Genomic DNA, 122,362 nt, shown 5'->3' with positions numbered 1-122,362 from the left:
CCCAGGTTGGGGCCGGCTCCTTACATTTGGGCAGTAGCGTACCGTGGGCTTTCAGTCAGGGCCTTCCGTAACGACCCCCCCAAAAAAAAAACACACACCACTGTGCATAAAACAGTTTTAGGCACATCAACACAGCATAACCATCTATACCCAAACAACAGTAATACAAATTTATATAAATAAAATACCGTAATAACTTTATCTCTAGCAACACTCACCCATTAGGCTACTTGTAAATGAAATCCATCCTCCGATCCTTTCTGATGAAACGTTCAATGACCTCCTCATGCAGTTGCGCGTCCTGCTTAAGGTGAATGAGCAGCTCCTTCTCTATGGCAATAGATGCCAGTGCAGAGAGTCGTGTTTGTCCGGTTGCATTCCGTGAATATGTTTTGATGCGCTTGAGAGCTGAGAAAGATTGCTCAACTGATGCGGTGGACACTGGTATTGTCACGATCAAGCATGTGAGGGTGTAAAGCTGTGGCATGCTGACTGCAAGCCCCGTGCTCCTCAGAAATGTCAGTAGGTCACTTGGACTCTTTCCCTGAAAGTTAGTCATGCTGTACATCATTTTGAGCTCTGCTCTGAGTCTGCCCAGGTCAAACTGTGCGCCGTAGCTCTCATCCAGGCTCAACAGCTCTGTTTCGGGAAATGTCAGCTTGAACTTTTGTAAACAGCTGTGCGTCCAGCAAATGCAACAAACAGTAGTCGCTTGTGATCCTCAAATCGATTCCTGATTTGCGTGATGATGCTGTCGATTAGCGCTGTGTGTAGCTGTCTGTAGTGCGCGTGCGGGTCTGTTCGGCCTCTAGCTGCGCTCGGCTGTCCCGCAGCCTCCTCGGTCCTCTCATAGATGGCATCAAATTTTCCACGCTCACCTTCAAGACTCTGGCAAAAATCCCCAATTCTGGCGAGACTGAACTGCACATCTAAGCTCTTATTTTGCAGTATTCCAAAGAGCACATCAGCAAAGTCAAAAATTCCAATAAAAGCAAAGAGAAAAAAACAGAACTCAAAGCTTTTCAACTGTGACAAGTGTCCTGATGCACAATGTACCGTTTCACGGTCAAAATCCTCCGCGTGATCGAGGATGTGCTGGAAAAGCACGACCAGCTCAGCTCTTTTGTCGTGGACTGTGCCCACCAACCTGGAGTTGAAGTTCCATCTCACCTGAGAGACCTGCGGCAGCCGCCTCTCGCAAAACTCATCCAGCAGTTTTGTTCGCTTGGGAGAATGTGTAAAAAATGCAGACAATCCTCCCAGATTCGCAAAAAAAATCTTGCAGTCCTTTATTTTTGATGCCCCCAGAGACATCACCAGATTTAATGTGTGTGCGTACACACATGACATTCCCCGTAACTCAGGCCGGGCCCGGCTCCTTACATTTGGGCCACAACTGGCCCACATGACAGTTGCCATAACCCAGGTCGGGCCCGGCTCCTAACATTTGGGCCACGTATGGCCCACACGACACTCGCCGTAACTCAGGCCGGGCCCAGCTCCTAACATTTGGGCCACGTATGGCCCACACGACAGTCGCCGTAACCCAGGTTGGGGCCGGCTCCTAACATTTGGGCCACGTATGGCCCACACGACAGTCGCCGTAACCCAGGTTGGGGCCGGCTCCTAACATTTGGGCCACGTATGGCCCACACGACACTCACCGTAACTCAGGCCGGGCCCGGCTCCTAACATTTGGGCCACGTATGGCCCACATGACAGTCGCCGTAACCCAGGTTAGGGCCGGCTCCTAACATTTGGGCCACGTATGGCCCACACGACAGTCGCCGTAACCCAGGTTGGGGCCGGCTCCTTACATTTGGGCCACGTCTGGCCCACATGACAGTCGCCGTAAGTCAAGTCAGGCCTGGCTCATTTCATTTGGGCCACGTCTGGCCCACACGACACTCGCCGTAAGTCAAGTCAGGCCTGGCTTGTTTCATTTGGGCCACGACTGGCCCACACGACAGTTGCCGTAACCCAAGTTGGGTGCGGCTGGTTACAAGTGGGCCACATCTGGCCCACACGACATTTGCCATTGCTGGAACTGAGCCGTAAGGGCCAAAAGTGGCCCAAATTTGGCCCAAATGTGTCTGCTATCTGGGTCTGCTGAGTTCAATGATACCTACACAAGGGTATACATTAAACGGGTCATTAGTTTTAAAAGGGGGCGTGGCTAAAGCTTAGGGGGCGGGTCAAACCATCACCAATGAAGAATGAAGTCTGTGCTGAGTTCAATGATACCTCAGACAAGACTCTACGTCATACGGTTCATTAGCTGTGAAAAAGGGCGTGGCCAAAGTATAGGGGGCGGGTCAAACCATCACCAATTAAAAAGGAACTCTCTGCTGAGTTCGATGATACCTACACAAGGGTATACTTTAAAGGGTTCAAATTGTATGAAAGGGGGCGGGGCTTAAGCTTAGGGGGCGGGTCAAACCATCACCTATGAAGAATGAAGTCTGTGCTGAGTTCAATGATACCTCAGACAAGACTCTACGTCATATGGTTCATTAGCTGTGAAAAGGGGCGTGGCCAAAGTATAGGGGGCGGGTCAAACCATAACCAATTGAAAAGGAACTCTCTGCTGAGTTCAATGATACCTACACAAGGGTATACATTAAAGAGTTCAAACTGTATGAAAGGGGGCGTGTCTTAACCATAGGGGGCAGGCCAAACCATCACCAATGAAGAATGAAGTCTCTGCTGAGTTCAATGATACCTTAGACAAGACTCTACGTCATACGGTTCATTAGCTGTGAAAAGGGGCGTGGCCAAAGTATAGGGGGGCGGGTCAAACCATCACCAGTTAAAAAGGAAAGTTATGAAATGTAAAGGGGGCGGGTCAAACCATCACAAATTAAAAAGGAACTCTCTGCTGAGTTCAATGATACCTACACAAGGGTATACATTAAAGGGTTCAAATTGTATGAAAGGGGGCGGGGCTTAAGCTTAGGGGGCGGGCCAAACCATCACGAATGAAGAATGAAGCATCTGCTGAGATCAATGATACCTACACAAGGGTCTACATCAAACGGGTCATTAGTTTTAGAAGGGGGCGTGGCTAAAGCTTAGGGGGCGGGTCCAACCATCACAAATCAAAAAGGAACTCTCTGCTGAGTTCAATGATACCTACACAAGGGTATACATTAAAGGGTTACAATTGTATGAAAGGGAGTGGGGCTTAAGCTTAGGGGGCGGGTCAAACCATCACAAATTAAAAGGGAACCCTCTGCTGAGTTCAATGATACCTACACAAGGGTATACATTAAAGGGTTCAAATTGTATGAAAGGGGGCGGGGCTTAAGCTTAGGGGGCGGCAAAACCATCACCAATTAAAAAGGAACTCTCTGCTGAGTTCAATGATACCTACACAAGGTTATACATTAAAGGGTTCAAATTGTATGGAAGGGGGCGGGGCTTAACCTTAGGGGGCGGGTCAAACCATCACCAATGAAGAATGAAGTCTGTGCTGAGTTCAATGATACCTCAGAGAAGACTACGTCATACGGTTCATTAGCTGTGAAAAGGGGCGTGTCCAAAGTATAGTGGGCGGGTCAAACCATCACCAATGAAAAATGAAGTCTCTGCTGAGTTCAATGACACCTACACAAGGGTATACATTAAAGGGTTCAAATTGTATGAAAGGGGGCGGGGCTTAAGCTTAGGGGGCGGGCAAAAACATCACCAATTAAAAAGGAACTCTCTGCTGAGTTCAATGATACCTACACAAGGGTATACATTAAAGGGTTCAAATTGTATGAAAGGGGGCGGGGCTTAAGCTTAGGGGGCGGGTCAAACCATCACCAATTAAAAAGGAACTCTCTGCGGAGTTCAATGATACCTACACAAGGGTATACATTAACCCTTGCGTTGTCCATCGGGTCAATGTGACCCGCACTTTATTCCATGGCATTTCTCGACTGCAGCGGCCCTGGCCTTCGGGTCAATGTTACCCTGGCCAGTATTCCATGGCATTTCTCCACTACCTCGGCTCTGGCCTTCGGGGTCAATGTCACCCATGCGTTATTCGCAGGTATTTCTCCACTGCAGCGGCCCTGGCCTTCGGGGTCAATGTGACCCTGGCCAGTATTCAATGGTATTTCTCCACTACCGCTGCCCTGGCCTTCGGGGTCAATGTGACCCATGTGTTATTCGCTGGTATTACTCCACTATCGCTGCCCTGGCCTTCGGGGTCAATGTGACCCCGGCCAGTATTCAATGGTATTTCTCCACTGCAGCGGCTCTGGCCTTCGGGGTCAATGTGACCCCGGCCAGTATTCAATGGTATTTCTCCACTGCAGCGGCTCTGGCCTTAGGGGTCAATGTGATCCATGTGTTATTCGCTGGTATTTCTCCACTGCAGCGGCTCTGGCCTTCGGGGTCAATGTGACCCCGGCCAGTATTCGCTGGTATTTCTCCACTACCGCTGCTCTGGCCTTCGGGGTCAATGTGACCTGTGCGTTATTCAATGGTATTTCTCCACTACCGCTGTCCTGGCCTTCGGGGTCAATGTGACCCGTGCGTTATTCCATTGTATTTCTCCACTACCGCTGCCCTGGCCTTCGGGGTCAATGTGACCCCGGCCAGTATTCGCTGGTATTTCTCCACTACCGCTGCTCTGGCCTTCGGGGTCAATGTGACCCCGGGCCAGTATTCGCTGGTATTTCTCCACTGCAGCGGCCCTGGCCTTCGGGGTCAATGTGACCCCATGCGTTATTCGTTGGTATTTCTCCACTGCAGCGGCCCTGGCCTTCGGGGTCAATGTGACCCGCGTGTGCTCAATGGTATTCGGGGGACCATGGCCTGTCTTGTAGTAGTAAAAAGAAAGGGTAAGGGAAAGGGGTAACAAACCTCGTATTGTCCTACTAAACACTTTTATTATACACACACCCATACACGTATACACTGTACACACACATATACACTGTACACATTCGTCTTCTTGTTTTTGTCATATTTGCTGCTTCTTCTTCTTCTTTCGGACCTTTGTACTCGGTTCAGCAGCCGGCATGGCCTGTTGTGTGACTCTAGATTGGAAGCTGCGTCGGGCTCTCGCCCTCGCGGCACGCAATGTCCCCCAAGTTGAAGAGGTGGGAGAGGACACAGAAGAAGACACAGAAGAAGAAAAGGAAGAAGAAGAAGAAGACGACGACAGCGAGTCCGACGACGAATGGTCATCAGGTGGGTGCGAGTCAGACGAGGAACGAGACAAACACGACGACGCAGGACAAGACGACTACGCCGACGCCGACAACCGAGACGAACAAAGAGGAGAAGAACGAGGAGGAGGAGAACGAGGAGGAGGAGAACGAGGTGCAATCGCAGAACCCCAAGAGAGTGTACGGAACAGGGGAGATGAAGACAACGAGGGCGAAGACGACAACGAGGGCGACGACGACTAGGAGGAGAGCGAAAGGTTCGTGTCGAGAAACGGCGAAATCGAATGGTCCTCAACCACGTATCATCCCCGTCGCCCTCGACCTCGCCGCCGCCGTGGCGCCGAATACGAAGAGGAGGAAGAGGACCGACAACGAGACGACGACGACAACGGCGACGGCGGCAAACGAGACAGAGACGACGGACGAGACGACGAACGAAACCAACGCCGAGGACGACACCGACAAGAGCCGGGACCCACAGAGTACGCGGCCGCTCGCGTTCGCGACATACTCTCCGCGTTCGAGCTGTTTGTCACGCCGTAAATACAGGACAAGGTACTGGCCGCCACGAACCTGGAGGGCCGCAGGCGGTACAGCGCAGACTGGAAAGCCGTGGACGCCACGGAGCTGCGCACCTACCTCGGGCTGCTGCTCTTCGCCGGAGTGTTCAGGTCCCGACACGAGGCCGTGGCTAGCCTGTGGCACGAGGACAACGGCAGGGCCATCTTCCGCGCCACCATGGCGCTCAAACGGTTCCACGCGCTCTCCAGACTGCTGCGATTCGACGACCGCGAGACAAGAGCCGCCAGACGCGCCTCGGACAAACTGGCGGCCATACGAGACGTGTGGGACGCCTGGGCCTCTACAACCCGGGCTCCGACGTGACCGTGGACGAGCAGCTGGTTCCCTTTTGAGGTGAGTGTCGTCGTCATCCTCGGTCATGCGTGCGTGGCCACCCGACTAGAGTTTGGTCGCCGCCGCCGCTGCTCAAAAGCCCTCCAAACGGACGAGAGTTGCCAGACAGACTGCTAGTCTGCTGCCTGCGGAGCACGTGTCTAGGCTACTTTCACGTTTGTCCGTTTGTTCTTCTCACCCACGGCCGTGGCACAAGTCGTGTCTCGTGTTGTGTGTTGTGTCGTGTTTTGTTCTTTGTCAACCCCCGTAGTGTACAATGCTTATGTGTGTGTGCGCGTATGCGCACACGGATGTTTTTAAATTTTTTATTCTTCTTTCTGGTATCCTTGTTTATTTTTATCTCTTTCTGCTTCTCATTTCCTCTTTGCACTCTGGCTCCTCTCCCGCCGAGTCCTTTCCCTTGCTCCTTCTCGTTCTCCATTGTTGACGACGACACGGACGGCGACACCAAGGTCGATGCTCCTTCTGCCAGTACATACCCAGCAAGCCCGGCCGGTACGGCTTCAAGGTGTGGGCGGCCTGCGACGCCGCATCCAGCTACGCGTGGAACATGCAGGTCTACACGGGCAAGTCCGCGAGCGGCGCCACCGAGAGGAATCAGGGCGCCCGGGTGGTGATGGACCTGACCGAGGGCTTGCGGGGCCCGCGCAACGTGACGTGCGACAGATTTTTCACCTCCTACGAGCTGGCCCGGCGGCTGCTCCACGAGGCGCTCACCGCGTGTGGACGCGTGCGCGCAAGAACAAGACCGAAGCTACCGCGCCTTTGCTCGACACCAAGGGCCGCGCGGTCTTCTCGTCCAAGTTTGCCTTCACGCCCACCGTCACGCTGGTGTCCTACGTGCCCAAGAGGAACAGGAACGTGGTGCTGCTGCACACGGGGGACGCGCGGGTGAGCGCCGCCAGGCACGCTAAGCCCGACATCATCCTGCACTACAACAGCACCAAGGGTGGCGTGGACAACCTGGACAAGCTCGTCAGCACGTACAGCTGCCGCAGGAAGACGGCGCGCTGGCCCCTCGCCGTGTTCCACAACATGCTCGACGTGTCCGCCTACAACGCCCTTGTGCTCTAGCGAGAGCTCAGGCCCAAATGGCTGCGCGGCAAGCTCGACAGGCGCAGGGCCTTCCTCGAGCGGCTGGGCCGGGCGCTCGTGACTCCGCTCATCGAGAGACGCCGGCGTCTGCCTCGCACCGAAGCGTCCGCCTCGTCAAAGCCGCGACGAGCAGGGCGGCGGCCAGCGGAGAGGTTGATGGAGAGGTTGACGAAGACGAAGATGGCGACAACGACGACGAAGACGCCGACAACTCGGAGCCGACCGCGCCCCAGGTGTCCGGCAACAGGAAGAGGTGTCAGCTCTGTCCGAGGACAAAGGACCGCAAGACTCACACCGTGTGCGGGTCTGCAAGAGATACATCTGCAGGAGCTGCACGCGGACCTACTGCGCGGAATGTGTGAGACCGTAGCCTCTTGGCTCGGACGGCACCGGTGTGAGCTTGGGCTGTATGATCTGCACAACGAGCAAATGGACAAATGACGTGAACGCAGTGTGTGTGTGTGTGTGTGTGTGCAACAAAGTGACATGAATAACACTGTTGAAAATCTTTTGAATAAAAACCCTTTGACATCTGCAGTGTGAGATGTGAGATGATGTTACGCACGCACGCACGCACCCAAACACACACACACACACACACAAGCCGGGGTCCCGTTGACCCGAAGGACGAGGCGACGGCGGTTGACGTGAAACCATACACGAAAGGGTCCCTTGGACCCGAAGCGCAACACCGGGGTAGTAGGACAGTACATAAACTAAACAAGTCCCCGTGACACGAAGGACAACACAAGGGTTAATGGGAAAAGCAGGCTACAGCTAAGACTTTACAGTAATAACAATAAAGACAAATATTGAGTGATTATATTTTAAATGAGCACAAGTAAAGTAGAGCTGATGTAACAGCTGTTATATATGTTAACAGTTATTTTCAAGTTTTATTTTGAGGGTCTTTTAAAGTTATTACATGTCTCAGCTAGCGGTTAGCCGAATTAGCTGTTAGCTAAACTAACATTAGCTGGAGGGCGGCTCAAGATGGCGGAGAGAGCGGACGCACTGTGAATGGCTCAGAGTAGCAAAGCCTTGAATATCAACAGAATGAATTTTTAACTCAACAACACCCTGAAATATCAGATGTAAAATTGTAGGGAACTTATAATAATTCAGAAGTGTGTGAGTGACCCGGAGCACCTCCTGGAATACGAAATATTGCAAACCATAACATGGCTAGCACAAAAGCTAATGCTAAATCGAAGGCTCTCCAAGAACACGACTATGGCAGTCCTGAAAGGATGAAAACTAACACCAGAGGTACTAAAAACAACTTAGCATCTCCTTCTAAACCACCAGCACCACTGAAAAAGTCAAAACCAGATGACGTCGTGACTGCTGAAGCCCATGCTGACAGCGCCTCTTACTCTGTGATCATGGCTGCTGTCAGCACTCTTCAAAGCATGATGCAGGACTTCAAAGCGGAGCTAAAGCAGAACACACTGACCTTAAGTTTAACTCTGCCGAGATCAAAGACTGTAAAGAACAGTGCCAAAAGCTGCACGTCGAGGTGAAACAACTGAAAGAGGAGAACACAATTCTGGAGAAAAGAGCTGCAGAAATGGAAAAAAGGGCTGTAGAGTTGGAGTGTTATAAAAGATGGTGGAACCTGCGAGTAAATGGCTTACAGGAGGGAAAAGACGAAAACGCACGACAAATCATCTCTGATATCATCGGAAAGATTGTGCCAAACTGGAAGGAGAAGATGGATTTCATCCTGGATTCGGTACACCGACTGGGGCCGAGTAACATCAACCGCCCTCGTCAGATCATGATGCAGTTCACAGGACGCCACTTCAGGGACGAACTCTGGCGGATCACCAAACTTCACCCCGTCTGCAAGGATCTCAACATCCGTTTCGCAGAAGACCTCACCAAGGAAGACAGAGAGGCGCAGAGGGCTGTGTGGCCGAAAATTGAACAAGCAAGGAAGGCAGGACTAAAGGCAGTGTTCCGGGGCCCTCATGCTTTCATTAATGGACGAAAAGTCTCACCATAGACACAACTATCCAGGGCTTTTGAATCCCGAAAACAAGTGAGTTTGAATGAAAACGTATTCTCAGGGTTTTGCTACTATTATCTATTCTTGATAGGAAACTTTTACTGCTGTTTTAAGTAAGTTCAGCAATCCGTTGTTGTTGATTGCTTATTATTTTTTGTTTGTTTTTGTTCCATGTTCAGTTTAAAGAGTAACATTCCTCTAATTTCTGTTAATGCAAGGGGTTTAAGAGACATGACCAAAAGAAAAAGTATTTTTTTATTTTGTAAAGGGAAGAAGTCAAATATAATTTTTTTGCAGGACACACATTCTAAGATTGTATGATGTTATATTTTGGTCTAAACAATGGGCAGGTGAAGCTTACTTTAGCCACGGTACTTCAAGGTCAGCAGGTGTCGCCATCCTCCTAAATAACTTCAAAGGTCATATTGTGTCCCATATGGCAGATGAATTTGGTCACTGGCTGATTCTTATCATAAACATAGATAGAAATTCATCTTAGTCAAAATTGATGGATATAATATTAGTAGAGAAAACCGAAACCTACTTGAACAAATTAGTTTACATTTAGACAATCTCAAATTAACACACTCAACTGATAACATCATCAGTGGCGGCGACCTAAACCTAGTTCATGATGATTTTTTTTTATAAATACCCTTGCAGATACTCTGCAAGTCACCCGAATACAATATTCACGAGCTTTTGCGAAAAACAAAATTTGATTGATACTTGGAGACACTTAAATCCAGAAATATCTAAATACTCCTGGTTTAGCTCAAACCACACTTATAAATCCAGAATCAATCACTGGTTGATTGCAAATCATTTGCTAGCTTATAATATTAGCTCTGATATTTCTGCTGCACCACTAACATATCATAGTGTTATTCTACTACAGATCAAACCCAATGGCAACAATGTCCACTCACACACATGTTGGAAGTTTAACTCCAGCCTTCTCAAAAATAATAACTACTGCCAAAAAATCTAATTATTAATTAAAAAATAGGCCAATTCTGAGGAGCTAACAACTGCTACCAAAAAGTGGGAATTCCTAAAATATAAAATATGCCAATTTACCATATCATTCAGTAAAACAATTAAAAAAGATAGTGAAAAACAAGAAGTAGACATTATTAATCAGTTAAATATGTACTGCAATAGACCAAACCCAAGTGAAGACGATAGACAAATTATTTTAAACCTACAACCTAAACTAGATGAAATCTACAGTCGTAAGGCCCAAGGGGCGTTTATTAGATCCAGAGCAAAGTGGATAGAGGAGGGTGAAAAAAAGTCAGCGTATTTCTGTGGTTTTGAAAAAAGAAGGCAGGAAAAAAATAGCATCAGATCCCTGATGGTTGATAATAATGAAGTCACAGATGAAAAATGTATCTCTTCAGAAATCTGGAAATTCTATAGCCAGCTCTATAGCTCTAAATTTTCTAGCGTGAACTGTCAGAATTTTTTTCAGGACATAGCAAAACATATTCCAAAAATAGAGGATGGCCTCAAACAAACATGTGACAGTCAAATAACAATTACAGAACTTGATGCAGTAATTGGTCGTCTTTCTCTTAACAAAGCCCCTGGATCCGACGATCTCACAGGTGACTTTTACAGACATTTTTGGGTAGATTTAAGAGACTTGCTGCTACAAGTCTTTACCGAAATATTTGAAAACATGTGTGCTTCCACCAACAATGAGACATGGAGTTATCATCTCAATTCCAAAACCGGGGAAAGACCCCAGAATTATAGATAACAGAAGACCCATTACAACTCAGAAATTCAGACTACAAACTCCTAATTTACATCTTTGCTTCTTGTCTTCAAACAGGGATTTCAAATATTATTGCAGATACACAGTCAGGGTTCTTAAAAGGAAGGTCAATCCACAACAATATAAGATTGGTAATGGACATCATTGAGTACAGAAACCAAATAGAGGATGATGGTTTCCTTCTTTTTTTAGACTTCTATAAAGCATTCGACTCTGTGGAGCATCCATTTATTCTTTCGGCGCTCAAACACTTTGGATTTGGAATCAAATTTAGAAAATGGGTTGGTGGATTATATCGATATTAGTAGCTGTGTCCTATTACCTAGCGGTACCACCCCAAGCTTCAAGATTAATGTGGGTATTCCTCAAGGTTGCCCCATCTCAACATACCTGTTCATCTTAGCCACAGAAATGCTAGCAATCTATATAAAAAACTGTAAAGATATTAAAAAACGTAATGTACTTGGCACAGACATAATAATTAGCCAACTAGCGGATGACACAACAATATTCTTAAAAGATAAATACCAAATATCAACAACTATTGCCAAAATTGAAAAATTCTCAAAAGCTTCAGGTCTAACATTAAACTTAAAAAAGTGTGAATTGCTGGCTGTACACGACACTTCCCTGGAAAACATCTGTAATATCCCTATTAAATCAAATAGCTGGGGATTTACCTCTCCAAGGACCAAAAACAAAGCCAACTTCTAGAAAATAAAATTAAAGAATGTAAATCAAGATTAAATATATGGCTACAGAGGGATCTATCAATACTAGGTCGAATTTACCTAACTAAAATGGAGTGTTTATCAAGATGTACTTATCCAGCCTACTCCAATGCCATTACAAACAAATTGATGAAATGTATCAACCTAAACTTCATTTGGAGAAACAGACTACATTATATGAAGAAAAGCAATATGGTTAAAGACACAAAGGATGGAGGACTAAAAGTTATTGACTTTGACTGCCTTAATGGAACCTTAAAAATAAATTGGTTAAAATCTTGGATCAAACACAGCAACTTGTTTTGGTATTGTATTCCAAAGACCTTATTCAAGAAAATTGGAGGATTAGAATTTCTTCTCAGAGCGGACTTTAATGTTAACAAACTACCTATTTCATTGTCAGAGTTTCACAAACAAATACTTTTGTATTGGAAAATGTTATACGTACATAACTTCTCACCCCACACATCTGTACTCTGGAACAATAGATACCGCAACAAATCTCTATTCTTTGAGGATTGGTATGGGAGAAGCATATGGTCCATGGTCGACTAAATGGATACCAATGGGCAATTTTTAAATTATGAACATTTTTGCATCAAACATAATTTCAAACCCATAAAATCAGATTTTACTAAATTACATAAAGCACTACCCCAAGGATTTGTCCTTCTAACAAGAAATATTTTGGCATATTATCCGATACAACCACAATTGGCCCCACTATCAATTCAAGGGTTCTCTATTCTGGATAAAAAATGCACTAACCACTTTATTAGAAATTGTTTTATGGATTATCTTTACCCTAAAATGCATAATAAAAATAACATACTACAAAAATTTGATAAAGTTTCAATCCCTAAACTAAGAACAATGTATCTTACACTCCCTATATCTCCTAAAGTGAAAGAAACACATTTCAAAGTAATGCACAACATTTACCCTTCTAAAGAATTACTGAGACTTCGCTTTGGTATAGATGATAATAAATGTAAATTCTGTGAAAATTCTGTTGAAACTACGGACCATGTGTTTTTCTCATGTAATGTGATACAGACATTTTGGTGTGATATACATAAATGAGTTAAGCAACAGATGTCTTCATTCCCAACCTCTTTCTCCTGTGACGACATTTGGATTGATATTGCAAAGCAAGGGTGATGAGCTCTGTACTAATACAATTGTATGTCTAGCTAAATTCTTTATTCACAAATGTAGAATTGTGAAATCATCTCCCAAATCTGTTGTTTTTTTAAATGAATTTAAACTGTATATGAAATCCTTAAAAACTCTGAAAAGTCCTAAAGCACAAAACATATATGCCCTAAAACACTTCCCAACAATGGCTGAAATCTTCCTCTTTTTTCTTTTTTTTTTTCTTTCTTTATTTGAATGTCTCGTCTCCTTTTATAAATCATCCTTATTTTTGTTACTAAGGCTACATGTATATTTCCTGTTTGTATTAAGAGTATATATGGACAAGGATAAGGATATGTTCCTTGTATCCTACTCTGATGTAACCATAGACAGTATATAATGTAACGAGTTTTATACAGCCATGTTTGTTTGTAAATCTTGATATTTAAAAAAAAAAAAAAAAACTAACGTTAGCTTGGCTGTCGACCGGAAGCATGGAACAGATCGTGCAGTGTCGTTGCCGGTACATGATCCGTTCTGCCTGCACGATCCGTTCTGCGCATGCGCAAGATAACCGAGGATACGACCTGCACGATCTGTTCCACGCTAGCCTATGGCTAGCCTCCAGCTAGCCTCCACCGGGAAGCTAACGTTAGTTTAGCTAACAGCTAATTCGGCTAACCGGTAGCTGACAGCTAGATTCAGGCTAAAATAACCTTAAGTCAAACATAATGAGAAAAGCAGGCTACAGCTACATTAAGACTTTACAGTAATAACAATAAAGACAAATATTGAGTGATTTTATTTTAAATGAGCACAAGTAAAGTAGAACTGATGTTTATTTTCAAGTTTTATTTTGAGGGTCTTTTAAAGTTATTACATGCTGTCTCAGCTAACGGTTAGCCAAATTAGCTGTTAGCTAAACTAACGTTAGCTTGGCTGTCAACCGGAAGCGTGGAACAGATCGTGCAGTGTTGTGAATCCTCGTACAACAGCGCATGTGGAGAATGGATAGATAGATTGCGCATGTGTCGCGCATATGCAGAACGGATCGTGCAGGCAGAACGGATCATGTACCGACAGTCGTGAATCCTCGTACAACCATGCGTACAAGGGGGTACCAAGATGGCAGCGGAGTAGGCAGTCGCGTTGAGAGCTCTCTGCAAGGCCGCAGATCTTTCATGATTTAACTAATTTACTCTACCTGAACTGAAACATTAAATATTCAACAAATTCTTAAACCAGCTGTACTGCAACCACCGACCTCTTCAAATCCTACAATATCAGAAAAGCCAAAGGACAATGAGCATAATTATTGTGCAATGGATGTAACGCCGCAATCAAAGAGGGAACGCGGACAAGACTCGACACCGCCAACTCCAAGTAAGACTTCAAAAGAAAAGTAAGCTAAGCCAAACTCTGAGTGTGGTCATCTCCAAGCTTCAAATAACGATATTTTGGAAGCAATTTTGGAGTTGGGCAAACGTGTGACTGGAATTGAGTCGCAGTTAGGAGACAAAGAACAAAACCGACAGAACTCTGCCATGATTTTTAGTTTGACCAAGACCGTGCAATTCAACTCGGAAGAATTAAAGGAGGTTAAAAAGAAAGTGTCAGAAATTGAGAGGGCTAATCGCCATTTACAGGAGGAAAACAAAGAATTGAAGAAGAAAGTGATGGAACAGAAATGATATAGCATGAGACCATGTCTTCAAGTGAGGGGAATAAAGGAAAAAAAAGACAAAAACCTCAGAGCGACCATCATTCCCATACTGAAGAAAATTGCCCCGGCTTATGTAGCAGACATGGAGCGCACGGTGGATGTTGTTCACAGACTTGGCAAACAAGAGGATAACCGCACAAGGCAAGTCATTATCTTGTTTGCATTGAGACATGTGAAGGATGAAGTTTGGCTGAAGACCAAAGACTCGCCAATATGCAAGATGGAAGGTATCAGTTTTGCGGATGATACACTTTTGGGCTGGAAAGTGAATCCTTTTCCGGAGGTCGTATGTGTATTTTGATGGACATCGTATTAAGAACAACGGTTAACAGTCTTTTTCAGGTTAAGTCTTTAAAGGTGGAGATCTTATGAGCGGTTTGAGAGCTCTAATACATAGCATTTTCTTATCTAGTTGCATAGCAATAAGCATCATATAACATTGTTTTTTTATTTTGTTTTTCCTTACTTGTCTCGTTAGTTCATGCTTAATATTAAAATCTCTTTTGGTTCTTTAAATGTTAGGGGCTTGAAAGAACTTATTAAACGAAAAGCATTGTTTTTATTTTGTAAAGGGCAAAAATCTGACTGTTTTTTCTTACAAGAAACTCATTCCTCAGAAGCTGATGTATCGTTCAGGTTGAACCAATGGGGCGGAAAAATCCTGTTCAGCCATGGCTCTTCAAGATCAAGAAGTTATCACACATCGGACTGACACAGAAGGACATTGGTTGACAGCTGTGGTGAAAATTGAACGTTTTTTCTTAATATTGATTAATGTATATGGATATAGTAATGATAACCAAAATAAGTCAATGTTAGTTAATATAACAAAGGTGATTTCTGAGCTTAAATGTCTATATCCCACTGATTATATTTTATATGGAGGAGATTTGAACATGACCCCAGATGAGTGGCTTGATAGGTGGCCAGCTAGAGTTGGAAAACCTCAATATAATATCCTAATTAATAATTTTATGGCTGATAATAATGTTAGTGACATTTGGAGAATGATATATCCAAGTATTACATGTTTTTCTTGGTTTAGACCAAATGGAAGCTGTAAATCTAGGATTGATTATTGGTTAGGTACTGACAGTATAATGAGTCATGTTATAAAGATAACTATGTCAAATGCACCTTTATCAGATCATTGTTTTATAGAACTAGTCTTAGAACCTACAAATAAATTAACTTATAGGAAAGGTTTTTGGAAATTTAATGCCAAATTATTACAAAATGAAGACTATTGCAGTAAAATCCGAGAAACAATTTCTGAAATCCAAAATTACGACGCGGTTATTGGTCATAGTAACAAATGGGAATTTATCAAATTCAGAATTAGCGACGTAAATATTCACTTTAGTAAAGTACTTGCCAAAAAAAATAAAGAGATGGAAAGCAAATTACTACAATAAATAAATACATGTTGTAGCAACACCAACTTAACCTCTGAAGAAAAAAGCAAACTAGTCGAGTTGCAGAACAAATTAGATCAACATTATTTGGACAAAGCACAGGGAGTGTTCGTGAGATCGAGAGCAAAGTGGATTGAATCAGGGGAAAGAACTCCTCTTATTTTTTCAGTCTAGAAAAATGCCGACAAAAAAAAAAATTGCATCTCTAGTCTTTTACTTAATGGTGAAGAAAGGAAAGATCCGAAAATCATAGAAAATGAAGTCTACATGTTTTACTCTAAATTATATTCGTCTCATTTCTCGAAAGTAGACTGTAATAATCTCTTTCAAAACCTTTGTCCATTAATCCCCCAGATTGATTTATCCTTTAAAATGATATGCGATGCTGAACTTAAAATTTATGAACTAGACGCAGCTCTTAAGAAAATGGATTCAAATAAATCCCCGGGATCAGATGGCCTTACAGTTAACTTCCATAAATATTTTTGGGAAGATTTGACGGTCATATTGTTTGAAGCACTAAAAGAATGTAGCCTATAGTTAAGAAAGAATTGATGACTAGCATGAACCAGGGGGTAATCACTCACACAGCCGAGGAAAGACATTATTAAACACAGATTATAAAATATTTTCAGGATCCATTGCTACTAGACTTCAAATAGGGATAGCAGACATAATAAGTGAAACACAGTCAGACTTTATAAAAGGAAGAGTCATCCATAATAACATCAGACTGGTTATGGATTTATTAGACTATAGTGATGTAATTGATGCTGATGGTTTTATTCTCTTTCTGGATTTTTATAAGGCCTTTGACTCTGTTGAACATGAATTTATCTTAAAAACACTTCATTATTTTGGTTTTGGCGACAAATTTAAACATACTATACATATGCTCTATTCTGATATAAATAGCTGTGTATCTTTGGGACACGGGACTTGTAAAATATTTAATATTGGTAGAGGAATAAGGCAAGGTTGTGGAAGCTCTCCTTTATTGTTTATAATGGTTGCAAAAATTCTGTCTATTTTAATCAAGAATAGCGTCATAGAAGGTTTGAATGTGATAGGTAAACAAATAATTATAAGTCAGTTAGCTTGACAATACAACTTTGTTTCTTAAAAATGAGCTCCAAATCCCCATAGCATTACAAGCTATTAATATCTTCTCAAAAGCCTCTGGATTTAAGTTAAACTTAAATAAATGTGAATTATTGCCTTTAAAAGACCAATCCATACAATCATTATATAACATAAAGGTTAAAAAAGAAGTCAAATACTTGGGTATTGTGGTGACTAAAGATAAAACAATCTCTGAAAAACGAAACATAAAAGATAATGTTGATAATTGTAAATCCTATCTAAATAGATGGCTTCAAAGAGATCTTTCCATTTTCGGGAGAATATTGTTGACTAAAATGGACAGTTTATCTAGATTAATATATCCAGCTTACTCCCTTCCAATAGCTCCCCATATAATGTGAACTATTAACCCTTGTGTTGTCCTTCGTGTCACGGGGACTTGTTTAGTTTATGTACTGTCCTACTACCCCGGCGTTGCGCTTCGGGTCCCCGGGACCCTTTCGTGTATGGTTTCACATCAACCGCCGTCGCCTCGTCCTTCGGGTCAACGGGACCCCGGCTTGTGTGTGTGTGTGTGTGTGTGTGTGTGTGTGTGTGTGTGTGTGGGTGTGTGTGTGGGGTGCGTGCGTAACATCATCTCACATCTCACACAGCAGATATATGTCAAAGGGTTTTTATTCAAAAGATTTTCAACAGTGTTGTTCATGTCACTTTGTTGCACACACACACACACACACACACACACACACACACACATCACACACACACACACACACACACACACACACACACACACTGCGTTCACGTCATTTGTCCATTTGCTCACTGTGCAGAGCACACAGTCCAAGCTCACACCGGTGCCAAGAGGCTACGGTCTCACACATTCCGCGCAGTAGGTCCGCGTGCAGCTCCTGCAGATGTATCTCTTGCAGGCCCCGCACACGGTGTGTGTCTTGCGGTCCTTTGTCCTCGGACAGAGCTGACACCTCTTCCTGTTGCCGGACACCCGGGGCGCGGTCGGCTCCGAGTTGTCGGCGTCTTCGTCTTCGTCGGCGTCTTCGTCTTTGTCTTCGTCTTCGTCTTCGTCAACCTCTCCGTCAACCTCTCCGCCAGCCGCCGCCCTGCTCGTCGCGGCTTTGACGAGCGCGGCGGACGCTTCGGTGCGAGGCAGACGCCGGCGTCTCTCGATGAGCGGAGTCACGAGCGCCCGGCCCAGCCGCTCGAGGAAGGCCCTGCGCCTGTCGAGCTTGCCGCGCAGCCACTCGGGCCTGAGCACTCGCCAGAGCACAAGGGCGTTGTAGGCGGACACGTCGAGGATGTTGTGGAACACGGCGAGGGGCCAGCGCGCCGTCTTCCTGCGGCAACTGTACGTGCCGACGAGCTTGTCCAGGTTGTCCTTGGTGCTGTTGTAGTGCAGGATGATGTCGGGCTTGTCGGGCTTGGCGTGCCTGGCGGCGCTGACCCGCGCGTCCCCCGTGTGCAGCGTGCTCAGCAGCACCACGTTCCTGTTCCTCTTGGGCACTTAGGACACCAGCGTGACGGTGGGCGTGAAGGCAAACTTGGACGAGAAGACCGCGCGGCCCTTGGTGTCGAGCAAGGCGCGCGGCAGCTCGGTCTTGTTCTTGCGCATCGTGCCCACCACGGTGAGGCGCCTCTCGTGGAACAGCCGCCGGGCCAGCTCGTAGGAGGTGAAAAAGTTGTCGCACGTCACGTTGCGCGGGCCCCGCAGGCCCTCGGTCAGGTCCATCACCACGCGGGCGCCCTGATTCCTCTCGGTGGCGCCGCTCGCGGACTTGCCCGTGTAGACCTGCATGTTCCACGCGTAGCTGGATGCGGCGTCGCAGGCCGCCCACACCTTGAGGCCGTACCGGCCGGGCTTGCTGGGTATGTACTGGCGGAAGGCGCATCGACCTTGGTGTCGGCGTCCGTGTCGTCGTCAACAATGGAGAACGAGAAGGAGCAAGGGAAAGGAGTCGGCGGGCGAGGAACCAAAGTGCAAAGAGGAAATGAGAAGCAGAAAGAGATAAAAATAAACGAGGATACCAGAAAGAAGAATCAAAAATTTTAAAACATCCGTGTGCGCATACGCACACACACACACACAAGCATTGTACACTACGGGGTTGACGAAGAACAAAACGCGACACAACACCCAACACGAGACACGACTTGTGCCACGGCGGAGGGTGAGAAGAACAAACGGGGACAACGTGAAAGTGGCCTAGACGCGTGCTCCGCAGGCAGCAGACTAGCAGTCTGTCTGGCAACTCTCGTCCGTTTGGAGGGCTTTTGAGCAGCGGCGGCGGCGGCGGCGGCGACCAAACTCTAGTCGGGTGGCCACGCACGCATGACCACCGCCGCCGCCGCCGCCGCCGACGACGACACTCACCTCGAAAGGGAACCAGCTGCTCGTCCACGGTCACGTCGGGGCCCGGGTTGTAGAGGCGAGGCAGCCGCCGCGCCCAGGCGTCCCACACGTCCCACACGTCCCACACGTCTCGTACGGCCGCCAGTTTGTCCGAGGCGCGTCTGGCGGCTCTGGTCTCGCGGTCGTCGAATCGCAGCAGTCTGGAGAGCGCGTGGAACCGTTTGAGCGCCATGGTGGCGCGGAAGATGGCCCTGCCGTTGTCCTCGTGCCACAGGCTCGCCACGGCCTCGTGGTCGGAACACGCCGGGCGGCGGAGCAGCAGCCCGAGGTAGGCGCGCAGCTCCGTGGCGTCCACAGCTTTCCAGTCTGCGCCGTACCGCCTGCGGCCCTCCAGGTTCGTGGCAGCCAGTACCTTGTCCTGTATTTGCGGCGTGACAAACAGCTCGAACGCGGAGAGTATGTCGCGAACGTGAGCGGCCGCGTACTCTGTGGGTCCCGGCTCTTGTCGGTGTCGTCCTCGCCGTTGGTCTCGTCGTCGTCTCGTTGTCGGTCCTCTTCCTCCTCTTCGCATTCGGCGCCACGGCGGCGGCGAGGTCGAGGGCGACGGGGATGATACGTGGTCGAGGACCATTCGATTTCGCCGTTTCTCGACACAAACCTTTCGCTCTCCTCCTCGTCGCCGCCGTCGCCCTCGTCGTCGTCTGCGCCCTCGTTGTCTTCATCTCCCCTGTGCCGTACACCCTCTTGGGGTTCTGCGATTGCACCTCGTTCTCCTCCTCCTCGTTCTTGTCCTCCTCGTTCTCCTCCTCTTTGTTCGTCTCGGTTGTCGGCGTCGGCGTAGTAGTCTTCTCCTGCGTGGTCGTGTTTGTCTCGTTCCTCGTCTGACTCGCACCCGCCTAATGAACATTCGTCGTCGGACTCGCTGTCGTCGTCGTCTTCTTCTTCTTCTGTGTCTTCTTCTTCTGTGTCCTCTCCCACCTCTTCAACTTGGGGGACATTGCGTGCCGCGAGGGCGAGAGCCCGACGCAGCTTCCAATCTAGAGTCACACAACGGGCCATGCCGGCTGCTGAACCGAGTACAAAGGTCCGAAAGAAGAAGAAGAAGAAGAAGAAGCAAATAAGACAAAAACAAGAAGACGAATGTGTACAGTGTATATGTGTGTGTACAGTGTATACGTGTGTGTGTGTGTATAATAAAAGTGTTTAGTAGGACAATACGAGGTTTGTTACCCCCTCTTTACTACTACAAGACAGGCCAGCGTCCCCCGTATACCATTGAGCACACGCGGGTCACAGAGACCCGAAGGCCAGAGCCGCTGCAGTGGAGAAATACCATCGAATAACGCATGGGGTCACATTGACCCCGAAGGCCAGGGCCGCTGCAGTGGAGAAATACCATTGAATACTGGCCAGGGTCACATTGACCCCGAAGGCCAGGGCCGCTGCAGTGGAGAAATACCATTGAATATGCGGCCGGGGTCACATTGACCCCGAAGGCCAGAGCCGCATGGGGTCACATTGACCCCGAAGGCCAGAGCCGCGGTAGTGGAGAAATACCATCGAATAACGCATGGGGTCACATTGACCCCGAAGGCCAGAGCCGCTGCAGTGGAGAAATGCCATGGAATATGCGGCCGGGGTCACATTGGCCCCTAAGGCCAGAGCCGCATGGGGTCACATTGACCCTGAAGGCCAGAGCCGCGGTAGTGGAGAAATACCATCGAATAACGCATGGGGTCACATTGACCCCGAAGGCCAGAGCCGCTGCAGTGGAGAAATACCATGGAATATGCGGCCGGGGTCACATTGACCCCTAAGGCCAGAGCCGCATGGGGTCACATTGACCCCGAAGGCCAGAGCCGCATGGTGTCACATTGACCCCGAAGGCCAGAGCCGCTGCAGTGGAGAAATACCATGGAATAGCGCATGGGGTCACATTGACCCCGAAGGCCAGAGCCGCGGTAGTGGAGAAATACCATCGAATAACGCATGGGGTCACATTGACCCCGAAGGCCAGAGCCGCTGCAGTGGAGAAATACCATGGAATAGCGGCCGGGGTCACATTGACCCCGAAGGCCAGAGCCGCGGTAGTGGAGAAATACCATCGAATAACGCATGGGGTCACATTGACCCCGAAGGCCAGAGCCGCGGTAGTGTAGAAATGCCACGGAATACTGGCCAGGGTCACATTGACCCGAAGGCCAGGGCCGCTGCAGTGGAGAAATGCCATGGAATAAAGTGGGGGTCACATTGACCCGATGGACAACACAAGGGTTAAGTTGTTTACCAAAATCTCTCACCTTGTTGTCCAGGTTCCTTATGGTGGTTAAAACATCACCGAGGGAAGGTTCAGTCTCTGTGGCCAACTTTGATGTATCCTCCATACTAGGGCTAGCAGCTTAGCTAGCTGTGGAAAGCTAACTTGTTTCCCGCGTTAGCATACGGGCTAGCAGTCTTGAGCGGAGGAAAGTCTTTACTGTTGACAGCCGACAATGTCTTTCTTGGTATCTTCGTCCTACCTTGCGTTATAACACCGTCGGTGAAGTGTAGTCAGCATAGGTTTTAGTCAATGGCAGTATTTCAGTTCGAATTTGGGACCAAGCGAACGGGTCTTTTGTCTGTCCTGTTAGCCAGGTGTGTGTACCGGTGTTGTAAACGGAAGTCATGACAGGACTTGAATCGGTCACCTGAGAGCAGAGGCACTGTCTTCCCCTACTGGCGTGGGGGTGTAACGGTAGGATTTGTACACTGGACTGAGACACTTGTTAGAAATGAAACAAGTGAATTTTCTTAGTTGTGAAAATCGTTCTATTGATAGATTCTGTTTTGATAGATTGATAGATGTTTTAAGTATTTTCACCTAATACAGGTAAAAAAACGAAATCAAGCACAAAAGTATTGTTTTTAACAAAATTGTTATCAGCCTAAAAATAATTTTATTCTCTTGCTATGTTGTTTATCTTACTTCGATTTTATAAGACCAATAATTTTTGCGTGAATCTAAATCAAGTGACTGCTAGGCTACTTCAAAAACTTAAATGGAGCTGGTAAAAATAAACGTTTTCAAAACCGCACTCAGAACAACCAAAAACAACCAAACGGGAACGTTGTGTGGAGGTAACAGTGCAACCACAGGAGAACGTTCCCGTTGGTTGGTTCCCCTAACGTTTAGGGAACGTTATAACCATGAGGGAACGTTCCCTAAACGTTAGTTTTTGGTTTGGTTCGAACTAACCTTTAGAGAACCAAAAACTAACGTTCCCCAACGTTCCCTAAACGTTCTGTGTTAGTGGGGGTGATTATAACATCTCCAATGTTGAGGTTCTGAAAGCTATTGGTAGTCTTAAAATTAATAAAAGTCCAGGGTGTGATGGTATAACCTCGGAGTTCTATAAAATGTTCAACAAAGAACTGTCCCCCTTTTTGCTAAATGTTTTCTCAGAAAGCATTCGTCAAACGTCAAAGCATAACGTCAAAGAAACCAAGAAACCGCTCACATATCATTCCCTTTTTATTTACGTAGCGGATAATGACCGTCAATTGGCACTTGCATGATTTATGTGGTGTCATCCACTTCCACTGCTATGAATGAGGCTGTGTTTATTTCTTTATCTATTTCTTCCTGAATAACATGAGCAGCGCTCTCTATCCATATGTCATTCTGAACTGTCTTTAACACACCCGTAAATGTTGTAGCTGATGCTAGGCGCTCTGCTAGCGTTGTCAAACTCGGCGACAGCTTGCACCAGAGCCGCGGGAACATATTTTGAATTGGGGGTGCTGACAAAGTTTTCAGCCAAAGTCAACCACCACACACCAAACTGCAGCCATCACAATTTAATGAACTGTATAGAGATTCAATTCATATAAATAGCCTATCCAAGACCGTAATTAGTCTGCCGTGGGCTACAGATCCCGAAACACCGGGAAATAATAGACCGTTATCGCTATTCAACCAAGATACATTTATTTCATACCAATACTGTCAAGATGAAGACAAAATATCTCTATTTATTAAAACAAAGGCACTTCGTGGTGTCAAAACATTACTAACCCCACTAACACAGAACGTTTAGGGTTCTACGTTGGGGAACGTTAGTTTTTGGTTCTCTAAAGGTTAGTTCGAACCAAACCAAAAACTAACATTTAGGGAACTTTCCCTCATGGTTATAACGTTCCCTAAACGTTTGGGGAACCAACCAACCGTTTGGTAGTTTTTGGTTGTTTTTGGTTGTTCTGAGTGCGGTTTTGAAATGTTTATTTAAACCAGCTCCATTTACGTTTTTGAAGTAGCATATAAAAGGTTTGCAGTCACTTGATTTAGATTCACTCAAAAATTATTGGTCTTATAAAATCTAAGTCAGATAAACAACATAGCAAGATAATATATTTACTTTTAGGCTGAAATCAATTTTGCTAAAAACTGTACTTTTGTGCTTGATTTCGTTGTTTTAACTGTATTAGGTGAAAATACTTAAAACAAGAATCTATCGATTTTCACAACTAAGACAATTCACTTCTTCCATTTCACTTCTAACAAGTGGCTCAATCAGTGTTTAAATCCAAACGTTACACCCCCCCCCGCCAGTAGGGGAAGACCGTGCCTCTGCTCTCAGGTGACCGATTCAAGTCCTGTCCTCCTGACTTCCGTTTGCGTTTGAACCAACGGACAAAGAAAGAAGATTTTATTTGCTTCGCCAAACGATCTCACGAAAAAGTAAGTGAAATACGTTACAGTTTCATGATGTTATGGTTGTAGTGCAACGGTTAGGGGTCTAACCGTAAGCCCTTTCCCTCGTAGTGCTTTGTTATATTCCGGTTTTAATCAGGTTGACCAAAAAAGGTTCAACAACTCACTTCAGCATTTGTTTTTCCCCACGTCGCCATCTTGCCAGTCAAGCAGCGACTTGTTCAAAAAATTTTATTTTTGGTAAACTCTTTGTGCACAAACAATGTTCTCAATGCTCGAGTTCATGTGTAAATCCCCTGGTGAGACTTCGTGCATAGTTTCATGTTGTGTCGAGCCTTCTTAGTGTTTTACATATAGTGATTTTGATGCGATAAAAGTAGCCTCTAGTTCTCCCATTCAAAAGGCTGTTTGACCAGAAAACGACAATACGATCAATCTTAAAAGTGGCGTTTCCGTCCTAATTATGCTTTTAAACGAAGTTTGACTGGTACATTCACAAAAATATCCTAGGTTGCATTGTGGCGAGAGTTACGCTTTAAATGGATTGCATATATACTGCGCTTTGTTTGCTGCTGTGCACGACGTGTATGCTTTGCCGCATTGTATGTTTTGTGTCATCGTGTTAACCTGCTTGCGTTGTTGTTGTTACAAATAAGACATACCAGTTCTTTCAATTAGTTTTAGTGTACAGTACATACATGATAGCCAATACAATCAGTCATTTTAGGCAAGTCACTCGGCGGCCACCTTGCAACGCACTTTGGGCAGTTATCGGCAAGCTATTTTCCTGTTTAAGTGAATAGGGAAGCATACAGGAAGAGATGGAATATGTTTAGGCTACACAGCTGCCATACTGGCTTTACAAACTAACCCCATGCATTTCTATGGATGCTGTGTCTCCCCATTAGAAAGTCTCTGGGCTGCAATGCAAAAGTCCTGAGAAATACCGTCACATACAATGTTTATGTTGTAATGTTTGTTTACACTGTATACATTCAAATATTATTTTTGCAATCAGTACAAATTGTATGGTCTTTTATTTCAGATGACTCCAGTCCACAAGCAAGAAAGCATTCCAGGACGGAGCGTGTGTGTGGAAGCTCTGTCTGTAAGTTAACATTTATACATGCATTTAAGAAACCAGAGTCATATTCCAATCATGGAACTACTGACCCTCAACCTGCTGCTTATCATGTGACTGTTCTGATGGGTTTGTCTCTTCCTGCCTTTTTTCAGGTCAGTAGACATCACTGCCACCACCACCTGCATGTAATTGTTTTTTTTTTGCAATTGTCTAATGTAACATTGTAGTTATGCAATGGCATTTGCAAGAAACCTACCATAAATGAACTGACCAATATTCATATATACTTTCTTTTTAGATGAGTCAACACCACACAGGAAACCAGCTGGTTGCCCAGAGATGGATGGGTGTATTCTAACACAAGCTCAGCCTGCCACTTCATCTTGGGACCCAGTTGAAGGTACAGTGGCTTTTGCATAACTTAAATTATAACAGAACTGACTTCTCTTACAAAATGAGATTGTACAAGCTCTCCACTTTGTTCCATGTGTATAATTTGTGTTTCTATATGTTTTACAGCAACTTTTCCTGACAAGCCCAGAGGTTCGACCGGAGGTACTGCATGTCGTCGCATGCGCGCGGGCGTCGCAACCAATGATGTTCTAAAACTGTATATCCTGCGGGGCAGAAAGGGAAAGAAGGCCTTCCAGGACCTGACTATCTGCAGGGTTATAACAGGCAGGTGTTACTTTATTGTTCACATCAGTATTATGCTTAGCCTGGCTACTAAGAGGTTTTAATTTGACTTGTAACGTTGCTTCATTTTGACTTCTACTCTACCGGTCTCCCAGAAAAACTTCCCCACGCTGACTGCAGCAGACACGGAGGACTTGATTGGAAGTTTGCCCCACACAGTACGGTAAGAAATTCTTCTGTGATGTTAATAATAATCATAATAATCAAAAACTATCAATATTTGTGATCAGAATAAAAACAGGGTTGTTAGTCAGGCAATTTGTCTTGCTTTTGTTAATGTGTTTATTCTTAGTATGACATATCAAACTTTTGTTTCTTTCTTTTTAGGTCAGCTGAGAAGGACTGAGCCTTCAAAACCATGGAGCTCTATTTATTTATTTTTTTGCGGAAGCAAGAGCTGTTGGCCATCTTCTACACTGCTGCCATCCTCCTGCCTCCTCCCCTCTGGCACGCGATACAGATCCCTGCACACAAAAACAACCAGACACAAGAACAGCTTCTTTCCCTCTGCCATCACTCTCCTGAACTGCTGATAAGTGGGCTCATCCCCACTTTGGCCATTCACCTACACATTACATACTTTATCATTCCAATATGCATTTTGCACAATACATTTGCACTATTACTTTGCACTCTACATCCTTATCTATTTTGTATTTTTTTTTTTATTCTTTGTATATTGTTAATTAAAGTTTTAAATCCAATCAAGTTTGCCTGTTCATTCATTCCTGCTAATATATAATAATTCATTCCTGCTCATGCAGACGGTTTAAAGTAATAATAAAATTAGTATCATTGTTATTAAAGTTTGTTAAAGGTTAGGGGAATGTAAAAAAGAACGTTAGGGGAACGGTCCCTGAAGGTTGCAACGTTAGGGGAACGTTAGGGGAACGTTCCATAAAGGTTACAACGTTAGGGGAAGGTTCTCTAAAGGTTGCAACCTTCAGGGAACGTTAGGGGAACGTCCCCTGAAGGTTGCAACGTTAGGGGAACGTTAGGGGAACGTTCCATAAAGGTTACAACGTTTTGCTGTACAAAACACAACCGCAGGGTATAAAACACGTCACTGAATTACATTAAATCAAATCAAAGTGAAGCCAGTCAGTCCTGACATAAACACTGAAATAGAGAAATGCAGCCTTAAGTTATTGTAGCACAGCAATAGCAAATTAAAGGCATAAAGATATTAGGCCTGCGTGTTAAGCTGGGTCTAATAATTTTATAACAATACGGTAGGATAATTAAAAATCGGTGTGTTTAAAAAACACAATTATCTTAGTTACTGAACAGTTGGTAAATCATGCCATTTACTGCACGGCGGCAGCATAATAATAAACCAGCATTATTACCTTGTGTTGCAGTCATAACACTAAAAATAAATCCTCATCTTCAAAACGTCTAGCAGGAAAAGTGTGACCCGAGGCTGGCAGCACTGAGTTGACGTTGATGTTCCCTCTGCGGCTACCCTGGTGCTGCTAGCTTGGTTTACAAGATTAGCTCCCTCGTCGTCTGTTGCTAGCAGGGTCGCTACTTCATTCAGTTACAGTTGCTGAGTTTTCTGCCTCCGGTCCTTTACGCTTTTTAGCTTGTGGTTAATCTATAAAGAAATCCAAAATGCGCTTTTGTGCCATGGCTAGCTAGCTAGCTAACTTCTGTACTGTTGACCAGCCGGGGAAGTTTCCACAACTATCTTCACCAGACATGAATGAGCGTTATAGTGAAGTCATTTTTAACAAGAAACTCAAGATCACCATCAATTGTGTAAACTTGCTGTTAACTGACTGTTAGCTCAGCTGACGCCAGTCGGCACCGCTGCGTAGTAGCGTACTGTTAGCTCGGTCAAACCTAGCCTCAATCTGATTGGCTGAAAATATAAATTTTTTTCTCTAAGGGAGGCCAGGAAAAGCTGGCCTCCTTTGAGCGTTTTGGACACTAGACAGAGCACAGACAGGACTGCACCACACACACAGTGACAGAGGGGCGCTGTTTCAATGATGATGGAATGTTTTGATTAGGGAAAGTTATAATTCCTACGGTTAAAAATATAAAACATAATTTAAAATATTTGAATATATTTTAAATTATAACATTTATTGTAAAAAAATATATATGTATTTAAAAATAAAATTTATTTTATATTTTAAATTATGTTTTATATTTTCATGGGGAGGCCAGGCTTCCTTTGGCCTCCTAGAGAAACCGCCACTGCTTCCAACAAGTATGACTCAAGGTATCATCACCCTGATTCCAAAGCCAAATAAAGACAAAGAAAATTTAGAAAACTGGCGTCCAATTACTCTACTAAATAATGATTATAAAGTGTTGGCTATCATATTTGCAAATAGAATGAAGTACGTTCTGGACTCTATCATAGATGAGTCACAATTTGGATTCATGAGGAAACGTCATATATCATAGACTGATTTTGGATGTGCTAGACTATAGCGATCTCATCAATGATAACAGCTTCCTCTTGTTTCTTGATTTCTATAAAGCTTTTGACTCTTGAACACGGCTTCATTTCGAAAGCTCTTGATAAATTTGGTTTTGGTAATTTCTTTTGTAAAACTATTAGAACCCTGTATAAAAATGGCAATAGTGCAGTAAAATTAAAACTTGGCACATCCCCAAGGTTTAAAGTGTCTCGCGGGGTTAAGCAAGGTTGCCCTATCTCACCCTACTTGTTCTTAATAGCTTCTCAACTCCTGGCTCTTCATATCTCAAACAGTGCCTTACAAGGAATTTTAATTGTAGATAGACAGATTATAATCAGTCAACTTGCTGATGACACCACAATCTTCCTGAAGGACACCTCCCAAATTCCTTTATTGTTAGAATGAATCAAAGATTTCTCGAAAGCCTCTGGTCTTCATTTGAACTTAAAAAAGTGTGAACTCATGGCTATAAAAGATTGCTTGGTGCCCTCTATACATAACATCCCTGTAAAAGATCAGGTCACTTATCTAGGAATTATCGTAGCCAAAGACCAATCTACAAGGTGCTCCCTAAACTTTAGTCCTACCTTTCAGAAAACACAAAGGAAACTGAATTCATGGTTACAAAGAGACCTATTTTTAAGAGGTAGAATCTTACTCTCAAAAGCTGAAGGTATATCCAGACTTACTTATGGTGCTCTCTCTTTAGCTGTAGATAGTAGTGTATCCAAAAAAAATGACTCAGTATTGTTCAACTTTATATGGAAAAACAGAATACACCATATTAAAAAATTGGTTATAATGAACTCTAATCAATGGGGGGGTCTGAACTTTTTAGACTTCACCACATTAAATAACACTTTCAAAATAAACTGGATTAGACAGTTTATTAATAACCCCACATCCTTATGGAACTTTATCCCTAACTCTGTTTTCTCTAAAGTTGGTGGCCTGAAGTTTTTATTGATGTGCAATTACAAGATTAGTAAAATCCCAATCAAATTGTCTAATTTTCACAAGCAAATGCTTTTGGCGTGGTCTCTCATATTTAAGCATAACTTCTCACCACACAAATGCTACATTTGGAATAACGAGAACATTCTCTACAAACACCAATCTCTCTTTTTTTTTTAATTGGTTTAAAAACAATATTACACTTGTTAGCCAACTTGTTGATCCGAATGGTAAACTATACAAATACTCCGATTTCCTAAGAAAATATCAAATTCCAGTAACAGTCAAGGAATATGCTATTATTTTTGATGCAATTCCCACTGGGATTATAATGTTGTTAAAGGGTAATACTCCCCCACAACCACACACTCATCCAATCACTTTAACTGATACTTCTGTGGGTGGTTTGTGCTTCTCAGAAGAAAATTGCAGCATTAATAAGAAAATTAGAGCTTTATTCCAGTCTGACATTGTTACTATTCCCTATGTTGTTCCATACTGGAATGGTATTGTAGAGAATATTCCCTGGAAGAAAGTGTGGTCTTTACCTTTTAAATATCTTGTTACTAATAAAGTGAGAGAAGTTTCGTTTAAACTAATACACAGGTTTTACCCAGCAAAATCCTTCCTTAAAAGATACAAACAGGATATTGAGTCTAACTGCTCATTCTGTAATAACACTGATGAAAGTGTGTCACATCTTTTTTGGAACTGTCCCCATGTAGTAAAATTCTGGTCCGAGTTCCTAAAATTCATTCACTCAGTATTAATCCCAAATTTTTCATTTTGCTTTACGGATGTTTTCTTTGGTAGGTTTGACTTTGAACCTGAATATAAATATAATATATAATACTTTATTATAAATCTTGTATTTCTATATGCTAAATACCACATCCATAGGAACAAATTCAGTGGTTCTAAACCATTCTTTTCTGTTTTTATGACTGAGTTTAGAAATTACATAAATTCAATTAAGTACTCGAAAAACACTAAGGCCGTAAGAACTCTGGATCTATATGAGTTGTGTGTGACTTCAAAGACTTATTAATAAGGTTTTATTATTATACATATTTTTCTATTTATTTCTCTGCCTACCAGCTTGTCCACTTAGGTCTTGTGACTGTGGTTGTACCCCTGTACACTGTATATCTGATGTAATGTTGTATGTCATTTGTTCTTTGTATTTTGTACTGTCTTTGTCTGTAATGTTCTGTATGTATAAATAAAAAAAATGTAAAAGTATGGTTTTTGAATGTCCGGTGTACGGTGTGGGAGTTATACGGCCAAACGCGTTTTTTCTGCTATAGCGCCACCTAGTGGTGGAATTGGGTCAATTGTTGCGCCTGAGGTCCTTGCGGAGTTTTGGACCAGTCCTGAAAATGGCAACCCCCACCCACCATGTACGGTTTAGGCTGTAGTCGGAGTTTTAGGCGGAGAAGAATAATGAATATGATGATGATAAATATGATGAGTAGTCCTTAGAAAAACAATAGGGTTCCACAGCCCTGCTGTGCAAACGGCGTAGCTCTTGCTACCGCCAGTTCTTGCAGACTCGGGCTTGGACCCCTAATAAAACCATAGAGCTCAGACCACCACACCGAGACGCACGTGCTTGGCTTGAACGCAACACCCGTTGCCTTTTGGAATGACGTGTCAAGAAAGTGCCGGAAGCTTTCAGTCTGTCCAAAATGGCTTACCAGACACTACAACAGGAGTACTTACAGATTCCTGCTGTTACCAGGGCATATACAACCGCCTGTGTACTCACAACTGCTGCAGTGGTAAGACAAATTCACATGTTTACTGTGTTGGGTAGGACATGGATTGGTGCCACTTAACATAACGTTAGCTAGCTAACGTAACTTCGTTACTTTGCTGCTAGCTCGATGGTTTAGCTGTAGCACCTGCGAGAATGATACGTGTCCGAATCTGGGTAGACCAGGATGTTAACTCAAGTCACAAAAAAGCTAAAAGCGTAGCTACCTATGACCGAAGCCTTAGCTTAATTTTAACCAGTGAACCAAAATTGTAACGTTAAGGCACGCTAAATTGCCTTTCCGTAGCGTGGCAGTTTACGGAAGGCTCACAAGCGGCAGCTGTCGTGTCTTTTGCAGTTAACGTCAATGCTACTATACATAATATGCTGTTCTCTTTAGAGAGAACCCACACTAAACTCCCATCATCTGGCTAAACCAGACTTGTGTATGTGGTCGTACTCTGTAAAATATAACACAATAGCTGTATCGTTAGAAACTAATTTAATTTCCTTACACGTTCTAATATTGCACGCATACATCAATCAATCTAGCTATGTGTTAGTGGTGAAAGAATTACTCCGATATTAAAAGTAGGCTAGTAATTACCACATTGTTAAAATACTTGTTTACAAGTAAAAGTCTTGCATTCAAAGTATTTAAAGTAAAGGTTGGTATATTGTTATCAATTAAAAATAGGAAAATCCTCAAAAGTAAAAGTACTTATTATGCAGACTCGTTAAATTTTGATTATTGCTTTACTTTTTTTCTGCTGGTTAAGCTTTTTCAACTACATTATAACAACATTATTTTAGTAACATTAGATGTATCTAATGCATCACATGTTGACATAAAATAAAATCTGGATTTGCAAAATAACTAGTTATTCAAGCTGTCAAATAAATCTAATGTAGCCCAGTTAAAAAGTACAGTATTTCCCTCAATCTCAAGGTACCTACAAATTGTTTTAAATGTTGATGATGGACATAAGGTGCATCTCAAAAATTGCATCCCTGGCTCCTCCACTTGCTTCCCTTCGTCTTAAGCATGATTTATGGTTGTGCGGAGGCTCCATGCAGAGCTTTCGCCTTAGCCTAATTAAGTGGCCTGAAGTTTATACTTGTACATTTGTGTGTGTGTGTGTGTGTGTGTGTGTGTGTGTGTGTGTGTGGGGAGTGTGTGATAGAGCGAGGCAGAGAGAGACAGTTACCTTCGGAGCAAGTAGCAACTCTAGAATCATAGCGAGAGAAACAAAGTGTCTCCCCTGTGCTTTCTGGCTTCCTCTCTCTCTTTCGTCATTGCCTCAAGCTGCCTCATTTAGTCCTCATAGAGCTTCTCCTTTTTAATTCTTTCAGGGCCTCTGCGACATCCACACGCCTTCGTTTAGGAGTGGATGCCGTGTGAACCCTGGCTGTGTCCCTTTCTGGGCTCACCACCGAGGGGGGTTCCACAACCGCAACGTCCTGGCATGATAAGGCAATGAGGACAGGCGGCGTTACCGACAGCCTGCCCACAATTGCCTCATCCATCAATGGATACTACTTCCAGGACGCAGCGGTTGCCTCACCCCCCTCTGTGCTGACCTCAGTTCTGGGGCACTTCAGATTAGGGCTGAACGATTTTGGAAAATAATGTAATTGTAATTTATTTATTTATTTATTTATTTTTTTTCACCAATATTGCGATTGCGATTTAAAATGTGATTATTTTTTAAGCTCATTATCTGCTGTATTATTTAACAAATACATAAAAATTATTGTATCACTAACACAATATTAGATTATTAAACAAACTGTCCTTTACTGTTATTGATTAAATTAGGTAATGTTTATATGAATGACATTATTTATTTATAAACTACTTTAATCATAGTAACTGATTTGTTGAACGTCCAGCCTTGTAATACAATGACATGTAATAATTACCATTACAACATAAAGCACTGACAAATAAGCCTGGTTTAAACATTAATATTAAAGTCAGTAAGAAATCACACTTACAAAAGTGCAAATTGCAGAAAAGCACTTTTTAAACACTGTCTGTGAACTTTAAATATGTGTGTCTTTAAATATGTATAAGTGCACAACGAGTATGGCAGTGCCAGCCGCAGTGATCCTACAGCTTGACAATGTCAATTGTAGCAGCGGAAAATACTCCATTTTTCAGCACCCTCTGTTTACATTTTTTGTGTAACGTTGGCTTCAGTATGGCGACCTGGTTAAAATATGTGCAGAGGGCATGTTGTACCGCTTATCCAGTGTATTTATCAAAGCCGTCAGCCCAGGCTTGGTCACAATACTGAGGTGCATCCTTTCTTTAGCGATAAACCTACTGCTTGAGTAATTTCCAAGTTCTGTTACTGAAGTATGTTCATAAGGAGTTACGCGGTCAGTGATCCCTGTCGGGGGCATTTCGCTTACTTGACAGTTGACAACCTGGTGTTAGGCTTTTTAGCCATGCAACTATCGTACATGGCTTTGTGGCGTTTTTTTAAGTGGTGATGCAGGTTAGTGGTGTTGCCCCATGAGGTAGCAACATTAGCAAGGCACGTTTTGCACAATAAGTGACGGTTTGCAGAAACTTCCTCTGCAGACTGTTTTACTCTCATGTGTCACGTGACCAGGGTGTAATCGCAGCTTCTGCGATTAGAAAATCTAATTTTAACATATCACAATTTAAGTGCAAATGCAATAATCGTTCAGCCCTAATTCAGATCCTGCGGAGGCCAGTAGACAACAGAAAACACTCCAATTTAAGATCGAAAATCAACTAACATAAAATCCTCCTAAATTCATCTTTGTTATGAGCACTGTACACTGTTGTTACATATATAGGTATTTGGTTTTCGTGGGCGAAACTACTTGAACCACAAATAATGATATAGATATTTTAAAAGCCTCTACATAGATAACGTTAGATTAACGTGACATACAGTATTACACTGACTGACATATTGTTGAGGTACTTGTGACCGTCAACCAACATTATACTTCTGTTTTAGGTTTTCCCATTTAACAAAAAAAAAAATCAGGGGTAATGTCTAATGGCCAATGAAAATACGATTTGATAAAAAATAATGTCATGACAGTCCACGTAGTAGTATGTAGAAATGTGAAATATAGGTTCACAGTAACGTTAAAATGTACAACGATAGCTATATATGATGATATACATTTATTTACTCATATCCATTGTAATCACAAAACAAACGTGTGTGTGCGCCTGCGTGAGAGAGAGAGACAAGGTGTGTGTTCTGGGGTTCTTTGGTGTAGGCATATATTGCTCACTTCCAATTTAACAAATTTGTTTACTACTTAAAGTGTACACAACTTAACGTCCTATCAACTCACGACATTAGGCTACAACCGCTAAAAATACTGAACGTTCTAACTAGCGCTAGTACGTTAAGCTAACATCAATATGTTACCTTGTGTCGGCTGGGCTTGGTGAGCTGACATTAACAGGATGTTTTTGGCTAAGGTGTTGATCATAGTTGATGTGCTGTTGTGGTACGCAAGTTCTGCTTTGCAGTACACACATTGTACCTTGTTGTCTTCATTTTTCAGTTTGAAATGATCTCAAACTTTTGACATTTTTTGCCTTTTCCTGGCGGTATGTTGGCTCTCCGTCATCACGCCAAAATCAAAGTCAAAGCTTTTTTGTAATCCAATTATTCGAGTAATAGTTTCAGCCCTATAGCTAAGGTTAGCTTGCTAGCACGTTATGGTACGGTACTTATATGTTATATTTTGCGGTACCAAAATCACTATCGACTGCCAAATTAACCAAATAAACATACAGATGGCTTATATGTTATACAAGTATAGTAAAAAGACTCATGTTCAACTTACATTTGTAGTGCTTGGTTTACGGGAATTGCCACCGCGTCCTCGTCCGTCATTATTGAACGTTTTGGAACTTTTGGTGGCTCAGCCCTTTCCGCTACGTAGCCAAGATGTTGACCGTTGAGGGTAGAAAGTGTCCATTGTTCCACACTCAACATTTTGACTGTCATGAGTGCAACATCTGGGTACTTTTACTGCACTGCATTTGGCCACACTTTGTCAGTGTGAACACACAATGTACTCAAAAGGGCTTACCCTAGCTATTTCTGTACTTCTGTACTTACACAGAAGTGCGCGATTTGAGACACACCAAGGGAAAGATCCCTGACCGCCCCAACTTTCTACCGGATCCACCATTTTCCCCCCGCTGCCGATTGAAATCCTAGAGGAAACACTGTTTTTCATTATTCTTATCATCGTCAACATGTTTGTTTTACCTTTTCTCACAGCAACTAGAGATCATCACACCATTTCAGCTATACTTCAATCCGGATTTGATTCTAAAGAATTACCAGGTGAGTAATCTAACCCACTGCTCATCTTCATCCTCAGGAGGATTCAGGGCACATGTAACTGTAACATTTCATACACTTTACAGCCTTAATAACCTCAGCTACTTGTCTAAGTTAACCAGTTAGTAGTGTTAAAGTTCCGCTGAAATTAGATTGCATTGATTTGTCTGCTACAGGTACATCTGCTAGTATGTTTTCTGTAAATTACTTGTACAGTTTTCTCATTTTTAGAACAAAAAACAGAAACCAAAAGGGAGAAATGTATCTGTTTCATGATGGTCCGCATAGTATTGCATTAAATGACAGCTTGCTACACAAGAGCAAGTGGACCCAACAACAACCACATAAGCTTTCCTGCTAAATTCTCCTTATCCAAGTAAAAAAATAAAAATAAAATGTTACTCCTGCACTCCTGGCAGCCTGTTAGCTGCTTGTCAGTCAAACACACACCCTTCTACAACTTCATCGATTACGTAAATGCGTCGACACAAATAATTTGCGTCGACTCGTCACTATAAAATAAATAAATAAAACTTGCGTGCAAATTAATTGCGGAACTAATGAAATGCGGAATTACTGTTATGCCGTGTTCTAATTACCTCAGAACTCGGTTTTAACGAGGTCAAAGTCGGAAACACGCACCCTGACCTCGGATTTACGAGCTCGGAACTCGAACAACCTCGCAGCAACATGGCTGCCCCCTGTATCAACAGTTGTGAAAGCTGCAGTAACATAAAGTTATAAGCATTTCTGTCTCACTCCTCCTTTCCACCAGATGTGTAACGGCTGCGGACCGGCTCCGCTGCGTGTTTGCTGCGTGCTCCGCAGTCTGTCAATACCCACCAGGTCCGGATTTGTTGCGGCACGGCTGCGGCCATGACTGACAGCTGTAGTCACGAGGACCCACAAGTTCACGCAAATTCACTAAATCAGTCATTCACACAGGCATGTCCAACTTCTATCTGTGGACATGTTACGCTGTTTGCATGCACAAAAAACGGTGTAATGCGTTGTTATCAACTGGTAGTGCTAACTGGTCTAGAGCTAATGAAAACAATGAAAATCCGACTTTTAAATAGAACACATTCAACTGGGATATGACGTCATTCCCAGTTCCGCCTTCCGAGTTCCGAGGTAAATAGAACACAGCATTAGATACGCGAGTTCTAGGGACACCTAATCTGTAGCCCCGCCTTAGCTCTGAAGCTAGCCGAGCTCTGCCTACATGCAGGTTTTTGTCCGGTCGCGGTTTTTGTCCGGTCGACGGTCCAGTGAGTGAGTCAGAGATAGCAGCATGAAAGGACGAGTATGGCGAGTGGTGGCGACCCGCAAGAGTTAGAGGACCTGCCGGCCTCTTTAAGATTGCAAGTTTGGGAAAACTTCGAGACTGTATGGCTGCAGCCTGGAGCCTCCTGTGTCATGCCATCTCGTCTCATGCCATCCCACCTGGTGCCGTCCCCGCCTCGAGGACTGTGTGTTGCCGTTGTTCAGCATATGCTAACGCATATCCAACGCCATCACCCAGATGTGCCGATCACTGGAACGAGACAAAAAAAAAAACTGTCCAACTTCTCCTCCCCTACAGTGCTTAACCAGCCTTTAGATACAAATAATTAAAGTTAAATTAAAGGGAGAAGAGCTTGGATGTTAAACAAGAGTTTATTCATTATTCATTATTTTACGTACTGTTAAAAAAGCAAATACAGGCTACTCTTTTTGCACTTGCTCGGTTTACTTTAAGTTTTTATTTTTGTATTCCTCCTGAAAGTGACTTTATTTTGTGGTTGGATTGATAGCCTACATCTGGCTTCAGGTTGCACTAAAAATTAATTTTACTTGAACGGTGCAGTGTTAAACAATTTTAATAAATAGAGATTTGAACCTTATTGAAATTTGTTTTGTGTAAATTGTTTAATGGTTAGATTAGTCGACTAATAGAAAAAATAATTGCTAGATTAATCGTTAAATATCGTTTGGGACAGCCCTAGCTGGAATTATTTTTGACTACAAAAAGGATTACTTAAAGTGATTTCAGTTGGAGTTTAATCTAAATCAGTGTTAGAGGATGTTACATTTAGATAGTGTAAATAAATTTTTGACGAAATAAGAACAGGCATCCATCATCTTAGATTTTTAGTGGTTTATCACATAATGTTTCAAATCAAATAGAATTAGACCTGCAAGTAGGTATTAATGGGGTCCAAGCCCCCCATGCAAGTTGCACCCTGCTTTCCATAAAGAGATTGAACTAATGACCTAAGATGAGTTTGAAGAAGAAGCTTTGACATATTTTTAAACTTTGTGTAAAAGATCCACCTTGTGGCCAATATGCACCAAATTTTGTACAAAGCCTAACTCTACAGTCACATTAGGTACAAGAGACTGCGACAAAGTGACAGGCTGCCATTCATTTTCAATGGGAGTGGCTGTTTGGCAGCGACAAGCGACGAGCTTGCCGCTGCCACGAGCAAAGCGGGGCTGAAATAGACAAGAAGTCTATTTTATGCAAATGCTGAGCGATGTGACAAAGCAACTGCCGATCGGAGTGAGGCAGCATGAGGGCAGAGTGACGTATGTACGTTGGTTGCTCGAGTTGAAGAAAATCATTAAAGATGGCGGAAACGTTTCAGAACATCATATTTATGTATCTGATATGTTTGGCATTTTATCTCATATTTTGTTACTTCCATCGAGAAATAACTAGTCCTGTCACGATAAAAAAATTTGCTGGACGATAAATTGTCCCAGAAATAATTGTGATAAACGATAATATTGTCGTTGAGAAACCATTTTCATCTAATATAATGATAATGCCATAATAATGCAGGTAAACCTTTTCAAAGATCAAAAACTTTTATTTCTAAAGAATATTTAACACTGGAACCGGAAGACATTTAAAATATCCACAATAAATGAACAAAACAACCAAAAACATAAAATACAAATAAAATGGACTCTGTCTCTGTTAACCAAAAATGCACTGGAATAAAATCCAAACAATCAAAACGTTAACGTTACCTGAAAACAGTGTGTATTTTTTTAGCATCTCACATCACACTCTCAGTCACTATGACCACTACTACAGTCAGAAAAATTGTGCCAAAATATGAACAATAATGTCGCTGTCAACAGGCTTATCTGCTAATGTTAGCTACCGACCGTTCATCCAGCAAATAGACGGTACCGTAGTCCGTAGGGTGCTGTTACCTGAAACTCGTGATTTAACGTCACCTCTCATTTTACACACAATTTAACAACAAAACACTGAGTGAACATTTCTAAGTTTTTCATGTTGGTTTTGAGCGGTATGAACCCCCGCTAACCTGGAAAACGGTTTAAAACAGTAACGTTAATACAGCGTATCGGAGGAATACAGCGTCTCCTGCAGCGGGAGTCAAAGGCAGAGGGACCGCAGCATCCTGGTCTCATCTGGGGTCTGATAAACAGTAAATTCATCAAATCCAGTGTCCACAATGCTATTTTCCAATAAACTGTAGCCGTCATATTTCACGGGACCCGCGTGAGTGCGGATTTCATGTCGCGGCTTTCATCGCGGTTTGTCACTTTGCCTAACATTGAGTGACAAGTGTACTCACCCTGCTGTTTATTTGGTTGCCATGACTTTGCGAGTGAGGACGTCCTGTCACTGTTCCAGTTGCTCACCCTAAAGGGGAGAGAGAGCCGATGACAGTTCGCTTGAGTTCAGTAGAGCAGACTGCTCTGCAGAGTCGTGTAATTATGACTTTTCATAAACAGCTGAAGGAGCAGCGGTGTGCCCTACGTGTACATAGTGGAAACCCTGTTGTGCGACTGCCCTATTTCTGATACCGTGGCGGCAGAGGAAAACAAACAATGTGACTGTAACACCGGCCCAAGTTTTGTGTGAATTGGACAGAACTAGTACTGTATGTGGAGATTCACCCTAAGCTGCCAGTAGTGCCTCGCCGGATAATGATTTTTTGGTTCTTATCTTTTTATAGGTATGGCGACTAATAACCAACTTCCTGTTTTTTGGTCCAGTTGGCTTCAATTTCCTGTTCAATATGATTTTTCTGTATCCTTCTCAGTTCCATGTTTCACTTCATTTAGCATGTGAAGTGTGTTTGCATACTTTCTGTTTCACAGGGAAAGGCTGTATATGGTTTCGGAGATGATGAAACTTCACTGTAAGATTATCTAAACCAGTGACACAAACAAAATAAGACTTTAGGTGGTGATATCTGTTTAATGATTTTGGCAGTGTTTCTGTGTAGATTTCCTTAACCATTCGATTTCAGGTACAGATACTGTCGTATGCTAGAGGAGGGCTCTTTCAGGGGACGCACAGCTGACTTTGTCTTCATGTTCCTCTTTGGTGGACTTCTGATGACTGTATCCTTCCCATTTATGTGTCATTAAAAACAAGTTTTATGTACGGATAATTTAATGACTAGTAACTCATTTATTACTTATTTTGACCTCAACATTGAAAGCTCTCTGGTACAGTTAATGGTGCCCTTTAATCTCCATATATAGTGTGTTTGTGTGTGATGTTATTATGGGTTAGTAAGAATTTCACTCACTGCATCTTTTAATTACTAATTCATTACAGGCTACCAAGGTGGTAGCTACTTAGTATTGTCCCATAAACAATACACTGCACGTGTACTGTGTACATGGAATACAGTTTTATGAAACTACAGATTTCCTAACCACTAGTTTGTGGGATACATTGCACCTGCATCTTTGCTGCTAAATTACAAACCCCAATTCCAATGAAGTTGGGACGTTGTTTAAAACGTAAATAAAAACAGAATACAATGATTTGTAAATCCTTTTCAGCCTATATTAAATTGAATACACTACAAAGACAAGATATTTAATGTTCAAACTGATAAACTGTTTTTTTTGTTCAAATATTCACTCATTTTGAATTTGATACTTGCAACACGTTCCAAAAAAGCTGGGTCAGGGGCATGTTTACCACTGTGTTAAATCACCTTTCCTCTTAATAACACTCAATAAGTATTTGGTAACTGAGGAAACTTATTGTTAAAGCTTTTTAGGTGGAATTCTTCCCCATTCTTGCTTGAGGTACGACTTCAGTTGCTCAACAGTCCGGGGTCTCCGTTGTCGTATTTTGCGCTTTATAATGTGCCACATATTTTCAATGGGAGACAGATCTGGACTGCAGGCAGGCCAGTCTAGTACCCACACTCTTTTACTATGAAGGCACATTGTTGTAACACGTGCAGAATGTGGCTTAGCATTGCTTTGCTGAAATTAGCAGGGACTTCCCTGAAAAAGACATTGCTTGGATGGCAGCTTGTATTGCTCCAAAACTTGTATGTACTTGTATTGACAGGACAGCTAGGTGAGAAAGGGGGAGATAGAGGGGGAAGACATGCAGGAAATCGTCACAGGTCAGATTCGAACCCTGGACCTCTGCGTCGAGGCATAAACCTCTCAATATATGTGCGCCTGCTTTACCCACTGAGTCAAACCCGGCAACACAAACAAACAGGTTGAGCATTCCTCAACTTTCCCATTCTTTTGTTGCCCCTGTTCCAGCTTTTTTGGAATGTGTTGCAGACATCAAATTCAAAATTAGTGAATATTCGCAAAAAAACAATGTTTATCAGTTTGAACATTAAATAGATTGTCTTTGTAGTGTATTCAATTGCATATTGGTTGAAAAGGATTGGTGAATCATTGTATTGTTTTTATTTACGTTTTAAACAACGTCACGACTTCATTGGAATTTGGGTTTGTAATGCTGAGTGGAGCAATAAGTGGTATTTTCAGACTTTTTATTTTGGTTACTTAAATAAAAAAAATCCATGATTGTTATATAGCGTTACAAAAATATCCAGAAAAAAATATTTCTATTAATATTGTCAAGTTGATGTAAAACAAAGCTCAGCCCTAATGTACATTTGTTTGATGTGGAGAGGGTATTACATTTTTCTGTCAGGATCTTAAAAAGGTCTTAAAAAGCATTCCATTTAATTGAAAATTGTGCAGCAACCCCGTCTCAGTAGTATGCTGCCAGTAACGATATGATGCTGCTGTGTGCAACATTTTTTGTCACTTTTCACAGTCCTATACTGGTGGTGTGCCAGATGCTCATTGTTAGTGGTAGTCCCTGTTAACTAGCGATATGCAATCATTTCAAAAGTCCCACCGACAAATATATTCAAAATATATTTGAGTACTTCCCACCAAAGCTTCAAAGCATCAGAAGTGATATTCGGGACAGTTCTACCCACCAGCACATGACAATTCTTACTGTCATAATTGCGCTATTGCTCTGGACCACAGGAAGTCGGCATGCCACTTATTCCCTAACCACCATATAATATTAACTACCATATATCGTATTATAGTAAGATGACTTCCGATGCATGCAACTGCAGAAGGTTGTAAGCCAAACAATTGAACTCATTCAATAACAACTTTATGGTCAGTTTATGTCCAACTATATAGCTCCAACAATCTTTGTCTTAATTTCTTTCATCCAGAGTTAATGCTGTAATTGTGGAGTGACCCTCCTTGTATGCCCTAGTTTGGCACCAGTAAGTTCAGTCCTCACAATAATCAGTTTGTCCAAAGTTAATTTCTTTGCCATATTCTTTAACAAGGTTTCAGATATTTGGCACTTTTGTGAGTCTGGTGTTCCTGGGCCAAGCCTTCACTATCATGCTGGTGTACGTGTGGAGTCGGCGAAACCCACACGTCCGCATGAATTTCTTTGGCCTGCTGAATTTCCAGGCACCCTTTCTTCCTTGGGTGCTGATGGGATTCTCACTTCTGCTGGGCAACTCCATCATTGTGGATCTTTTAGGTACCTATCACTGTCCTCTGCAGTCAATGTTTAGTACTTTGGTCATATGCTAAGAGCCAAAGGAAACTGGTGTGGTTGGTTGCGCACAGTATGAATAAAGCATGTGTTAAAATGTTTTTACCTTTCTTTAGGTATTGCTGTTGGTCATGTGTATTTCTTTCTGGAGGATGTTTTTCCCAACCAGCCAGGGGGTGGAAGGTGGCTCAAGACCCCATCTATCATGTGAGTTTTTTTTGTGATAAACCTTTTTTATAGGCCCCTTCAGACATACAGAACAAATTCCACAATGTGTGTCAGGTAATAGCAGAGGGTGCACAGAATAGATAAACACAAATTGACAACAAAAACAACGAAAACCCTCTCCCACCCTCTGCGGTCTAGAGTAAAACAAAACAAACAAACCGAAACCACACCTTGCCTAATCACTCTCTAATTCTTGTGGGTTTGAGGTAATTAAGTCTGATATTTGTGCTGCTGTGCTTTTTCCATTGGTTGATAGTTGGGGGGAGCCAGCGTTGAGCTATATTGGTTGCAGTTGAGCCGGCTAGCCAAATTTTCTCCCAAGCAGGTGTAATTTAGAGTCGTCATTAAGTAACAAAACAAACGGGTCAGTAGGAATTCGACATCCTATCCCGTCAGATATTATTGAAAGTTCCAGTTTGTTCAGGTTGACAGAACGTGCAATAGGGAGTGGGAATGACTTTAGAGATTTATCTCTTCTGGGAGTCCAATATGTCCTAGGACATATGTTGAAGTGGATATACTGGTGATTTGGGTTCTTGGAACAGTGGAAAATGTTGTCCCAAACTGTCTCCCAATTAATTGCGTTCCCCTCAGGGCTCAGCTTTCGTTCCCATTTCTTTATTATTGGGAGTTCTCCTATGGATACTTGCATCAGTTTAGCATAAATCTTGGCGACACTTTAGCATAAATCTTGGAGACACTCACAGGAAAATCAACAAACCATTTAAAGTGATGGTTCGGAGTAATTCACCCTAGGGTCCTTTGCACAATGACCTCGAGCCAAACACCCACCCAGAAGCTTTTTTCACCTGGGTCTAACATTGGGAGAGTTAGCGTAGAGTAGCGTTATCAGCGGAATAGGTTAGCGCAGGGGCTAATGGACCCACGTTTGTATCTCGTAAGTTACCCCACTAATAATGCCCGAAATGATACCAAACGTCTACAAGTAGTACAAATAGGTTATGCTCTCATAAAACGATTGATTGGAAAGTTTGTAAGTACACCAGAAGTTTATGTAAATAACACTTGCCTGCTGGCTTCTGCTCTCTGCTGTTGTTGTTGCTGCTGCTGTAAGACGAGTGCTTAGGGCCGTCTACAAATTACAACACCGAAAAGAGATGCAACAAAAATATTTTTTAATTTAACTTTTTTTTTTTTAAAGTAAGTGCTGTAGTATAACTAGCAGGAGACAAGTAATAATTGAGGTAAGTTTGGAGACATTACCTTATTTAATCATTAAATGAATAAGTATTTTTGTTGTATCTCTTTTCGGTGTAGTAATTTGTAGACGTCCCTAAGCACTCAGGTAGCAGCAGCAACAGAGAGCTGAAAAGAGAAGGCAAGTGTTCATAAACTTCTGGTGTACTTACAAACTTTCCAATCCATCGTTTTATGAGAGCATAACCTATTTGTACTACTTGTAGACGCTTGGTATCATTTCGGGCATTATTAGTGGGGTAACTTAAGGATGCTCTAAGCGGGCATGAACCCCCGCCTAAGCTATTCAGCTGATTAACCACCTTCTACATAACCCCTTAGACCCAGGTGAAAAACCTGGGTGGTGTTTGGCTCGAGCTCATGGTGCAAAGGACCCTAGGGTGAATTACTCCGAACCATCACTTTAATGACTGGTTGCGCCTCAAGACTGTTTCCCCGTGGTACTCCATAACATTTTAGGGCTGATCTTAAGCGAAGATAAAAGTAGAAGGATGTCCTTGGAACCTCAAAACTAGAGCCGCTTTCCGACCGGAGGGATTTTTGCAGTTCCTAGAACATAAAATTCCTAGAACCCTTTTTTTCTCGTGTTCCGACTGGACCAATTTGGGGATTTTTAAGTTCTTCTGGCCGCAGTTCCTGTATATACAGTGCCTTGCAAAAGTATTTGGCCCCCTTGAACGTTTCGACCTTTTGCCACATTTCAGGCCTCAAACATAAAGATATAAAACTGCAATTTTTTGTGAAGAATCAACAACAAGTGGGTCCCAATTATGAAGTGGAACGAAATTCATTGGCTATTTCAAACTTTTTTAACAAATAAAAAACTGAAAAAGTGGGCGTGCAAAATTATTCAGCCCCTTTACTTTCAGTGCAGCAAACTCTCTCCAGAAGTTCAGTGAGGATCTCTGAATGATCCAATGTTGACCTAAATGACTAATGATGATAAATAGAATCCAGCTGTGTGTAATCAAGTCTCCCGTTATAAATGCACCTGCTCTGTGATAGTCTCAGAGGCCGTGTAAAGCGCACAGAGCATCATGAAGAACAAGGAACACACCAGGCAGTCCGAGATACTGTTGTGGAGAAGTTTTAAAGCCGGATTTGGATACAAAAAGATTTCCCAAGCTTTAAACATCCCAAGGAGCACTGTGCAAGCGATAATATTGAAATGGAAGGAGTATCAGACCACTACAAATCTACGAAGACCCGGCCGTCCCTCTAAACTTTCAGCTCATACAATGAGAAGACTGATCAGAGATGCAGCCAAGAGGCCCATGATCACTCTGGATGAACTGCAGAGATCTACAGCTGAGGTGGGAGACTCTGTCCATAGGACAACAATCAGTCGTATACTACACAAATCTGGCCTTTATGGAAGAGTGGCAAGAAGAAAGCCATTTCTTAAAGATATCCATAAAAGTATTGTTTAAAGTTTGCCAAAAAGCCACCTGGGAGACACACCAAACATGTGGAAGAAGGTGCTGTGGTCAGATGAAACCAAAATCGAACTTTTTGGCAACAATGCAAAACGGTTATGTTTGGCGTAAAAGCAACACAGCTCATCACCTTGAACACACCATCCCCACTGTCAAACATGGTGGTGGCAGCATCATGGTTTGGGTCTGCTTTTCTTCAGCAGGGACAGGGAAGATGGTTAAAATTGATGGGAAGATGGATGGAGCCAAATACAGGACCATTCTGGAAGAAAACCTGATGGAGTCTGCAAAAGACCTGAGACTGGGACGGAGATTTGTCTTCCAACAAGACAATGATCCAAAACATAAAGCAAAATCTACAATGGAATGGTTCACAAATAAACATATCCAGGTGTTAGAATGGCCAAGTCAAAGTCCAGACCTGAATCCAATCGAGAATCTGTGGAAAGAACTGAAAACTGCTGTTCACAAACGCTCTCCATCCAACCTCACTGAGCTCGAGCTGTTTTCGCAAGGAGGAATGGGCAAAAATGTCAGTCTCCGATGTGCAAAACTGATAGAGACATACCCCAAGCGACTTACAGCTGTAATCGAGCAAAAGGGCGCTTACAAAGTATTAACTTAAGGGGGCTGAATAATTTTGCACGCCCAATATTTCAGTTTTTTATTTGTTTAAAAGGTTTGAAATATCCAATAAATTTCGTTCCACTTCATGATTGTGTCCCACTTGTTGTTGATTCTTCACAAAAAATTACAGTTTTATATCTTTATGTTTGAGGCCTGAAATGTGGCAAAAGGTCGAAAAGTTCAAGGGGGCCGAATACTTTCGCAAGGCACTGTATGTATGTATATATGTATATGTATATATGTGTATATATGTATATATATATATGTATATGTATATGTACATACATACATACAGTACAGGCCAAAAGTTTGGACACACCTTCTCATTCAATGCATTTTTTTATTTATTTTCAATTTTATTTATAGTATCAAATCATAACCTAGGTTATCTCGAGACACTTTACAGATAGAGTAGGTCTAGACCACACTCTATAATTTACAAAGCCCCAACAATTACAATAAGTCCCTCAAGAGCAAGCAGTGCGACAGTGGCGAGGAAAAACTCCCTCTTGGGAAGAAACCGACAGACCCAGGCTCTTGGGTAGCGGTGTCTGACGAGCCGGGGTTGGGGGTGTGATGAACAGTGGCGATAATAGTCACATTAATAATGGAACAGTGACTACAAATGGTAGTCGTTAGAGTCATGTCATATCAGGGCGCTGCAGGCGTTACAGGATGTAGCGTGGCCCAGCAGAGCATGGATGGATGTAGCGGGAAGCTGCAGGGTTCCGCCGGAAACAGCAGGGTTCAGCAGGACGCAGCATGACATTGCAGGGCACCGCTGAGCTCAGCAGGGAGTGCTGCAGGACCACGGCGACAGCTGGAACAAGGATCTTGGTGCCAACGGTCTCCAAGGAAATACGCTGGGGGAAAAAACATAAGGACTCCGGGGAGTAAACTCCCCAGAAGCTAGGATTAGTAACAAGCATTTCTGGGACGGGATAAACACAAATAGTAATAGTAATAGAAATAGTAGTAGAAAGGGATAGGAGAGAGCAGCTCAGTGTGTCAAAGGAAGGAAGTCCCCCGGCAGTCTAAAACTATAACAGCGTAACTATAACAGCGTAACTAAGAGAGACAGGTCATAAGGAGAGGTAGCTTTTTCGGGCTTAGAACTCTCCCCCTGCCGGATCGGGCTTGGCTGGCCTGCCTCCCTCTACTTTGTTATGTATTATTAATCTAACAATATTGAAGAGAAGCAGGTGGGCCAGTTAGGTGAGCACTGCAACTCCTCACTCCCTAACTATAAGCTTTATCAAATAGAAGAGTTTTAAGTTCATTCTTGAAAGCGATTACAGTTTCTGCCCCCCGAACCCAGATCGGGAGCTGGTTCCATAGGAGAGGAGCCTGGTAACTGAAGGCTCTGGCTCCCATTCTACTTTTAGAGACTCTAGGTACCACCAGTAACTCTGCATTCTGGGAGCGCAGTGCTCTAGTGGGACAATAAGGTATTAGGAGCTCTTCTAGATATGATGGTGCTAGACCATTTAGAGCTTTGTAGGTCAAGAGAAGGATTTTAAACTCAATCCTGGATTAAACAGGAAGCCAGTGCAGAGAAGCTAATACAGGTGAAATATGATCTCTTCTCTTAGTTCTTGTGAGAACACACGCTGCAGCATTCTGGATCAGCTGGAGAGTCTTAAGGGACTTATTTGAGCAACCTGACAGTAGGGAATTACAATAGTCCAGCCTGGACGTAACAAATGCATGGACTAGTTTTTCAGCGTCGTTTTGAGACAGGATATTCCTAATTTTGGCAATGTTACGAAGATGAAAAAAGGCTGTTCTTGAGGTTTGTTTTAGATTGGCATTAAAGGATATATCCTGATCAAAAATAACTCCTAAATTTCTGACAGTAGTGCTGGAGGCCAGGGCAATACCATCCAGAGTAGCTATTTCTTTAGATAATGAGGTTCTGAGGTGTTTAGGTCCCAGTACAATAACCTCAGTTTTGTTAGGGTTAAACATCAGAAAATTATAGGTCATCCAGGATTTAATATCTTTAATGCACGCTTGAAATTTAGCTAGCTGACTAGTTTCGTCTGGTTTGATTGACAAGTATAATTGGGTGTCATCCGCATAACAGTGAAAGTTAATTGAGTGTTTCCTAATAATATTGCCTAGAGGAAGCATATATAAGGAGAATAGAATTGGTCCAAGCACTGAGCCTTGAGGAACACCATGGCTAACTTTAGCGTACTTGGAGGATTTATCATTAACATGAACAAATTGAGATCGATCAGAGAAATAGGACTTAAACCAGCTTAGAGCAACTCCTTTAATGCCAACTAAGTGTTCCAATCTCTGTAACAGGATTGAATGGTCAATAGTGTCAAATGCAGCACTAAGATCTAGTAAAACAAGAATGGAGACAAGTCCTTTGTCTGCAGCAGTTAAAAGGTCATTAGTAATTTTCACCAGTGCCGTCTCTGTGCTATGATGCTTTCTAAATCCTGATTGAAAGTCCTCAAATAAACTATTGCTATGTAGAAAATCACATAACTGATTAGCAACCACCTTCTCAAGGATCTTTGATAGAAAGGGAAGGTTAGATATAGGTCTATAGTTTGCTAAGACCTCAGGATCGAGGGTGGGTTTTTTCAGAAGAGGTTTTATCACAGCTATTTTAAATGACTGCGGTACATAACCTGTTAATAAGGACATATTGATCATATCTAGTAATGAAGTGTTTACCACGGGTAGCGCTTCTTTGAGTAATCTCGTTGGGATGGGGTCTAAGAGACAGGTAGATGGCTTAGCTGAGGATATCTTTAACATTAATTGTTGAAGATCTATAGGATAAAAACAGTCTAAGTATATGTCGAGACTAGTCGTTATTTCTAGCGACTCTGTGTTTAAAGGTGAACCGTTAGAAGTTGATGGCAAAAGGTGACGGATTTTATCTCTAATTGTTGTAATTTTATCATTAAAGAAGCTCATGAAGTCATCACTAGTCAGAGCTAGAGGAATAGATGGCTCAGTAAAGCTGTGGCTATCTGTCAGCCTGGCTACAGTGCTGAAAAGAAACCTTGGGTTGTTCTTATTGTCTTCTATTAGTGATGAGTAATAGTCTGATCTGGCCTTTCTTACGGCCTTCCTATATTGTCTTTCCAATCCAAACAAGATTCTTCCACTTTTGTGGAACGCCACTTACATTCAAGGTCTCGTGAGATTTGTTTTAATTTGCGAGTTTGGGAGTTATACCAAGGTGCTAATTTCCTTTGCTTCATCATCTTTTTGAGGGTAGCAACGGAGTCTAAGGTCGTCCGTAGGCAAGTCGTAGCACCGTCTACAAATGTATCAATTTGAGAGGGACTGAGGTTAACACAGAGGTCCTCTGTTATGTTAAGGCATGACATAGAGTCGAATGCTGTTGGAATATCTTCTTTAAATTTAGCTATAGCACTTTCAGATAGGCATCTGGTGTAGAAGCTTTTATCTAATTTAATATAGTCAGGTAGTAAGAATTCGAAAGTGATTAAAGAATGATCTGATAATACCGAATTCTGCGGAAATATTATTAAATCCTCAATTTCAATACCATATGCCAGCACAAGGTCGAAGGTGTGGTTAAAACAGTGCGTCGCCTTGTGCACACTCTGACTGAAACCGATTGAATCCAGTAATGAGTTGAAAGCAGTACTAAGGCTATCATTGTCAACGTCCACATGGATATTAAAATCACCTACAATAAGTACTTTGTCTGATTTAAGGACTAAACATGATAAAAACTCTGAGAATTCAGATAGAAATTCAGAATACGGACCTGGAGGCCTGTAAATAACAACGAATATAATTGGCTGTAATGTTTTCCATTTTGGATTTTGAAGATTAAGGACAAGACTTTCAAAGGAGTTATTTAATTTAGGTTTAGGAGTAATTAACAGGCTTGCATCAAAGATGGCTGCAACTGGATGGAGCAACCCTCCTCGGCCTGGGCCTCTAGGAATTTGAGTATTAATATGACTGGGAGGAGTGGCTTCATTTAGACTAACATAGTCTTCATGGCCCAGCCAGGTTTCAGTAAGACAAAATAAATCAATGTTATTATCTGATATCAACTCGTTTACCAATAATGCTTTAGAAGACAGAGATCTAATATTTAATAGTCCACATCTAATTTTCCTATTTTGTTCTATCGTTGCAGTCGTTTTAATTCCAATTAGGTTGTTAAGTATAGCGCATCTTTTGTTAACCTTTGATTTAACCGATCTGAGTCGGGGAACAGACACCGTGCTTATTAGACTATGAGTGGGTGACTGCTCCAACGGAAACACAGAGGGGCGCGTAGTACTGCACCCCTGATTACTAATATCAAACTTGGGTTGTCATGGTTTATGTCCGATAAACTCGGTCAGATTCTTTGATATGAGAGCGGCACCGTCCCAGGTGGGATAAATGCCGTCTCTCTCCATCAGACCAGGCTTTCCCCAGATCGCCCCCCAGTTATTCACATAGCCCACATCATTAGCTGGGCACCATCCCGACAACCAGCGGTGGAAGGATGAAGTACGGCTGTACATTTCATCATTGGTCAGGTTTGGCAGGGGTCCAGAGAAAACTACTGAGTCCGACATTGTCTTTGCGTATGCACAAAGTGACTCAACATTCAATTTAGTGATCTCCGATTTACGACCATTACCCCCTACGTGAAGTATGATCTTACTGTATTTACGGTTCTTTTTAGCCAGCAGCTTTAGATGGGTTTCTATATCGCCTGCTCTAGCCCCGGGGACACATATGACCGTAGGTACTGTAGCCGCTGGGGCCGCCGGCTTCACATATCGCAGTATAGAGCTCCCAATAACCAGAATTGGCTTCTCAGCGGGTGTATCACTGAGTAGGGAGAAACTGTTAGAGAGGCGAAGACGCTCCGGTTTAGAGCGACCGTCATCATGTGCACTCCCTGGTTTAGATCTAACGCTATGCTTCCCTCTAACGCTACGCTTCCCTTGGATAGTCATCCACTCGCCCGGCTGCTCAGGGTCTGACGGGGGACAGCTAGCAGGAGCTAAAGAAGCTACAGTATGGTGGTCCGCATTAACTACATGGTGCTGGCTAGCTACGGAAGCATATGATTTTGATTCCATGGTGCGGAGCCGTGCCTCAAACTCACTAAGCCTTGCCTCCAGAGCAGCGAATATACTACATTTATTACATGTATCGTTATCACTAAAGGAGGCAGAGGAATAGCTAAACATTTGACACACAGAGCAAGAGAGCGCAGGAGAGGGAGAGGAATTAGCCATTGCTAATGGCTAAGCTAAAGTAGCTAACAGCGTTTTAACAATTGTAAATTCAGCGAGTCAGTCACTGTAAGTGAAGCTAAGTATAAGTGCTTGAGTAAAACAATTGTAATTCAAATGCAATCCAGGCAAATAGCCGCTAATTTAAACAGTAAAGCAGAGTTCAGTAAGTTTTTGCCGGAGCAGCAAACTAGCGTTTGTAACACGGGAACACCGGAAGTGACACAATAAGTATCTCAACGAATCCTCAGGAGATCACTGCCACTTTTCCTTTTTATTCAAAGCTGTATGAATCCTCCTGCAATCCAGATCCGACCCAGTGCCAAAAGTTCCTAAAAGAACTAAACCTGCCTCTTCTTGACCAAGAGGAGGCAGAAGAACTGGGTCAATCTATTACGTTAGAGGAACTCAAATCAGCGTTAAAAACAGCTAAGAAAGGGAAAACACCGGGGTTGGATGGAATTCAATCAGAACTCTTAATACAGTTCTTTGAAACACTAGGACCTATCATTTTACAAACTTTAACCTCGGCCATAGAGAGGGGCACCTTTCATCAACAAACCAACACTGCACTAATTTCATCCATCTTCGTCCGCTTATCTGGTGTCGGGTCCCGGGGGGAGCAGCTCCAGCAGGGGACCCCAAACTTCCCTTTCCCGAGCCACATTAACCAGCTCCGACTGGGGGATCCCGAGGCGTTCCCAGGCCAGGTTGGAGATATAATCCCTCCACCTAGTCCTGGGTCTTCCCTGAGGCCTCCTCCCAGCTGGACGTGCCTGGAACATCTCCCTAGGGAGCCGCCCAGGGGGCATCCTTACCAGATACCCGAACCACCTCAACTGGCTCCTTTCGACGCGAAGGAGCAGTATGCTGAGCTTTGAGGACCTGAGAACTAGCTTTGAGATCCCTAGGACATCCTTTTTCCTTTATCTTCGCTTAAGGTCAGCCCTAAATGTTATGGAGTACCATGGGGAAACAGTCTCGAGACCCACCCAATCATTAAATGGCTTGTTGATTTTCCTGCGAAGGATTGGTGTCCAGGATTTATGCTAAATTGATGCAAGTATCTGTAGGAGAACTCCCAATAGTAAAGAAATGGGAGTGAGAGCTGAGCCCTGAGGCGAACGTAATTAATTGTGAGACAGTTTGGGACATTTCCCACTGTTCCAAGAACCCAAATCACCAGCAGATCCACTTCAACATATGTCATAGGAAATATTGGGCACCTCAGAAGAGATATGTCTCCAAAGGCATTCCTACTCCCTATTACACGTTCTGTCAACCTGAACAAACTGGAACTTTCCTGCACATGGTCTGGGAGTGTGAACAGGTGCATGAGTTTTGGAATAAAACAACCTCAATCATATCTGATGTGATAGGATGTCGAATTCCTACTGACCCGATTGTTTTGTTACTTAATGACGACTCTAAATTACATCTGCTTAGGAGACAAAAGAAAGTTTGGTTAGCTGGCTCAATCGCGACCAAGAAAATTATAGTTTAGCGCTGGCTCTCCCCCCACCCCCCACTGGCTTTGTATAAAACAGTGGTTGGCGTATTTTCTGGACATAGTTATGCTCGAGTTCTCTACAGCAAGGATTAACAAAGCCAAATCATCTACTATAGACCTATGTAAAGGTGCAGCAGCACAGTCCTAATGACCTCAGCATCACAAGAAGTAGAGGAGGGTGACTGGGCAAGCTGTGATTTCTGTTTTTGTTTGTTTGTTTTTTCTTTCTTTTCCTCGAGACCACGGAGGGTGAGGGGTGGGAGAGGGTGGTGGTTGTTGTTGTTCAAGTGTGTTTGTCTGTTTTGTTGTTTAAAATGAAAAAATAAATTAAAAATTGATCTTAAAAAAAAGAAATGGAGTTTGCTAACCTAATGTCAACAAACAACCTGCCACAAAGAGTCCACACATGCTTTGGACCTTCAGTAGCGGCTGCAGCAGCTCGACCCCAGTTGCAGCTGCAGCAACTGCTGCTTGCAATAATAATTACTAGCTAACGTAAGCTAACTGCAAAGTAAGCTTCCCCAGTGCTGCGTTTGAACGCTGTTGGAAATTTTACAATAATTTTAAAATGAAAGCAGAAAATAGCCAGGTAAACATGGCTGGGAAATAAGTTACTACAACATGAACACGAAGACGAAACACACTTGTTACCAGATGTTTGAGTAAAATATTTTTACTTTTAAATACAGTATCTGATATTTGCCTGATCAGCATGTCTTCTCCCTTTTATAACATTGTGGCAAATTAGCTATGATTCATAATTTAAGAACAATAATTAATAGCCTACCAAAACCATCACAAAGTTATCAATGATTGCTCTTTTTTAACCAAAATACACAATGTTCATCAGTTTACAAAGAGTTAGTGAGCAGCAGTGAAACTATAGCCTCACTCTGGCCTTTCAACATAAATTAAAACAAGCATTACTGTAGAATTACTATGAATTAGAATTATTGCTGTGCCATGCTACATCCTGTAACGCCCTGCTATGACATGAACTACTACGACTATCATTTTTAGTCACTTTTCCTTTATCTTTATTGCGACTGTTATTGCCACTGTTCATCACATCCCCAACCGGCTTGTCAGACACCGCCTTCCAAGAGCCTGGGTCTACTGAGGTTTCTTCCTAAAAGGGAGTTTTTCCTCGCCACTGTCGCACCGTCGCACTATGCTTGCTCTTGGGGGAATTACTCGAATTGTTGGGAATTTATAAAATATAGAGTGTGGTCTAGACCTACTCTATCTGTAAAGTGTCTCAAGATAACTTGTTATGATTTGATACTATAAATAAAATTGAATTATTAGAGTGCAAATTTAACTATATTTGAACTACTATTTGTTGATTCAGAATAGTCTTTTGTTTGTTGTTTGGATTAATTATTACAATGTATAGTTAATTAATAAATTAACAATTTAGAAAATTATTTTATTCCCCTCTTTTTTTTATCTGGGCCAGTCAAAATATTCAAGGTGCCAGTAAAACCCTGATCTACTGGCCCGGGGGGCTAGTGGGGAACATTTTTTATGTTGGACCCTGTCTAAACCTGTAAGATTCAATGTATAATAAATCCTTCAGTTTGAAAAGTGAAGGAATAATAAATGAATTATTGGTGCTTTTTTCTTATGGTGGAGCTACATAAAAGCTCACAGAGTGACCAAAATGAAAAGGGTTCATTCTGTGGGGAGCCTAAACCTGCTTAGGTGAGATTGAGATTTTGCGTGGCTTTTGGTTTGATGGCTGCATTAGATTAGGGGTTTCTAAAGTCTGACACTGTAATCCACCCCCCCGCCCTCTTTTTGAAATCTTTAGAAAATCCCTCATCCTCCTCCTCTGTGTCTCCCACAGAAAGATGCTGTTTGACACACCAGAGGAAGATGCCAACTACAACCCCCTTCCTGAGGAGCGCCCAGGAGGGTTTGCCTGGGGAGAGGGACAGCGCCTTGGAGGTTAAATATGACCCCAGATCGTCCCTGATCGCCAGGTCAATTCCAAGGACAATTCCTCTAGAGAGATGAAGGGGACAAACATGGTCTGGTTATGACTTGTCTGTTTAGTTCGGGATGAAGAATGCCAAACAACCAGAGCTGGTTTGGAGATAACAGTTGTTGCTCACATCATCCCCAGAAACTCTTCTTGATGCAAAATCAATGCTCTAAGACTATTTGAGAGAGCACAAGCTTCGGATGGAATTCTGGATGGTGAGCTTTTGGTGCTCGGTGATGTTTGTCTTCATCTTAAAAAATAAAAATCTATTGATAAAAACGTGAAAGAGACAAAAATGACAGCAGTGAAATAACTAAATGAATTTATTCAAATGAGTGCATTTTTTTTTTTCCTCATTTCACTTTAAAAATTAATAAATGTGTGTGGCAAATGATGCTTTGGTTTTATCTCTTTGAACTGTAGTAGTACTGCTTGAAACCAAAGACGTCTCAACAAATTAGATTAATTGATTCATACAAATTACGTTAGGGTCAGTAGAAAGGATCCTGTAACTTCGTTCTCTGTACACAGCAGGCCATTGTAGTATACAAATATCAAGATGTGTACTATGTCCTCAACTTCAGCTTTTTATCCACCTTCAGTTAGGTTAAGTTTTCACAGCTGTACTTTCTATCTAATTTAATACAAACAGCCTTGTATCAGATACATGTGAGTCTTTTATATTATATGTATGTGACAATGCTTCTGGCTTAATAGATTTTGTACACATTTAGAATTTTTTTTATGTGACCATGTGATCCGATTTACTGGCCCAGCAAATGGATTATAAATCGTGGTAATGTTTGGCATGTTTGTTGCTCTTGAGGAGGAATAAAAAAGTTATAAGATGTGACCCATATGTCAAATTAAGAGTAGGATTGAAAAACTTGTTGGATTATGCTTGCACTGGATCAATAAAACACATACCAGATATGCGCATGTATTGGCAAACACAACCTCACAAACACTTGACCTCCATGCAATATTTCAGCCTTCAAGGTCGAAAACTATGGCCACCAAAAGGGTGGGGATTTTTTTTTTTGACAGTGAGCTATAGAGCTGCTTAATCGCAGCTAAAATGTATGATCATCTTGCAACACCATGGGCTCAGACTCAGTACCTTGGACGCCATAGGCTGTTTCTGATCTCAGGTAACTATTATTTGGGTGATGTAAAACAGTAATTTCAGAAAATTATGATAATTTGTGTACTTGGTTAAGACAATATAGAGATGTCTGCAATTTATTTTCACAAGGATCAATAAATGCTAAACTGATATTTAAAGATGCCCTATTTTGCATTGACTGCTATGTATAGATAAGGACACAATTCTTTTTTTTAAATTTACCTTTTGAGATAAAATTCTACAGTGATGATTTTTTCCATGAACATCAAAGATTCAGTTTGGAAGAAATTGCAGTATTTGTTTATGCTACTTTATGAAGTAAAACTTTTTAATGCACTGTGGGCTCAATTTTTGATAAATCAAAAATGTTAATGGTAAATTTGTGGAGGACAGTCTGGAGATGAAGTTCCCTAAATTTGGTTTAAATTGGAACAAAAATGTCGGAGGACATGGGTTTAAGAAGTTTTGCAGTTTTTGCAAAACGTATAGTGATGGACTTTAAAATTGCCACTAGGTAAAAGCAGAGTACAATTTATTTTACAGATAAAGATGAGTTCAATCTGATTTCACTTTAGATCAGTAGGGGGCAGTAATGGGCTTTGGAAACAGTTACTCTGCCATGAAACGAGTAAAGGCTTTCGTTTACTGTCTATGGGAAAGGCAGCGTTCGTGAGGACACCCTGATTTCCCATCTTTATCGTAGGTCCCAAACGCATCTGAAGAAGAGAACGCTGGTTAATAGCTAGTTAGCGATTGCGTAAAGATGCAACTGGCTCTTAGTAAAACCTTTGGCCAGAAACCAGTTAAATTTCAATTAGAACCAGATGGGGACTTTTACATGGTTGGGTCTGAGGTATGTGGCCATCTTTTTATAAACTTCCAATGCTTAGCTCCCTTACTTTAGCCCATGTATATATCTATGACTTTAGCCTCAGTTATCTGTTCTTCTGGCTAGTTAATGCTAGCATGCTAACCGGCCCATTGAGCGCTTCATAAACAAAGAAATACCTAAAAACGAAGAACAGCAAATAACTGACTAAAGGCAGGTCAGCAACCGGTAAATCAAACCCCAAACCAAATAAATAAAAGCTAACCGAACAGCTTTTGCTGTCCTGCACTAATGTTAACTCCAAACGTTAATTTCAACATCCCATAGAGAATATAACGTTAGTTGTGCTTAGACATGAGTAACGAGCTAAAGAGTGACGTTACGGCGTTTGAAAAAATGTGTCACCCCCTCAGTTTTTATCGATGTCTAGTATTTAAACATTTCTAACTACTATATTACTAACCACTTGTGTTGATTTTAAAGAAAAGTAATGCTCCTCAGTAATGTATAGTAGTCTACTATAAGCTACTCGAAATACTAACCGGATAATTATAATGAGTCATATTTCTGTACCCCCCACCCTCCCCAACCGGTCGAGGCAGAAGGCCACCCACCAAGGGTCAGCCTGAGGTTTCTGTTAAGTTTTTTTCTCGTCACTATTGCACCAAATGCTGCCTCTTGGGGGAAATGTTGGGTCTCTCTCTGTAAACTATAGTGTGGTCTTGACCTACTTTATCTGTAAAGTTTCCCGAGATAACTTCGGTTATGATTGTGCACTATAAATATTAGGGCTGTTGGAACGAATTCCGAAAGTCGAATATAATTCGAATAGTAAAAAAATCAATTCTATTCGAATGCTGAAATTACTATTCGAATGTGATTTTTATTTTTTATAAATAGGTTGGGTTAGTTAATCTCCCTCTTCTCATGTCACGTCTGATGAACAATAAGTTACAGGAGTGAGAAACACAAGGCATTGTGAGCTAACGTTACCGAGTAATGTTAGTACAGGGGGGAGTGACAGGCTGCGGCTGGAAATCGTAAGAAGGATGAAACATAGTTTTAACGTGAATTTAAAATCGACATCCACGAGCCAAAATGCTTATCAATAGTTTGGTCGTTCTTGTTTCCTAACTAAACCTGTTTGAGTCGTGACTCACTCAGATCTTTCACCTGTGTCTTTAAATTTGCCCATGAGTCTCTAGTATCATTAACTCGGATCAGTTGAGTCCTACTAAAATGATAACAGTGCTACACACAAACCTCTTGCAACATTAACTACTACTAGTTCAGCCATCTTAGCTGCCAAAAGTTTTATAACTTACAATTTCGTAGGCAACCACAACTCCACAAGTCAACTCAAGCGACTGAGTGAGCAGAGACCGTCTGAGATTAGGAACTTCCCGCAGAGCTGGAAACATTGCAAGCTCACAGACCATGGGACTCATGAGTCATGAGCTCTTGAGTCCTCCAGTCAGTCAGTCGCGCAAATCAACCAGCTACGTTGTCATGAGTGGATCTGTAGAGCGAGTGAAGTCTGCTTGAGTCAGGGTGAAAAGCAAATCTACAACAAAAGCCATTCTTTCACTTCTGAAATAACATTGTTCTGCACATAGCCTAGGCCTACTGTAGGTTTGGTGTATAAATGTAGTATATTAAAATGCAATTAGGTCGAGCAGACAGTCTGAAACATTGCCAGCTCGGTAGACCATGGGACTCATGAGCTCTCAAGTCCTCGAAAGTCGAATCAGCCAGCTACGTTGTCATGAGTGGATCTGTAGCAGACGACTGTACTAATAAAACCGTTGAAACACCACGGCCACACTGCTGTGAAAGCTCCCCGAACGTCATTTATCAAAGTCTGGTTGTTACCGCTCTCAGTGGCAGCTCCTCCACTCCATGTCTTTATAACCAGAGCTAACCGCTAATCGTTGCCAATCGAGCCTTCAGTTCTCCGTGCCTGTATCCATTAACTGCATGTGTGGACTCAAGCCCAAACAAAACCCTTAATTTTATTAAAATAGCTGTAAAAGTTTTAAACTTCAACTCCGAGTTGTTTGAATGACAGAAATCAGCTCAAGGTACAGTGTAGCGTTAGCGTGCTAAGTTGATGCTTTCTCTGCGGAGTGCAGACTGATTTGCTCTCGTGAGTCGTGACCAAATTGCAGCCTTTGCGATTAGGAAATTGCGTTTTAACATATCGCGATATTATTGCAAATGCAATTAATCGTTCAGCCCTACTTCCTACTACATTAGTGGTTAGAGACAATGGGCTAGGACTGAGTTTCCTTGGCAATTTAGCAATACTGACTGAAGTGGCTTGCCCAAATCGGATCAGTTTGAATGACTCAGAATAGAGCTCAACGGTCCCGCCCACAGCGGGTTCCGGAACTAAAAATACAATGCAATTTCTCCATTGACAAATTGGAGTATAAGCCATAAAATGGTAACCGTCTGATGGGAGACTTAAAACCAGCATGCCGACGTGACTAAGCGATTCTATATGTTCATACAGAAGCCAAAAATCATGGGGCACCAACCTTGTTTTGAGATAAACGTCTTTTATTCGCGATGTCTTGGATAAGTACTTCATTACCCACAATCCTGAACTATCCCACAATCCCACAGTGATGCCTCTGATTGGTGGAACTCATGCTGGTGAGGAGGGGGAGCTGCCTGCACGATCCGTCACAAGGATTTACGACACTGCACGAATCATGATCTGCCGTTAGCCTCCGCCGGGAAGCTAACGTTAGTTTAGCTAACAGCTAATTGGGCTAAGCGCTAGCTGACAGCTTGATTCAGTCTAAAATAACGTTAACTCAAACTAAACACTGGGAAAGCAGGCTACAGCTGATGTAACAGCCGTTATATATTTTAACAGTTATTTTCAGGGTCTTTTAAAGTTATTACATGCTGTCTCAGCTAGCCCAATTAGCTGTTAGCTAAACTAACGTAGCTTCCATTATTCAGTGGTGCGCGGTGGTTTATGGGATGAGTAGTTCCTTCGCTCTGAAATGACGATATGTAGTACACAGTCTTGTACCTTTTTTTGACTTTTTTTTTAAATTTTCTCTTCGTTTTTTCACTCAAAATGGTACATTTTGCATACGAGTCACGACTAGGGTTGGGTATCATTTGTTTTTTTTTCGATTCCGGTGCTAAATCGATAATTTTAAAACGGTGCCGGTGCCTAAACTGTGCCTGAACCGGTACTTTTCAATAAAGTTAAAAAAATAAATAAGAAAAAAAATAAGGGTAGTAAACAACAGTCTTGTTTATTGCTAATGCCATGGTCAAAATTAAAGATTTAATAATAATGTAATAACTATAACAATAACAATAATTTCACCAGTAAATTGCTGTTGAACCCCAGATGGGAAAAGGGTATTTTACAATTACTGTGAATGCACCACAAGGCAACCTGTTTTAAGTGAATGCACCGTCTGTCTTGTTTATTTCCGAAACGGCAGCTGCAAGTGAACGCACCGTCTGTGTTGTTTAATTCCGACAACAGCAGCTGAAAGTGAACGCACCGTCTGTGTTGTTTAATTCCGACCATATAAACACACTGTATATCTATGAATTGCGACAACGGCAGCTGCTGCTGCGCTGCAGTGCAGACTGTTACATCCCACTGTTGGAAGTCCTCCACAGTGAAATACAGTCACACTTTAACGTTAGCTGTAAGCATTTTACCGGTGTTTAATCCAGCTGCTAGCTAAAGGTAGGCTAACGTTACATGCTGTCAGGTGTAGTGTAAAGTCAAGCACCCAAATGAGGCACCGAATCTTTCGTTCTTATTCGGTCTTGTTACTACCGTTTACGACGGCACCGGTTCCCTATTGGCACCGAGGTTCGGTACCCAACCCTAGTCACGACCCATCTGGTTAGCCTAAAGGCCGGGACACATCAGGCCGATTATCGGCCGTGGGACAGTGTGGCGAGGTCAGTGACTCAAATCTGTTCGGTGTGTCCCGTGCCGTCGTCCGTCTGGGGGGCTGTCGGCGTTCATTTTGGGCAACCTGACATGTTCGGTCGGCGGCAGGGAAGTCGGGACTCACCCGGAAATGACGAGCGGAATGAGGTGACTACAGTCTCTCAAAATCTGATGAAAATCTTTTAAATTGACCTTTGTTGAGCTGAAATGAAGACCGATTCAGCAACTGCATGGCCTATTTCTCGCTTAAAATGTTTTCAGAAACACGTTTCAGTGAACTATTTTAGTACAATATGAGATCGTATTCTGAACGGCCGCCATGACAGTCTGGTTCTGAATTTCCGGAGAAAACAAACCCATGTGACGCGTTCATCGAATCAGCTGCCGGTTTTCATTTATTGGGCAACATTACAGATTAGCGCCGCCTGCTGTTATAGAGATGTATTACGTCTCGTCTCCTCTCGCCTTTTTGGTCTGTTCTGTGGCAGTTTTTTGGACCTCGGGGACACGACTGATCATATCGACGGGGTTTTCTGTCAACGGTCACCCGTCGGCTATATGTGTCTACACCGTAAGCCATGATCTAAAACTCTTTATGTACGGATTTTTCCAGATGTCAAAGAATGGGAGATTTACTTCCGGAACCCAAGGTCTCTCAGAGGAGGGGCTCATAGAGAGACCTTGAGGTCTATAACTCGAATCCTTAAAAGGAATCGAGTTTGCCAGGCCTAGGGTTGGTTACCGAACCCGGTACTTTTACCTGTACCGACCGAATCGCGTCGGTACTACAGAGTACTGGTTCACATAAAATCAAATGGTGCCCGATTTCGGTACCTAAGAGTAAGCGCAAACTTATCCTCTCTGCATGTTGACAGAGAACAGAGGTCCGACACACGCGCATGCAGATGTACGGACAGAGTAAACTCGAGTAAACTACGTCGGCTCTGCAGTTTTGTTGAAGTCACAGTGAGTCACGGCGATGCCGATAAAGCGCTTTCAGGTGTGGTTACAGTTTTTCAAAACACGCAGACAGCTTTCACTGTGATATGATATTAATGGCGAGCCCAAAGCGGTCGCGGTGCTGTTGATATTACGCTTCCTCTGACACGAGCAGGCACAACGGTGGTTTCTGTGCCCTGGGGACTGACTGACAGGCTGAAGTTGTAAAGTAACTTTATTTCTACAGCACTTTTCAGCAACAAGGCAATTCAAAGTGCTTTACATAAAACATTAAAGAGCAGTTAAAAACGGTCATGATGAAAATAAAACAGGCTAAAATATAATAATATACAAATACAAGAATATCCATCCATCCATCCATCTTCGTCCGCTTATACGGTATCGGGTCGCGGGGGGTAGCAGCTCCAGCAGGGGACCCCAAACTTCCCTTTCCCGAGCCACATTAACCAGCTCCGACTGGGGGATCCCGAGGCGTTCCCAGGCCAGGTTGGAGATATAATCCCTCCACCTAGTCCTGGGTCTTCCCCGAGGCCTCCTCCCAGCTGGACGTGCCTGAAACACCTCCCTAGGGAGGCCCCCAGGGGCATCCTTACCAGATGCCCGAACCACCTCAACTGGCTCCTTCGCGGAGCGGACGCCGCTCTACTCGAGCTCCTCACGGATGACTCAGCTTTCACCCTATCTCTAAGGGAGACGCCAGCCACCCTCCTGAGGAAACCCATTTCGGCCGCTTGTACCCTGGATCTTGTTCTTTCGGTCATGACCCAGCCTTCATGACCATAGGTGAGGGTAGGAACGAAAACTGACCGGTAGATTGAGAGCTTTGCCTTCTGGCTCAGCTCTCTTTTCGTCACAACGGTGCGATAAATTGAATGTAATACCGCACCCGCTGCACCGATTCTCCGACCAATCTCCCGCTCCATTGTCCCCTCACTCGCGAACAAGACACCAAGGTACTTGAACTCCTTCACTTGGGGTAAGGACTCATTCCCTACCTGGAGAAGGCACTCCATCGGTTTCCTGCTGAGAACCATGGCCTCCGATTTAGAGTGCTGATCCTCATCCCAACCGCTTCACACTCGGCTGCGATCCAGTGAGTGCTGAAGGTCACAGGCCGATGATGGCATCAGGATATGGTCCTGATGCCATCTGCAAAAAGCAGCGATGAGATCCCCAGCCCACCAAACTGCAACCCCTCTCCACCCCGACTACCCTTCGATATCCTGTCCATAAATACTACAAACAGGATTGGTGACAAAGCGCAACCCTGGCGGAGGCCAACCCTCACCTGAAACGAGTCAGACTTACTGCTGAGAACCCGGACACAGCTCTCGCTTTGGTTGTACAGAGATTGGATGGCCCTGAGAAGGGACCCCCTCACCCCATACTCCCGCAGCACCTCCCACAGTATCTCCTGGGGGACCCGGTCATACGCCTTCTCCAGATCCACAAAACACATGTAGACTGGTTGGGCATACTCCCAGGCTCCCTCCAGGATCCTTGCGAGAGTAAAGATCTGGTCCGTTGTTCCACGACCAGGACGGAATCCGGTGAGTGGCCAGACAAAGAATGGTTCAAAAACCCTATGAGCCAACGAGGAAGAGGTGAAGTTACCCTGCCCGGAGGAAGCCCGGTGCCCCCGTCTGGAGCCAGGCCCAGATGGCGGGCCCGTCAGCGAGCGTCTGGTGGCCGGGTTTGCCACGGAGCCCGGTCGGGCACAGCCCGAAGAAGCAACGTGGCAACTCCCTCTCCATCCCATGGGCCCACCACCTGTGGGAGGAACCGCTGGGGTCGGGTGCGCTGCCACACGGGTGGCAGTGAAGGTCAGGGGCCTCAACGGACCAGACCCGGGCAGCAGACGCTGGCTCTGGGGACGTGGAATACAAGAATAAAAGTTGAATAATTATTCAATTTAATAGGTTGTAGGGATGGGTTTTATTTTTGTTTTTGTTAACACTACTTAGTTATGTCCAGCTTACAGTTACCTTCACAAAAGTGCTCATTTTGCCACTGACTCAGATTAATATTCTAAGTGTCTGACAACATTATCAAAAGGATCCCTTCACAGACAGACCTTTAAAACCTCTTTGAGACCTTTCTGTTTAACCAGAAACAGGTTTGAAGTCGCTAGTGCTAAACCCACCAGACCAAAAAGCAATACTTTTAGCGTGTATAAAGCCAACATATTGTCAAATGTAAATCGGTAAACTATGTGTTTATCTCAACCCAAACTAGAGTTGTGATGGATGTAAAAGTGTAAAGACGACCCAAAACGTCTTTTCCTAGTTTTATTTTGTTTCTGTCGACTTTGAATGAAGTTTTTATTTATTTTATGTTACGATGCTAAAATTACTGTTTATCTACATGGAGTCTGGTGGGTTGGCGAATGTGATTTCGCTGTTGTTTTTATGTTTTAAAAAAGTATCTTACTCTTTAAAGTGTAATTCTCGCCAAAATGCAACCTAGGCTCTTTTTGTGAATGTACCCGAGTCAAACTTTTGTTTAAAAGCATATTTTGGATGGAATCGCCACTTTTTAAGATTTACCGTATTTTCGTTTTTCGGTCTTTACTCTCCTCCCTGTTATATTGCATTCAGAAATCGATTGTTTTGACTGATAAAATGGCTGCGGCGCGGAAGCAACAAGATCTACGGTGAGTTGTTCAAAACCTTTCTTTTTAGTAAACTCTGGTTACACAAACAATTTTGTCAATGCTTTCGTTAAGGTGTAGAGCCCCTGGTGATACTTCGAGCAAAGTTTAATGTTGTGTCGAGCCTTCTTAGTGTTTTAAAAATAGCTATTTTGAGGCTAGCATAAAAGTGCCCCTAGCACTGCCATTCAAAAGGCCATTTGATCGAAAAACGAAAATTTTACAGAAAGGTCGACCTCCTTAGAAATCCTTTCCTTAATGTTGTCAGACACTTAGAATATTAACCTGAGCCTGTCCGTGGCAAAACGAGCACTTTTGTGAAGGTAAATACAAGCTGGACAATTGCCCAAATAACTTACATTGTAGCTTGCTGCTGCTGACTGCAGCGAGCTTGCTTAATACTGGACCAAGTTCAATTATTCCCATCAGTCACTTAGACACAAAAGATAGGAAAATAGGGTCCAGGTTGAAAAAAACGGTAGTTACCCTTTAAGTACAGACTAATGAGGCTTCCTCCTCATTAGCTCTCGGGTGAATATACGCAACAGTGACCGTTATCTGGGGGAATTCGCGGGGCAGGGAGTGTGGGCGTAGAGACACAGACAGTAGTTCAATGTGTTTAGTGCACAGTCTCTCTTTGAAAATGACCTGTGATTTACCAGTGACACCGATATCACGATCAAGGTGGATAGGCTCGCAGAATCCATCAATGGACATTTCCGCATTTGAGTCTCGGCGGAATATTGGGCTTTTTGACGGGGTTTGGTTTCTGCCAAACCTTAATTTTTTTCCAGCAAACCCTATACTTGCACTACGCGCGGTACGCTGGTGTTTACATAGGTGGACTATTCAACGCAGTAGGCTCTGACAAAGTGAAAATGGATATCGTGAGCCGAAAAAGTGTTTGGCAGTACTTTCCGTCAAAGAAGGTGATTCAAGTCAAGCTATATGTTCCATTTGCAATGCCGATTTGTCTCATGCTGGCAAGGACCTTAAACAATACACAACATCGCCACTGTTAAAACATTTGCGTATGAAACATCCGAAAGAATACGAGTTGTGCATGAAGGAATCTACAGACAGCAGCCAAAATGCAGCAACTTCAGGTACGGCAAAGTAGGGTTGGGTACTGTTTGGATTTTTACAATTCCAATACCGAACCGGTACTTTTAAAACGATTCAGATTCCTAACCGATTCCTAAACAAATTCTTGAAAAACTGAAAAATGACACCAAAGAAAGGCTCCTTTTTTGGAATTTTTTTAAAATTTTAAATTATTTAAATTTAACAATATATTAACGTTTTAAAGTACTTAAATATATAAGTAAACCTAAGTCATCTAACACATAACTACAATAATTTAACAAATAACATAAATAACATTTACACTATTAACAAGTAACAACAAAATAAATGTTGAGTTGGTATGCCAACCAGCTTCAAACTTTAGCAGTTCTTTTGCAGAAAAATGACCATATTTGAGTTCTCTGGCAAGATACGACACCTCTCCTGACTTATGGCATGTCCTGCACAGGAGAAATCTCTCTCAGATGGTGTCCAAGAGGTCTGTACACACAGGTATGAGTTTGAAAGGGCAGACAATTTGGGGAGGCTGTCCCGCTTCCCCCACCACCAGGCTACAGGGTCTTGTCCTCAATGATAGACTAGCAGAGCAAGTGTAATATGTTTACACTAATATGTTTATTAGCGATCACGTGCAGTGAATGGTTAATATGCTTTTACGTCCATTTTGGTGGGCCCAGAGGGAAAATATGGCATTTTAAAAGTAGCCTACATTTACGATAGCGTGATATTTTTACGTCCGTTTCGGAGCGTGTACAAAAAGAATAGCGCGGCCACACGCGCTTCACACCGCGAGCGGGCCCGTGCGCCACTCGGCGGAAAAGGGAGAAAGAAAAGAAGAGTCTGCCACTGTCCAGAGTACAGAGGGAAAATATTTCAGTTGGAACCAAAATGACGAAACAAAATTTGTGGCGATAGCGTGTGATGTGAAAAGAGCATGTGAATTCAACATTAACTTGTTACATTTAACTATTTTAGAAGCTGTGGACGTTGTTTACTTCATTAATGTGTATACTGTGATAATGGACTGAGGATGGGTGTAGGATTCGGTATTCGGTTTTGGATTCGGCAGAATCTTAACCAGTGGATTCGGTATTCGGCCGAACCCCAAAAATCTGGATTCGGTGCATCCCTACTGTATCCGAAAGCTAAGTTTCAGTCAACGCCCATAAACATGCGTTTTTGAACTTGTGTGGAAACTGGATATGGGCTTGAAGTTTATCAAGTTAATTTTGAATAGATTTTGGGCTCAAGATTCGATTCAAAATTATTAAAAAAAAAAAAAAAAACGATTCACAGTATGTAAATGTAGTTACTTTTCCCATGTGATTGCAGTAGACATACAATAAAAAAAAAATAATAAAAAAAATATATATATATATATATATAAATCGATTTTTGGAATTCTATGAATCGAGCTTGAATTGCAATTTGAATGTGAATCGATTTTTTTTTGCACAACCCTAATTAAAGTCTTTGTGATCATTGAGTCAAGACACAGGAAGGTTAGATCAGGGGGAGAAACTGACAGAGGGTTACTCCATTGCAGAAGAAACTCACTGCTATATTGAATCTGAGCCAGGTGATCTCGCGAGAGCTGGAGTCCGTGAGAAAGGCATAACACCAACCAACGACCAGTGTAATTAGTTATGTTATTAATTTGTTTACAATATTTTCATGCTTCAACCAATGAAAGACGGGGTCAGAGAGAGAGAGAGAGAGAGAGACACAGACAGACAGACAGACAGACAGACAGACAGACAGACAGACAGACAGATTTATTTAGGCATTGAAGTAGGAGAGGAGGACAGTATCTAACAGAAACTTGTAGCACCTCAAAACATGGGTGGTTCATTTTGATTGCTTGTGTGAAAATATATATGTATATAAAAAATACTTTTAATCACAGTACATCACTGCAGAACATTTTATGTTTTTTTCATTTATTTAATTTTGGTTTCCTTTGCTCTCCAGGTTGGAAACTATCTGCGCATGTTCAGAGGCTCTCTGTATAAAAGATATCCATCTTTATGGAGGAGGCTAGCCTCGGTGGAGGAGAGGAAGAAAATCGTAGCATCATCACATGGTTATTGGTGCATCTTTGTTTTTTCACACTGGACAGTGATAAAGTCATTTAGAACTCCTCCTAGTCTGGAAGCTCTATAGATTGTATACAAATTATATTTAATAATTGCCGCTATAAACAATTTTAATATTGTAGATGTAAAATATATTTGAATCAAGTGACCAGTCAGACTATTGACTTGTTAAGTTAAAAAAACAGCTTTAAAACTATCTTTTTTATTTTTATTGATTCATTTTATTTTTTACATTAATAGCCAGTGTTTCATTGGACTTTATCAGGGGAAATCATCCAGCATACAGTAGGGGGTGAAACTAGAATAGGTGGTTAACATGGCTAGATAGTTACCATGGTTAACCCAACTAACAGAAAATCCAAAAACATTCTGTCACAGTAGTGGTGACAATCATTAATAAGTGCATGAGTTACAACTGCTTAGCACTTGTAACCCCAATGAATTTAGAATTTACCACTTAAAATTTTAGCAAAAGTTGACATGCGTCTGTGTTTTCTTTGCCATTGTCCATCTGTAGCTACTAGTGTTACTCTGCTGAAGGCATCAGAATGTGAAGAGATCTTCGAGGGTAATGATGAGAAGTACAAGGCGGTGTCCATCAGCACAGAGCCCCCAGCTTACCTCAGGTAATTTCTATGAAATGGTGGCTCATTTAACATTTACAGTGTTTTATTTTTACATTTTCATTTATTTAGATTTTTTCCTGGCCCAAAAAAGTATGTGTGAATGTGTGATCCAAGCTGTACTTTGGACTCTGACCATCAAAGGGCAGACGCTGGCCCCAAATACTTCTCACAGCATAGAAATGGATCGTACCATAATGGTTTAAGGGGAACATATCCCAGTTTTTACACATAAAGGGAGTATTCCAAACTCTGAGAAATAATCACGATTAATCCTTAGTAATGTCATCAGGGTTATCTCGGCTTGTCTCGGAGACTACAAAATTGTAAGCCTGCATAACAAACTGCAGGTGGGGATTTTAGAGGACATTGCCATTTACCAGTCGAGGGTGCTGAAAGATGCTATGAAGTTCGGATCTATTTTAATTTTTTTTACTTGACTTGTGTCTACCTGAGCACAAGGTTCCAATGTTAGGAATAAAACATGTCAAAAATAGCTTGGCTGTGTAGATCTTACTGCTGTTGGTCAGGCTTTTCTGTTTTTGCTCATATGAGAGTATTTGTTGCTTTCCGAAGTAAGGTGATGACAGAGAGTTTCAGATAACGGGTCTCCTATAGCAGAGAGTCTGCTCCTACAGGTGTAGCAGTGTGTTTGATAACTCTAGGGAAAGTTATGCAGAAGTTGTTGCTTCCATCCAGCTTTTCTGATTAGATAATTCACATAAAAATGTTTGTATGAAATTGTAAGAGTCCAGGGTCTTTTTGGTCTATCTGCCAATGGCTAGCCTGAATAGTGCTCTATGTGTGGTTCTGTAGCATGTGATTGAAACAATCTCCTGAATGAATCTCATCCCCCACACATGCAATGGCTGGGTTAAATCAGATCAACCAACATGCTGGTAGATTTTGGAATCCACCAGCCACAGTGGCAGGTGAATAAAAAAGTTAATTACCATCCCTGCAGCAATTAATAATAATAATAATGTATACTTCATTAATCCTGCAAGGGGAAATTACAATGTTTTCACTCTGTTGTTAATACACACAGGCCTGAATTACACACACGCTCAGTACCTATACATGCACTGATGGAGAGATGTCAGAGTGAGGGTGCTGCCTACGGAAAGGCGCCCCGAGCAGTTGGGAGTTCAGTGCCTTGCTAAAGATTACCTTCGCAGTGCCCAGGAGGTGAACCCCACCTCTCCACCACCATACTGTGGTTCGTATTGGGACTTGAACCAGCAACCCTCCAGTTCCCAACCCAACTCCCTACTGACTGAGCTACTGCCACCCCAATTGCATCATTTCGATGAGCAGCCATTGAAATTAAATAAAATTAATATGGATTTAGGTCTAGCTGCAAAGCCAAACGCAATAGCACCACTTTGTGGCATAAAATTAACAGAATATTAAAATTCATGATTGTGAAAGCTCTACCCCCCAATTTCATGCTTTTGTACCCTTGTCAACATTGTTGTTTTTTTTTGGGTTTTCTAGGGAGCAGAAAGCAAAGAGGAGCAGTCAGTGGGTCCCCACGCTGCCCAACAGCTCTCACCATTTAGATGCTGTGCCTTGCTCCACCACCATCAACCGTAACCGAATGGGCCGTGACAAGAAGAGGACCTTCCCACTGTGGTGAGAAAGTTGTACAGAAAAAAGTGCAACAGTATGGCACGGAAAGTACCAAAAAAAGGTACCCTTGGGTACCGGAACCGAATGACTCATCATGAATTGACTCATCATTGTTGGTGATCAGACCAATGTTGTGTCGTCTGCAAACTTTATGATGGTTTTTGTTCTATGGACATGCAGACAGTCATGTGTGAAGGTGTACAGCAGTGGTTCCCAACGTTTTTTCCTTGGCTACCCCCCTACTTATGTCTACTTAAGAAAAGCTGAGGCCCCCCCCCCCAACTGCCGGAACACACACACACACACACAAATTAAGTAATTACTTCCAAGTCTTTTTTTAATAAAAACAAAAAAACAATTATGATTGTTTCCATTCTTATGCCCTTAACCTTTGGTAAATGTCTCTTTTCTAATTTCTATCTTTTAACAACTCAACACAGGATGCCTTTTCACAAACATCCTTACCAAAATAATAATAATAAGTCATTATCAGAATAGTGGTTAATCAGCACATCTGTCCAAGAGCTCTCTTTTTTTATATTGGCTAAATTGTAAATTTTCTATTTTTTTTGTGAAATGTTCTGAGACCACGGTCCATGGTGATATTTCACTATAAATAACAATAAATTGAAATTGATTCGGGGCCTTGCATCTGCTTGTTTGTCTCATTATAGAGGCCAAATATGTCTGCTAGGTATGCCGTTTTGATCCAGAATGCGTCAGTCAGCTGTTCGCACAGCTGTCGATTGTGATCTTGCAAGAATTCCTTTATTTCTTTATTATATTCCTTTTTATCCTGCAGTTCCATAAAACGCACAAGCACTTGTCCACGCGGCAACCAACGTACCTCTGTGTGTAACAGCAGTGTTTGATGCGCTTCATCCTCACACAGCTGGGCAAACAGTCTCTTGTTCATAGGGCGAGCTTTTATGAAGTTAACAACTTTAACAACAGTTGCCAGGGTGTCACTAAGGTCTTCTGAAAGTTTTATACTGGCTAAGGCTTGGCGATGTAACATACAGTGAAAAATTGAGCATTTTCCTTCAATCAGCTGTTAAATCGCTTGTTGTTTGCCCATCATCGCTGCAGCGCCATCGGTGCAGCATGCAACAAGATTATCGTAGGGCAGGTTGTTGGATGAGAGGTAAGAGTCCACAGCCATAAAAATATCTTGTCCTGTTGTTGTTGTGGTTAGATTGGTAGACATAAGAATGTCTTGTTTCAAGTCCTCACCGTGAATATATTGCACATAAACGATGAGCACGGACTCGTCTGACACTGTTGTCGTTTCATCCAACTGAATGGCAAAGGGAACATGTGAACATGGGAACAAGTGTCTTGTGCAGCTGGTTTCGACAATCTCCAGCAATTTTATCATTTCTGTCTTTGACAGTGTTACCAGAGAGTGGGACGGTTTTCACTATATCCACCACCTGTGGGCCACACAGTCTCTCTACAATTTTCAGGCAGGCAGGTTTAATTAGCTGCTCTCCAATAGTGTGTGGCTTTTTAGCCTTGGCAATTAATAGCGAACACTCAAATGACGCCTCCGTGGCTCTGTGTAAATCACTACCGGCTCTTTCAAATGCTTTTCTGATGTCCGTGGATCTTTTTGATAGTGCGTGTTTTCCTCTCAAAAAAGTCCTGGCCTTCGCCAACAGTCTTCTGGTGTTTTGTTTCTTGGTGTCGCTTCATTTTGATTGGCTTCATGCTGTCATTAGCTAGCTTCTCGCCACAAATGACACATTCTGGCCAAAACTTGTCCTGTCCTTCAATAAAACCGAAGTTGAGGTAACTCTCGAGATATTGCCTTACTTTCTTTTTTGATACAGAGGAGTCATCAGCACTTTTACGTTTCTCCGACACATTTCGTTCATAAAATAGTGATGCCGTGGCGGCAGGAAAAAACGAGGATGATAGCAGCTAGCAGCTGACCTGATGACAGCAGGGGTCCCAGGTTAAGAGGTCACGGAGGTTTGACCTACTATGTAGGTAAAAAAAATCCTTGTCTATAGCATCCTCGGCAATAATATTTTTGCTGATGCAAATGTAGCTACTTTGCAATACAAGAGAATAGAACAAGGAAGTTTGTCAATGGAACAAGCAGATTTTGCAGCTGCGGCCGCTTGAGCCCCAGAGACACAGTGAAAATTGGAAATAACTGCACCATATCCCTAACCCAAATAGATAGATAGCGATAAGGTGACGAACGTGCATCACTTTGTAGCACACGTTATAATGCTCGCCTAGCTGCTAGCGTGGCACGCCCTCATACTCTGCTTCTGACTGGCTAGTAGTCCTTACCTGGGTACTGCGTGCACTGTATGTGCGACAGTGCAGCAACTTCAGAACTTCAGTTTCATTAGTTTTATTATTACCAGGGACAAGGTGGCGTCTGTTGGTGCAGCTTATGTAGATACAAGTAGTATTTGTTTTTAACATAAGTGATCAGTCAGAGTGCTAATGCTAACCTACACATTATCTCAAGTTAAATGTTCAAAGTAAAAATTTAGATTTTGTCCAAGGAATTAATTCAGCTGATAACCATTTCATTTTATGTTTTACATTCACCATTCTAAATACCCAGTGTGTGGAGGATTTTTCAGGGAAAATTCTCTGGCATACAGTACATGTAGTGGAGGTGGTGAAACTGGTGTATCTATATATAATATCTTGTGGGTTAAAGGACTGATACAAGTTAACGTTAATGCTAGCGTATAACGTAAATCAATATGCTTGCTAGTAGAGATGAGACACTGCTCTCACTGCGGTGACACACAGCTGGTTAGCACTTGGGTTAGTTGTTTATTTTAAGAGACTTGTCTTTTTTGTATATTTACTATTGCTCTCTAATAAAGCAAAAGTTTTTCTTAACCGATAACTCGAATAATTTATATAATAATTGGTAAAATACTTGACTACTAACATTTTTCACATCATGTGAGTAGTACTTCTGTTTTCACCTGAACAAGAAACTGGACTGTATCTGCTGAGGAGACTCAAGTCCTTTGGGGTTCAGGGGGGACTCTACTGAGGACCTTTTATGACTCTGTGGTGGCGTCAGCCATTTTACTGGGGCAGTGGCATTTGCATAAAACACTTGACAAGCTGGTTAGAAAGGCCAGTTCTGTTCTTGGATGCCCCTTTGACACCGTGGCGGCTGTGGGAGATAGGAGTATACAGTAGTGGCTAAATTATCCGCCATGATAAAGAACTTATTCCACCCTATTCAGGACATTCTGAAGGTACTGAGCAGCTCTTTCAGTGACAGGCTGCTGCCCCCATGCTGCGTCAAAGAGAGATATCACAGGTCTTCTCTTCCTGCTGCTGTCAGACTTTATAATCAGCACTGCTCCCAGTAGACCACATGGACAAAACACACACACACACACACACCAGGACTGATTACTGTGCAATAATGTGACTATATATACTTTAAATACAACTGTTTACTATTTTATTCTTTACTTATATTTATTTGTTTGTTTTTAGAGTATCTTTTTGTACTTTTGTGCACCATCCCTTGCTGTTGTGACATTGTGAATTTCCCCATTGTGTAATTTGTTTTTTTATCTTGAATCTTTAGAATTATTGGATAAACAATAATAATCAAACATTGAGTTTTATTATGTCTTGTCTTGCTCAGCTTTGATGACCACGACCCTGCAGTGATCCATGAGAATGCAGCCCAGGTAGAAGCACTGGTTCCCATTCGTCTAGACATGGAAATAGATGGACAGAAATTGCGAGATGCCTTTACGTGGAACATGAATGGTAAATTGAATATGACATTATATATTATATTAATAGGCAATGTGTTTACCAACATCCAAAACAAACCGTATTGTCACCTGTATAATTTATTTTGGAATGTCAAGTTATTACATTTTGGAATTTTATCTAACCTCACCAATCTGCCCCTCTTCAGAAAAACTGATGACCCCAGAGATGTTTGCAGAGATTTTATGTGATGACTTGGACCTGAATCCTCTGGCCTTTGTCCCCGCCATTGCCTCAGCCATTCGTCAGCAGATTGAGTCCTACCCCACTGACAGTATACTGGAAGAGCAGGCAGACCAGAGAGTCATCATCAAGGTGGGTGCTGAATCAAAGGAACAAAAATTCCTCAGAGAAAATCAGGTGACTTGACAGGAATATACTTATTGACTTATACTTTCAACATAATTGAGGCAATATAATTGGAGTCTTCATGTCTACATGTCCTCAGGTTTCCAACACAGGAAAAAATATCTGTATTAATTAGGGCTGTCAAAATTAACAAAACAGTAACGAGTTAACGCACATTCCTTTTAACGCCACACATTTTTTTGACACGCGATTAACAAATGAGTGTTCTGTGCTATTGCTCTGTAGTTTGGGAAAATCAGGAAGTGATGCAGCAATAATCTTGTGGACAGCGTTGCCAGCTTGGCGACTTGTCCACAACGACGTACACACACATACACCATGACCTTGGAACCACTACACAGGGCTGCATGCTTACACGAGAGAGCACACAAACCTAGTTATAATGCAAAAAAAACACTTTTTCATAAACTTTAAAAGTTATACAGCTTATATTGTAAAGTCACACAGCTTATATTGTTATAAACAACAAAACCAGACTGAAATGTTTTAAACAAATTGTCAGAGATGTGTGACTTTAGCTGCAACTACTCTTTAAAGAACTTTAAGAAAAATGGTAATTGTTCAGCACTTATCAAGGTTATTGGGATCAGCGCTGTGTTTTTTGAGTATAGGAGTTATTGCAGCTGTCTTGAAAGATGATGAAACAAGACCAGAAGCGAGAGAGGACTGGATGATTTTTGAATAATACTAGAGATATAAGCTGCAGTTGGGAGTTGAAAACATAATAATGGAGAGAAGAAGTGATAATAAGAGGCTGGATAGAGTGCACTGGCTGGTGCATGTTTTATGGAGGTCAATTGCTTGTAAATATTTTTGATGAAAACGGTCATGAGAGTGTTACAGTGGGCAGTGGAGTACATGTGAGGTGGGAAACTTAAATATTTGGGACGCCCTTAAGCAAAATCAATTCTTGGATATGTGGAACAAGTTCAACATAAAACAACAACAAGCATTACCCATCCAAAATTGTGACATCTGGATAGCACATAAATCAAATACAAATAAATCAAATCAATTCAGATCAATTAATTATAAAAGAAAAAACTCCAAACATTAGAAGACACAGATTAAGACAACCTTGACCACACAGACAAAAGCTCTCCCGTCAAGGAACATGTAATGTTCAGACAGGATTAAAAAAGAAAATGTTTAAATGCAGCACCCCAGAGAGGCAGGGTGCAGTGTTAAAGTTGTTTAATATTGTAGTACAGTCAGGATGTTTTCCTGACATCTGGTGTGAAGGGCTTATCAGACTCGACTCTTCTTGGCATGAAGTGCTCTATGGGCTGTTAAAATTGAAGACAAACAAAATATATTTGTCACCCAGAGAAAAGGTGTCCGTCAGGGTTGCATTTTAAGTCTGGCTTTATTAAATGTGTATATAAATGACTAACGACTAAATTACTTGCTGTTGAGTTGGGTCAATGTGCTGCTCCTGGCCTCTCCCTTCTAGATTGAGAGATGATGTTGTTATAGAGATTAATGCAGCGCGATAGTTAATGGCCCAACAGCCAAACAAAAGTATATAGACGTTCCTCTGTGTCGCATCTAGCGATTAAAGTACCCCTACACAGATTAGAAAGCAATTTGTGTTGGGGGGAGATACTTATTTTCTTACAATTGTAACCGAGCGTTTCTTAATTGCCTAGGCTAGGGCTGTGCAATTAATTGAATTTTGATTTTGGCTCCCAACGATCACCAAAATAGTATAATCATGTTCTGTTTTGCAAGAACACTCTTATTTGTCTTGTGTTCTGAAACACACGCATCCGCATGCGCACATCCGCCCCTCCCTAAGCCAGTCAGGGAAGCAAGTCCTGCGCTGTGCATATCATCCGCTGGAATTTAAAAACTCAGCGCGAGTAAAGATGGCAGCAGCGTTTGGTGAGCAAAAAAAGGCAAAACCAACTCAGTTGTCTGGGAACCCTGCGGTCCCTCTGCCTTATTTTTTCCATAATAGAGCACCCAAAGTCTAGACTCACTGTTTGACTCTAAAATGAAGACACGGGCTTCCAATGACGGAACCAAGACGGCACTGCACGTCTCACTCGTCTCACTTTATTTTTCCAGAACAACACAGACCAAAACGTCCGAAAGTACAACGCTTTCTTCACTTCCGTTTTCCCCTTCAAAATAAAAGCTCATGTTTACTTCAACTTCCTGCTAAGCTTCAACTGAGAGGTTACATAATAAAATATCTTACATACCTCCCCTCCTCCGAAAAGAAACGTCCCCGTTTCGAAACAGTAACAGCCATAATATGAAGAACAAAAATAAACAGCATAAACCTCATAACCATAGAAAAAAAATTTAAATAAAGACAAATCCCAACTGTAACAACAGTATGCAAATTACAGTCACCTCACCTACAGAGTCAACATGGACAATTATTAACGATAGGTGACAAAGTCCATGAAACGAACTGGTCTCACAGTCCGTCCAAAGCGAGACATAGTCTGTCGTGGCTCACTGGGGCCCGTATCCTGAACAGTCTCTGTGCCCCCAGCGCCCAGTGGCTTCCCAGGTTCATAGTCCCCATCCTGCAACCCCCCGACCAACAGCAAGGGAGCATGAGAAGGTGAGGAAGCTGGGAGGTCAAGAGATGGAGCAGTCAGCACCAGTCCAACGGTGTAGGGTTTAAGCCTATCATAATGAACAACCTGCTCTCGTCCATTGGGGCTTAAAGGACTGCCAATCCGGTAAGTGAGCCCAGGTTCCCTCTGAGAGCCCATGACAGCCAGGACTCTGTAGGGGCCCCTCCAGTGGGGAGCAAGCTTCCTGCGGTCCTCAGTGGGGTCATGCAGCCACACCAGATCACCCACTGCATACGACTGGTGATGAGCAGCTCTGTCATAATTAGGGTTGGGTACCGTTTGGATTTTTACGATTCCGATGCCGAACCGGTACTTTTAAAATGATTACGATTCCTAAACCGATTCTTGAAAAACTGAAAAATGACATAGAAGAAAGGCTTTTTATGGAGGTTTTTTTTTATTAAAAATGATTTAAATTTAACAATATATTAATGTTTTAAAGTACTTAAATATGTAATAAGTAAACCTAAGTCACCTAACATACAGCTACAATAAGTTAACAAATAACAGTTACACTATTAACAAGTAACAACAATAAATGTTGAGTTGGTATGCCAACCAGCTTCAAACTCTCTCAGGTTGTGTCCAAGAGGTCTGTACACACACAGGTATGAGTTTGAAAGGGCAGACAATTTGTGGAGGCTGTCTTGCCTCCCCCACCACCAGGCTACAGGCTCTTGTCCTGAACGATAGAATAGCAGAGCAAGTGTAATATGTTTACTAGCGATCACGTGCAGTCAGTGAATGGTTAATATGCTTTCACGTCCGTTTTGGTGAGCCCAGAGGGAAAATATGCCATTTTAAAAGTAGCCTACATTTACAGTAGCTAGCTAACGGTAGACTACAGAGAAAGTGGGATATTTTTACGTCCGTTTCAGAGCGTGTACAAAAAGGCGTCTATCAGCAGGGATTGTAGAGTGCATGTCGGGGGAATAGCGCATGTCGGGGGAATAGCGTGGACACGCGCTTCACACCGCGAGCGGGGCACGTGCGCCACTTGGCAGAAAAGGGAGAAAGAAAAAAAGAGTCTGCCGCTGTCCGGAGGGAAAATATTTCAGTCGGAACCGAAATGAGGAACCGAAATTCGCGTTCTAATCCGGTCCGAATACTACCGTTTGCGTAGGAACCGGTACCATAGTGGAACCGGGTTTCGGTACCCAACCCTAGTCATAATAAAGCTTTTCAGTTTCATGGGCGTCGGCATCACGCTGCCTGGCATTGCCAAAGGCCATTTTCAGCCTCCCCACCAGAGAAGTCACAAAGTCAGCATGAGAGGAATGAATGAAGATCTGAGCTTCCTGTCCGAGAGGGTACCAGAACATCCAACAGAACATGAGCCTCCCGCCCATGAGTTAAGTAATAGGGGGTGAAATTGGTGCAGGTGTGAACAGATGTGTTATAGGCGAAAGCCACCTGTTTCAGATAATCATCCCATTCACCTCCACAGGCGAGCAAAAATTTGGCCAACTGATCTATGACAGTCCAGTTGAAGCGTTCAACCATGTCATCTGATTTGGGATTGTAGGACGTTGTTCGTGTCTTTTTGATCCCCAAAAGTTTACATATTCGCCTCAAACTGCTGACCTTGGTCACTGTGGATGACCACACATGACCGCACATAATCCTCAAACAAACACCGGGCCACAGATTGTGATGTCTGATTTGGGAGAGCATACAGGTTCACAAACTTTGTAAAGTAGTCCTCCACTACTAAAACATACCTGTTGCCCTTGGAAGTCACTGGTAGTTCAATAATGTCAGTTGCCACTCTTTGGAATGGCCGAGTCGACTGGAGACCCCCCATTGGTGCTCGGTGTTTAGGCACAGGTGCCCTGCGAGTCTGGCATGGAACGCACTGTTCACACCACTGTCGAATGTCTTTCAGCATTGAAGGCCAGTAACAGGTTTGCCTCGCCCGCTCCCACACTCGTTCCACAGAGAAATGTGCTGCCGCAGGACCCCCATGAAGATGTTGCAGCACCTCAGAGATGAGTGGAGGAGGCACAACCACTTGACACTGAGAATCCCCTGTGAGGGATGAAGTCACAGTTCGGCAGAGCAGTCCATTCACAACTGAGAGGCGAGGATATTCAGTCCATAATTTCCGGAGCCATCGAGAGCTGCCTCTCAGGTGCCCCCGAGGCGGTCGAGCCCTCCCCACAGTAATCCAGTCCAACACTGTCCCAATATCTGTGTCGGCCCGCTGCAGTTCTCTCATGCCCATCCCATCATGTGACAGAGCATGCATAACAGACAGACAGGCCATCTACCGTCCCTTCCCACAGGCTGCTCCTCTGTGAGAAGATCAGATGGAACCAGGACAGTTGAGGACATGGAGTCCTTGTTGGGCACACTTAGCTCTTTGTCCGAGCCTATGGCATTCGCCTGACTGGCATTCGCCTGACTGGCATTCGCCTGACTGGCATTCGCCTGACTGGCAGCTGCTGGAAAGGTATTGTTTTTCGTACAAAACTCAGGGTCTGGAGGCCGCCGGGGGAGCGCATCGGCATTAGTGTGCTTTAGTCCATCTTTGTGTGTTATGACCCAGTTAAACGGATCTAGTTTTAGTATCCACCTCGCTTTTTCCTGTGGGGTCTTTGTCAATAGACAGGCCACGAAGGCCAAGAGGTGGCTTATGATCAGTGATTATGGTGAATGCGGCTGATCCAATGTAATGTCTGAACTGGCGTACAGGCCACAGTATGGCCCACAGTTCCCTGTCAAATGTGGACCAACGCCTTTCAGCGGGTGAGAGAGACTGACTGGCATACACCACCACTCTCTCCAATCCTTGTCGGTCTTGAGCCAGCACAGCTCCCACTGCTTCTAAGGAGGCGTCAGTATAAACTTTGAAGGGGACATTGAAGTCAGGCATGGTGACAACTGGGGCAGATGGAGAGGTGCTGCTCAAAGGTGGGGCTGTATATCAGAACATCATCCAGGTACACCATACACACCTGCCATGGCAGCCCTCTAAGTACCAGCTCCATCATGCGCTGGAACGTAGCGGGTGAGTTGGTGAGGCCCATAGGCATTGATCGCCACTGATATAGGCCCCTGCCAGTCGTGAAAGCTGTTTTTTCCCTGTCCTCTTCAGCGACCTCAACTTGCCAGTAGCCATTTGAAAAATCTAAGGTGCTAAACCAGAGGGAGCCCGCTAATGCATCTAGGGTATCATCCACCCTTGGGAGGGGATGAGTCTTTCACCGTTATACTGTTCAAGCGACGATAGTCGATGCAAAACCTCCACTCACCATTTTTCTTCTTTACAAGAAAGACTGGCGAGGCCCAGGGGCTGCAGCTCTCCTCAATTACCCCGTCAGCTAACAGAGCGGTCACTTGTCTGTCTATCTCTTCCCTCTTATCTGGCGAGGTCCGGTAGGCACGCTGTCGCAGAGGAGGGTGATCGCTCGTTTTGATGTGATGTTTGATAAGCTTGCACTTGCCAATCACTCATGGATGTGCTGAATATCTCCTTATGCTCTTCCAGCAATGCATTCAGCTGCGCTTTCTGCTGCTGGCGTGCCGGGGACTCCTGCAGCGACAGAAGTGGCCCAGTGGCTGGAATAGTAGAAATTGTATCGGCTTGTCTGTGGGAGTGACACGAGCTCCGACTCATCCACAGAAAAAAACTCTCCCAGGTGCATGCCCTCTCTCAATATAATATCCTGATTAGTAGGGTTCAACACACGAGCTGTAGTAATCCCGTTCCTTACTGATGTCACTGTGTGGGCCACAACACATTCACTTTTATTCTGGGGATTAGGCTCTAGGTAGCCCACAAAGTCAGGGGGTTGGCCTGGGCCAACTGAGGAGACATTTACAGGCACCAGCATCTCGCTGAGTGGAGGCAATGTCCTGGCAGTGGCAATGGAAACATTACAACATTCAGGAATCAAGTCTTTGCTGCTTAACAGTGGAATGGTCACGAGCAAAGTCCAAGAGTGCATGGTTGGCTATAAGAAAGTCCAGGCCCAACAGTGCTGCTTGTGTAGTACATGGAACACATGCTGCCAGGATTCGTTACCTAGGTGTAGAGTGGCTGTTATGGTGCCCAGCGTGTCCAGCATCTGACCGTTCACAGCACGCGCAGCAATAAAATCAGCATTGAGGGGACGCTTGCGAAGAGCTGGAACTGACATGCGAAAGTCTGCACTGATGTAGGAATCTGTCGAGCCTGAATCCACCAGTATGTTCATTTCAGTCCCTTCGACGTCTTTAATAGGTACATTACAGGTGGAAGAGAGAAGTTTTTCTTCCACCAAGTGGCCCATGGGTTCTGAAGCTGGTGTTTGGGCCACAACATCAGCTACAATTCTTTTCCCGACTGGCTGGCTGGGTATTCCCCTTTGGGGGAGAGGAAACGCACTCCACGCCTCCTCGGTGTGTCATCGTTAAATGGGGGCATGGCAGGTCTCCGGTGTGCCATTTGGAGAGGGGCTCGGTAACCGCAGGACACCTGATAATCCTCTTTTCCCTTTTTCCCGGGACTCCTCTCTGCTCCACGTTCATGCCCACCACACGGTTAGGGGAACCCCCTCTCTGTATACTGTGAGCTACGTGACAGCCCTGTCCCCCACAGTCACACTGACATCGATACATGCGCCCCTGGGGAAGGGCTTTCCATTCATTCTTCCAGCCATTGGATCTCAGTAGGTTATTTTCCTCCGCCATTCGTCTCATTTCGATTCTCATTTCTTTCATGTCCCCTGTAAGGCGGTCCATAGCTCGATACAAGCCTCCATTGGATATGGAGTGCACCGTCGCTGCTGTGTTATTCCCAGTAGGGGCTTGGCGTGTATAAGTGTTAGCATAGTCCATCCTCAATGTCTCTCTGGCTATCTTACATCGGCCGGCGATGGTCAGTGCTTCATCCAAATCAGTAGCCCCCTGCTCATGACATTTAGCTCTCAGGGCTGGGTCGAGTCCGGCCAGAAATCTGCGGAACTTTTCCTCTTTCTGAACTATTTCACCATAGCCTGGGAATGCTTCATGCACTAACTTGCTGATATCTGCTGCATAAACTTCCAAACTCTCCCCTGGAGCATGGAGACGCGCAGAGAGGTTTGCTCTGTCCAGAAAATGTCTTTGTCCAAACGCCTCTTGTAGTTTATCCTTGACTGCAGAGTAGTCTGCCTGCACTGCCTTTTGTGTAAGTAAGTAAGTAAGTAAAATGTATTTGTATAGCACATTTCACAGATAAAAATCACAAAGTGCTTCACAACGAAATGCAATTCAACACAAGAAGTCACAATACGAGCACATTGAAATACAAACAGAAAATATAACAAACAACCATAGAAAACCCATCGACTAAGCAAAAGCCTGCTTGAACAGCAGAGTCTTCACGCCCCCTTAAAAGATTCGACAGAATCCACACAACGTGCGAGGAGGCAAGTCATTCCACAGCCTAGGAGCCACTGCTTGGAATGACCGATCACCTCTAGTTTTAAAATTAGTCGCGGGGAACCATTAATAGCATCTGACCTAATTATCTCAGACTACGGGTTGGGGTATGTAGCTGTATCAAATCAGAGATGTATGAAGGAACCTGACCGTGCAAGGCTCTGAAAGTAATGACCAGGATTTTTAAATTGAATTCTATACTGGACTGGTAACCAGTGAAGAGCTGCTAAAACAGGCGTGATGTGTGCTCTTTTGTTAATGTGCATTAAAAGCCTTGCAGCAGAGTTCTGAACAGTATGGAGACGATAAAGCTGATTCTTACTCAGACAAGTAAAAAGACTGTTGCAGTAATCTAAGCGTGAAAAAAATAAAAGAATGCATGATCATCTCTAATTCATCCTTAGTGACAAGTGGTCTTAACTTAGAGATATTTCTCAGGTGGAAGAAACAGTTCCTAACTAATAGTTTAGAGTGGTGATCCAACGACATAGCTGAGTCAAAAACCACACCTAAGCTCCTGAGACTCGGCTGGACAGACAAGCCTAAGTCCCCAATATGATGCTTTATCTCAAGGATACGACTTTCAGGGGCAATAATTAGAGTTTCTGTTTTTTCTGAGTTCAAAAGCAAAAAGTTGTCACATAACCACTGTTTGATACTAGACAAACAGCTTAATAAAGATGACAGTTTGGAGAACTCAGTTTCCTTAAAAGAACAGTAAAGTTGGATATCATCCGCATAGAGATGGTACGATATGTCTCCAAATAAGCCGTGTTGGTAAAATCCTAGCCAGTTCATAGTCATGGTCACGTTCGGTGCCTCCTACCAGCGCCTTCACAGCCACTTCATACTGCCGGGCCCAGCAGGGAAAACTTTCATTCACCTCTGGCGGGAGTTCAATCCTGACGTTGTTTGAGAAAGGCCCGTCCCCACGACGCTGTCGGCAGTCCCGCAGGTCTCCTTCAAACTTCCACATTGTCTTGTTTATTTTATTTATTTTTTTCCTCTTACTACCCTCTCTAACTAAAACGAGAAAACTTCCGAGATACAACGAACGGAACTAATGCTCGTGCTACTATACACTGTAAAAAAACTAAGCTAGCGCGGAGTTAGCAGTGGCTAACGCTACCTGACTTTACTTGACAACTGCCTACCGATGTAGCTAGTAAACTTACGATAAGCCTCAATGGAGAAAATATCCCACCGCTGCCACCAATGTAACTGAGCATTTCTTAATTGTCTAGACTCACTGTTTGACTCTAAAATGAAGACACGGGCTTCCAATGCCGGAACCAAGACGGCACTGCACGTCTCACTTTATTTTTCCAGAACAACACAGACCAAAACGTCCGAAAGTACAACGCTTTCTTCACTTCCGTTTTTCCCTTCAAAATAAAAGCTCATGTTTACTTCAACTTCCTCCTAAGCTTCAACTGAGAGGTTACATACTAAAATATCTTACACAATCAAGTATCAAAAACTGAGGAGGACACGTTGTTGGATGCTGTCCTCCTCTCCTACTCTTTCTTCAGTGCCTAACAAATCTATCTCTTTCTCTCACTGAACCTGTCTGCTTGAGCAGCACTAGTTGAAACCTGAAAATATTGTAAACAAATTAATAACATAACTAATTACACTGGTCGGACTGTTGAGCTCTGTTTCAAACTGATACCTCCGGTTCAGGTTGGTCCTCATCCTCAACATGTTCCTTTTTCAGTGTAAGAGTAAAAAAATGAAATAACATTATTTATAACAAGTTTATTTGATTCACAGCTGCTACATGAAGTGTTTTGACCTCGACAGCCCAACTGCATTTTACCGCAAACTTGCAACTAGTTAACTTTCTAAAGCAGGCGCAATCGCTTGTTTGCTAAGAATTGGGTCGGGACTCCAACATTAACACACTGACAACATTGTATTCAGAATATAAAATATGTTTTAAATAGCAAAAAATGTGGTCTACAGAAGCGCAGAGAACTCCCCCTTTTTTCCTTAAATAAAATATGTTTTATTGTACTTTTTAATGTGTGATCGTAAAATAAAGGTGTTCAGGAGATACCAACCTTTTGTGAACTTGGGCGCACCGCCACAAATGTGTGGGAAACACTGTCCTAAAGTGTCTAATGGAGCTAGTGTTAAAGGACATGTCTTGGGTGATCCGATCACAAGTGACAGTTTCAAGTAAACCATAAACCAAATAAACACCATAAGCCCATGATACACATCTCTACCCAGCACAAAGCTTCTTAGGAACACAAGATTTTTCAGAAAGGTACTTTCCCCATTTTTTAATGTAGACATCCAATCTGGCCACCCTAGCCATCTCACAAGCCCACTCTTGAATTGATAGCACCCCTTCATTTCTCTATCCTCTTAAAAAAAATCGGTCTGGCTATCATTAAACTAGTTTGGACCCAGCTTGTATCCCAGTCCAACATTCCTGGACCTTATCACAGGACCATAGGACATGAACAAATTGTCTGTCTTCTGTCTTACATTTCCAACAATTTGCTGTCTTTCTCAAGGTACCTAACATAATTTTTCATGGGTCATCACACTGCAGAACAAATGCATGATAAGTTTGAAAAAGTGTGTTTGGAGATAGGCTTCCAGAACCTGATTCAGCTGTCGATGGATGGCCCTAATGTGAATTTGAAGCTCTTCTCACTGGCCCAGCAGAACATTGACAAACAAATATGCAAGAAAATGTTAAATGTTGGAAGTTGTGGATTGCATATACTACACAACTCCTTCAGAGCACGGTGTGCATCTACAGACTGGGAGCTGGGAAATGCTCTGTCAAGCCTTAAATGGCTATTCAAGGATGTTCCAGTTTGAACGGGTTTGAACATTTATCAAACAAGGCAGAGTTTCGCCATCTCTGGGAGGTAGTAAAACTCGCCCTGTTCCTCTCCCATGGTCAAGCCTCTGTTGAGAGAGGGTTTTCAGTTAACAAAGAGGTGATGGTGGAGAACCTGAAAGAGCATTCTCTGATTGCTCAGCGGATCATTCATGACAATGTGAACCATGTTGGAGGGCTGCTCATTATAGTCTACACAAAGGAGCTACTCCTCTCTGCAGCTGCCAGGCTGAAATATCACAACTATCTGGAAGACCAAAAATGTCAAAAACAAGATGAGCTGACTCCTCAGAAGAGGAAGGGAGTAATGGAGGAGATAGCTAAGATCAAGGCCAAAAAGAAGAGGATGGAGGAGGACATAAGGGTTCTCATGAAATCTGCAGATAGTAATGCAGAGAAAGCTGAATCGTTTGGAAAACTCAGCTTCATCTCGAAATCAAATCAATGTGAATCAAAGTGACGCATGTTTGTCCCTGAAGTAAAGGCTGTACTACAGTAGAGCTGTTTGGAGCAGTTTGTGAACAGTGTTTTCTCTGGAAGATGGTTAGTCCCTTTGAGGTGGACTTTGGGCTTTTTCACTTTGTAAACCTAATTTATAATGTTCACAAAAATATATATAACACAATAAAGGAAAGGGGGAAAAGCCAAACAGCATAATAATAGCACTTTAAGTTGATTTGTTTAGTTTTTCAGTATTTTGTGTTGTTTGGTGTATTTTTTTGTTGCTTGTTTTTGTTGTTGTTTTTTCAACAGGAGTAGATAAAGTCCCCTAAAGTCAACTTTAAGTTAATTTGTTTACATTTACACATCTTGTTGAGTTCATTATGTTAAATTAAGTTAAATGTGCACTTTGAGGTTATAGACCATATACATAAAATGCAACTTTTGGCCTAATCTTTATAAAGCACATGTAGCACTTTTGGCCATATATACTTCTGCACTATTTCATGTTGTTAATTCTGTGTGTTTGACAACTCAAGTTGTTTTGATTTGCACAATATTGTTAAAAAAAGGTCAGTCAGCTGAATCTGATTGACTGTCAAAGACCTCAAAGACGAATATTTGCATTTTTTATATATTCAATAAATGAATTGAAAGTGAAGTGAACCTGTCAAGTGATTTTGTTTGGAATAATTGTTCTTACGTTGAGTCAGGCAGGTTAGATAGGAAGTAAAATCTACTTAGTCAGTGATACATTTTGAAAAATAAAACTTGTGTTATACTTAAATATCTGATCCTTCTGCTATTACGAAACACAATTTTGGCTATAGCATTATGTCTTTTAATGTGACAAAAACACTAAATAATAATTTTGATTATGTATTGGTATGTAATTTACGGTGGTGTAAGGTGCTGGAAAAAGATTTAAAATTGACCTGGAAAGTGCTTGAAAAGTGCTTGAATTTGACCTTGGAAAAGGTGTACGAACCCTGTTTAATGTTGCGCATTAATTTATAACAGTCAGTACAATAGTCAGTCAGTTTTACCTGAACTCCTATAACACTTTTTTTATGGACACCCTGCAGCCAATCACAATCGAGTATTCACCCAAACCTGTGCTCTCAAACATCCTTCCAATCTTCTGCACACTTAGACTAGGCTTCTTACAAAGGTCTTTGTAATCTTGTTTTTCTTCCAGTGATAGAAGAATGTCGTATTCTCTTCAGGAACTGTATTGAGACAAATAAGAAGCCGCTGTAATGCTAATGTAATGTGTAGGATTAAGTTGCAAAAAAAACACTGGAGTGTACAAAATATTTTTTTTTATTCCTCAGCTGAACATCCACGTGGGGAACATTTCTTTGGTGGACCAATTTGAGTGGGACATGTCAGAGAGAGAGAATTCGCCGGAGTCATTTGCACTGAAGCTGTGCTCTGAGCTGGGTCTGGGTGGAGAGTTTGTAACTACTATCGCCTACAGCATTCGTGGTCAGCTCAGCTGGCACCAGAGGACCTATGCCTTCAGGTAACTCACCCACTCACTTTAAAGAAATATTTTAACACTGGAAAGATGGTCTTTTACTAAAACTAGGGTGTCTATGCAGTAGGCGAAAACATTTTGTGTGTGTGTGTGTGTGTGTGTGTGTGTGTGTGTGTGTGTGTGTGTGTGTGTGTGTGTGTGTGTGTGTGTGTGTGTGTGTGTGTGTGTGTGTGTGTGTGTGTGTGTGTGTGCGAGCTCGCATCAGTCTTTAAAGGGGTGATAGAATGATTATATAGGGTATTTTACACTGTTCCTTAAGGTCTCCTAATAGGGTATGTAACATTGGTTGGGCTGAAAATTGCCCGAATGCTATTTTATTAGGCCCTTAACTACCCTGTGAATATGGCTCTATTTGGAACAAGAGCTTTTCTTCCAAATATGGTACGCTCCGGTTTAGAGCCAGGTTGGAGATATAATCCCTCCACCTAGTCCTGGGTCTTCCCTGAGGCCTCCTCCCAGCTGGACGTGCCTGGAACATCTCCCTAGGGAGCCGCCCAGGGGGCATCCTTACCAGATACCCGAACCACCTCAACTGGCTCCTTTCGACGCGAAGGAGCAGCGGCTCTACTCCGAGCTCCTCACGGATGACTGAGCTTCTCACCCTATCTGCTCATGAATATTTAGATGAGCTGCGCGCTGATTGGTTTGAGCGAACCACATAGAAACACATTGGAGACGAGACAGCAGGTCTCATATTTCAGACAATGCAAAGTTAAACATTGTTTGTCAGGCTATTTCGTTGTTAAATTCACTTCTGAGACTTTTTTAAGCGAGAAATCAACTATATAAAGCTCAAATATGGTGTTTTGGGTTTTCTGTTACTTGATGGCTAATAATTGAGAAAGCAAATTTGTGTCGGGCCTTTAGCTAGGAGCTCCACACAGTCTGACGAGAAAGCAGCAACCTCCATACCCAGTGAAAGTCACCGTTTCCCTGGGTACTGGACTACTGGAATAGTTCTGCGGAGTTGGCTGGCTGCGAGCTGCCGGCATAACTAGAGTAGCTATATTTACAGTTTGAATTTCGTCACACCACTTTTATAACATCTACCCCAAGGTCTTATAAAGCTAACAATGGTGTCCAATTTCAATTTTATGCATTTTTGTGAACATTAGGGGTTTCGTTAGCTGCGACTGTCCCTTCAATCTTATGTGTACAGATCGCGGCTAGTTAGCTTCATTTTCGGCATAATTAGAGTATATTTACAGTTTGAATTTCGTCACGCCACTTATATAACTTCTATCCCAAGGTCTTATAAAGCTAACAATGGTGTCCGATTTCAATTTAATGAATTTTTGTGAACATTAGGGGTTCCGTTAGCTGCGACTGTCCCTTCAATCCTATGTGTACAGATCGCGGCTAGTTAGCTTCATTTTCGGCGTAATTAGAGTATGTTTACAGTTTAAATTTCGTCACGCCACTTATATAACATCTACCCCAAGGTCTTGTAAAGCTAACAATGGTGTCTGATTTCAATTTAATGCATTTTTGTGAATTTCAGAGGAATTCGAAGAGGAGGCTAGCTTGCTCTCATTGATTTAAAAAACAAACAAAAAAAAAACATCCAGCCGCAGGCTCTATCAATGAGACTCGCGGACAAGAGGCGTTTATTTCCCCGATTGTTTGTTTAAATAACTCAACACATTATAATTACACACATTATAAGATTAACTGGAACCTGTGGTAAGAGATTGCTGGCGTAACAAGCTCGCTGACCGCGCTCTCACTCACACACACCGGCCATTTATCAGGAAGAGGGGAGCTGCAGGCCCTGGAGCTCTGTCAAACCCAAAAAACTGTGACTTTGTGTGCCGTGGGCTGCCAGCCGTGACGGAGCTCCGTCTACCTCACAGCAGGACGGGGTCTGTGAAGGAAGGCAGGCCGGGCAGCGAGGCTGCAACACAGGCAGCACCGGTCACTGAACTCCAACACACAGTCGGACTAAATTTGCAATTAGACATAAATCTTCGTAAAACGACCCATATTTGACCTCTACATAGTTGATTTCTCGCTTAAAAAAGTCTCAGAAGTGAATTTAGTGGTAAAATAGCAGATGAACAATGTATACAATTTCTGAGATCTGCGCGACCTATTCATAAGACTAAGCTGACCTCAGATCAGTAGTGTAGCCTATGTAAATGTTTGGGCGTGACAAAGATAGAGACTAGAGCCAAATGAGGAGGAGCCGCCCAGTTGACGTCAACTAGGCGGCTCGTTGAGATTTGTCCATTTTCAGAGGCAGTTTCAAATTGTGAGATTTGCAGAGGAAAGAGGTGTCAATGGGATTTAGAGGTTCTATGCATGTCCTAGTTACCCACTAAACTGTCATTATTCAACTATGACCAGGTAAAATCGGTTTTGCATTCTATCACCCCTTTAAAATATCTCATGAACCATTCTTCCAATATACTTGGTTTACTTCACACTGGGTACCCAATTTGGATGGGTTAGGATTTTGGCGCAATTTGGACAGTATTGGATATTAGGGGTGGGGGAAAAAATCGATACAGCATAGTATCGCAATATTTTCTGTGGCAATACTGTATCGATACACAGACGCCAAGTATCAATCTTTTATGATATATGTGTTGGTCAGTTTGTCTGCTTGACAGTCTGATTTTGCAGCAATAAATATTTTTTAATATAAAAAAATGCTATAAATCTATTATGCGGCTTGACCTTTTGACCTATTCATGTCAAACCACTTTTGGTGAAGTCAGCTAACCCCCCTACACATAAAACAAAGCTTCTTTTTTCAAAAAAAAAACATCCTTTGATTTTAAAATATTTTTTGATATTAAAAAATGATATAAATCTATTATGCAGCTTGACACACGCACGTCAGTCGCGTGGGTAACTGAGCCGCCGTCCAGCCCGCTGCAGAGAGCCGACAGGATTGAAACATGAGAAGCTTTCAGCGACTTTACATTGAAAAAACGATGCAGCTTACATTGATCAAATGAATACAGGTTGGCAGGACGGTCTGAAATGTCTTTCGCTGTACGTTTTGTTGGTACATGTGAGATGTTCGAGTCACACACGTGTCTCGTCTTCAAAAACAAGGAAATGACGGTGACAAGTTTCCGGTGACATGGCGGCAGCTCGAATGAGCTCCCTCAGGAGACCTCCTGAAAATATTTAATGAAACTGAAATAACCTACTAAAAAGTGAAAATGTTCGTCGTTATAAAATAAGGAATGAATCTTCGTTCGGGTGGTGCAGTGATGGACCTTGATGAATTTCAATCTAAGCAGAAAACGAAGAAAAAAAATCTGCAAAAGATGCAAACAGCATGGCGGACAAACGTGAGATTCAGCAATTGATTGGTGAGCTAAAAGACTCTTTAACCAAAGAATTTAAAGAATTGCGAGTTGATTTGAAAGAGTTTCGCCAAGACACTGAACGAGATATTAAAACAATAATGCAGCAAACAGCAGACCTACGCAAAAATCTGGAGTTGACTGAAAATAGAGTGGATCAGCTGGAAGCCAGAGTAAGCAGTTTAGATGACTCGGAAATTAATAACCAGAAAAAGACAGACGTGATAATGTCTCGGGTTGATGAATTGACTGAACAAATGGATTATCTGGAAAATAAATCCAGACAGAACAACGTCTGTATCTATAACGTGGCTGAGGAAAGCGAAGGCCCAGACATGACGGCCTTCCTTAGAAAGCTGATTAAAGACGCCCTTGGAGAAGAAATAGACCCAATTACATTATGGGAAGGAGCCAAAGCTGTAATGAGAGGACATATCATTTTGTATTCTTCAGCCAGGATAAAGGCAAGACGAGCACAACAGAAACAGTTAATGGAGGACATAAAAGCAATAGAGAATAGACATAGTAAGACAAATAGTAACAAAGACAAGTTAGAACTAAAGGAAAAACGAATAAAATTAGAAAAAATACGTATATTTGAGATTGAAAAGCTAATGAGGTTTACAAAGCAAGAAAGTTATGATAGCGGGTTAAAGTCCTTAAAACTACTGGCTTACAAACTCAAGAATCAAATGAAGAAAGTACATATAACAAAATTAAAGATGGAACAAGCTGAAATAACTGATAAGGATCAGATTGCGGAAGAATTTGCTAGTTATTATGAAAAATTGTCTAGGACAGAGGTAAGCGTAGATAGAGAAGATATTCAGGCTTATTTGAGAAATCTTGAGCTACCAAAAGTAACACAAGAAAATAATGCAATGTTAACAAAACCAATAACAATACAAGAGGTATACAAGCAAATACAGGGATTGAAAAATGGAAAATCTCCAGGTGATGACGGTTTTACAAATTAATTTTATAAAGTTTTTAATGAACAAGTAAGTCCTTTATTGGTTAGAGCATATAGGTACGCACTGGATACAAGAAAATGGGCGCAAACATGGGCATCATCTATAGTAATACTTATACATAAAGAAGGGTAAGATGGTTTTGGTATGAATGAAATATTTTGCCAATGGCTGCAAGCACTTTATAGTAAACCGATTTCAATAGTTAAAACAAATGGTACTCTGTCAAGGAGATTTGCTATTCAAAGAGGAACAAGACAAGGAGATCCTCTCTCACCACTCCTCTTCGCAATGTATATTGAGGTGCTCGCAATAGCCATAAGACAAAACACAGATATTAAAGGGATAAACATAGGGAAAGAAATACATAAATTAGGGTTATATGCAGATGATATAATGATTTACTTAACAATACCTGATCTTTCAATGCAACACTTAATGCATGTGATTGATCAATATAGCACAGTTTCAGGATATAGAATAAATGAAAATAAATGTGAATCTATAACTATTGGAATACAGATGAAACAGTCTTTCAAAAATTGTTAAATGGGACACAGAGCTTGTAAATATTTAGGTATTTACATAGGTACAAATTTGGAAGAATTATATAAAAACAATTATTATACTCTAGAAAGAAAGATAAGACAGGATTTAAACAGGTGGAAATTAATACCAGACGGGATATATAGTAGAGTGGAGACAGTCAAAATGATGGTACTCCCACAAATTCTTTTCCTATTTCAAGCATTACCACTTAGGCTACCAGAAACGTATTTTAATACATGGAATAAAATGATTTCAAATTTTATTTGGAATAATAGAAAACACAGTTACATTTAAACTATTAACTCAACAGAAAGAGGGAGGAGGTTTACTCCAAATATACAAAATTATTACTATGCAACACAAATTTTAACAATAATGAAGTGGATGAAAAGTGATACAGAGGTAAAATGGATAAACATAACAGCAGGGTTAATTGGAACATTGCCCTTTTTAAGAAAAAAGATACAAAAACAACAACCACAAGTATTTTGTATTGAGAATACCATAATGAATTGGAGGCAACTGTGCAAACGATTAAAAATACAAAGTGAGAATGTTCAACTTCGAGAAATGATTCATGACCCAGATTTTATACCTAATAGAATAGATAGGATTTTACAAGGGTGGGCTAGTAAGGGATTCATTTCATATTCACGATGTTTTATTAAAACTACAATGGACACATATGAAGCCCTGGATTCTAGATATGACTTGGAGCAAAAACACTTTTTTAAATATTTACAGGTAAGGAGTTACATTAAAAAATATTCAGAAGAGAAAATGGGAAATGAATTACTACAATATTTGGCAGAAAATAGAAATAAAGGCACAGGAAAACTTTCAGATGTTTATAAAATATTCCAAAAACTAACAAATGTGGAGAGTAAAGCAAAAGAAAAATGGGAAAAATAATTATCCATAAATATTTCAGGCGAGGCTTGGAGAGACTCCTTAAAAGATAATTTTAAAATAACTCAGTCAAAACATTGGAGAGAATTTGCCTGGAAAATAAGTCAGAGATTTTTTATTACACCTCATATCATGGGAAAAATGTCTCCAGCAGCAGGAGCTGGTTGCTGGAGAGAATGCGGGGAAAATAAAGCAAATCATACGCATATATTCTTTACATGTCCAGTAATAAAGAGCTTTTGGGAAGCGGTAGAAAAGGCCATGAAAGAAATTATAGATATTAAAGAATCCCTAACGTTAGAAAATTGTTTAGGTATTAAAGTACCCATATTATGAAAAAATCACTTTTTCTGGGATTTGGGGTGTTCTTTTGTGTCTCTGGTGCTTCCACACACATACAAACTTTGAAAAAAATCCATCCATGCTGTTTTGAGTGAGATACAGTTTCTGAATGTGTCCTGCCTTCAGTCTCCTAGTGAGCTGTTCAAAATCGGCTTGGACTGTGACGTCACAGTCCGAAATGAGCTGGCTAACCACAACCGTTAGCTCGTTAGCATGCTATAATAATAATAGATTTATATAATTTTTTAATATTAAAAATTATTTTAAAATCAAAGGATGTTTTTTTTGAAAACATAAGCTTTGTGTTATGTGTAGGGGGGTTAGCCGAGTTCACCAAAAGTGGTTTGACATGAATAGGTCAAAAGGTCAAGCCGCATAATAGATTCATAGCATTTTTTAATATTAAAAAATATTTTAAAAAATCAAAGGATTTTTTTTTTAAAATAAGCTTTGTGTTATGCGTAGGGGGGTTAGCTGAGTTCATCAGAAGTATTTTGACATGAATAGGTCAAAATGGTAAGCCGCATAATAGTTTTTGAATGTGTCGAATATCCAATGTCCAATATAAAACCAACTTTACCACGGTGATATTTTTCTACTACATTACGTGGAACTCAAAATGTCAGAAGAAGGCAAAAGCTTATCCTCTGGCGGTAACGTTGAACAAAGAAAACCGTACAGACTCAGCTCAACATGTGCACGAAGGGAGTAGCAGTAAGCAAAGATCCCACAGCTAGCACTGCAGAGCCCGACCAGCCTGATATGGCTCAGATTCACGAGATGCTAAGCAAGATATTAGACGAAACTGCGGATGTGAAAGAAATTTGTCGGTCTCTGAGCTCTGTGGATACAAAGCTATCCTCACTCATTTCTCGCATTACGGAAGTGGAAGATCGAGTGAGTCAGCTAGAAGACTAACATAGCAGGCTAACATAAAGGCAAGACCGGCGGCAGCCACTAAAGAGGACATACAATTACTGACAGACAGGCTGGCTGCAGCTGAAGACAGATCCCGGCGAAACAACCTCAGATTTGCTGGGATACCGGAGGGGGCTGAAAAGAGCAATGTTTGCATTCCTGAACGAGTTTATCTCAGCAACCCTTGGCATTGATCCAACCCTGGGGGGAATCGAAATGGACCGCGCTCACAGGATCGGGACACGGCTGGGAGCGGGGGACAAGAATCATGGTCAAACGATTGTGGCGCTCTTGCTACGATACAAAGATTGTCAAGCCATCCTGGAAGCAGCACAGGAAAAGAAACACCTGATGTGGAACGGCAAACAAGTTATGATTTTCCCGGATTACTCGAGGGAGACGCAAAGGAAGCGTGAGGCATTCTCACGCTGCAAGAAAGCACTCCATGAGCGCAAGATTAAATTTGGCATGCTCTACCCTGCAATTCTGAAGCTTTTCATTAGTGGACTGAGTCCACGAGTGTTTGATGACCCGAGAAGCGCTGAGGTAGGCCTACATGTCTGGCACTGTGTGAGTGTATCATGCGATCCAGGCGCGCACTGGATATGCTTTGGAAACCACAAGAACTGGATGTCCATCTGTTCGGGAAGGTAACTGTATGTGAGATATATACAGATTTGCAGTCTTCTTTTTTGTTTTTGGACATAGACAGATAATCTGAAATGACTGGCTCTGCACGTCACAAACCATTTTGAAGCCAATATGTGAGTGCATATTTTTCATAACCGGGGCCTGTGTTGCCAATAATTTTTATTTTTGTATAGAAATCCCTATGTCTTCCTTAATGAATATCTGAACACAATTTTTGATACGATACTCGGGGCAGTGGGCTTTTAGTCTGCCCTTGTTCCATTAGTCATGGACCTAAGAGAGTTATTTTTTTGTTTTATTACAACAATGTTCCTGGTTCTGTTGTTCTTTATGCCAGACTGGCCCACAGTCTGCTGTTTACTGATATCACTATGGTGTTGGTATTATGGTTCTCTTTTTTTTCTTGTCAATGTGTATAATTTATGTTGCACCATGGATCTTATATAATAATAGAATGGCCACTTATTCTACAGTAAAATACATTAAGATTGCTTATGACTAGCAGTGGGAGGACATTATGTTACTCAACCTGGAATGTGAATGGCCTGGGCTGTCCAATCCAAAGGAAGAAAATACTGGGGCATCTGAAAACTAAAAAACAAGATGTAGTATTCTTGCAGGAAACACATTGTTGTCCCCAGAAATCAGTTAAATTATGCAGAGATTGGGTGGGACACGTGTCCTTTAGTGCTGGGTCGTCTAAAAGTCGAGGAGTAGCTATATTAATTAACAAAGGCTTACAATTCAGGCTCAGGAGGGAAGTTACAGATGAGGGGGGCAGAATAATTATAATACTAGCAGAAATACAAGGACATACTCTGATACTGGCCAATATATATGCACCCAATGCTGATCACCCCAATTTTTTTGTAGACTTAGAAACAGTGACGGACTGGTAATCTGGCATTTGGGCAGATGCCAGAGGGGCCGCGGGCCCTCGTGGGCCGTTTGGGCCGGCCAATCAGAGAGCCGCATAATTGTCAAAGCCATGCGGGCACTTAATTGTAAACAGCGGCCCATATAATTTCTCTCGGCCCCCTTTCAAGCATCAATAATAACGTTCTTTGGCCAAACAATAGCCAAATTTGTCCAAATCCTCCACATCTAGCAATAATCATAATTTGATCAGTATTTATACCACATATGAGTCTCTCTATATCACAGTCATGGTTACCCTCTACAGTCACGGACTTTTTCATTAGTCTGTATTGTTTTGTAGCAAAATTACTTATTCAGATCAGATTTTCAAAAACAAAAACGTGCATGGTTTGAAATAAAACAAATCTACCTGCATTTCTTTTATTTGAATATTTGTTTGCAAAAGTTAAAATGAAACAATGCCTTCTGGGAATTTCAAGACAGAATCGAGTAGCGTCTTTAAATATACTGTCTATGGTCTGCGTCAGCGTGGTTGTTGGAAGTTGAAAATTGGAAGCTATACTGTTGACAAAAAATTAATCGAGGCATCAAGCGACACAGGGCGGGGGGGCGGCAGAGAAAAAGAGAGAGAAATATAAGAGAGCACTGTTGGCTGACGGTGAAAAATGCTACAAACTGACTGATTTGTTTTTAAAATCAAGTGCAGCTTCAGCTAGCATTAGCACTATATCTGAGGCAGCACACCAGGGAGAAAGACATGGACAGTGAGGAATATGAGGAAGAGGAAGAACAAAACGAGCAAGAGGAGGATGAAAAGATAACGAATCTATGGAACTAGCCAACAAAGAACAACAAGCCTGCTGTGGGTCTGAATGTGGATTACCAGAAGTAAGACCAATGCTGCAGGAGGGTGTAGGTACAGTAAGTTTGGCTACTTCAGAATATTATATTATTATGGAGCGGCTGGCTCTGATGATTTATTCTTTTATTTATTTATATATATATATATATATATATATATATATATGTGTGTGTGTGTGTATATATATATGTGTGTGTGTGTGTTTTGGTGCAGTTGTTTATAGCATGAGAGTTTACGTTTACCATCACTGGGGCTATCAAAAGTGCGTGTTCTTTCCGTGCGTCAAAAGTTCTATCTGCAACCCCACCCCCCCACCACCACCACCACCGGTGGGCCGCTGGTGGGTGGAAATGCCAGGGCCATTTTTTGTTCCCAGTCCGTCACTGCTTAGAAAGTAAATTGCATGATATTGGACAGTATCCCATAATTCTGGGAGGAGACTTCCATGTTGTCTTAGATCAAATCCTTGATAGAAGTAAACCAACATTAAGTAGAATAACTATGTTTTGTTTGTTAGGAGAATGTGTTCATCTATGGGTCTAACAGATGTGTGGAGGCTGAACCATCCAACGGACAGAGATTATACTTTTTACTCAGGAGCCCACAAAATCTATTCAAGAATAGATTTTTTTCTAATTTCTAGATCCTTGCTGCCTGCCACACTATCCTGTTTAATTGATAGCATTCTGTTAGCAGACCATGCCATGGTCAGACTACAAATGACCCCATATCAGGAAGCATGAAGATCACAGATGTGGCGTTTTAATTCATCTCTATTGCAAGATGTGGGATTTAAGGAAGATCTTAAAACCCAGATTAGGCTATATTTGGAGACCAATGTCCCCACAGCTCCCTCTGCCATAGTGGCCTGGGAAGTCATGAAGGCCTTTCTAAGGGGATTTATTATTCAATATTCTTTTCATAAGAAGAAGGTCAATCCTGCTAAACTCACAGGTCTAGAAAGGAGAATTAAGAACACTGAAGCTAAATTAAAAAAGAATATATCTGAATCTATTTTAAAAGAATTGACCCGCCTTAAATATGATTATAATATTATAATATCCAGAAAAACAGAATATTTTTGGCAAGATACATTAAACAAAAAGAGTCCAAATCTTCAGTAGCAACAGTGACGACTGGGGATGGAAGCCTTGCAACTAAATCTAGGGAAATAAATTATGTATTCAAGAAATTCTATATAAATCTTTATACATCTGAAAACTCTGCCACAGACTAAGAGATAATGTCATTCCTCAACAAATTAAACCTTCCTAAGCTAAGTGTCTCACAACAGGAGGACTTAGATTTATCTATTAGTTCACAGGAAGTACTTGCAATTAAGGCCCTACCATCAGATAAATCCCCAGGCCAAGATGAAGAAGACCTATTGCCATTATTTGAAAATATGCTTGCAGAAGCATTTGAATTACCTCCCTCCTTAAACCAAGCCATTATCACACTTATACTTAAAAAATAAAAGGACCCGACTGACTGTTAAAACTATCGTCCAATGAGCTTAATATCTGTTGATTGTAGGCTTTTGTCTAAAATACTTGCAAATAGATTGGATAAAACACTTGGATCACTTATCCATCCTGACCAAGTGGGCTTTATTAGACAAAGAAATTCTTCTGATAATGTGAGACGCCTTATAAATATTATGTGGTCAGTGTGGGACTCCAACGATCCAACAGCAGCTATCTCACTCGATGCTGATAAAGCGTTTGATAGGTTGAGGTATATGTTTCATACGCTTAAAACTTTTGGATTTGGTCAAACCTTTCTCAGATGGATAGATATTCTTTACAAAGACCCACAGGCGAGAACAAATTCACTTCATAGAGGCACCCGGCAGGGCTCTGCATTATCGCCAGGGCTTTTCTGTCTAGCTCTTGAGCCTCTTGCGGCAGCTATTCGCATGAATCAGAATATTCAGGGAGTTAAAATTAATGAGTCTACACATAAGCTTTTGCTTTACGCGGACGACATTTTGTGGCTTTCCTCAGACCCAGCCAGGTCTGTCCCAGCATTATTGGACGTTATTGAATCGTTCTCCAAGATTTCAGGGTATAAAGTCAACTGGCATATTGAATAATAAATCCCCTCAGATCCCTTCCACTGACTTCATACTGCCCAAAAACTTTATTTCAGGCGGGGCTGTTTCAGTGGCCTACTGAAGGCATAAAATATCTTGGCATTCTCTTCCCTCACCAAATTGATAAAATAATAGAGAAGAATTTGGACCCACTTTTTTTTTTATAAAATTTCATTAGATACAGATATATGGTCACCACTATTCTTATAATTATGGGGAAAGGTCAACGTCCTGAAGATGAACTGTATCCCGAGGTTGAACTATTTGCTTCAATGTCTTCCTATTGCAATACCCCAAAAGTACTTTAGAAGGTTTGACCAAATTTGCAAAAAGTTCTTATGGAATGGTAAACGTGCAAGGATAAAGTTAGAAAAGTTTCAGGTGCCAATTAATAAAGGTGGCGTGGGCCTCCCCAAACTAGCCCTGTATCATTATGCCTTCTGCCTGAGACATATAGCTCAGTGGACACTGCCACCTGAGAGAGCCCCTCCCTGGTTCGAGATTGAATGGAGATTGTTCTTCCCACTCACCCCTATAAATGCTCTGTCTAGCAATATACCATCCATATTAAAATCTCACCCAATCATATCCAACCTCTGTAATGTGTGGAAAAAGTTTTCTAAAGCTTTTAATGTCAATGTCTATCTTAATTCTGAATCTTGTATTTGGAATAACCCAAAGTTACGTATTGATAAACATTCCCTTCTATGGAAAGATTGGGTAGAAAAATGAATTATTTCACTAGCAAACCTATATGAGAGGGATAATATAAAGTCATTTGAAAGGTTGGCTGGTGAATACAATCTGCCCAGAAATAATTTCTGGAAGTATTTACAAATGCGTCACCTGTTATTTACTGTCATAAGGAGAGGAATAGAACCTCAGCAGCTGTTTAGGCTGAAGCTGAGGGAGAATGCAGACTGCTGGAAGTGCTGCAACTCGGAGGGGACTCTTCTTCATCTGATCTGGGAATGTCCCATGATTCAGAACTATTGGCTAAAGATTCACGATCGTATTGAAAACATTACCCTGACTAGCTTGGATTTCTGCCCGAGGCTGTATGTTTTAAATGATCCACAAATGACATCGAACTGTGGAGCAGCAGACTTTATTCAGACCAGTATAATGTTTGGAAAACAAGTAATAATGAGAAACTGGAGGAAGCCAGGTGAGCCCTCTCTCCAAGAGTGGAGCACGGGAGTTGGCAAAAGTGGCATCATACGAAAAAATCTTTTTCAACATCAAGGACATGGCGGAATATATATATATATATATATATATATATATATATATATATATATATATATATATATATATATATATATATATATATAATATATGGCGAAAAATATGTGGCGAAATGGGGAAAATACGTGCAATATATTGCTGCTAGATGAAAGCGTGGTGCTTATTGTAAAACTGTACATTTGATCCATGTGTGTGTTTATTTTTATTGTTTTATTTTATTAATTTATTTATCTGATTTCTATTACCTCTTTTGGCTTAGTCCTTTTTATTTTTCTATTCAAAATGTATCTTCACTACGGGATACATGTTTGTTTTGTTTTTTTTTGAACATTTTTATTTAAGTACATGCACATCTTAATTGACTTTTGTTTTTTACAAACGTAGAAAAACAATGGCACACTCGGCAGTGTCTTACACTGTTGTGTCCAACCAAAATAATGAATAACCGGATCCCAAAGATCCTTAAACTGATCAACTTTCAAGTGAAGTTGGGCCGTGATTTTCTCCATACAGTATATCTCCTTCAACCCCTTCTGCCATTGTTCAAGTGTAGGGGGTTGGATTTTGAGCCAGGACCTAGTAATCCTTTTTCTTGCAACTAAGAGTAGTATCTGAATCAATTTAGTGTACTGTTTATTAAGACCCTCTCTTGGGGCCACTCCTATTACACAGTGAACAAATTCTAATGACAGGTTACATTTTAACATGACTTGAATTTCCCGCATAACTCCCTGCCAAAAGTGTTTCAGGATGGGGCAATCCCAAAAAATGTGGGTATGATCTCCAATTTGGTTACAATTTCTGCAACATAAATTTGATTTACTATTGTCAAAACTGAATATAATTGAAGGAGTCCTAAAGAATCTCATCACGACTTTCCAACCGAATTCTTTCCATACTGGACTATTTTTGGTTTTGTGACTAATTTCACATGCCTTAATCCATTCCTCATCTTCAATAATAATATTTGCTTCTAATTCCCATTTGGCTTTTATGTCAAAAGAATTATCTAACAATTGTGTCTGTAGGAAATTATATAAATTTGAAACCGTTTTTTTCTTATTTTTTTCAGTGATATTTTTGATCAAATAGGATTCCATTGAGGTAGGCAATCTTTTCAAGGCTTCCCATTCCCCACTCGACATTATATAGTCCCGTATCTGCAAATATCGGAAGAAATCTTTTCCCCATCAAACATCTGGTGTACGGTCATCAGTCCTCTCCCTGCCCAATTCAAAAAACCAGGATCTGTTTTATTTGGAGGAAAGTCACTCAATTTGGCTATTTGAAGTGCACGTGAAGTTGTTAAAGGAATACCCAATCTCTTCCTCAACATTGACCATATACGATGAGTACAGGCAATCCATTCATTATGTATTTTAAGTTATCTCCATTTCTTTTGTTCCAGAAATAATGCCGTCTCCAAGGGAACCGATGGGCTCGAGAAATTTTCCAACCATAACCAATTTGTATCCACATCCTGAATCACCCATTCAACTATTGCTCGTAACTGTGCTGCCAAATAATACAGCTTAAAATTGGGTAGACTCAAGCCACCAACTCCCTTAGAGCTGCACAGTAATCTCTTCCGGATCCTGGGTTTTTTCACCTGCCACACAAATGCAGAAATTATCTTATCCAGACTCTTAAACATAGATGTAGGTATCCATATAGGTAAGGCCTGGAAAAGATACAAAAGACGAGGGAGAATGTTCATCTTCACAACTTCTATTCTGCCTACTAAAGACGGGGGGAGAATATCCCAACGCCCCACATCTGCTTTGATTTTGGACATTAGTTTACCATAATTCTCAATATACAATTGGGAAGCATGAGGCGTAATAACCACACCCAAATATCTGAAGCCCCGGGTGGGCCAGTTAAATGAAGCTATTTTGTCCAATTCATTTGGTTTGTCCCCTACCAACCACAAAACTTGTGACTTGGTCTCATTGACCTTATAGCCCGAAACTAGTCCAAATTCTCTTAGGCACTCTAACAATGCAGGAACAGAAGTCAATGGGTTAGAAATATATAAAATAACTTCATCGGCATACAGTGACAGTTTGAACTCTGTGCTTCCGATAGTTACTCCTTGTACTCTATGATCTTTCCTAATCAACTCTGCCAATGGTTCAATACTAATTGCGAACAACAGGGGGCTGAGGGGACAACCCTGTCTGGTTCCTCTTTTAAGCATAAATTTGTCCGAGATATAGCCATTTACCCTAACTATGGAGGTAGGATTCAAGTACATCACCCCAATCCAATTGATAAATTTAGAATGAAATCCCAATTTCTTTAAAGTATACTCTAAAAACAACCAGTCCACCCTATCGAATGCTTTCTCAGCATCAAGGCCGAGAAGCATTGATGGGTCTGTTTTTGTCCTAGCTATTGTCATTATGTTTAATCTTCTCCTAATGTTATTAATTCCCAATCGACCTGGTATGAAACCAGTTTGGTCAGTACCAATTACATGTTTTATACACTCCTGTAATCTTTTGGCCAATATAGATGTTAAGATTTTCATGTTGCAGCATATGGTCTTAATGAAGAACAATTTATTGGGTCTTTGCCTTCTTTGTGGATTACGGATATTGTTGCTTGAGACCAAGATTTAGGTGGATAATTTTGAGTGAGAGCATAATTAAAGGTACTTTGTAATAGAGGGATAATTTCATCTTTGAAACATTTATAGAACTCACCTAGGTAGCCGTCCACCCCTGGGGACTTATTATTTTTTAAATTCCTATTGAGATTGGTTTTACTAATGCTTCAGATTGGGTGTCAGTTAATGAAGGTAGATTAATATTTTCCAAAAATCTTTCAATCTTAATTGCCTTGTCAGTGGCTTCCGGTGAGTCATACAATGCTTCATAATAAGTGGAGAATGCATTGGCAATATCTTTAGGATGAGATATAACTTTTTTGGAATTTGGATGTTGAATTTTCGCTATTGTACGACTGGCCTGTGCTTTGCGTAATTGAAAAGCTAGTAATCGACTAGCTCGATTTCCCGATTCATAGTATCGTTGATTAGCAAATCGTAGGGCCCCCTCTGCTTTATATGTTAACAGGTCATTAAGCTCTTGTCTGCGCTTCTTTAAAGCTTGAAGAGTATTTTCTTGATTAGTCTCCTTATGCTCCTTTTCTAAGTCTAAAATATTTTTTTCCAATTTTTGTTGTTCCTTAATCCTTTCTTTCTTAATTTTAGATGATAGTGCAATCAATTTTCCTCTTATAACCACTTTCGCTGCCTCCCATAACGTAGAGGCCGAGACCTCTCCATTATCATTATGATCTAAATAATCTTTCCATTCTTGCTTAATCTTTTGTACAACACTCAAATTATTAAGGAGGGAAACATTTAACCGCCACTGTTTTAAACTGCTACTTTTATCCAGAACCAACGAAAGATGAGCAACCCCTCAACCAATGAGGTTAGAACGACTGAGATGTCTTTGAAAAAAGCAATGTCGTCTTCGTTTGGGGCATACAAATTTAAAATGGATATTTTTATCTCTCCTATTGTTCCAACAATCAAAATGTACCGACCTGCTTTGTCCGCATGCGTTTTCTCAACAGTGAGGCCCAGAGCTTTATGCACCAATATGGCAACCCCTCATTTTCTTCCCTCTTTATGCGCCGAACTAAAAACCTGTCCTACCCATTCCCTCCGTAGTTTTTGGTGCTCTTTATCATCAAGATGGGTTTCTTGAAGTAAAGCGATTGAACAATTTAGTTTTTTTAGTTGGGACAAAAATGTTTTCCTTTTGATGGGATGATTAATACCATTTATGTTATAACTAACCACATTGAGATTACTCATACCATGTTTTTAGAAACAGAAAACATATATCACCATACATGATACTGCCGAGTGCCGAAACAAAGAGAACAGAGATAATAACAGTGCGAATAGCTATGATGAACAAGTCTTTATGAACTTCCAGAAAACCAGTGGTTAGCCCTTGAGATAAGAACAACTGAAGAACACGTAAAGGGCATCCCACTCCCGGTGTCCATTGGGCAGAGAGCGCATGCCCTCCGGGTAAAGTGCACATTGTGCAGTGGAGACGATCGTCCAGGCAAACCTGTGGTTGCATTCAGACCGTCCTAAGGCCAAGATCAAATACAAGCCCACCCCCCCCCCCCCCTCCAGACAGACCCAGTCCCAATGTACTTCAGTGCGAAATTTTAAGCCTATCCTGTCCAGCTTTAATCATCTACATCCATTCCATAAATGAACTCCCTTATATCTGATGTCTTCAGGAGTTGCCGGTTTTTTTTCCTCCCATTGGGCTGCGCTGTCCAGGTTTGACGCGCCATCTCCATCTCAAGGACATCTCTGTCCTCCAAGGCGATGTCCACCCCCAAATCTTTCAGTGTAGGTTGTGCTTCAAGCAATGTTGCGAAAACATGGGTACCTGATTCCAGGGAAATCTTCAGCTGGGCAGGGTACAGTGCCTGGGCCTTGATGTTCTTCTCTTTGAGCTTTTTTATCACCTCCCGGACCTTTTTCCTCTTCCTCTGCACTTCAGACGAATAATCCTGGTCAAAATAGATTGTGTGGCCTTCAAACTGGACATTGCGTTGTTTCCATGCTTGTAGCACTGTCTGCTTCACCTGAAAGTCCAAAAAGCAGACTATGATAGACCGTGGCGGTGCCGCGCCTCGGGGTTTTGGCCCAAGGGCTCGGTGTGCTCTTTCCACTTTAAGCTCAAGACCCTCTGGCAGTTTCACCGAACTCCTCAGAAAGTGTATCACAAAGTCAATCATGCCGTCTTTCTCTGATTCCTCCGGGATCCCATATAAACGGATATTGTTGCGGCGCAGTCGGTTCGCCGTATCGTCGCATTTACTCGTGAGGTCAGCTTCCCTGCGCAACAAGTATCTTAGCACCCTCCCGTATTTAACATGACTGTCTTCTGTAACACTTACTCTGTTCTCAATTTCGGTCATTCTTTGTTCCAAGTCGTCTGTGCGTGTTGCTATATCGGTCAACTTGGTCTCCATTCTGGTGAGAGAGATGAGTGATTTTAGATCTCGAAATGAGTCCGTATTTTCTTGTCGGAGTTTTCGTAACTCCACTAGCACATCATTCGCCCCCGTGTTAGCCATGTTGTTAGCATCCCCGCTGGCTTTCACTGGAGTAGCCTCAGCTAACGTTGGCTGCTTGGGGCCTGGTCTTCCCTCCTCCATTTTACTCCCTTTTCCTACTTCTTTCCTGCTCGGATTTTGGATCGGCATGTCCGCTAAGTTTTCTCTTTCACGTAGTCTCGTATTCATTTATCAATAAACTCTTTTAACGGCTATTTTTAATGGGTCTGTCGGAGCTGAGGAGTCTACCTACAGTTCTCGGCCATGACATAGGCGGAAGTCCCTGGGATACATGTTGAGATGTCAACTGTAATGTTGTCTACAATGTAACAGTGGTGTTTAAAAACTCAATAAAAACTGTTAATAAAACTAAACGGCCGAACAATAAACTGCTGATGCAGCAGCCTGTTGACACACTCTGGACAGCAGCGGGGGTGGGGGAGGTTTACCGGCTTGGACTGTGGTTCACTTTTTGCTGCTTCTTTCGTAACATGATTGCTGGATATACCAAGCAAACTTTTCTTCACTTTCATGGAGCACGAGCGGATAGGTGACAGGACCATTACAACTGCAAAATAAGGTTGGAAAAAAGGGAGCTACGTAACGCTGGCTTTTCCGTGTCTATTATTTTGCTAAGAGGAAAAAAAAGCCATTTGCCAACACTAAATATCAAACAAAAGCCAGACACTATATCATATTAACTTGCTGTGAGCTGTATATTCACCACTTAACACTAGGGTTGGGTACTGTTTGGATTTTTACGATTCCGATGCCGAACCGGTACTTTTAAAACGATTCCAATTCCTAACCTATTACTAAACTGATTCTTGAAAAACAGAAAAATGACATTAAAGAAAGGCTCTTTTATAGAGTTTTTAATTGAAAATTATTTAAATTTAACAATATATTAACATTTTAAAGAACTTCAATATGTAATAAGTAAACCTAAGTCACCTAACGCACAACTACAATAATTTAACAAATAACAGTTACACTATTAACAAGTAACAACAAAATAAATGTTGTTGAGTTGGTAAGCTTCAAACTTAAGCAGTTCTTTTGCAGAAAAATGACCATATTTGCCTTCTTTGGCAAGATATGACGCCTCTCCTGACTTATGGCATGTCCTGTACAGGAGAAAACTCTCAGATGGTGTTGAAGAGGCCTGTACACACAGGTATGAGTTTGAAAGGGCAGACAATTTGGGGAGGCTGTCCCGCTTCCCCCACCACCAGGCTATAGGGTCTTGTCCTGAACGATAGACTACCAGAGCAAGTGTAATATGTTTACTAGCGATCACGTGCAGTGAATGGTTAATATGCTTTTACGTCCGTTTTGGTGAGCCCAGAGGGAAAATATGGCATTTTAAAAGTAGCCTACATTTACAATAGCTAGCTAACGCTAGACTACAGAAAAAGTGTGATATTTTTACGTCCGTTTCGGAGCGTATACAAAAAGCTGTCTATCAGCAGTGATTGTAGAGTGCATGTCGGAGAATAGCACGGACATGTGCTTCACACCGTGAGCAGGCACGCGCGCCACTCAGAGGAAAAGGGAGTCTGCCGCTGTCAGAAGTGACAGAGGAAAAATATTTCAGTTGACACATTAAGTGGAACCGAAATGAGGAGCCAAAATTTTCGTTCTAATCCGGTCTGAATACTACTGTTTGCGTAGGAATGGAACCGGGGTTTCGGTACCCAACCCTACTTAACACAGACAGAACATAGCCTAATCCTGGTCCTCCACAGCACCGTGCAATGCAAACTATCTCGGAGCTGACTGGGCAAAGACAGCAGTTTAAAGAAATGCCAATAAACCAGAGCAGTTTTCCTACCATCCCCGAATGCTATGTGGAGTTCGCTCTGCTGGCTTTGGATGTTGTTTTTTACAGTTTTTCATCAACATCTAAAATTCGCGGCATCACAGCAACTCCACTTCTGTTTTCAACTGTGTACATTGACCGCAGCGGCACCACCCTGGCACGAGGGCAGCTCTGCTGCGCTGCTATTCTCACTGGCTGGCGAGGCTTGACTCTTGGCTGTGGTGGCCTCTTACTCCTCCATATGCCGTAATACTCTGCACTGTATTCTGGCCTATACTATTCAAATCTTCATCTTTAAATAAAACGTGTTTTGCCGATTCATCACTAGAAATGTAACCGTAGCAAGCATCTCACTATCTCACTACCAACGTTTTTGGAGTATGTAGGCTCATCCCCAACTTTCTACATTTTACCCTTTGAGCTGATGATCTTTGGTGTATTATGTTAATGATTCATTACTGCAATGCTTGTAATTTGCTCACAGTGAGAACCCACTCCCGACAGTAGAGATTGCCATCCGCAACACAGGTGATGCAGACCAGTGGTGCCCCCTCCTGGAGACCCTCACAGATGCTGAAATGGAGAAGAAGATCCGAGACCAAGACAGAAACACAAGGTGAGACATTCAGATACAGATAGGTCTTTCAATATGTATATATCTACTCCACTGTACCTGCTACCTGAGGTTTGTTGACCGTTAGCTAGTTTCGATTTGCCCTCCTCCACACACTGCGGAGGAGGGTCTGGCTAGTCCACATAGCATTCCGGGATAAAAACATGCTCTGGTTTATTGGCATTTCTTTAAACCAATCACAATGGTCATGGGCGACGCTAAGCACCTTGGAGTAGACTTTACCAGGGAGGCTGAGAAGTGTGATACCCCTGTAATTGGCACACACTCTCTGGTCCCCCTTTTTGAACAGGGGAACCACCCCCGGTCTGCCCCTCCTTAGGCACTGTCCCAAACTTCCACGCAATGTTGATGCAGCATGTCATCCAAGACAGCCCTCCACACCCAGAGCTTTTAGCATTTCTGGAAGATCTCATCAATCCCCAGGGCTTTGCCACTATGGAGTTGTTTAACTACCTCAGTGACTTCCACCAGAGAATTTGACAACAATCCCCCATCATCCTCCAGCTCTGCCTCTACCATAAAGGGCGTGTTAGTTGGATTCAGGAGTTCCTCAAAGAACTCCTTCCACCACCCTATTACCTCCTCAGTTGAGGTCAACAGCGTCCCATCCTTACTGGAAAAAACTTGGATGCTTCCCCGTTTCCCCCTCCTGAGGTGGCGAATGGTTTTCCAGAGGCACCTTGGTACTGACCGAAAGTCCTTCTCCATGTCTTCACCAAACTTCTCCCACAACCGCTGCTTTGCCTCTTTCACGGAAAACGCTGCAGCCCTACAGGCCTGTTTGTACCCTGCAAATCTGGGCAGTCCTCTGGGATAACATCCAGGAAGGACTCCTTCTTCAGTCGGACGGCTTCCCTGACCAGCGATGTCCACCACGGTGTTCAAGGGTTACCGCCCCTTGAGGCACATAAGACCCTGAGACCAGAGTCTTCCCTCTGCCCCAACTCACCACCAGATGGTGATCAGTTGACAGCTCTGCCCCTCTCTTTACACGTGTGTCCAAAACATGCAGCCTTAGATCAGATGATACGATTACAAAATTGATCATCGACCTTCGCCCTAGTGTGCTCTGGTACCAGGTACACTTATGAGCATCCTTATGTTCGAACATGTTGTTTGTTATAGACAATCCATGTCTAACAACGAACGACCACTCGGGTTTACATCAGGGAAGCCATGCATTCCAATCACGCCTCTCCAGGTGTCTCCATCATTGCCCATGTGCACGTTGAAGTCTCCCAGCAGCACTATGGAGTCCCCTACTTGAGCCCCATACAGGACTCTATTCAGAGTCTCCAAGAAGGCCCAATAGTCCCAATAGGAACTGTTGTTAGGCACATATACAGAGTCACAACCCACAGGCATAGGGAAGCAACACTCTCGTCCACCGGGGTAAACTCCAGTGTAGCAGCGCTCAGCCGGGGGCTTGTGAGTATCCCCACACCCGCCTGGCGCCTCACACCCTCGGCAACTCCGGAGAACAAAAGATTCCAAGCCCTATCCAGGAGTACGGTTCCCAGAACCGAGAGAAGTAAGCCCTACCACATCTAATTGGTAGCGCTCCACCTCCCACACAAGTTCAGGCTCCTTCCCCCACGACATTCCATGTCCCCAGAGCCAGCCTCTGCTGCCCGGGTCTGGTCCGTCAAGGCCCCTGACCTTCACTGCCACCCATGTGGCAGCGAACCCGACCCCATCGGTTCCTCCCACAGGTGGTGGGCCATGGGATGCCAAACCGTTCCTCTATATAATATTATTCTTGTTTAACTAGATAATCATATTCCTGGGCGCAGTTGTTCAGAAGTAATCTGGGTGGATTTCGTCTTTCGGATTGGATCAAATCTTTTAAATGAGTTGTTCAAACGGAAAAAAGGATTCTGAAATCGGCTTAGATCACATAATCCAATTTTGGTTCTGATCTGGATTAAACCGTCAGTATGTGTTGTTCAAAACTTTTCAGTAGGATTGGGATACCTTTGATCCATGAAATCTGGATTATCGTGATCCCAGCAGAAGGATGGATTTCAAGAACAAAATGTAATAAAACTGTAACTTTTGTAAAATTAGACAACATTCATATCATGTAGTATACTATACATGTATTTATATTTTTCACCTGATTTGATACAATGATAAAGTAGATAAAGTAGAACATTAAGCCTCTCAGAACGTTTAAGTAAAATAAATATTAGCAAAATATGGGATTTCCATATTTCCAGGGATTAAACTTTTTGAACAACTGGGATGCTCAGATCATTCCTACAGTTTTTGCAGAATTCTTAAAATAACGTGAGTACAATATGTATTTCTAGGCGTATGAGACGACTGGCCAACACTGCTCCTTCCTGGTAGAAAAAGACATGAAGCTGCATGAGATGACGTGTCCTCTGGAGACTCCTGGTACTCTGAAATGATCACGAAATACACACAAAGTCTCTCACACACACACACACACACACACACACACACACACGGATGTTCCTGTAAGCATGACTGCACTCACAGACACGTTGTCAGTCTCCATGGACACCTCACTGTCTGAACACAACACACAAATCCAGGCATTCCTCTGCACACACAGTATGCCGTCATTATGTTTCACCTTGCCTTCAGCACATCAGTCATAGCAACAGTTCAAATCTAACCCTAACTAAAAGTTCCACACACCACACCATGCAACATTCACACTGTGCATGTTAAGTCAAAACACTTGGCATTACAGTACGATGACTGATTGTAATGTATCTGTATGAATACAATATGGACATTGTTTGTATAACATCATCAGGGCAACTCTTACAACAATCATTTTAAATTATTCAGACCTGTATTACATCTGTATGTAGTACTGCACTATAGGTGTTTTTCATCATTGTCACAGTAATATTAATGATTAATATTAATGACACCTGTGTTTTCCAGATATGACAAGTCAAAGGCCCAATTGATACAAAATCTCTTATTTGAAGACACTCTTATTTACATTCAGCAACATACAGACAGGTGACAAATTGAAGAAAAAAACAACATAAAGTGTCTTAGTTAGGTGTTGGAACACCATTCTTCCAAAAGAAGATAGTGCTTTGATGGTTGGTGATATGGAGCCCTGTCTAACACGTCAGTCCTAAATATACCCTAGGTGTTCAATTGGTTTGAGATCAGGGGACTGCAAAGGCCAATGATTCGCATAATTTTCATACTCCGCAACCATTCAGTGACCCCTCGTGCCCTATGGATAGTGATATTGTGATCCTGGAAGAGACCACTGCCATTAGAATAGAAATGTTTCACCATAGGATAAAGATGGTCTCTCAGAACAACTTTGTATTGATTTGGATGACCCTTCCCTCTAGGGGACAAGTCGACACAAATCATGCCAGCCAAATGCCCACCACAGCATAACTGAGCCACCAGATCCCCTCACTGTAGGGGTCAAGCATTCAGAATTTATCGTTCTCTTGGTGTACGCCACACATGAACTCGTCCACTTGTCGAGAATATGATGAAGGATGATTCATCTGACCAAATAATTTTTTTCCACATCTCTGTCTGGTTTTTACACCACTGAACTTTCAAATGTGCATTCATCTTTGTAATGAGAGGTGTATGCACTCCATCTCTATGTAATTGTAAAGGGACTTTTCTTGCTGACACAGTCTGATCACATCCTGCATTGACATTCCCAGTCACCTTAGGAAGAATTGCTCTTCTTTTTTTCTTTACATTTTGCACTAATGCACGAGCATCACGATCATCAAATGTCTTTTTCTGACCCTATTTACTGATGTCTTTCCCATAGATCAAAATGTACTTTAGATCACTGTTCCTTTTGAAACACTAACCAGTTGAACTGTCTTTGTGACTGAAGCTCCTGCCATCCATGTCCCAACAATGAACCTTCTTTCAAAGTTACTTATGCTGCGTTCAGACTGCAGGCCTTAATGCTCAATTACGATTTTTTTTTAGATCCGATTTTATTTATGTTGCCCGCATCAGACTCAAGTACTGGGCACGGCCTGAAAGTGACCCACATGCGCAAATGAGTAATTCAGCGTCACGCATCGCACCCTGTTTTAATGCTCATCAAAATAAACCCATGGATGTATTAAGAGAACCAAAGAGATGTAAATATTATGTAGTGCTCCTAGCTACCGCTAGCTACTAGCCGATAGCCGGCAGTTTGGGAAGAGAGACGTTAACAACGTTATATCCGTGCTACACTTTACAGCATACAGTCCTCGGATGTATTGTAAGATAATACAAATGATGAATTACAGCCATATATCCCTGATTACAGCTACAGGAACTGGGATGAACCGTCATGAGCCTGCAGAGTAGTCCCATGGGTCTGCTCACGTTAATTTTGTGCGTGCATTATGCCTAGTTAAATATATCTGGATTTGGCTATTATTGCATGTTACAACTTTTAAAACATAATGATTTAAATGAGGACTATTTAAGTGTTAGTACTGGTAAGTTGATGTAACTCAAAAACATTTATTCACTGATATATAGACGTGTCTTTCGCCATGTAAAGTCTATGGGGAAGTCGTATGAATTCCGATCTGTCTGTCCAGACTCAGTTCGCATTTTTTTAAATATCCAACCTGGAACAGATTTGAAATCAGAACTGGAAAAGATCGGATGCCATGTGAGTTGGGCTGTTTAAACTGTCGGATAATTGGATTTGTGTCACTTTTGCCTGCAGGCTGAACGTAGCCTTACATCATTTTATACAAGCCACAGAGCATGACCGGAGGTTACTTGCTTAATTGTACCATGTAGTGTACCTGTGTGGAAGCTTCTGCATTCATTATGTTTCCCTACTCATTTATTCAGGTTTGTCCTTTTATTCAGGTTTGTCCTTTAATTTGTCACCTGTGTGTATATGCGCCTCTGTTGGGCAGATCTCCAATCTGTTTGCAATCCATCTTTGTTTTCTCGGCTACGTGTAAATCAGGTTCAGCCCTTCTCCAGTCCAGAAGTAGGTAATGCAACTGAAGCTGACTGGTAACTGCTAAAAACGCCACAAGAAGAATATCTTCTGCACTTTAGCAGTTTGGTTACAATAGTTTAGCTAGCAATGGCTAACAACTATCCATAAGCTATCACAAACATATGAATGAATGTTACGTATGAACTATGGGTGAGATAAAGGTTTTTTATCGTCTTCATGAATCGTGCCGCTCCCCCACCCCATACAGATAAATGCTATAAACCCACACAAATCATCAGATCAACTTTACAGTATCTTGGTGCACCTTGTATTTTATCGTGTGTGGAGAAATGGCTGGAGCTGTTTTGCTTTTGCTTTTCAGCATCATGTTAGTGTAACTTCAGCTGCTATTATTACAAAGACAGAGGAGACATACTGTTGATATAATTTAAAAATAAGACAATAAATGGATATATCCACAGACTGCTTACTGACATAAGTATACTATTGGAGTAAAGATTACGGATGTGTCTTGGAGAGATGGATTAATTATTTGTTGATCCATATTCTCACATGCAACAAATGTTTTCCACAGCAGACAAAAGAGCAGAAATGGGCCTGGCACCACTAGTTGCCAGTTGTATTTTGTCACCCTCTGTCTTGTTATGTAGAAAAATAGCAAAAACTATGTTATTGGCTGTTGTTTCAGACGAATGGACAGCGCTGTTTGTTGTGTTTAAGGCGTGGGTGTAGGAGCAGCGCTGTCCATCTGAAACAGAGCTCGTTAGACAGACTGACAGAACACATCACTTAGTTTAAGCATAAAATTTTCCCTCCATTTTAGCAATCCACAGAAGGAAAATGACAGGGTAGTGAAGGGACAGTCAACAAGAGAGAAAGAGAGGGGCAAGCCGCAAACAGCTGTTTTTAAGCTCATATGATTCGTTCATAGATTCAAAAAATATTTAGCGCTCTGCTAGTACTACATTCTGAAGTGAGTGTTCTGATTAAGAGGTGTATTCCAAAATAGGCTATATATCATGATTTATTAGGAGAAACCAAGTAATTCTATATAAAATCAGACATTCAGCACCCCCATATAGCCCGGATGGAATGATCCTTGTTTTTATAACCAAATTTTCCAACACTGCAACAATTTGAAAGTGAGATTTGCAGTTGAATCGGGCTCCTTCGATTAAATAGTCACCTATTCGGTGGGACCCCCAGACTATACAAATAAAACTGGCCTTGCACATCAAACCTTTGTCAGTGGATGATACATCAGAAATGGTACATAATGCCGCTATGTGTAGGGTTTGAACATTTCTGACTTTAGTGAGAGGACCCAAAAACATAGAGAATAAATGTCCCAATTCTCATTATGATAGTGTGAATTGGTAAGCAAACAAACTAATAATCTGACTCAGTAAATCCTACATATTTATAGGGGCTTTAATACATGTTAGTGTGCCACATCAAAGTGTTTTGGCTACTTAGGTATACTGTGGCTGATGTTAGTGTTTTTTACCTGACTGAAATAACCAGTGTGCATGTGTAAACTCAAACTACAACAATCCCTGGTAATGTCACTGCTGTGTACTGCTCAGTACCATCAAGTGTTTGCAGCCAATCAGAGATGGGGTTTGATTTTTGCATGTAGACATGTTATTTGTGCACCTGTGTTCATTTGCATGCTAAAACATAGGTAGTTCATACTGTACCCTGTGCATGAGGGACTGATTGTCCCATTGTTACTTCTGTTTGCACCGTGCCTCACATTGCATCAGTGTCAGCAAGCTGACAAGAACCAATGGTGTCTTTTAAAGTGATGATTTTCAAATTGAACTTATGTTAACGTATGTAATTCACTGTCACTTCTTGTCCTCTTCTTTTGTAAAATTGATATACCTTTATAGTGGACTTGTTTTTTTTTAAATATGAAAAGTAACATTAAAGAAAAACTTGTTGGAAAAATTTTGTTTTGTTAACCTGTGTTTGTTGATTATAGTTTTAATTTATCTTAACCATAAGATGAATAACTGCATAAAATGTGCAGATGCATTAGTCTTTATAGTAATCACCCTGGACAACATGGATGAAAATTTACATTATTCTTGCGTGAGGAAGAAGTACTTAAAGGCACTTTCAGAATCTGGGCAGTATGTATAAATTTGCTCAGAGAAATGTTTTTTACATTTCGGAATGTATTATGATAAGGTGCTAAAAAGATACAAGGTCTTTCACAATACCCACACTATTTGAAAAAGTTGAAACCTTTCAATGTGTAGCATGATGACTCTGACTTTGACACTTTTAAGACTAAACTGGATTAAATTTTATATCTCATCAATAAAAAGATTTATTCTTAGGGATTTTAACATTGATGATTCTTAAGCGGATAAGGCTCAAAACGATTTTATTAACACTCTTTATTCTTCATCTCTACCATAAATACATACTAGAGTAACAGTATACAGCAGGTCAGTACAAATTTTCACAATGTTTGTATTGACTGAGGTGTAACACTTTCAGACATGTTGGACCATTTTCCCATTATACTCATTGATCTCGCTAAAAATGATTGAAGTCTTGAGAGTCTTGTCCTTGAACAAAAGTCAAAATTATGAATTAAATAACATAGCAACACCTATGTGAAAATCTGCAAGCCAAAAGTCTATAACTGTAAAGATCCAGACACTGCATATAATGTTCTAATTGATGAAATAACTGCCTCGTTGATCTCACAATACCTTAAAACAGGGTTCTTCAAAATAATTTTAAGCCAAGGACCTATTAACTGAAAGAGAGACAGCAGATACCCCCTACTACATATATGGTAAAAAATGAGGTTGCATATTGAACTGGGCCTACAATAAAGTATAGGGCGCACTAAAGCCTTTATATATACCTTTTTTAATATACAAAAAAAGTAACTAATGGTTACCAAACATTTTCACTCCTGAACAGATTTCTCAAGCCCAAAACAGCATTATTATGCCATACTTCATTAAAGATACACAGGTGTGGATGAAAAACACATTCTTCATTGTAGATGGATACAAAGATAATCATCCTGGTATCCTCAAATGATCTGAAATGTCAACCTCATGGTGGCGCTAGAGGGAAAGTCAGGTTATCACTAAAGTCAGTAGGATTTATCTGCTGGGTACCATAAATGTTTGTACAACAACACACAAATTTACATAACCTTGTCGCTTGGGGACTATAGTCCAATACAAAATCTGACTAAGTGCATTGAACAAATTAACGACTGGATGTGCCAGAACTTACTTAAATTAAAAGAAGAAAAAACTGCGATCGCATTGTTTTCTCCATATTTGCAGCGCGGAATGCTTAAAGGATCCTTATTAGGTTTTGAGATTAGTGTTATCCAGACCCTGCTTCATAGAATGGGCCAATTCTTCTTTACAGATGGCTTCATTGTATTCTGCAAGCAGGAATTTTGATATTTCAGTGGAAAAAGTATGATCAAATACTGAAGTCAAGCAATCATTTCCCAGGGATTAATTGGGTTTGAGATGTTTAATACTCCAACTTATTTCAATAGATAATAATTCATCACATTCATTTTTGAAGTTATCACTTGCCTTTTTAACATTTTTTAAGGAATAAAAATTATATTAATTATTACTTACAACTTGTTTGTATAACTGCATAAGAATTAGATACATATTTAGAAATCACATCATAATCCTCTGTAAGAGTTTTAAATTTTTAGTTTAGATAATGAATTTGGTCCGTATACTTTTTCGTTCATTTGATTTTCACTTCATAAACAGGTCAATACCTGTTTATAAAATGAAACAAAAAACGAATGGTTATTTGATTTTTGTTTTAAAGGTGCAATATGTAATATTGTGCGTAATACTGGCAGCTAGCGGTTAAAATAGTTGCTGCAGTACAAATTCAAAATACTGGAGAGTCGTTTCCCCCGCCCCCTCCTGCCCAGACTCGAAGTTCACGGAGGTTGCCAGGCTGAGACCGCAGCATTCACAACAACGTTGCTAGATGCTAATAGCCAGACTTTATTCCACAGCACAGCGTAGCTAATGTTAGATGCTGGCTATATTGACAGTCATAAAAGCCTGTGCTCATTCGGAGCTCTGTAACCAACTGACAGACACACTTTTTCGGTTTGAAATTGCAGTATGAACCGCTAAAAACACAACAACCTCACTGTCCTCTCCACACGCCAGTCAGGCACACTTTCTCGGCTTAGAATTACAATACGAACCGCTAAAAATACCACTACCTTGCCGACGGAACACACTTCATTGGCTTAGAATTACGGCAACAATCGCTAAACACACTGCAAACTCACAGTCCTCTCTTTCCGATTTACAGCCCCCCTCTCGTGGTTTAAAATAACTCACCGTTGTCGGCTCCAGCCGCTGAAGAGGCTACACGTTGTAAACAGCCATGGCCCGCTTGCCTGGTCCCCCGGTAACGTTAGCAGTAAGCAGGGTTAGCATTGCAGCGTTAGCCAGGACCAGTCGGGATCACTTTACTGGCTATGTCTCAATTGTTTTTGCGAGTAACCAACTCGGGTACTCTAGCTATATAATTCAATGTGAGTACACAAATGTTGAAATGACAAAAAATGCCCGTCCCTAGTAGCTGTGATAAATTAGCCTGAAGCTAATGCTTACCTGTTCAGGAGAAAATAAGCCAACTCTGCGTCCTTTTGGGCTCTAAGCTGTCTCCATCTTTCAAATACATCTCCAATATTTACCAGGGGGTTGTTACGTCTCTGGTCACGCAACTGTTAGAAAAATGCTGGTTTCTTTTTTTTAGGTCGGGTAGAATCTATCTCCGTTGATCCTGTTCGTTTGTTTGCTGCTTTCATGGCTGTACTACCGTTACAGTTGTAGCGCGCTGGGTTTACGTTTTTACAGGTATATCTGGCAACCCGGCCTGCCTGTCAAACTGGGCCGTTGATAACAACACACAGATCAAAACATAAACATAAATTCCGTCACGGAATGTAAATTTCAAAAAGAAAAATACTGAAATTAGCATTGTTGTCAGAAAAGATAGTATTTCAGTTTAACATGTTTCCTTAATATCTGTTGAGGCATTGGTGTCATTTTTGGATTTATTACAGTACAAATATTACATATTGGACCTTTAAAATACAACATTTTAAATTGAAATACAAGGCATTTTTTCCATTTCATGGTCAAAAGGGGATGGGTGAAATGTAAAATATGCTGTGATTTTCATTTTCGATTTCATATAACAAAAAAAAACACTCGAAAATAGGAACGAAAAAGAAAAAGTCCCCGTGACACGAAGGACAATACAAGACAGTAGCCTAGTGCTACTCATGCTAACACGGACGTGAAGCTTTCCCTCCAAAACTTAAAAACGTATCTATACATAGCTTTCAGTTGTCACCCTACCACTCCAAATGTAAAACTGACATTTACAAATATGCAATAACAATCAAACAAGTACATGGGTATGTGTTTTTATTCATATTTACCATTCAATATTGCAATCGCTGCTGTCAGTCCCATAGGAGAACATGACAGCGCTGCGTGTGTCTGGTAGTGATGGGTCGTTCACGAATGAGTCGGCTCTAAGAGCCGGCTCTTGTAGGTGAACGACGGGAGCTGGCTTGCATATCCGAAGAGCCGACTATTTTAAAAAATATAGCCTATAGAAATTAAATCATTATGTAATAATGAAATAATTGTGTGAATTTAATTTTATTTTAAATAATTGACTAATTCAAAGAACAAAAAAATAATTATATAGGCACACATTAGTTTTGACTGTCTGATCAGTCAATCATACACAAGGTGTCAACCAATTATACGGCATGAGGGAGGGGCCGAGCCATCACACACACACACACTGTCAAACTCGGAAGAGAGGACAGAGGAGAGGAAAAACAGCTCTGAAAACAAAACCAAGAGAAAAAGAGGGACCAGTTTAATCCTTTGTTATTTTTCTTTAATATGGGTTCTATTATGTTGTTCAGATTGCATTTGTTTTGAATGTTGTTTCTATACATTCAAAAGTTGTAATTTAAATGCAAATGTTTAATAGTATTCTTTTTTCATAACAAATCAATGCATTTTTAAAGAAATTGTGAGTATGATTTCATTTAATAATTTAATTAGAATTGTTTTTCACACCTATCATAGTCAAAACATAAATTTCTTTAAAGAGCCGTTTGTGAGCCAAAAGAGCCGGCTCTTTTCAGTGAGCTGAGTCAAACGAGCCAGCTCACAAAAAAGAGCCAGAATGCCCATCACTAGTGTTTGGAACTATACAGGCTTACATGAACCACGTGACCACCCCGCTAGCAACATAGAACAATGGATTGGAAAGTTTGTAAGAACACCAGGAGTTTATTTTAAATAACACTGGCCTGCTGGCTTCTACTCTCTGCTGCTACTGCTACCGGCAGTAAGACGAATGCTTATGGGACGTATACAAATAACACCGAAAAGAGATACAACAAAAATATTTCTTAATTTAATGATTAAATAAGATAGTTGTCACGGCTGACCAGGAGACAGACTGGAGTAGTGAAGCAGATCTTTATTAGACAATGATCCAACAACGAGCAGGAAGCAACAGGCAGGAAATCTGGTAGCTGGGTAGGCAGGTTTCAGAGCAGCAGCAGACAGGATACAAAGTACAGGTAAGGCAAACTTGGAATGACTAGGCTTAACGTGAGTGGTCAAAGCGTCGTGTGGAAACGAGACTAGACAAGGAGTGTGTGTGGTTGTGCTGCTTATGTAGGTGGTGGCTGATTAGTTGCAGGTGGTGGACTGAGTATGAGGCTTGATGAGGTGCAGGTGTGTGTAATTAGGACTGAGGGAACTGGGAGAGTCTGATCTGCGTGAGTGACGAGGAGTATGAATCAGTGGGAGGAGTGTGTGCTGGAGAATGAGAGAGAGTGAGTGCTGGTGACAGTGAATGGGGAAACAAACAGTCAATGAACACCGACTAACAGTCCAAGACACCCTGACATTACCCCCCCACCCACAAGGCGCGACCCGCGCCGTAAAGGCAAAACACGGGAGGGGGGGGCGGGCAGCCCGGAGACCGGGACAGGAGGGGGACAGGGCGAAGGCGGACGGACTCCAGGCCCTCCCCCAAGACTTGGGCGGAGCCGGCTGGAAGCGTGACCACAGCGGAGCCGGCTGGGGGCGTGGCCACGGCGGAGCTGGCTGGCCTACTGGCGGCCGTGGCGGGGCAGACCCCTCTGGAGGCCGTGGCGGGGCAGACCCCTCTGGAGGCCGTGGCGGGGCAGACCCCTCTGGAGGCCGTGGCGGGGCAGACCCCTCTGGAGGCCGTGGCGGGGCAGACCCCTCTGGAGGCCGTGGCGGGGCAGACCCCTCTGGAGGCCGTGGCGGGGCAGACCCCTCTGGAGGCCGTGGCGGGGCAGACCCCTCTGGTGGCCGTGGCAGGGCTGATCCCTCTGGTGGCCATGGCAGGGCTGATCCCTCTGGTGGCCATGGCAGGGCTGATCCCTCTGGTGGCCATGGCAGGGCTGATCCCTCTGGTGGCCATGGCAGGGCTGATCCCTCTGGTGGCCATGGCAGGGCTGATCCCTCTGGTGGCCATGGCAGGGCTGATCCCTCTGGTGGCCATGGCAGGGCTGATCCCTCTGGAGGCCATGGCGGAGCCGTCTCCTCTGGATGCCATGGCGGAGACAACCCCCCGAGCGGCCAAGGGAACCATGTAGGCAGGACCGTGGAGGTCCCCATAGGAGGCGCACCGCCCCTCCCCAAAACACTCTTGGGGAGGCTCCCCGGGACCATGTCCAGGACTGGCAATGAGGGCTTCGAGCCGGACGAAACCGGCGACGAGGACTTCGAGCCGGGCGGTACCGGCGACGAGGGCCTCGAGCCGGGCGGCACCGGCGACGGGCCTCGAGCCGGGCGGCACCGGGCGACGGGGGCCTCGAGCCGGGCGGCACCGGCGACGAGGGCTTAGGAAGTGTGCTAGCTAGCTGGGGTTCAGGAAGGATGCCAGCTGGCCTAGACTCAGGGGGGCCGCTACATGGCCAGGACTCTAGGAACTCTGGGGAGCCGCTACACAGCCGGGACTCTAGGGCACTCAAGAGCACAGGGACACTAGAGAGCTCGGGGACCCTAGAGGACTCGGGGACCCTAGAGGACTCTGGGCGACGAGGGCCTCGAGCCGGGCGGCACCGGCGGCGAGGGCTTCGAGCCGGGCGGCACCGGCGGCGAGGGCTTAGGAAGTGTGCTAGCTAGCTGGGGTTCAGGAAGGATGCCAGCTGGCCTAGACTCAGGGGGGCCGCTACATGGCCAGGACTCTAGGAACTCTGGGGAGCCGCTACACAGCCGGGACTCTAGGGCACTCAAGACACAGGAAGGGACTAGAGGACTCGGGGACACTAGAGGACTCGGGGACACTAGAGGACTCGGGGACACTAGAGGACTCGGGGACACTAGGGACACTAGAGGACTCGAGGACACTAGGGACACTAGAGGACTCGAGGACTCGGGGACACTAGAGGACTCTGGGACACTAGGGACAATAGAGGACTCGGGGACACTAGAGAACTCGGGGACACTAGAGGACTCGGGGACACTAGAGAACTCGGGGACACTAGAGAACTTGGGGACACTAGAGAGCTCGGGGACACTAGGGACATTAGAGTCAAGGGGAACGCAAACCAACCTAGAGCCAGGGGGAATGCAAACCAACCTAGAGTCAGGGGGCATGCTAGCTAGCTGGGACTCAGGAAAGCTACTAGCCAGCTGGGACTCAGGAAAGCTACTAGCCAGCTGGGACTCAGGAAAGCTACTAGCCAGCTGGGACTCAGGAAAGCTACTAGCCAGCTGGGACTCAGGAAAGCTACTAGCCAGCTGGGACTCAGGAAAGCTACTAGCCAGCTGGGACTCAGGAAAGCTACTAGCCAGCTGGGACTCAGGAAAGCTACTAGCCAGCTGGGACTCAGGAAAGCTACTAGCCAGCCCAGGGTAAGGAGAGCCGCACATCAGCTCGGGAACAGAAGGGTTGCAAGTCTCTGCAGGGCAGTTGCTGTGAGCAGTCTCGGCTGGGCAGTCGCGGTGAGCAGTCTCTGGCTTCTGGTCGACTGGGCAGACGAATGGCTCCCTACTGAAGTGTGCCTGAGGTGAGGACTTTGGCATCGGATCGGCTGGCTCTGGACCGGCAAGCGCTACCGTGAGGGAGGAACCACAAACCCAAAGGGCTCGGTCCAGAAACTCTCTAAAAGGCAGGTTGAGGTCCTTGAGCAGCAGCATCTGAGCAAGTGGGTCATCCAAACCGGACCAGAACTGCTGCTTTAAAAAGTCCTCCTCCCAGCTCTCGTTCTGATAGTAATGGAGGAACACCGCAACGAAATCCTCCAGAGTGTCTCCATTCTGGTTGAACAGGAAATCTTCCATGGCATCCTCATCCATTTTCGTTGTCATTGGTCTAGTTTTCTGTCACGGCTGACCAGGAGACAGACTGGAGTAGTGAAGCAGATCTTTATTAGACAATGATCCAACAACGAGCAGGAAGCAACAGGCAGGAAATCTGGTAGCTGGGTAGGCAGGTTTCAGAGCAGCAGCAGACAACAGGATACAAAGTACAGGTAAGGCAAACTTGGAATGACTAGGCTTAACGTGAGTGGTCAAAGCGTCATGTGGAAACAAGACTAGACAAGGAGTGTGTGTGGTTGTGCTGCTTATGTAGGTGGTGGCTGATTAGTTGCAGGTGGTGGACTGAGGATGAGGCTTGATGAGGTGCAGGTGTGTGTAATTAGGACTGAGGGGACTGGGAGAGTCTGATCTGCGTGAGTGACGAGGAGTATGAATCAGTGGGAGGAGTGTGTGCGGGAGAATGAGAGAGAGTGAGTGCTGGTGACAGTGAATGGGGAAACAAACAGTCAATGAACACTGACTAACAGTCCAAGATACCCTGACAGTAGTGTCTCCAAACTTACCTCAATTATAACTTGTCTCCTGCTAGTTGTACTACAGCACTTTTAAAAAATAAGCACAGCAGGCAAGTGTTATTTAAAATAAACTCCTGGGGCCTCATTTATAAAACTGTGCGTAGATTCTATTCTGAAAGATTTTGTGCGCAAAAAAGTCAGAATTTTTGTACGCAAAAACAATGGGCCTCATTCACCAACCGTTCTTACGAAGAAATGTGTTCTTAAACCCTTCTTACAAACTTTTTACGAAGATTCTGGCATTCAGTAATGTTTTCTTAACTTGGATTTGTTCTTAGCTAAGAACAAAATCTACGAACACTGAAAAGCACTCACGCACATTTGAGTGATGACAATTTGCTCCAAATGATTGCTTACTGCATTTTATTTAATTCTACAGTCGTTTACAATGATAGTATTGTATTGCAATGTATTTCTGATCATTTGTTGAAAAAAATATAGTATGCAAAAAAACACTAACACTGCAATTTACATCAGCAATTAAACTGATTAAATCTTGGGTTATTTGGTGATTGATCGCTATTTATAGGGCCAAAATGCAGTGGTATAATGTAACAAAGTACAAATTCGTCCTAACTGTACTTAAGTAGATTTCACAGCGTGTACAAAAAACAACGTAACATGAGACACAGCCATCTTCTAACCGTAAACAAACCGGGAACTATACTCTCAGACAGGCTTGCTGCAAAGCAAATCATTCCGCCCAAGTACTATATTCTTCCGCCTGAGAATATA

General features: G+C 42.4%; 2 protein-coding genes and 1 pseudogene across 2 annotated transcripts; 2 read left to right on the top strand and 1 right to left on the bottom strand.

Moving 5' to 3' along the window:
• Positions 1-17,923: 17,923 nt before the first annotated feature.
• On the bottom strand, positions 17,924-20,482 carry LOC120545841 (annotated as a pseudogene).
• A 10,426-nt stretch (positions 20,483-30,908) lies between these two features.
• On the top strand, positions 30,909-55,767 carry derl2 (derlin 2). Its single transcript, XM_039780425.1, has 7 exons — positions 30,909-31,063; positions 35,331-35,396; positions 39,374-39,447; positions 39,671-39,764; positions 42,021-42,216; positions 42,348-42,438; positions 54,346-55,767. The coding sequence occupies exons 1-7, from the start codon at positions 30,971-30,973 to the stop codon at positions 54,449-54,451; spliced, it is 720 nt and encodes a 239-aa protein (XP_039636359.1). The 5' UTR covers positions 30,909-30,970; the 3' UTR covers positions 54,452-55,767.
• Positions 55,768-56,281: 514 nt separating this feature from the next.
• Positions 56,282-112,786, top strand: LOC120545498 (SWI/SNF-related matrix-associated actin-dependent regulator of chromatin subfamily B member 1-like). Its single transcript, XM_039779863.1, has 9 exons — positions 56,282-56,462; positions 67,046-67,157; positions 67,688-67,796; positions 69,291-69,428; positions 73,072-73,199; positions 73,354-73,520; positions 86,210-86,400; positions 106,569-106,700; positions 109,031-112,786. Exons 1-9 carry the CDS (start codon positions 56,373-56,375, stop codon positions 109,068-109,070), a joined length of 1,107 nt encoding a protein of 368 aa, XP_039635797.1. The 5' UTR covers positions 56,282-56,372; the 3' UTR covers positions 109,071-112,786.
• The last annotated feature ends 9,576 nt before the right edge of the window (positions 112,787-122,362 follow it).

This window comes from Perca fluviatilis, chromosome 17 (assembly GCF_010015445.1).
Source record: "Perca fluviatilis chromosome 17, GENO_Pfluv_1.0, whole genome shotgun sequence".
In the NCBI taxonomy this organism is placed as follows: domain Eukaryota; kingdom Metazoa; phylum Chordata; class Actinopteri; order Perciformes; family Percidae; genus Perca; species Perca fluviatilis.
Note: the sequence above shows the minus strand (reverse complement) of the source record. Positions and strands in the feature narration are given on the sequence as shown.

Excerpts from the sequence above, each read along its gene's own strand:
- derl2 (XM_039780425.1), top strand. The coding sequence starts at position 30,971 with ATGGCTTACCAGACACTACAACAGGAGTACTTACAGATTCCTGCTGTT. Across the intron at positions 39,448-39,670 it reads CTGTTCAATATGATTTTTCT|GTACAGATACTGTCGTATGC; the intron begins GTATCCTTCTCA and ends ATTCGATTTCAG. Across the intron at positions 42,439-54,345 it reads CTCAAGACCCCATCTATCAT|AAAGATGCTGTTTGACACAC; the intron begins GTGAGTTTTTTT and ends TGTCTCCCACAG.
- LOC120545498 (XM_039779863.1), top strand. The coding sequence starts at position 56,373 with ATGCAACTGGCTCTTAGTAAAACCTTTGGCCAGAAACCAGTTAAATTT. Across the intron at positions 69,429-73,071 it reads AAGAGGACCTTCCCACTGTG|CTTTGATGACCACGACCCTG; the intron begins GTGAGAAAGTTG and ends TGTCTTGCTCAG. Across the intron at positions 73,521-86,209 it reads ACCAGAGAGTCATCATCAAG|CTGAACATCCACGTGGGGAA; the intron begins GTGGGTGCTGAA and ends TTTATTCCTCAG.